General features: G+C 39.8%; 3 protein-coding genes across 6 annotated transcripts; 1 reads left to right on the top strand and 2 right to left on the bottom strand.

Annotated features, from left to right (window-relative positions):
- Nucleotides 1-24,623: 24,623 nt before the first annotated feature.
- Nucleotides 24,624-59,704, bottom strand: PDHX (pyruvate dehydrogenase complex component X; the record flags this gene model as incomplete). 2 transcript variants are annotated; one of them, XM_080618054.1, is made up of 11 exons in its annotated part: nucleotides 24,624-27,214; nucleotides 28,485-28,549; nucleotides 32,699-32,857; nucleotides 37,908-37,966; nucleotides 41,664-41,811; nucleotides 43,240-43,417; nucleotides 46,290-46,388; nucleotides 48,326-48,531; nucleotides 51,799-51,890; nucleotides 54,898-54,981; nucleotides 59,428-59,704. In XM_080618054.1, 11 exons carry the CDS (start codon nucleotides 59,702-59,704, stop codon nucleotides 26,950-26,952), a joined length of 1,632 nt encoding a protein of 543 aa, XP_080474180.1. In that variant the 3' UTR covers nucleotides 24,624-26,949. The 2 variants fall into 2 exon arrangements, with proteins under 2 accessions (XP_080474180.1, XP_080474179.1); XM_080618053.1 differs by having other exon boundaries at nucleotides 51,799-51,899.
- Nucleotides 59,705-59,729: 25 nt separating this feature from the next.
- On the top strand, nucleotides 59,730-76,089 carry APIP (APAF1 interacting protein). Its single transcript, XM_080618055.1, has 8 exons — nucleotides 59,730-59,867; nucleotides 64,699-64,799; nucleotides 67,853-67,901; nucleotides 69,189-69,306; nucleotides 70,061-70,196; nucleotides 73,140-73,307; nucleotides 73,867-73,989; nucleotides 75,349-76,089. Exons 1-7 carry the CDS (start codon nucleotides 59,823-59,825, stop codon nucleotides 73,964-73,966), a joined length of 717 nt encoding a protein of 238 aa, XP_080474181.1. The 5' UTR covers nucleotides 59,730-59,822; the 3' UTR covers nucleotides 73,967-73,989; nucleotides 75,349-76,089.
- A 53,014-nt stretch (nucleotides 76,090-129,103) lies between these two features.
- On the bottom strand, nucleotides 129,104-143,203 carry EHF (ETS homologous factor; the record flags this gene model as incomplete). Of its 3 annotated transcripts, XM_080617945.1 has the most annotated exons (8): nucleotides 129,104-130,069; nucleotides 131,450-131,645; nucleotides 134,288-134,347; nucleotides 137,345-137,413; nucleotides 137,505-137,573; nucleotides 139,982-140,041; nucleotides 140,357-140,602; nucleotides 143,107-143,203. In XM_080617945.1, 8 exons carry the CDS (start codon nucleotides 143,201-143,203, stop codon nucleotides 129,970-129,972), a joined length of 897 nt encoding a protein of 298 aa, XP_080474071.1. In that variant the 3' UTR covers nucleotides 129,104-129,969. The 3 variants fall into 3 exon arrangements, with proteins under 3 accessions (XP_080474071.1, XP_080474072.1, XP_080474073.1); XM_080617946.1 differs by lacking the exon at nucleotides 137,345-137,413 and having other exon boundaries at nucleotides 134,288-134,369; nucleotides 137,509-137,573; XM_080617947.1 differs by lacking the exon at nucleotides 137,345-137,413.
- Between the last annotated feature and the right edge of the window lie 976 nt (nucleotides 143,204-144,179).

Here is a 144,179-nt window from a genome sequence, read left to right on the forward strand (position 1 = left end):
TCGTTATTAAACTGTTATTATCTCAACCCGTGGGAGTTGCATTCTTTTGATTCTCCTCCCCGTCCCTCCAGGAGTGAAGGGAAGAAAGGTGGGGGGGGAAGTGGACTGCATGGTTCTAATCTACGGCCTGGGCTTAAACCACGACAGACCTTAAGATCATTTAGTTCCAACTCCCCTGCCATGGGCAGGGATACCCTACACTAAACCATGCCACCCAAGGCCTCATCCAACCTGGCCTTGAACACCACCAAGGATGGAGCATTCACAACCTCCCTGGGCAACCCATTCCAGTGCCTCACCACCCTCTCAGTAAAGAATTTCTTCCTTATATCCGATCTAAACTTCCCCTGTTTAAGTTTGAACCCATTACCCCTTGTCCTGTCACTACAGTCCCTAATGAAGGGTCCATCCCCAGCATCCTTATAGGCCCCCTTCAGATACTGGAAGGCTGCTATGAGGTCTCCATGCAGCCTTCTCTACTCCAGGCTGAACAGCCCCAACTTTCTCAGCCTATCTTCCTACGGGAGGTGCTCCAGCCCCCTGATCATCCTCATGGCCCTCCTCTGGACTTGTTCCAACAGTTCCATGTCCTTTTTATGTTGAGGACACCAGAACTGCACACAATACTCCAAGTGAGGTCTCACAAGAGCAGAGGGGCAGGATCACCTCCTTCGACCTGCTGGTCACGGTCCTCTTGATGCAGCCCAGGATATGGTTGGCTTTCTGGGCTGCGAGCGCACACTGAAGCCGGCTCATGTTCATTTTCTCATCGACCAACACCCCCAAGTCCTTCTCTGCAGGGCTGCTCTGAATCTCTTCTCTGCCCAACCTGTCGCTGTGCCTGGGATTGCTGCAACCCAGGTGTAGGACCTTGCACTTGGCATGGTTAAACTTCATAAGGTTGGCATCAGCCCACCTCACAAGCGTGTCGAGGTCCCTCTGGATGGCATTCCCTCCCTCCAACATATCAACGGAACCACACAGCTTGGTGTCATCGGCAAACTTGCTGAGGGCGCACTCAATCCCACTGTCCATGTCACCGACAAAGATGTTGAACAAGACCGGTCCCAACACCGATCCCTGAGGGACACCACTTGTTACTGGTCTCCAGCTGGACATTGAGCCATGGACCACAAACCTTTGCACACGGCCATCCAGTCAGTTCTTTATCCACCAAGTGGTCCACCCATCAAATTGATGTCTCTCCAATTCAGAGACAAGGATGTTGTGTGGGACAGTGTCGAAGGTTTTGCACAAGTCCAGGTAGATGACATCAAATGCTCTACCCTTGTCCATCTGTTCCGTAGCCCCATTAGAGAAGGCCACCAAATTGGTCAGGCAGGATTTCCCCTTAGTGAAGCCATGCTGGCTGTCACCAACCACCTCCTTGTTTTTCATGTGCCTTAGCATGCCTTCCAGGAGAATCTGCTCCAAGATTTTGCCAGGCACAGAGGTGAGACTGACTGGTCTGTAATTCCCTGGGTTATCCATTTTCCCCTTCTTGAAAATGGGGGTTATATTTCCCTTTTTCCAGTCGTCGGGAACTTCACCTGACTGCCATGGCTTTTCAAATATGATGGCCAGTGGCTTAGCAACTTCATTTGCCAGCTCCTTCAGGACCCGCGGATGGATTTCATCAGGTCCCATGGACTTGTGTACGTTTACGTTTTTAAGATGGTCTCGAACCAGATCCTCTCCTACAGTGGGCCTAGGGTCTTCATTCTTACAGTCCCTGCGTCTGCCTTCCAAGACTTGGGTGGTGTGGTCAGAGCATTTGCCAGTGAAGACTGAGGCAAAGAAGTCATTAAGAACCTCAGCCTTCTCCAAATCCTGGGTAGCCAGTTCTTCCAATAGCTTCCAGAGGGGGCCTACGTTGTCCCTAGTCTGTCTTTTATTCACTACGTACCTATAGAATCCCTTCCTGTTATCCTTAACATCCCTAGCCAAGTTCAATTCTAACTGGGCCTTAGCTTTCCTAACCTGGTCCCTCGCTTCCCAGACAACATCCCTGTATTCTTCCCAGGCCGCCTGTCCCTGCTTCCACCTTCTATAAGCCTCGTTTTTCCTTTGATTGTTCCTCAGCAGCTCCTTATCCATCCAAGGAGGTCTCCTGGCCCTCCTGCTGCACTTCCTTCTAGTTGGGATGCAACACTCCTGAGCTTGTAGTAGGTGATCCTTGAATTTCATCCAACAGTCTTGGGCCCCCCTGCCCTCTAGGGCTATATCCCATGGAAACTTACTAAGCAGGTTCCTGAAGAGGCCAAAGTCTGCTCTCTTGAAGTCCAGGGCAGTGAGCTTGCTGCACACTCTTCTCACTGTCCTGAGGATCTCAAATTCGACCATCTCGTGGTCACTGCAACCAAGGCTGCCCTGGAGCATCACATTTCCAACCAGCCCTTCCCTGTTGGTGAGCACAAGGTCAAGCATGGCACCTCTCCTTGTCAGCTCCTCTATTACTTGCAGAAGGAAGTTGTCTTCCACACAATCGAGGAACCTCCTGGATTGCTTGTGCCAGGCCGTACCTTTACTCCAACAGATGTGAGGGTGGTTGAAGTCTCCCATGAGAACAAGAGCCTGCGAGTGTGAGGATGTTCCTATCTGTCTGTAGAGCGCTTCATCCACAGATTCCTCTTGATCAGGCGGTCTGTAACAGATCCCCACAGTAATGTCTCCCATCGCTGTTCTCCCTTTAACCCTGACCCACAAACTCTCTGTTGACTGCTCACCCGTCCCCACACAGAGTTCCATACTCTCCAGCCTATCCCTAACATAAATGGCAACTCCCCCTCCCCGCCTGCCAGGCCTGTCTTTTCTAAAGAGCCTGTAACCTTCTATTCCAACACTCCAGTCGTAGGAGCCATCCCACCATGTTTCTGTGATGCCTACTATATCATATCCCCGTAGTCGTGCACACATCTCTAATTCCTCTTGTTTGTTCCCCATGCTACGGGCGTTTGTATAGAGGCATCTGAGCCAAGCTCCAAATGAAGCCGGCTCATTGGCTGGAGTGGCTGGAATATCTCTGCATCGCTCTGAGCATTTATTATAGGTGCTGGCAACTGACTGGGTGTGTTGGGATGGAACGATGCCCCCCTCCCCCAACACATCTAGTTTAAAGCATCCTTGACCAGTCTGGCAAGCCTCCTACCAAAACCACTCTTCCCCTTCTTTATCAGAGCAGCTCCACCAGTCCCCAGTAGACCTGGCCTACAAACGTGGGTTCCGTGTTCAAGACACCCAAATCCCTGACTATGGCACCACCCTTCTAACCATTTATTAACCTGGCCAATCCTCCTAGCTTTTTTGGGGTCCTCCCCTGTATCCTGGAGAATTGATGAAAAGACAATCTGAGCTCCAGAGCCCCTAACCACCTCTCCCAGGGCTCTGTAGTCCTTCTTTATGTTCTCCAGGCTACTGCTATCAACATCACTAGCACCCACATGGATCACTAGAAGTGGGGAATAGTTCGTGGGTCTCACTAGAGCAGGCAGCCTCTCTGCAACATCCCTGATCCGTGCCCCAGGTAGGCAACACACCTCCCTTGAGACTGGGTCAGGCCGACAGATGAGTGCCTCTGTCCCTTTCAAAGTACAGTCCCCTACCACTATGACCTGTCTCTTTTTCCTGGCAGCACCAGCAGAGATCTTCTTTAGCAGTGCACCAGCCCGTTGTTTCTGGTGTGAGTGTGTTTCCTCATCAGCCCCCTGCAGGACAGCAAAGCAGTTCTGGGTGAGGACAACAGCTTTAGGAGGAAGCCCCTTGTTTTTAATTGTCCTCTTCCTCCTTTTTTTGTTGGTTTTCTTTGTTACTGTTTCCCAGCTTCCTGGGTTAGTGGCTTCCTTCTCTCCTCCATGAGCTTCAGGGGATGCCTGAGGCCCCTGCACAGCTCGGGCCTGGAGGAGGCAGTCCTGCTCCCTCTCAGCTTCCCTGACATCTTGCAGCCTATTGACAGCATCCCGCAGCTCAGCCCCTGCTGCAGGAGGACCTCCACCAGGGAGCACCGAGTGCAGCCCTGCCCATTGGGCACCGTTCCCTCAGGAGACCAGCGCAGGCACTCTCTACACTCCGAGCTCTGCACCGCAGCCTCCCCTCTCATCGGCTCTGTCTGGGTGCCTACGCTGGCCACCGCCGGGGCAGCCGGAGCAGAGCTCCCAGACCGGGCCCTGGTCATACGGCGAGTGCGAACCATCCCGCTCGCCCGCCCGCGCAAACTGCCTCGACCCGCCCTGTTCGCCGCGCTCCCTGGGCAGGTTTTTACCCAGTCAGGGCTGGTGCCGCTCCTCCTGGCTCCGCCCCCTGTGAGTCCCTGCTCGCGTCAGCTGAGCTGCCGGCTCCTGGGCAAGGCCCCCTCGGTGGCTCTGGACGCTCTGAGTTGAGGCTCCTGGACGCTGAGCTTCCCCAAGCCACGACAATGTTGTCATTCTTTGCATGACAACAGTTCTGGAAACAGACCCAGTTGCCAGGCACCAAAGACAGGTGTCAAAAAAGAAGGTAATGGAAAGAGCATAAAACAATAACCACAGACTTGCATGACTGACTAGATAGGGAAATACCCAAAGATGTTGCAGGGTTACTGTAGCTATGTTCAAGGCAGCTGCATCTGCAGCAAGCTTAAAAAACTTGTTCACCTTTCACCAGCTAATGAGCTCAAGTAAAAGAGAACATCAGCCAGAACTTTTGGACTTCGCCATGTTCACATTTCTGTTTCAAAATCCATAGTTAAAAAAGAGACCTTGAAACCACTTGACTTTAGAAAAATATGCCCTAACAACAGACAATCATTGAAGGAAAAACCTGTTCTGACTTGAAGTGTTGGATAATAATGCATTTAAAAAGACCTCCAACTCTGGACTAAGTCTACCCTGAAAAATGAATATGGGATAAAAAAAAAATCAATAAGGACTGTAAAGGATTAGGACTGTAAAGTAGAGGCAATATTAGAAATACTTTTTCCAAACTACAGTTGTGATATTAGATCACTACCAGCAGATTTTGAAAAGAAATAAAAGAGTCAAATGTGGTGTCAGTCCCCACAAAGGGAGAAAAGAACAAAAAGAACAATATGAGCAATTCTCACCTGTTCTTTAACCAAACCCAATATTTCCTCAGCATTAGTAACCTTGCAAAAGTGTTTTTGTTGAAACAGATAAGAAAAAAAAAAAAGGCTAGAAATTCTACAGCTTGATAGCTGAGAAACTCAGAGCCAAAGATATGCTCCCTTGATTTTTATCTGATTTCATTACTAATGTCATTTAATTTCTAAGTAAACTTACAATGCAAAAGTAAGCATCCTTGACACGATAGCCTTAAATAATGTTCAATAACATTTCTGCTATTTAAATCAATATTACACTAAATTTCTGGTAAATCTTACAGCTTTAATTGATTTATATTGCAATAAGCATGTTCCTTACATCTCTCTGTACCAGCATCTATAGCACACCCCCAGATTTAATAGACTTTGTGAGTTGTAGCAAAGTCAATTCACACACTGATGGTTCTTCATAAAAGAAGCTCAGGCTTTCAAGCAGCACAGAGGAGCCCAATAAAGGAACATCCTGCCTGGGGTACTTTTTCTGACAGCAGCTGCCACTGAGTCATCAAGCAAAAGTAGTTAGGGAGAACCTCTTTCCCAATGCCTTGAACTTCAATGATTCAAAGACACCAAGTATATAACATCTTGCTTCCTTTCAAAAATTAGCAAGCCCAAAGAATATTACGAAAAGAAAAAATGTAGCTAGAAACTGCGTCTAGGGGTGACAAACCAGACAGTCTTGTGGTAGACCAGCTGATGCATAAAAAAAATGTAAAATACCTAAAATATTTCCCTTTTCATAATAACATTTTGTATGTTCATAATGAGCTAAAAGTCCTTTTTAATTCAGAGCATTCTAGAAAACGTGGCTAGGGCAATCCCTTCATGAACCTGCCAACTAATAAGAATAATTACAGAATGGTTTGGGTTGGAAGGGAGCTTAAAGCTCATCTAGTTCCATCCCCCTGCCATGGGCATGAACCCTTCCACTAGACCAGACTGCTTAAAGCCCCATCCAGCCTGGCCTTGAACACTACTGTTTTAAGCACTACTACTGTGCTTAAATTGACTGTTCATCAGAGTCTTTGTACTACATATTGCTGAATATGTAATTAGAACAAGAATTTAGGCTGAAAGCTCCATGTGAAGACAATGGAGCTACACAGGCTGAGACTAGTGAAGGACCAACCCTTTGTCAGACTGTAAAAAGGGAGTTACACGCAACAGCTCATGGAATGCCTCTTAACTTAGTGTAGAAAAACTATTATTTACTTGAACAAGTCTAAAAAAAAAGGTAAAAATAATGAATGTAAGAAAGAGATCATAATATGATTCTATATAATGAAATCACAGCACGGCCTAGATACTATTATTGGATTGTTATAGTAATGGGTGTTTTCAAAATGCATAGTTTCTATGTTGCAGTCTACACTCAGTGCTTCACAAAGAAGTCCCTGAAAGTACATTTTCATGCCAGTAAACAGCACACAAGCAAATATCTGTTTGGGGAAGAGGAAGAAAAAGTTGCTTTGGTTTTGGTTTTGTTTTTTTTTTTCAGGTGCAGTAGACTCCAAGATGGATCTCAGCAGCTGCTCAACAGCATGCAGGAACACAGCACAATGAGTTTGAAACAATCCAACTCGAAGCTGTACAAACAGCTTCCTCAGGAGGCTGGAGGCAATTAGTCAACCTGGAACATTTCTCACAACACAGTCCACTATGCAGCCCCTTCCCAGTCCTCTGCTTAGTTCACTATTCTGCTGTGACTGTCTTTGCTGACTTCCCAGCAAAGTCTGAAAAGCCAACCACTATAGTATATTATACAGGTTTGAAAATTATTCAATGCTATTATTTGCACTGCGCAGAGAGAGGGAACTTGTCCTTTCCTTTTACATAGGACAGTACATTTAAAATCCTGGTCAGATGTTCAACTTGGAAGAGATTTAAAATAAACATTCGAGTATGAAAAACCTAATAACCCATGAAAACAACTGGAGAAAAAAATACCATTATTAAAATGGCAGAAAAGCCAAGGATAACTATGGTTATTGTTGAAATCAGTGAAAGATCACTTGGTTCCATTCAAATCCTCTCATATTTCATATCAAAAATCTGAATAGGCAACACATGACTAATGGCAAAGATGAGGTCTAAAATAAGAGTGGGAAAAGAGACTTAAAAAATGAAAACAGAAGAATACGAGAATGGAAAATTGGGAGATTTTCCAGAAGGATAGGAGAACCAGTGGAAGTGAGTGTGCAGGGATGTAAAACTGAAAAACAGGGAAAAAAAGAAGAAAAATGAGACACACTTAGGGGAAGAGGAAGGAAAAGAGAGATCAAAAAAATGACCAAGACCATGGGGAAAGGAAAGCACAGGATAACGCACTGGGGTTGAATAAGACAAAGCAACCATCACCTGGAAGACCCTGGTCTTCCTAATGGGTCACCTGCAAGTTTTGTGAACACTAACAGGTACACTTGTTCTACTGAAAGTGCAAAAACTTCTATTAAAAAAACCTTCTATGTATTATTTTCCCAGCTTAATTATTTAGCTGGCTGACTACCAAGTGAATCTGACATTATAAAACTGCAGTCACCATAAAGCACATTAATCTCTATTACAGCAAATCTGTGCAGTCTACCAACTAAATTACTGTAAATGTATATTGTATATTGTTCACTGTCCACCCAGACAGACCTTCTGACAATAGAGATAGCTCTGCAGGTCTCAGGTTGCAGGGAGTGCCTGGTGCCTCTTCATGAAGCTGGGGCTGACTCTCTTCTGCAGAAGGTGTGATGTTGATGATGAGCTACATTCACAGGTCAAGGACTTACAGGAGGAAGTAAGCAGGCAGCATAGGATTCATGAAGGTGAGCAAGAGAGAGGTAGGATATTTGCAGAGATCCCACAGATTCAGGAGTCTCAACCCCCAACTTCAGTGGAGATGCAGGTGGGCCCTGTGCTGTGTCAATCAATAAGTCAGAAGTTTGTAGAATCTGCTAAAGGCTGGAAACTGGTCACTCAGGGTGAACCCCTGCTGTAATGCCCTAAAATTATTTCGGATTTATTTTGCCTTTTTCCAGGCATTGTGCACTTGGCAACTCAGTTTATTTCTTCTTATTTAGGCCAGTTCTGTGTGGCCTAATATTTCTCAAAGTTTTGAACATAAAACCTAGCAAGGCAGAAAGTAACAGCATCCTGAATTTACTATACCTCTAGCTTCTAGAACAGAGTTCTAATGCTGAGATAAAATTAAACTGGCTCTAGAACACTAAGTACACACAGGCAATTATGGCAAAAATGACAACTCATTTGTCAAGTGAAAAGATGGGTATGTTATAAATGGATCTCTGAGACTATACTTCCCATCTAGTAAAGCAGGATGTAAGAAATGAATACAATAGTAATTTTGAAAAGCAGAAGAAGTCTGTGTAAAATATGAGCTGGAAGGCTGACATTCTGCTGGGAAAATATATTTATGAAAATACAAAGATTAATCTTGCATATGAGTTGAGATAAACTTAAATAAACAAAGACAAATACTGAGATTAAGAAAAGACTGGAACTGAAAGAGGCTGATCTGGAAACGAGAACACATTTTCATCTTGGTAAAGGTGCAGGAAGGGATGTTGCATGTGGAAGCCATAGTGCATTGAGGTCTTCAAAAGCTGCACCAAAAAGTGACTCATTTATGGAAGCAGCAAGGGCCAGAGCAGCCCCAATGGAACCGAAAATGGAGAGCAGAGCCAAATGCTGCTAATAAGGACTGATCAAGACTCCCAGACAAGGCAAGTGATAAACCAGGTACAGAGTCCATCCAGGGAGTCCAGTCAGGAGCAGAAGACAGGGCCAGAAACAAGGCTAAAACCTACTTCCAAACAGTCTGTTCCAGGAGACATGTAGCCTACACCCATGGTCTGATATCTGTAATTCACTTTTCTTAACAAATGGCTTTCTACAGTCTGAGAAGCTTCATGAGGAATAGTTATAGAATTTGCATAATTCTGGAACTGTTTCTTTAGGTCAGGACTTTGCTTCAAGTAACACACCCAACAGGATTATTTTCTGCTTTCACCAGAAATGTGCCCCTTGTTCCGGCTTTCTACCCCTAAACTTGACCTCTGGGTAGAAGACCGAGTTGATGGCTCTTGCCTTATTTTAGTTGTAGTCAACAGTCACAGTGCTGTGATTGACCACTACATATTTACCCAGCAGGCACAGCAAACCAAGATTCTGATCCTTCTGGAGTCTATGAAAACTACAAAGAGCCTGCTGTTTGTAGGTCATAGCATTCTTAGAAATCAGGAATTGCTAGCATGCTGCCAAATGTATTGGCACATTGGAATAATTCTGCTGCTGAGAAAAGAGCAAGGACATCATTTTCTTTTCTTAAAACAAACTGTAATTAGTGACTCAGTGAGATGCAGTAACACTGTAATAAACAGTAGAAATGAGTTCCATTATTTATGCAGCAGAACTTTTCTCAATAACAAATAGCAGTGTTTACCCTCTCTCTAATACACTGATCGTTTTTCTTTAGTTTATTCACTGCCATAGAAATGAATGTGCTGCTGTAAAGATAACAGTTGCTGTTGTGATCTGGCAGTGGATCTAAATGTCAAGGATGGAAATCCTGACTTTCTTAAAGCTTAAGGATAATAAATGTCTTATTCTATTAAGTACTGAAGATAAAAAAAAAATGCCTGTGGAAAATGCAGGTCACACAATAAGAAAATTTCTTTTAAATCTAGGAGACAGTTGTGTTACAAGTTTTGACTCCTGTTTCCTTTTATGCCCATACTAGAACTTGAACTTGTAAGTGATGTGTCTGATACCTATCCCCATACTTAGTTGTAAATGGCTCTCATTTTCCAACCATCCTGTTCTGGCATCACTCCAGCTGCTAATAAGGAAACACAGTAAGTTAATGTGTGCATGTTTTTTAAATCAGTCTTCGGAATTCTCTTCCTTCTCTGTCATTCTGCCTTCTGTTTCTAGTGCAGGCAAATTTAGACAGTTTTCCACATTCTTTGATGCATTCTTGAAAATAAAGCTTACTTTACAGTAAATTCAACTGAACTTGCTTGGTGAAGTAGGTGCTATAGAATATTTTAACATCAGAATGCTAGGGTGCACATCTTTAAAACCCTGGCAGATTCATGATAAACCAAACATGTGGAAATGCAGCCTGGAAAGTTACAACTGTTTTCAAAGCTCTGAAAAGAATGACTGATACTCCCACTTGGGTTTAATCATGCTTAGGGATGATGTACAATAACATATATTTAGTTATTATAGAGTAAAATCTTCCCTTCTCAAGTACTCACCCTACTGCTAATAAACCTGAAAAGATTATCTGCTGTGTAAAATCCAGATTTTTTTTCCCCTCCAGCTAAAGACTAATAGCAAATTTATAAAATAATCTGCCATACAAGGGGTTGATATCTGGATGACAGATTTGACTCTGTGAAATGTCAGAATTGAATAAAATTGTTAGAGAAAGTAAAGGCAGAGAATTAGTACAGTGTTCTCATGGTGAATATACAGCAAACTACACTATAGCAAACAACTTTTCATCAAGACCACTGGAGCAGATATCTTTTGTGTTAAAGGAAAGCCAGGTTAGATGGTTGCTAGCATTTAGTAGTGGCATCAACGTGTGATACGGTGAGCAGAAACTCATTTAGGTTCACTAGTTGTTAAAAATGGAAAGGGAATGATGAATGATGGGAGTGTTCAAAGCTCAGTTGAATGGGGCTTGGAATAGTGGAAGATGTCCCTGCCTATGACAGTGGGTTGGAACTGGATGAGCTTTAAGCTCTCTTCCAACCCAAACCATTCTGTAATTCTATGAAAATAAACCATGGTTTTGTTGTCTATAGCTCATTTAAAAGAAGTGCAAGAACAGCTCACCTGGGGGAATCTTTGCTTCTTAAACCATGCACAATTGTGTATTAGAGAAAGCAGTGTATCTGTCATTGCAGGTTTGTCCTCCACATGTGGAGGTGATGTCCCATGCTGCAGACACCTCAGAGTGGCGTGGAAGACAAAATTATACTCCTTTAGACTGAGAGAAACTGAGGAAGCTTCTTGTATCCTTGCTTACCACATCACACATGTACATAGGCTTAATAGACCCTTACTGCTCATAATTTTCTAAAACGTTTCATCCAAATGATACAGGCAAAGTGCTTGTATCTCTGCAGTATGTTTGAGGCATAAAGTTGTGGCCTGATTCTTCTTGGACTTTAATCAAAATGCTTTGGAATTTGTATTTGTATATCTGTTATTTCCCCACAGAAACAGGCTCATAACATCTGGAATGAATAGCATATGTTCATGGCAGTGTTCAGAGGACAAGGCATCTTAGGAAGACCTCCACTGATTCCTGGTTGAAGTTACCTTTTACACAATACAATACTTACGCCTCATGCATTACACACAAAGCACCAAAACAGCTGACGTGCAGCAGCAGCAGTGAAAATAAAAAAAAAAATAAAAAAAAAAAAAATTAAAAAGGAAAACTGCAAAATAACAAACCATTCATTCTAGACTGAGTATCTGCACTTAATAACTCACCGTCTTCCTCTGAGCCATGTCAGAGTAACCTCTCACGATGCTCTACAATGTGACAACAGAGAGCCACAGCACTCACACAGTGACACCACTTTATGGAGCAGAAGAGATGTGGTTAATCAGATCTATTTTCTTCGGAACTGAGATGGTTTTATTTTTACTAACTACATTGCAGTCAAGGAGGCATTGTTTTCCATCAACACAAACTGAAAAAGCACCTGGCTGGCATCCCAGGCACAAATTGTCCTTGCTGGATGCTTCAACTAGGCCAGACGTGCCATTCAATAACTCCATCTCTCTCCTGCACTCAAGAGAGTCCACATAAGAAATCTCAAATACTTGTTGCATTATATACTCACAATGGCTGTATAAATGTTAACTTTTATTGTGAATAAAAACCCGTGATGCAAAAGAGGCATGGAATGTAAGTGCTCTGTTCTGGAGCTCATTGAGCAGTTCCTGAAACACAGAAGGGTTGGCTGTGAGTCACTGGACAATGCACTTCTTCCTCCATCCACCAGACCTGCCCTGCTTCCTACAGTGCCAGCCAGTTGACTTGCATCTCTATTTTCCATACCCATCTTTAGTCTCTGACATATGTTCCTTTTCTTGGAAACTCCGTAACTCTCTTCAGCATGGTCTCCTTCCGTAACCTTCTGTTTCACCTGCTGGCACGTACTCTTCCTCCAGACAATTTACCTTCCTTAGAATATAATAGGAATCACCTGCTCATTTATTCTAAAAATCAGGGCTAGTTGCAGACTTAATTACATGACTGTTTGTATAAATTATAATCATATTAATTAATTGTTACTTCTTATTCCAAGTAATCAGTCAGAACCATACTGGGAAAAAATCCTTTTATTCATTTGCCTTTGAATCTGGAAACAAAGGCATTGGTTTGGTTATGTCATGCTTTTGGTTTAAGACAACAAACATCCTGTGTTGTAATAAGCATCCATATGTAACATCATCTTTTGCCTTTTTCCCTACTTTTTTTCTGGTGCAGTTTCAGCCTGATATTCACTAAAAAAATGTTCTACTGTGAATGTGCAAAGTATTTGGAAGATGCGTACGTAATTATTCCTAGGTTTTGGAAAATCATGTATGCTGGGAAAAGTTCATATACTTATAGTAGGATTTTCTTCTCTGTTTATATCTGTTTATATCTGTTTATATATCTGTTTATATCTATATGTTTATTATTTCCTTTAAAAAATAAAGAATGTATTCAGAGGAAGTATGATTTACTATGTAATGCAGTTATCCTGAGGAGCACTCTTTAATTTTTATTTCCACTCTAAATAATAAAGTAGTCCAGTTGTTGCCTTGGCTGGATGTGTTTGGTATGAAGTTAGAGCACACTTTTAATTTATTGTTTACATACATCTTACACAGTTTCAGTAGCAGTTACATGGTTTTCTGTTTCTGATTTTAAAAAGTTTCTGTATTTTCTTTCATATGCCTCAGTAAACCACTTGGTAAGCATCTGGTAAGCAGGCCGCCTGGAAATCTGGGGTGAGATTGTGTTTGCAGATTGGAACTTCCTAGGCACCTACACTCAAAACTCAAGGATCATCTGTAAACATTTAGCTTTGTGCCAAGAGTTACTAAACAGGACTTTCCTCCTCTTTGATTCATGATCCAAATCTCCAAATTACAGATAAAAATAGTTAATGCTGGAAACTGGATCAGATTTAGTCAAAAGTGAAGATTAAAGTGTCTCTTTCCTGCTGTTTCCATTTCATTGAACTCAATTCACTGCTATAAATGATCTGAAATCTATCAGAAAGATAATCACATCAAGCTGTTCTCCAGTATGTCCTTTGCTTCTCATTTTGAGAGTAGCTTGCAAGTTGATTTTTACCTGTGTATGAAGTGGCTCTCTGTCAGCAATGCTGAAGTTACTTGTAGCATGTATATCTTGATCTTCAGGACATGCACAGCTACTAATGCTGTTAGAAACATCAAGTTTCATCTCCAAGTCTAAGGAGAAAATTTTTCTTTTTATATCATACATCACAGTGAAAGTACAAAAGATCCTGACAAAACACAAATATTCAATTGAAAAAAAAACTCAAAACAAAACCAAACAAAACCACCACCACATTCAAGTTCTTTTTCTAGGGAAACAAGAAACAGCAAATCAAAACCTAGCAGTGGTTTCTCTCCATACTTACTCAGTGATGTAACTTAAAATGAGAGTTCATTATTTACACACAAGCCTCATTAGATTCCTTTGGATATATCACCTGGGCTTCAGCTGTCACTCCTGAAGAGTAGCTGTTGTCCCCTTCTGGTTTAGTTTTTTCTTTTTCAAACCAGGTGTAAAGGGCCATTACAATCCCAACACGCAACTTGAGGGGGTAAAAAAAAATTTCATCAGTAAATGCAAATTATAAACCATGGTCATCTAAGGCCAGGTTGGATGAGGCTTTGAACAATCTGGCCTAGTGGAAGGTGTTCCCGCCCATGGCAGAGGGTTAGAACTAGATGAGCTTTAAGGTCCTTTCTACCTCATTCTGATTCTATGCTATCTTTAATGGTGGTGCATTTTACACAACTCGCAGTAAACAGCTTCTATCAAAATGGTTTTGCAACAGTTACAGGTACCCTGCTCTAAAGTATAAAACAAAGTATATGCTATACATTAAAGAGACCTGCTTCAGGGAATCTTGAAGAATTAAACCACTTTACAGGTGGATAAAGGAATCCTTTTGAAAGGGTGGCAAATCCTGCTGGATTACAGTGGGTAGAGAAAAGTTTATCAAGGAGGAAATAAAGTAATCTTAATTAAATACTTCCTCTTGTTTCATAGGCTTTCCATAGTTACTTCAAAAGAAACCACCTAGAGTTTTCTGGATAGGCAGATGAATACAACATTCACAAATACATATATACATATATGTGTGTATATATATATATGTTTGTGTGTGCATGTGTGTATATATGTATATAATAATCACAAATTTTTACTTAAAGCCTCTGCTTTTCTGTATTTGCAGAATCTGTGAATACCAACAAGTTCTTGACATAGGACTGTTAAGCAAAGAAGACAGCTTCAAGGAGAAGCAGCACTAGCAGGGATTATTAAGGCCAGTAGGAAAATGAGCTAACAACACTTCAGAAAGTATCACAACCCAAGCTGACAGAAAAGTAGGTAGCAGGGCTCTGGGTGTTTTGCTTTAAGCATATGACTCACAAACTGGTTGAGATTTCAAGACTTAACTTCTAATAAACAAGAACAAAGTGCCTCTAGAATATCTCTACCACAGTCAGAATAAGCTCCAGACCAGGAATACCCAGCATTCACGTTTATGGTGGTGGAGAAATTGTCATCTTAAATGTGCAGGAACACTGCTGAAATCATCACAAGAGAAAAGTAAATCTAAATCTCTATCTCTGTTAAAATTTCTTTCACCTTTCTCAAATCTGTATAATGTCTCTAAGTACTAAACTAAATCATAGATTCATAGGTTACAGAATCATTTAGTTTGGAAAAGACCCTTAAAATCATCAAGTCCAGCCGTAAACCTAACACTGCAAACTCCACCACTAAACCATGTCCCTAAGCACCAACCACATCTACACAGTTTTTAAATATCTCCAGGAATGGTGACTCCATTACTACCCCGGAGAGCCTGTTCCAAGGCTTGACAAATCTTTCGAACAAAGAACTTTTTCCTAATATCCAATCCAACCTCCCCTGGCACAAGTGGAGGCCATTTCCTCTTGTTCTGTCACTTGTAACTTGGGAAAAGAAACTGATCCCATGGTAAGGTTAGCCAAGGCTACCTGGGATTACTGGAAAAAATGTTTAAGCATTACCAGATAAAAAAATTCTTCAAATTATTTAAAGATCCAACACATAAATAACTTATTTTAAAAAGTGGTGGGCAGTACTAAAATCATCTTTATGCATAGTTTTATCATTTATATAAATCCATATCTAAATAAAAACTTCTGTAAAAGAACATCTTTGAAATGTTCATAGTGGTTCTAACGAACACATTTTTAACTATATAGATTCACGGTTTTGTGAAAACATCAGTGTATTTACAAATGATTTTGTAAACTAGGCCACTAATTCTGAAAAACAAAAAAAAAAAAAAACCACCAAAACAAAATAAAACAATCCAACCCCAAACAACCAAAACTTGAGTAAAAGAAAATTAGATGTTGTTCTCACCTGGTTGAGAGCCTAAAAAAAGCCATCTTTACATTTCCTGCCGCTGGCGACATGCAGATCCACTCCCGAAAACTTACCTAGCAGTTGCGTATCTTAGGCAAAAAAAAACCCCAACCCTGCCATCGACAATTGTTTAACCTGCTGTTCACATATGAAACTCCAGTCAAGCATTCTAAATAACCACAAGAATAAGAACAAACCACATGAAAGCATCTGTTTTTAATGTCACAAAAACTTCAGCAGAAACCCCAAAAACTTCAAGAGTTAGAAAAACATATTCTAGAGTTTTTAATTAGAACTCATGGTTTGTATGGCAAAGAACTTAACAAGACAAAGTTAAACTTTTCTGTGTATAATTAATCTCAAAATGGGACTGGGGAAAAAAAAAAAAAAAGAAGAAAAAAAGCCCAAACCCAAACCAAACCAAACCCACCCCCAGTGTTTAGGTATGTAAGAATCCAGAGTTCTTTTGCCACCATGCTCTCTACAGTTACTGTTTTCAGTTACTGTTTTGCCTGATCTCTCTTGCTTTGTCACTAGTTAGGCAAACTGTTGTCTCAGCGGGGCAAGCAATACCCATGGATATGGCTATTCAGTGTTTGTTTGGGGTTCTGGTTTTAAAGATGGCATTTTCAGTGGCATTGATGCCTATCTAGTAAATTCTGAAATTACAAGTAAATTGGTAATTACCATCCATGACTATTTACTTTGATATAAATGGTATACACACACACTACCGAGTTGGATATAGTGCACATCCACAAGCAGACAACCACCACATTAAACAGTTTAAAAATTAAATAGGACCTAGGTTTAGAAAAGTGCAGAGAAAATAGTGGTTTAGGCTGTGCTTTCATCAGTCCTAATTCCACATGATTTCTAGAATATCCCTTTCTGGATTCATAGATTTATCAACAAACTTAATATAAGTTCTCTGCAACAGTTGCAGGTTTTGGTTAGTTGATTGTCTTTTTATTTTTTTAACAAAACTATTATTTAAAACATCTCCAAGGGCACTGTACACATCATTCTTACACAAGACAACTCTCTTGACTGCCACATCCCTCCAAAACTACTGTGATGAGTTATGTATAAGGGAAAGCTGCCTTCTCACACAAAGATTGCTTCATAGATTCTTCATGGTATCTCTCTGAGCCAAGAGCATTTGCTCTTAGCTATCATTTCAACTGTCATATGTTTGAGCAACAGATGCAACGCTGCAATTATTTTCTTCAGATATAATCAGGGCAGGTTTCCCTTAGGCCCCCCCCAGTGTTGCACCTATACACACATACATTGACACACACACATTCAAGCAGAAATGCTGAAGGAGAATTCAGAAGCCTGTCTCTCCATTTATCCTGCAGCTCAAATCTGAAAGCCTTTAAAAAATGTGGTTGAAATAGCAGCTGGCCCTCTTTACCAGTTCATTGCAGGACATACAGAGATACACATATGCACAGGCACATAGGCCAAGTATGCACACATGCTGTAAAAGAAGGTCCAAGAAGTAAAATTCACTTTCTTAAATGTATTGTGGAATATTAAAGTTTTGAAATATTTCCCTTAGAGTTTACTTAATACGATTACATGGACAGAGATCATCTGTTTATACTTTATGGCTTAAAAACAATACAGTCATTCCTTGATAGTCAATAAAATAGATATTATGCTGTAGAAAGAAAGATGTTCAAGCACAGGTGAAAAAAGAAAATACTTTGTTTTGACTTTCTTTCATCTTTTCTACCATGCACAACAGGGACTGTCTTCCAAAATAAAGTTGTCTTCCTGCAACTGCTGAAATGAAGTTTTTGGCCGAAACGCCTCCCTCACAGCTCAGATCTCACTTCATATTTAAGCCATGTGAATAATATTGAAGATGTCCCTAATTACTCCATTTCAATAATCAGATTTCTTCTCCTGTATTAGTATTAGCCACTTCAGTAGAAGGGCCTAGATGCTCTGCCTGTGGCCTGAAGCTGTCAGAGTGGTTGAAGCCTATCAGATAGCATACAAAGATATAGGAAGAGCACCCAAAGATACAAATATATATATATGTATCTTATCTTATATACATGATAAGATATATATATGTATAGGAAGTATATCTTCCTATACAAAGATAGAGGAAGGTGTCTTAGAGCATTACTTTGGATAATTTATCACATCCAAAAAATATCTCTCCTGCTCCAGGCTGGAAGTCACTTGGAATCATTAGCCCCTGTTACAACTTTATAACACATCACCTGCTTTGTAGAGTATAATAGCTAGATTAGGTTCAAAACAGGAATGGGCAGAGGAAGGACTCCTAACCTGACTGAAAAAGATGTGACTCTTCTATACTTGTCAACAGGGAAATGCAAGATGCTGTAACATCTGATAAATTTCTGTAGGCACTACCAATTTGTTCATGAACTGACTCCAAAATAATTCTGTACATAAATTGTCTTTCTAAATACTCTTGGGAGGCGTCTGTGAATATTATTTTCATATGAATCTGTGTATTGTTTGTACTATAAAGTGAATGGTTTCGGCGCTCTAGAATCCTTGCCAAAATGAACAAGTGGGTAAGCAACACAATGCACTGAGAATATGTTGTTGAAATTTACACTCTAAGCCAGAAGTCTCATACTTCAGAAGAGTATAAGGAACAGTTCTTTCTTGATCAACCAAGGGATCTGTTATAGTTCATATTTTCCACACAAGGAAGAGGAAACACTGTGATGATGTCTGCTGAAACCCAGAGAAAGCTATGCTGCTAAGGTAGGCTGGGAATGACACAGCAAGTATAAGCATCTGCACAAGCAAATAGCCTCCATGGATATTTAAGCTTATAATTTGTTTGGCATGGAACAAATTAAAAGTGCACCAAAGATGCAAAATGAAACATAATTACACATATTTTCTTAAGATAGGCAGCTGAAACAGAAATTGGTTGCTGTCTAGGTCAACAGAATCCTACAAGGTTCAATTGCTTGGATCCCTGGAAAGGGAAGTGAACAGCACACTGTAATGAACATTACAATGACAATGCCAAAATCATGAAACTGTAGGAGAAAGATCTGCTGAACTAATAATTCAGTATGTTCCTCATACTACAATGAATACAAATAAAAACATTCACAACTGCCCTTTCTTCCTCCCTAGGTCTAGGCCATATGAGAGAAACTTTTCAGGTATAAGAGAAAAATGATCTCTTGATCTCTAACCTTTAAGGAGATAAATAATAGTACTCATTAACATAGCATGAATCATTTCCCTTAGAACAGGTGAGGAACAAACAGAAAAGTCTGTCAATTTCCAGCCAGTTATTTCTCACAATGACACAAATGTTCAACTTGCCAGGTAGAACAATTACTGTGGAGAGAGGGAAGAACAATATAGTTATTGTATCTGAATAATTATCCTCCACAATACCTACAAGTTAAAGCAAAACTGACATCAAAGGGAAGGAGCACAAACTGAATTCAAGCAAACAGATGGCTTTTCCCTGGTACAGGCTAGGCATATTTTGTAAAGTGACTATGCAAAGTAGCCAGTAAATTAACTGGACCCCAAATCAACACATGGCTCTTCACACAAATCCTACGTTTCTTTGTTTCTTAGAACATTTACTGGCTAGTGTGCCTCTACAAATCTCCAGCAGCAGCCATGAACATCCTCCTGCTTTACTCAAGCATGATCACAATGAAAGAAATCAGAAGAGGTTGTAAGTCTAAAATTTATGCTTAACTAAGAACATATTGAAAGGTGCTTTCAACCGATCAATTGTTTTCTATTAATCTATTATGATGTAATTGCCACACTGACTTAGAGGGATCTGCTCTCTATGCCTACAACATTTTAGGGACAAATGGAATAAAACATCATTGAATACGACTCTGCAGTGTGCCAAAAGGGCCATCTGTGTCTGGGTGCATCAAACACAGCATAGCTGTGTGAAGTAATGCAGCCCCACCTCAAGTACTATGTGCATTTTTGGGTACCTCAGTATAAGGAGGACAACAATGTATGCCCAGAGGAGGGCATGGTAAAAGTTCTTGAAGGCAAGACTTATGAGAAGCAGCCAAGGTCACTAGGCATTTTCAGCTTACAGAAGGCTGAGGGGTGCCCTTATTGCCCAGCTTCTTCAAGATGGGCAGCAGAGGGGCAGGTGCTGATCTCCTTTCTTTGCTGAGAAGCTGGACAATCACTGGAAGAGGCTCCCCCCAGAAGCACTAAGCTTGTCATAGCTCAACAAGCATCTGGATGATGCCTCTTAGTCATATGGTTTAGGCTTAGGTGGTGCTGCAAGAAGTGAGGAATTGGACTCCATGATCCTTCCGACTTGAGATACTTTATGATTCTACAATCCAAACCTGTAGTAAGTGCCTTACAATGACCACGATTTCTGTCTGATCCTAATTCTAACAGATCAAGGCAAGTTAGTGTTCACTATTCCTTATTTATTCTTCTCAAGAGCTTTCTGAAACACTTCAAAACCAAACACCAAATCATCAAGCTATAGATAAAAGACTAGCTACATACTCAAATAGTTTGGTGACACTTAAAGGGATCCAGAGAGTCAGAAATCCAGGTCTGCCCTCTGCTGGCCCTTCTGTATTTCAGTTTCCACTTTAAAACAAGTCTTTCACTGAGATGACTGGAAACTGTGGGACCATCAAGACTTATACCAAGCAAATTTACCAGTGAGAAGTGCATCAGTACCTTGATTCTTCTTTCTGAAGAATGATTCACTGAACAGCTCTATGTGCAGAGATTAACAGATTGATTAATATACTTTCTTGGAAACAAATTTTGAATAAGTACGCATGTATTTCTGCTGACTTACAAAATACAGCAAAAGAAAAAAAGCACACTTCACATATTTGCCTGTAGAACATTTTGCTTTTCAGGCTACATTACTATAGTCAGAAAGGAAGCTGATAGGAGACACACTGAAGACTCCTCTCTGCTACGCTAAAATCATACTACTAACACTACTACTGCAGCAATGCTCATCTTCCTTGCATTGAGAGATCAACATCATGCTCACTTTAGGCCACTTTTGCAAGAACAATATCTAGCTGGCGTATTTTTTAAATGATTGATAGGACTGTAATTTAAATTACACATTCTCAAAGGGTTTGGCCTTGCCTCTTAAAACCAACAAAGAAAGCTCTACTGAACTCTGCTATTTGGCTGAATTTAAAAAAGAAAACAGTCATAAATTAGAAGTTTCTGAAATTTAACCTAGTATACAAAGACTTTAAAAGAGAAGGATCAGGATGTTTAAATTACTTAGGAAGGGTTATCAGAACATTAATCTCATCTTACTGGACTATCATTTAGATAATACTTGGAAAAAATAAGGAAAATTAAATACCATCATCATCATAAGCATATAAACAAGAACATACACTGAACAACTGTACTGTTTCCATCTTGCTTGCAAAGCACTATATGATTATCCATGTATAGTCCAATACCTCTTTAAACAAAAACAAAAAGGAAATGCAAACAGCAGTCTACATACAGGCACTAGGAAACAGGAAATTGGTGGTGCTGGAACAGTTCTTATCTAAGCTTGATAGCCATCTTCAGGGTGAGGGAAATAATATTTATTTCTGATATATGATGCACTATAGTACTAGATAAGTATCTCTCCCATTCTGGAAAACTCAGAAAAATAGTTAAGAGCAGGTAGATGGCTACTTAAATGTTATTAGTTGTGCTGCAGTACTTCTTAAGAAGGAATAATTTATTTCAAAGCCTTGAAAAATAAAAAATTATTCTCTAATTTCAACAAAGAAATAGCAGGAATTGGAGCAGTTAAGGCAAATCAGCCACGAACAAGAGGCTGAAGAACGACCCTTCCACAACACGAAAGCCGCACAGAACATCAGCTGAAATATTACCTACATAAAAGGCAGAAGATACTGTTCTTGCCCAGGTCCCCCTCAATGGCATCCTGTCCCTCGGCCATGTCAACTGCACCACTCAGCTTGGTGTTGTGTACAGACTCACTGAGAGTGTACTCAATCCCACTGTCATTGATGAAAGTATTAAGCAGTACTGGTTCCAGTATGGACTCCTGTGGGACACCACTCATCCCCAATATCCATCTGGATATGGAGCTGTTGACCACTGCCATCTGGAAGCATCCACCCAATAAACTTCTCACCCACTGAGCAGTCCACTCATCAAATCCACTTTTCTCTAATTTAGAGAGAAGGATGCTGCGGGGAACTATGACAAAGGCCTTACAGAAGTCCAGATAAATAACAAGGTGTCCTAACCCTGTGAAGGACAGTCTCTTGTGATGTTCTTGGAAATCACTCACGTAAAATCACAGCAGTTCTATTCAAATTCCTCCTGTGGTTTTTTTCTTCAAAAAAAACCCCACTTAACTTGCAGTAACATTCAATGTCAATTTTCAATCCTGAATTTAATTCATCTAGGATTATCCAGCTGTGTGAGACAGAGGGCCACTGCATGTATTAGTCTGCAAATGACAGATACACCAACACTACTCCACATTTCAAAAAATGCTTGCTCTTGATCTAGCACTACCACAAGAAACAGTTGTGTGGGTTACAGAAAGGGGCAGCTCAGTTGAACAACAGAAGAGCACCTCTCATCTCAACCCATCTCCTGTATTTTTCCGTAGCACATGCATTTCTATGTAGTGCATGGGGTCTGGAAACTGGTAAAAGAGGATTTTGAACACACAGACACTACATTCCTCAATAAGCAAGACAATGACATGCATTCTTATGAATTCTTAAGACAATACTTTTAGGGAAGAGGGTGGGTGGAGGGAACCATCACCAACAACAGAGACCCAATAGACCTAATTTAAAACAAAGAGAAAAACAGTTGAATTAAAAACCAAATTATACCAGTTGAGTAACCTATACATCTGTCAGTGTCATATAACCTGCTTGCTTATGGGAAAAATGCTTGCTTGGTAAGAGGACAATAATGTAATGTAATATGGTTTCCTTCTGCAAAGACAACACTGCAGCACTTGTCAGCTCTTCAGCCACCAGTTTCTTTTCCTATGCTAAGTTTTTAATTCTATGCTACAGCTTTTCATATCCTTGAAAACATTACATTGTCTTCACTTGATTGTGTTGAACAAAGAAAGTAGAGCGGATGTATTAGTACCTACAGGAAAGAAACACAATAAACATTCTACACTTACATACCATAGCACCTTCTTGTGGCTCCAAAATCAGAAGTAAAAATTACTGCCTCGCACTACACGAACATGCACGCTCAGAAATCTGTAGTCACACACACCAGTCATGCAGCTCTTTAGCCAGCTGAAGAACAGAAAATACAAATGCTGGGGAGCACAAAACAACACTAGAGCACCAAGTACAAAAATACAGTATATCAGATTTTAAATTATCCTACAAATTCTCTTGGGGAGAGCAGATTTAGCTATGAAAACAATGAGAGCTTCTTGTACATCATTAAGGACATCATATAAATTGGTATGGTTTTGTTGTTTGTTTGTTTGTTTTTTCCTTCAAAGTAATATGGGATTGACAAACGACTTTGGAAAAACTCATGGTTAACCATTTACAATTACAAATTATTGTCTCTCCAATTTAGAGACAAGGATGTCATGTGGGACAGCGTCGAAGGTTTTGCACAAATCCAGCTAGATGACATCAACTGCTCTGCCCCTGTCCATCAGTTTCGTAGCCCCATCATAGAAGGCCACCAAATTGGTCAGGCAGGATTTCCCCTCAGTGAAGCCATGCTGGCTGTCACCAACCACCTCCTTGTTTTTCATGTGCCTTAGCATGCCTTCCAGGAGAATCTGCTCCAAGATTTTGCCAGGCACAGAGGTGAGACTGACTGGTCTGTAATTCCCTGGGTTATCCATTTTCCCCTTCTTGAAAATGGGGGTTATATTTCCCTTTTTCCAGTCATCGGGAACTTCACCTGACTGCCATGGCTTTTCAAATATGATGGCCAGTGGCTTAGCAACTTCATTCGCCAGCTCCTTCAGGACCCGCGGATGGATTTCAACAGGTCCCATGGACTTGTGTACGTTTAGGTTTTTAAGATGGTCTCGAACCAGATCCTCTCCTACAGTGGGCCTAGGGTCCTCATTCTCACAGTCCCTGCGTCTGCCTTCCAAGACTTGGGTGGTGTGGTCAGAGCATTTGCCAGTGAAGACTGAGGCAAAGAAGTCATTAAGAACTTCTTCTCCAAATCCAGGGTATATGGATATCTCCAAATCCTTCTCCAAATCCAGGGTAGCTAGTTCTTCCAATAGCTTCCAGAGGGGGCCTACGCTGTCCCTAGTCTGTCTTTTATTCACTACGTACCTATAGAATCCCTTCCTGTTATCCTTAACATCCCTAACCAAGTTTAATTCTAACTGGGCCTTAGCTTTCCTAACCTGGTCCCTCGCTTCCCAGACAACATCCCTGTATTCTTCCCAGGCCACCTGTCCCTGCTTCCACCTTTTATAATCCTCTTTTTCCTTTGATTTTTCCTCAGCAGCTCCTTATCCATCCAAGGAGGTCTCCTGGCCCTCCTGCTGCACTTCCTTCTAGTTGGGATGCAACACTCCTGAGCTTGTAGTAGGTGATCCTTGAATAACAACCAACAGTCGTGGGTCCCCCTGCCCTCCAGGGCTATATCCCATCGAATGTCACTAAGCAGGTTCCTGAAGAGGCCAAAGTCTGCTCTCTTGGAAGTCCAGGGCAGTGAGCTTGCTGCACGCTCTTCTCACTGTCCTGAGGATCTCAAATTCGACCATCTCGTGGTCACTGCAACCAAGGCTGCCCTGGAGCGTCACATTTCCAACCAGCCCTTCCCTGTTGGTGAGCACGAGGTCAAGCATGGCACCTCTCCCTGTCGGCTCCTCTATTACTTGCAGAAGGAAGTTGTCTTCCACACAATCGAGGAACCTCCTGGATTGCTTGTGCCGGGCCGTACCTTTACTCCAACAGATGTGAGGGTGGTTGAAGTCCCCCATGAGAAAAAGGGCCTGTGAGCGTGAGGCTGTTCCTATCTCTCTGTAGAGTGCTTCATCCACAGATTCCTCTTGATCAGGCAGTCTGTAACAGATCTCCACAGTAATGTCCCCCATCGCTGTTCTCCCTTTAACCCTGACCCACAAACTCTCTGTCGACTGCTCACCCTTCCCCAGACAGAGTTCCATACTCATTACTCATTACTTCATTACAGACACATAGAATATGTGGTTCCATATTTATTTACAAGAAAAGAAACCAATCTACTTCTGTTAATTTAAACTTGAGGCCACTGCACTTAAGCCTCCGAGTTACAATTCAATATATACTCATGATGAAACACTTTCTACTTACATCTTTATTCTATCCATGTAAAGAACAGCAATATTCAGTGTGCAAAATCTGACCTTTCATAATGGAACTCCTGTGAGATTAAGGGATCACAGCTAGTTTTTCATCACAATACTGCTGGCACAATTAACTTGGGTTTCAAGTGAAGGAGAGCACCTTAAAAATAATATTTGATATATTTTGTGGTACTGAAGAAGATCTGAATTGGGGTAAATTTTAAACTTAAAAAAATGTAATTGACTCCAAATTAAGTCAAATAAAACCTTTTTTTTTTTTTTTTTTTTTTACACAATGTTTTTATTAAATGTTGGCTCCATCAAAAACTGAAAATCAACTATGCAGAAATTCGATCCTTTCTGTAGAATGTGTTTATTCAGAGAAGTTTATTCTCTACTCCACACCTTTGCAAGGCATTAGATTATGTAGTTATATTAAAATAATGGGCTAAATATATGCTCCTACAGTACAAATGAGTTTTAATGAGTTCTAATTATATGAAGTTGTAGATGTCACTAGATTACTCACTATTTTGAGAATTATTTTTTTATCTGTGATCTAATTTCACCTTTCTCAGAATTTCCTGTTCTTTTCCCCATTCATCTCCACAGTCATCTTACTTTCTTCAATGTCGCTTATAGTGGAGAAGATAAAGAATAGTTAAATCTAAATGAAATTAAATTAAAACTTTTTTGGTTTGTAATGTCTTTCCTGTTATGTAAGAAGCCATTGAAATATCTGACAGAAATCTTATAAACCTTATTTCAGTCTAATTTCTATGGCACAATATGCCAGAAAAGTCTTCTGAAGACTGATAAGCTTTCTACTGCAGCAATATAATTTAGCTATTCATTTCTATCTCAGTATTGACCACGACTTACAGCAGCACTTTGCTCAATTATGATTCTTGCTTGCCTCGTTCTAAAAGCTAGTTGTTTCACCCTTCAAGAAAAAATCATCCCATCTCAGTAGAGGGAAGACCCCACCTGCAGTCCTGCATCCAGCTCTGAAGCCCTCAGTACAAGACAGACATGGTCTTCTTGGAGCAGGTCCAGAAGACAGCCACAAAAATGATCAGGCAGTTAGAACACCACTCCTATGAAGAATCCCTGAAGGAGTTTGGGTTGTTCAGCCTGGAAAAGAGAAGACTTCAGCGAGACTTTATTATGGTCTTCCAATACTTCAAGGGGGGTTATAAGATGGGAACAAACTTTTAACAAGGCCTATAGCAACAGGACAAGGGGTAATGCTTTTAAACTACAAGAGGGTAGATTCAGACTACGTATCAGAAAGGAGTTTCTTACAATGAGGACAGTGAGGTACTGGAACAGGTTGCCTGGAGAGATGACAGATGTCCCATCTCTGGAAACATTCACGGTCAGGTTTGGACAGGTTTGCTCTAGCAACCTGATCTACTTGAAGATGGCCCTACTCATTGCAGGGGGGTTGGACTAGGTGACCTTTAAAGGTTACTTCCAATCCACACTATTCTATGGTTCCCTTTTTAAATTTCATTAAGTTTTATTGAATTTTCCTATGCAGACAAGACTGACTTTTCTATACAAACATGTGACATTAGTACTAAGTCTTTAAAGAAAAGTAGTATGTTCGACTTTAAAGTCTTTTAGCTTTACAGTATAAAGCCTGGTCATTTCAAAAGACTAAAAGCATGAACATTCATAGTTTTTCACAGTAATTCAATAAATTAAGTATTTTAATTGTCCATCTTACAGTAACTATTTACTCCTCGATAAAGGAAAACCCAAGTACATAACAGTTTTCTACGTTGTCAAAACAAGAAGCAATCTCCACTGAGTTTAACACAAGGCAAGTCGTATTGGATTCTCTATGTTGGCTTTCAAAGTCTCCAGAAACTTTGAAGCCAGTTCATCATCTACCACCCGACCATCGCTTGAAAGAGTCACTGTCATGAGTTGGCGCTGCTCGAGTTTCTCATTTCCTTCTTCATCTTCCACAAGCTTGAGCTCTACTCTTGCTCGGCCCACAGCGAGGATGCAGGCCTGGGGAGGGTTTATGACTGCAGTGAAATCACTGATGCCAAACATGCCCAGATTAGAGATGCTAAATGAAAGAAAAAATGGTTATCAGTAATGTCAGAAATCATGTAACACCTAGAAGAAATTATCTATATTCAGTGACTACTATGACCTAACTCTCTTCCAAGGCCAAATCCATTAACTTTAGAATATATCTAAACTGGATTTCAGTTGGGCACATTTACACTCTCAAGGGTTTGGGATTTTTGCAATTACAACCAATGTACCTTTTTAAAAGTTCAATTTCTTTACAGTAACATATGCTTGAATTGCATGTACTAAAGCAGAAAGTAGGACAGGAAATCAGTATCTCCAAAGAAACTTTGCCTATCTATGTTCCAAGCCAAAGGCCTTTTAGATTGAACCTCACAACTCTGAAGTTTCAATGGCTGTTGACAGGTCAGTAGTTCCCAGGGTCCTCCTTTCCACCTTCTCTAAAAAGGGCTGCAATGTTTCCCTTTTTCCAGTCACTAGGGACTTCACCTGACTGCCATGACTTTTCACATATCATGGAGAGTGGCTTGGCAACTACATCAGCCAATTCCCTCAGGACTCTGGGATGCATCTTATCAGGTCCCACAGAGTTATGGATGTTCAGGTTCCTCAGGTCATTACTACCCTGATCTTCTCTTATAGTGGGAGGAACTTTGTGCTTGTTTCTTCCAGTGTCACTGCTCACAATTGGAAGGACAGCAGAAAAAATAACCTGTGCTCCAGATTCCCTTCCCGATCATCCTAAGGCCCTGAGGTCTCTTTTGTTTGCCCCTAGACTATGCATTGCAGCTTTATCACCACCAACATGGAAGAGCACTAATGGGTAATAGCTCAAGAGCCACACAGGTGAGAAAGTTTCCTAGTGATGTCCTTAACCCAGGGCCCATGGAGGCAGCAAACTTACCAAAGGAGAGGGTCTGTCTGGCATATTGGACCCTCTGTTCCCCTCTAAGGGGGAAAAAAAAACCCCACAACCCAAAACCCAAACATACAACAGCTGCTCCCTAAAACAAACCACAACAAAACTAATATTCTTCTGCAATTGGGAAAAATTAGGTACAGAAATAAGAGGCAGATTAGTCTCAATATGAAAAACATTAACTTCACACCAGGCTCAGATTAAATAAACCTGTATCAAGATACTTGTTTCCCCCTGATACAGGACACTTGGTCTAGGTTTGGCTCTTAGAATCATCACATGGAAGATTTTAAAAAGCAACGCATTAACACAGAGGAATACCTGAGGATAAAACAGTTCTGAATCCACAGTGCATGTATTAAATGCTGCTGGAGAGTTTTACCTGAAAGATCCTCCCTGGTATTCTTCTGGTAACAGTTTTCCATCTCTTGCTTTCTTTGCTAAAGCCTAAGGAAAATGAAAGAAGTAAAAGAAGAGGAAAGAGGAAAAAAAATAAAGTGTTGTAATAGACTAATTGTTTTTACTTCAGTAACACATTATTATGGTCATACAGCCATTAAAAAGTCATCTGCTTTCGGATTTAGGGAAGTACCTTAGCAACACTGTTGTACTGCAATGACTTGGCAAAGATAAAGTTTCATTTTCCCAACAATATTGGCTGTTCAATAAATGCTGTTCTCTCACCTTGAAAGCCTTGTTCCAGTTTTTACAATGGAACCACCATTCTCCCTGGTGTTTTTAGATGACAAAAATATTTAGCAAAATACTAATGAGACAAATTCAGAGTATTCTAAACATATCTGCTTAAACAAACTGCCATGTACCACTTCAGAACTTTCTAGCACATCGAGAGAATGCATTTTGTCGAGCTAAGCATTCAGCTACCTTACGGACTACCCTGTGACCTCCATTTCATTTGTGATGCTTTTCTACTTCTAAATATAAGAGATGAAACTGTCCATAAACATTTTGTTCAAAATACAGCTCAAGAAGTTCAAGCTATATTCCAAGGCAAGATCACAGAGAAAGAGAGTCTTATTCCCATCTAGGATCTTTCTAGCTCAGAGGTCTCCTTAGATGGAAGCAGTGGGATTCAGGATGAATAATTCTTACAGTAGGAAAAAAGGACTGTGTGGACCTCACGAGAAATGGCACTCCATGGTGGATCAAGAGCCAATTATTCAGCCACCAATCCGTTCGTCACACCCAACCATGAGTACCCAAATGAAAAGGTAGTGACTGGCAATGTGCCAGATGACTTCTCCATTAGTAGCAGCCTTTTCAAAATCAGAACTCTTCAACTGACAGCAGATGCTGAAATCTGAATATATGCAGGAGAGGTGAACTGCCCTGTACATACAGAACATATTCAGTGGTTTTGGCTTGTCTCATATTTATTCTGCAGGTGGAAAAGCACATGGAAAATGTCACATTGTGACAAGTGCAACATTATGACATTTTAAGATAAAAATAACTGTTTCCAAAAGCATACTCAGGGAAATAAGACTCAGATTTGCTCTGGGAAAAATGATAGAAACAACACAGTCTGTTTACATTTTCCTTCTGGTAAAAAAAAGTAGAACTAGTAAGTTTCCAATAATTTACTTACGTTAGGGCAATGCTGGAGGAAGTGAACAAAAACTCAAAAGATCTACTTTATCACAACATGAAAAAAGTGATATACCACATTTGTGAAACGTTCTTAGAGAGAATTATTCCATGAATCCCCCTAGGAATTTTCCACTCCTTTTTTAGCAATTCTACCACTGTTTTCTAGGATTATCCCAGGTTCTTTCTAGGAACTGACGGGGTTTTTTCCCCCATCACTTTTTTTGTGTTTTAATTCCTAGATTGCTTTCCAGGAGTTGCCCATTCTGCTTCCCAGTGATTTTCTATGTGTTCTATAAATATCCCATCTACCAGTCAATTCAATCTACCAAGAGGCAATTGCTATGAAACCTCACCTCTGCCTTTAAGGACCAGAGTCAATAAGTGGAAACTATGACTGAATTGACTTCTTTTTGTTTGCATGTGGGTGGAGGTAGCGTCATTACAAGATAAACTTCCTCACAGATACTAACAGTGGCTCATTAGCTATAGTTGTGACATGGGTTAATCCCCTTTCATGTTGTAGTATACCTCTCTTGGTCATGGTAAATAACTGTCTTCCCAGTATACACTTCTAAACTGCTTTCAGGCAAGAGTTCTGAAAGACCACAGCAGCTGAATGACTGCAGTGGCCAGCTTGGAAATAAACACCAAGAAGTTTAAGAGAATCTCATTCTAATTAATTGCCCATTAAACAATACGCTTATACCAAACTTTACAAAACCTGTGAATTTAAATTATAGTGATGAATTTAAAAGCATACACTGAATTTTATTTCAGGCTTTTATCCATCTCTGAATAAGTAGTGAACTAGAAGACAACAGCCATGGGAACAACATTCACACAACAGGGTCAATATTAGCATAATGCATATGTGCAATTGCATTATTTGAATGATGCAAATATGGTGCTAGGATGCACATGACCTGGAAAGAAGTTAAAATTAACATGTAGTAGAAGGAGACATATGAGCAGTCTACACAAAGAAAGTGCCTGCCAAACTACCAAGAGACTGGTAGAGAAGCGGCTGCACTTTCAATTTGTGCTTTTCACATGTGCACATCAGGTACATATTTATTTCATTAATTCAGTGAATAAGCTGAAAAGCAAACTTATGCTGGTACGGACATCAACAATCTGTGTGACCCAACGACTTTCATATTGAGCAGTGTGCCCTGTCACACATTCCATTTGAAATAAAAGGGGAATGCTATTGAGGCCCTATTAAACATAATGCAAGTGTACATTCCTATCACAGGAATGGCAGAACGCTGTAATTTATGGTAAAGAAAGGTCTGTAATACTGCATCCCAGTATCACAGCTACTGGGGATGATAACTGTCCTGGGTTCAGCAGCAGCAGTCATTTTTTCTCCTTCTTAGTAGCTGGTGCAGTTCTGTGTTTTTGACGTTAGGCCTGGGAACAGTGCTGATAACACCAATGTTTTTAGTTACTTCTCAAATGTTTAGTCTGACCAAGGACTTTGTGAGTCTCATGCTCTGCCAGGGAGGAGGTGAGGCCGGGAGGAAGCAGAGACAGGACACCTGACCAAAACTAGCCAAAGAGGTATTCTGTAACACAGCACATCATGCCCAGGATGTAACTGGGAGTTACCCGGAAGGGCTGGCTCACTGCTCGGTCGGGCTGGTTTTTGACAGGTGGTATTGTATTCTCTTCCCTTGTTATTTCCTTTATCATTATTATTATTGGTGGTAGTAGTAGTGGTTGTGTGTTATACCTTAGTTTCTGGACTGTTCTTATCTCAACCCCTGGGAGTTACATTCTTTCCATTCTCCATCCCGTCCCTTCAGGAGCAGGGTGGGGGGGAAGAAAGGGCAGGGGGGGAGTGGACTGCGTGGCTAACTTGACGACAGGGTTTAAACCACAATGATAGTGAACTTCCCATATGTGATATACTTCACTTCCCATATTTTTCTTCTTGCCATTCTATGACTAATCACTGAATAATGTAACAATCTCAGCTAACCACCTTCTTTGTCTGCCTGTTATGTTAGCTAAAAGGATTTGCTTTCACAACACATTCAACATGAAGCAAGCAATATGGACTGGAAAGATCTTAAAAACATACAATTACGAACGCTCTGCAGCATGACACACCTTCTTCTGCTACAGTTTTGTTGGTTGTTCCCCTCTGCCAACACAGACTATCATGATTTCTGTAGTTTTCGGTAAAAGGCAAAAATTTGCAAAGTGCAGTTTGTGCTCAGTTTTGGAACACTTTTATACCTAAGCATCTACTCGCACTGCATTCCTCAGATACTGCAGGCCTTTGATTAGCACTCATTAAATCACACACACACAAAAAAAAAAAAAAAAAAAAAAAAGCTGGTGTTGAGGCATTTCATCATTCATTTTATTTTTGCCTGCACAGGATACATCTGTGGCTGGCAACAACTGCCACAGATCCAAGTCACTCTAACTGGCTCCTGGACTACGCAAAATGCTGCTCATTAGTCTGAGGAGTTTAATGTTATTTATCAGGCGATGTTCTCAACTGAACTGCATATTGAAAAAGTGCAGACAGAAATAAGTGCCAGAATGTAACTGCACAGCGGGTAACACAAGCAGCTGTAAGCAAATTTCTGGGAAAGGTGGGAAAAAAAACCCGTCCCAAATAAACCAAATCCCAAACCCAAGTACCAGTAATACAGAAGAAATTAACATTATCTAGTTTTCTCATGAGGAGTAAAGAAATACAATTATATTAATTTGCAGAAGTCTGTGCAAGTTTATTTTTCAGTTTAGTCAGCATCCAAATAAATAACATGATGGCTAAGTTATTGTTCATTAAAAATGAAAAGACTTGCAAAATTAATAATAATTTTGAAGTGTAAGGAATGTTGAAACTGCTTTACATCCACTCTGCCTTTGTTCTTACTGATGTGTATCTAGGTCATGCTACATTTTCTGCCACAGAAAACTCTACAGCTACTATATTCCTCAGCATACAGTACATTTAAGACCTACCTTTGCAGAGGCAGCAATTTCCTTTATTCCTTTGGCAGCAGCATCTTTTATGATTGGTGTAATGAGACCTCGGTCTGTTGCTACAGCAATAGATATGTCAATGGAATGCAGCTGCCTGCAGACTTCTCCATCCCAGGTTGCGTTCACATCTGGCATTTGCTGGAAGAGAGACAATAAAAAAAGACAGCTGTTAAAAAAATTGTAGTGCAATCAATTATCAAGAAAAAAGGAAAATCCTTTAAGACACACAGTTACATACAGGCATTTACCAAATTAATTAGTGCATCACGGACTATTGTCTGTAAATGAAGGCAAAAGAAGAGGTCCTATCTGTCATCAAGACTGCTACAAGCAAGACAGAAAATGAATCCCTGTGAGAGTCTAAGAGTAGCTGTACATGATTAGCTTGCATTGATAATATTTAAACTTACTCTGTCAAAAAGCATGAATGTATCCTCCAGGAACTGAAAAAAGCAGGGCAGACAGAAGGTTTTTTGCTGCTGCCAGAAAAAATTAACAAAAACTTACAAAATCCTTCAGGAGTCACCGATACCACCTCACAGATGCCCAGCATACAAAGCTACAAAACAGTGTCCTTTCTTCCCCCCAAAATAAATCACAGGATATTGACTTAAAAAGCATGGAAACAGACACCCTACTACACTCATGTCTCAAGCAGGACTCTTAACACAGGAAGCTACAAATAGGATATGCTGCAGGTACACTCACTGTTACTCAGATAATGTTAGAACGCATCGCATTTTTCTGTCTGTGTGTGTCTGTGTGGACACAAACAAGGGCAAGGAGTGACACGATAAGGGCGAATGGCTTTAACCTGACATTTAGAGGGGACATTTAGATTAGGTACTAGGAAGAAGTTCTTCCCTGTGAGGGTGATGAGGCCCTGGCACAGGTTGCCCAGAGAAGCTGTGACTGCCCCATCCCTGGCAGTGTTCAAGGACAGGTTGAACAGGGCTTGGAACAACCTGGTCTAGTGGAAGGTGTCCCTCCCTGCCCATGACAGGAGGGTTGGAACTAATGACCTTCCTCCCAGTCTCATGAATCTTCAATTTATCTAGCTAAACTAACTCAGTTCCTAGAAGCAGCAGTGTAATGGTACTCTCGGTTCCTATTATAGAATCATAGAATTGTTTGGAAAGGACTTTAAAGCTCATCTAGTTCCAACCCCCTCCCATGGGCATGGACACGTCAACCTAGACCGCATCGCCCAAGGCTTTGTCCAGCCCAACCTTCCAACTAGTCTTCAATACCAGAATGTGTATTTTTTAAAAAAAAAAAAAACAAAACCAACCCAAACCCCTCCCCCAAAAAACCCAAACAAAAAAAGAATGGGCAGTACTCCTCTTTGCAAGTTAAATATAAGCTTTAGGAAAGCCCCACAGTATACACAGTTGTAAGATGCCTTCAAGTGGGTGTTGTGCAAGTATGACTCTATAAGTTATCCAAAAGAGATGGTAAGGACAAGGAATTTTTCCTATCAATTTCATTCAAATAATCTTAATTTTTATGTAAATCAGACAGTATTATTTCTCCCATCATTTCAGCAATGAAAGACTTTATTTTTAAAGGACAGCTGCTGTAGTGGCTGCCATTACTAAGCCCAACCACTCACTTATGGCCGTATGCCTGGAATCTTTCATTCTGTCCTTCCTTCTTGTTCCAGAAAGCCAGAACTGTTCTAATAGGCTACCACCTGGTGAGCCCACTGGCACATTCACAAACCTCTGGCTGTCAAACAGTGAGACCAAGCTGAAAAGTAGAAATCATAATTGGACTAGTGGTCCTAAGAATTGTGGAGGAGAAATTTTATATGTTAAAGAACAATACAAACAGCATCTTGAAGTGTTTGCTAACCAACCACAAACTGTCAAACCAGTCACTACCAACTCATTAAACCTAGAAGAACATGTCTTGCATTGTTTGGGAAGAAAATATTAACAACGTAAGATTTGAACAGTGCCCAGAAAAGAGTCAATAAAACTGCCTTGGATTTAAACTTCCAAAAGTATTTATACCACCAAATTCTGGGAGGGGAGGAGCAGGTGGAGGTAGATTTTCTTTTTTAAACTAGTAGGCTACATATTTTCCTGAAACACTGACAGGAAGTAGTTGAGACATCAGCATGATCATTAACTTATTTCCAGGTATACTGAGTTAAATCTGTTGGGGTTATTTGTTTGTTTGTTCATTTGTTTTAGGGTTATTATTTTAAAAGCCAAACATATGCTAGCATAGATTTGTAACAAAAGCAATAGGTTAGGACAGAGTAGCTTAATGATTACTTCCATACAAACACAGTATTCATGTCCTATAAAAAAACCCAACCAAACAAAAATCCCTGAAAGCAAAACACCTAAATTTCTTCTAACTCAACAAACGAGAACTCCAGCTTCTCAGAATCTGACTTGGGCACCAATTCATGTATAACCAAAGATGCACTGATTTTACAAAGCTGTATGCATTAAAATTTACTAGGCTTGTCTACTGAATTTCCTTTAAAACTGACATGATATAGATGACTTTTTAAAAAGTTTTCAGCATAGAACTAGCTAATCCTTAAATTCAAGATTCAAATTCTGTACTATGTCAATGGAAAATACTAGGAAAAAGAATACAAATCTAATCACATACTAAATATTTGTATATCAGAAAGAGAAGACGTATTTATAGAATTCACTGGTTAGGTCACTTTGTGATGGCAGATACGGAAATCTTGTTTCAAATACTGGCAATGATCAACATGCATAATCCCCATGTATACTCAAAGTACAATAAAGCAACCTTACAGTTAAATGGACTGTAAGCTACTCATCTTTTGTTTCAGGCAGCAAATTAAAAGAAACCACAAATAACAACAAAAACCCCTTTAATTATATAAGCAGAAGTAATAACAAGTACATCAAAAGCTTGCATTCTGTAAGCTAGGATTACATCCTGTTATCTTCCTTTACCTGGCTTTATTTATGTATAACAGAAAAAACGCAAAACCTAATCTTTCATTCCTATTTCCCTCTGTTTCATGTTCCTTCCACCTGCTCTGTGGTGCAGAGATTTGTGATTCCATCTTCACAGCTAGCAGTTCACAGGAATTTTTGGTTGTCACCATTTCCTCACATAAGGTCTCATTAGGCCACAAAAAGAAGTTTCTTGCTGTGTTCACATCTAACAAATGCATAGCAAGTTTAGCTCCTCCTGTTTCTGGTAGAGAATCACAGAATCACAGAATCCCAAGGGTTGGGAAGGACCTCAAAAGATCATCTAGTCCAACCCCCCTGCAAGAGCAGGGTAACCTAGAGTACATCACACAGGAACTTGTCCAGCCAGGCCTTGAATATCTCCAACGTAGCAGACTCCACAACCCCCCTGGGCAACCTGTTCCAGTGCTCTGTCACTCTCACAGTAAAGAAGTTTTTCCTGATGTTCACATGGAACCTCTTACGCTCCAGTTTACACCCATTACCCCTTGTCCTATCACTGGACATCACTGAGAAAAACCTAGCTCCATCATCCTGGCACTCACCCTGTACATTTGTAAACATTGATGAGGTCACCCCTCAGTCTCCTCCAAGCTAAAGAGACCCAGCTCCCTCAGCCTCTCCTCATAAGGGAGATGTTCCACTCCCTTAATCATCTTTGTGGCTCTGCACTGGACTCTTTCAAGCATAACTTGTGAAGTTTCTTCCAGTCTCTACAAAGCCCAGAATTTCTCTCAAACATTTGCTGTGGAACTGCCTAGAATCCTGTCTATTTTCTATCAAAATCTGTATTTCTAGCAATTACGTATTAATATTTAGATTATATTCAGCTAGAAATTCATCCATGGAAATAATTCCCCAACTGAAATGTAACTTCCTCCTTCAGCTTTTGAATATTTAAAATAATCTTCTCAAATAAGAAAAATGGGCCTCACTCCCTTTCTGATGGTTTTATGTTGTTGTGACATCATGCAACTAGCCTGGATCTTTGTTCTGTGTTATCTTGTCTGTTTGTAGCTGCAGCTCAAAAAATGCAATAATAACAGAAAAGTTTAGCTTTTCTAGGCATGTACCATAGAGCTACAAAGTGTGATCACTGTGCAATCAAGAAGGCATAGGCACCAAATCCATGGCACTACCAAACTGCTTCAAAATCTGCATTCATTCACACAGAAGTGATGACAGCGGAAACTCCACAGGATATTGTAACAGTCAAGCCTGTGTCCCCTTTAATTATCTTTCTACACAACAAAGATCTTTTGCAGCTGTTAGTGATCACTCTAAGACACTTATTTCCTCTGAATCTTAAAAATACTGCCCTTCAGGCTGCTCAGAGCTCCCACCTATGACTTATTCAAAAATTAAGTGCAAACTGAATATAAATCAAAACCATTCCACATCTAAACCAAAACCACTACAGTTCTTTGTTTTAAGAAGTTTGAAAAGAAAATTAATTTCACATTATGTTTTCCAAGTGATTATATTTGAGACACTCTGGACTAAGAGGAGACATTTCCAGAGCATGGGAGTACTCTTAAAAAAGGATCTCTGAAGCCCTTAAATTTTAAAAAATTAAGTAACACTGACAGTGTAATCCAAGCAGAGCAATCAACACAAACTGGGAAGTAATGTAACCAGCTCTACCCAGAGAACATGCAAATAGACAGTAAAACCTCTATAGTTTGGGATGGACTAAGTAGACCCTTATGACATTTAAGATCTTAACTTCAGGATGTATTGCAATCATTTAACTTTTATATTGACAAATGGAACGACAGCAATCCTGAATGAGCAGAAGATTGGTTGCCAGAAGAATTTTTAATTCAAAGAACTTACTGAAAGTGCCATCAGTATACATCTGAGGTAACACACAAGACTGCTGTAAGACTTGGGTAAAAATTTGCTCATAACTGTAAGAAAAATAAAATGCAACAGCAAAGAACAGAAGACATCCTGCCAACTGCTTTAGTCTGCTGACAAAGCATTTGCCATTATCTGTAGTAAGTGGATCTTTACTAAGAAGTTCTCATTTTTATGGCACAGACAGTGTAGAAAATTTTACCTGGAGAGCTTAAAAAAACCCTGACAATAACTGATAAAGAATTACAAGCTTTGCTGTGATCATATTCATATCTCCATGTTGGCTCACAAAATACTTCTCATCTCCTTGTCAGTTTGCTATAAAATATTTTTTAAGTCAATTATTCACTTACCTTCAGAGTAACTGCAGTTGCTTTGATAATAAAATCATTTACAGATACTTTAATGTCATCTGCAAAAAGAAAAAAAAAAAAAAAGCCAATGATCACTTGTGTGAAGAAAAGACAAAATACAATCATAAAAGCAAGAAAACTTTTCTCTCCTTTGGGGCAAAAGGAGTATCACCAAGGAAAAGTCTCCTGAGCACAGACCAGCTGTAACTAGGAGGTCAAAAGAGCTGCAAACTTGAGTATTATTACTCATTCTTATAAGTAGCAGTCCATTTATGTTTTATGCTTTACATATTTACTGCCTATGTAGAAATCTATTGTAGGACCTAAATATATAGAGGCAATACTGGAGACTACTATTCTTTATGTAGTGTGATGCATTAACTGGAATAATGGCAGAGATCAGCTTTTATTCAGCTGCAAGTCAGAAGAATGCTATTGTCCAGTGACACCTGGAGCCTTATAATGTAAGAATTAGAAAGGTGAAGGCATCTGTCAATCCTTAAAATGGGTTAACAATATATTGCAGGCTGCAAAATAATACAAGTGGTGAAGTTGTTAAATTAAAAGCAGAGCTACACACTAAAAAGGCAGCATCAGCCAGAAACAGATAAAGTAACCTTGAGAGGACTGGATTTTTTTTATGTGACCCTAAGAAATGCTGTGTAACACTTCAGACACCTGCTTTCCTTCCCCAAAAGCTTGTGAGAGAGGAAGGACAGAAACAATGGCTATATTTGCTTTGCATTATTTTATTCCAAGTTTTGGGAGACCCACAGCACTAACTAAAATCAGACCATCTGCAGAAGTGAAGACTATAGATGCAATGCAGAATATGCCACAGTTGCTGTAAGATTATCCTGAAGATACACAATATTTGCACAATATCAAATGTATCATCTCACAATAAAAGTGCTACATTACTCTGCTACCATCATCAGTGCTGTCAGTTGAACAGATCAAGCAGTACAGATACCTAATTTCTGAGTCTGATTTATAGCATGTAACACCCATACCTTTCAAAATGCTTTTGTTGAGGGAAATTCAGAGATCATAAAGTGAAACCATCTTAAGTGATCATAAATTTGGAGTAATGAACCAAGTACCCACTTACCACATAACTGACCTGCAATCTATACCCAAGAGCACCAGAATTCAAATGTAACATAATGGAACTTGCAAGCACTATGTTGCATTGACAGAATTTCGTATCAGACAAACCTGCATCTTGGTCATCAAATATATCTTGGTTTTTCATATTATGATTTCTGTATTACATTCCTCACACTTGGCAAAAATGTCACATTCAACTAGGGGGGCAGGAACACAGTGAAAATATGGGAGTACAGTTAAATGAAATACGTCATAGAACCATAGAATAGTTAGGGCTGGAAAGGACCTTAAGATCATCTAGTTCCAACACCCCTGCCATGAGCAGGGACACCTCACACTAAACCATGCCACCCAAGGCCTCATCCAACCTGGCCTTGAACACCACCAGGGATGGAGCATTCACAACTTCCCTGGGCAACCCATTCCAGTGCCTCACCACCCTCTCAGTAAAGAACTTCCTTATATTCAATCTAAACTTCCCCTGTTTAAGTTTGAACCTGTTACCCCTTGTCCTAGCACTACAGTCCCAAGTGAAGAGTCCCTCTCCAGCATCCTTGTAGGCCCCCTTCAGATACTGGAAGGCTGCTATGAGGTCTCCACGCAGCCCCAGGCTGAACAGCCCCAACTTTCTCAGATTATCTTCATGCAGGAGGTGCTCCAGCCCCCTGATCATCCTCGTGGACCTCCTCTGGACTTGTTCCAACAGTTCCATGTCCTTTTTATGTTGAGGACACCAGAACTGCACACAATACTCCAAGTGAGGTCTCATGAGAGCAGAGGAGAGGGGCAGGATCACCTCCTTCGACCTGCTGGTCATGCTCCTTTTGATGCAGCCCAGGATATGGTTGGCTTTCTGGGCTGCGAGCGCACACTGAAGCCGGCTCATGTTCATTTTCTCATTGACCAGCACCCCCAAGTCCTTCTCCACAGGGCTGCTCTGAATCTCTTCTCTGCCCAACCTGTAGCTGTGCCTGGGATTGCTCCGACCCAGGTGTAGGACCTTGCACTTGGCATGGTTAAACTTCATGAGGTTGGCATCAGCCCACCTCACAAGCATGTTAAGGTCCCTCTGGATGGCATCCCTTCCCTCTGGTGTATCAACGGAACCACACAGCTTGGTGTCATCGGCAAACTTGCTGAGGGCGCACTCAATCCCACTGTCCATGTCACCGACAAAGATGTTGAACAAGATTGGTCCCAACACCGATCCCTGAGGGACACCACTCGTTACCGGTCTCCAGCTGGACATTGAGCCGTTGACCACGACTCTGTGTGCGGCCATCCAGCCAGTTCTTTATCCCCCGAGTGGTCCACCCATCAAATTGATGTCTCTCCAATTCAGAGACAAGGATGTCATGTGGGACAGTGTCAAAGGCTTTGCACAAATCCAGCTAGATGACGTCAACTGCTCTGCCCCTGTCCATCAGTTTCGTAGCCCCATCATAGAAGGCCACCAAATTGGTCAGGCAGGATTTCCCCTTAGTGAAGCCATGCTGGCTGTCACCAAGCATGTCTGATAATATTTTACCCTCACTGATGTTTACAGTAGTGGAAACTGCTATATTTTACCGCCAAAATAAAGCAGCTTACACTAGGGAATGCTGCATTAAAACTTCCACATTACGCCTCATCACACAGTAGAAAACACCATCAATTTTATCAGAAAAAATATCACTAACTTCAGACACTGAAAATAATTATTATTCTTTTTGAAGAATATTCCACATTTTAGAGAAATTTAAGACCAGAATAATCACTTACAGATACTACAGTCAATCATACTACATGATCTCAACTAATTTATCAAGTATATTGACCAAATATTTCTAAATATAATAAAATTTAAATTAAGAAGATTACAATGTTAAAGCAATAAAAGCTTTCACTCAGGTTCTTTACCCAAGTAAGTGAAAGTCCTTAAAAAAGAAAAATGACACTAAGCAAACAACACTTTTGTGATATTTTGCATGAAAACGGAAGTGCCTGTCTGAAAAATGCTCCATTAAAAAAATCCTCCTTTTTTTTTTAAATGTATGTCCTATACACTTCGTTGAACCGAGAGTTTGGAAAGAAGATTCTAACCTGCAGAGTTAATTTTTAAATTATTAAGCATCCTACTGCAAAATACACTGAGCTGATTTTAGCAAAATCAGAAACAGTTTTAGCAAAAATAATCTTTGATTATGACAAACTTCAAGAACTATTTCTAAGTAAGTCACTTCTGTGAATACAAGTTGAGACAAAATGGCAAAATCTAATTTCTTAGTCTTATACATAAACATTTCTGTATAAATAAGACATGGCAGACACAAAAGTTGGGATTTACACATAAATATTGATATTTACACATGAATATTGAGATATAAAGCTTTTAAAGCAATTCTCAATGTATATTGTAAAATTATTCACTTTTCTGTGGGACACTTTTCCATTCCACCTCTGTCTTCCTGTATCTTGCTAAGCTGTACAATGCAATAATCACAGGGAAGTACAGCTTGAGTCCAATGTACAGAAAATTGAAAAGGATTCTTTGAATGCATAGTGTTCTGCCTATACAAAAATCTACACCTCCTGAGCAAGATTAAAGATACAAGGCAAGCTATGTGTTAGCACCACATGTTATAGTAAACCAGCTTAATTACTAACCTTTGGCCAATTCTTTTCTTAATCTCAAAATAGCATCAATGTCACAGTCAGCAGCAGCATATGCATGAGGTATTGTAGTCTTAGACTCTGTTAATCTCTTAGCAATAACTCTTCGGACGTTGCTAGCAGGGATTTCTGTGAATGTGCCCTGAAAGAAATTATATGTTGCGTATTAAATATTGAGAGAGCAAGCATGCATCCCCTTTGCTGAAACAGGCCTCAACACTGATGTGTTATCATCAGTGACTAGTGCTCACTTTAATAAAAATCCCCAAGGTATCAAAAAGCAATACCTTCCAACTACTGAAATTAATATGATTAAGACCATTGAGTGTTCTAGACTATTACACTGCACTGTTCCGTCTGCCAGACCTGGCATATTACTAACAATATGTTCTGCTCCATTTAAACTTTAATAGAGTGTTTTCTCAGTAAGCTTCTGTTTTTTCAGTGGCTCCTTAGGACAGGCTTTACTGCTTATCTTTTTTGTTATTCTCCTCTCTCCTTCCAGATATATATACAGTTATGTTTCAATGTAGAAGTTCTCCCAACATGTTCACAGGAGCAAGTCAACTTTTAAAGAATCTCTTGAAATACAAGTGACTATAGAAAGCAAGAAAATACATGATTTTGCAAAACATTATTTTGTACACCTCATCTATAGCATGTATACTACAATCTGAGTAGTACTCAACACAATAAATTACAATATGGATATTCTGATGCAATCACAGAACCATTTTTTTTCTGTAATGGAAAATTATCTAAGTTTGAGCTTTACATACTTTGTTCAGTTCTCTGTACAGTGCAAAAAAAAAAAGGAAGAAAAAAAAAAAAGCAGCATTTTTGGAATATTATGAAGTGTAGCTGCATTGTAAACTTCAACCTGTAAAGATACTTCAAATTTAGCTCTAGACCCAGAAATGTTTTTCCCTCTATTTTTCACAAAAGCTTTTCAACTGCTCCTAATGTGGATTTAAGCACAGGCAATTACTCTCTCTAACATTTCAAATTAACATAGAAACTGTATTTAGGTGCTAGAGTTTGCAAAATTACTCTTCAAAGCAACTATTAGGACCTTTCCTTCCTTGCTTCCAGACAACTCTGTGGACATTTACCTATACTTACATTGCGGGAAAGGAAAGGAAATGAAGTAAAGAAACTCAAAGCCTGATTTATTTTTGCTGTGAGTTTGGAAATACATACTGATATACCCATCCTGCAGGGAAACGATGTATTGTCGATTTCCTACCTAGTGGCATCTTTGTTCGGCAACTGAAATAGAAGTGTTGCCTCTCTGACTTCCCCCCTTCCCAGGCCTCCAATGTAAAGTTTTTCATGGCTTTGATTTGCAAATTACACAAAGTGGTGTGCAGACCATAATTTTGAGAGCTCTGCAGTTTGAATTATACTGCTTTAGATTCACTCAAACATACTCAAACCACACGTCTGAGCTTTGCATCTGGGTGGCCTTAGTTTCCCTAGTCTTTCCAGTTCTGGAAATCTCATAAAGCTACTGAAGTAGTCATGGTAATACATAGCAATAACAATGTTAAGGACCTAACAGAACTCTTACCGGTGCAGCAGGTTGTCCTGGTGTTGAAAGTGGTGGAACTGCTGGCCTTGGGTAAGCAGGAGGCACAGCTGTTGCTTGTGAAGGCACTGCAGTAGGCTGGGGAGGAGCTGGAGAAACCACAGGTTTCAATTCAGTGGGTTTGCCTTTCTGCTTCTCTTGCAGAAGTTTGAGAGCATCCCTGGTGATTAAACAGAGTGAAATACTGACAACAGAGAAACTATTTCAAAAATTCTCAAAGTATTACTAAACCATCACTTATTTTAATTAGTTAGCCACTTCTGTCTGGGTTTTTTTAACCAATTTTTAACCAATGCCACTTATGTGCATTTAAATTTCTGTAGTCAAACCAAACTTTAAGAACATGATCATTAATCAACATTAAACTTGTTTTCTCTTCTGTGATGTCTTTTCAGTAAATCTCAATATCTTTTGTGAATAAAAGGGCTTGAATATGCAGTAACTGAAAACATTTGTGTTGGAGAAGTGTAACATTCATCACCACTAATTACACTAACGAGTCTTCTAAAGATATCAGAATACCCTCACTCAGGCTATAAGGTTTCAAATAATAGCTATTTCATTTATTACCATAGAACCCTAGAATAGTTTGGGTTGGAAAAGACCTTAAAGCTCATCTAGTCCCAATCCCCTGCCACTGGCAGGGACACCTTCCACTAGACCAGGTTGCTCCAAACCCAGTCCAACCTGGCCTTGAATACTGCGAGGGACGGGGCAGCCACAGCTTCTCTGGGCAACCTGTGCCACTGCCTCACCACCTTCACAGAGAAGAATTTTCCTCTGTACCCTTCTGACAAAGATGTACAAAAGGTGTAAATAGCATACATGTCCATACTTCATAAGCAATTTGAAAGACAGCAGCACCATAATAAATCAAAAACTGAGTAACATTTAACAGACCCCGGTGTGACTGAACCTTGTCTAACCTAGACGCCTCTCAGGGTCTTTATACTGATATAGCTCCACCACAAGACTTCCCTCTTGTAAAGGGCACAGTACGACAGACACAAGTAAACTCCCATCTTTAAGCTGTAACACTACATCCAGCCCAGGTGCACAGTATTTATAGAACAACATGCTAAAATTAGCACCTGCAAGGCTAAAGAGAAGACTGCAATTACACCCCCTTCACCAGATTTCAAGAGAAATAAGCTATAGTAAAATTTCAGTTTTGCAGTTTTAACTGCACTACACTAGCGATTTGTTAGAAGAGCTATACCAGTCAGATCACCTCTCTGCTCTAGTTCTCCTAAAAAGTCTGTATCATACACCCAAGACAAAGAGCTCACCATGACCCTGCAGTTGTGTGCTTGCCGCCCAGAAACCAACTGTGTCCTGCACTGCATCACCAGCAGTGTGACCAGCAGGTTGAGGTTTCTCCTCCGCTCTGGTGAGACCTCACCTGAACCACTACATTCAGCTCTGGGGCACTCAACACAACAGCATACATGGAGCTGTTGGAGCAAGTCCAGAGGAGACCTCGAAGATGCTCCAAGGGCTGGAGCACCTTTGCAGTGTAGGCAGGCTGAGCTGAGCTTGTTCAGATCAGAGAAGAGAAGGCTCCAAGGACACCTAGCAGCTGCTTCCAGTGCTTAAAGGGGACAAAAAGAAATCAAAAAGAAATCTGGAAAGCAGCTTTTGACAAGGGCAGGTAGTGACAGGACAAGGGGAAATGGTTTTAAACTGACAGAGGGGAGATTTTGATTAGATATTAGGAAGAAATTCTTCTCAGGGTGGTGAGGAAAATGACATTTCAACGTCATATCTTTTGCATAGAAGAAAGCAGTTTTGCAAAAAGATTTTGTTAGATAATTCTATAGCTACTAAAAAATCTTTGCTACATCTCCATGACAACTAGGGAATGGTAATGAGGTAGCTCAAAGTCCTAGAGGGTTCTCACCTGCCATAGCCTAGTAACACACCATAAATTACCACTACACTTACATAATTAAGAGTAAAATTCTTATAATTCGATGTTACATCGGATATTTTATCTATTCAACTCCTGATTTTACCTCAACTCAGCCAAAGACCACAGGAAATGGTAAAAAAAAAAAAAAAAAAAGAAAAATTCTACTGTCTGCTTCCCTGGGTTCAATTCCAAGTTATGCTGACCTGGTTGTCTTTGAACAGAACTAAAATTACAGTAGCTAACAAGGTCTGTGTAGGCAAATGATAACATTTGTCAAAACGAATAATTTTACTGAGAACAAAACTAATATTCCTGCCAAAATCTTCACCTCCAATAGCATAATGTGAAGCTAACGCACCATTTTGATACTAAGGGGTCCGGACCTACCACAACACGTTTTTATACACAAGTTCATCACTCCAAGGGTTGAGTGCTAATCTTTACATCAGAATAGTCAAAAAGTGTACTAAACTACTAGAAGCCTGATCATAACAAACCACAGGTTTGTACACAGAAGCCCTTTAAATCAAAGATGGGGAAGAAAAACCAAAGATAGGAGAAAAAACAGCTCACGATTTCTTACCATCACACTTCAATGCTCTCCCCAGCCTAATAAAAAAGGGAACAAGTTAAAACCTGACACACTTCATAACCGAACTACAGTGAAAGAAGGAGAAGATCAGAACTTCCCGAAGAAAAGGACGCAAAGAAAATATGACACTGGCATTTTATTTTAGCTCTGAATACATCTCTGAGTAGCAAAATTTGTGAGATCCACAATGGCAGCTAATGATGCCTAGGAGTTGATAGCCATCATTAGCCTGAGCTGCAAGAAATGTAACAGTGGTACCATGTAGCTCAGACAGGATATAAAAACAAAAGGAGATTCTTTTTTTTTTTTTTTTTTTAATCAAAGGCTTTTTACAATAGTTCCTAACCTATTCTCCACATTCTCAACAGGCCTTTCAAATGTAAATAAGCCATTCCCCTTTAGAAAAAAATGGAACAAAATGTTGGCTTTTTCAATAAATGGACATTTCAAGTTCATGGAGATTGCTCTAGGTTCAAAGGAAGAAATAAGGGAATATGAGGTTGAAACATTACTGAAATATCTACATACTCTTTAGTGAAGATTCCTCGAGGCCCAGTAGGTGTAAGATTGTTTGTATCTAGTCCATGCGTCTCTAAAATGATGCGAGCTGCAGGACTTAGGCGAACTCTAAAGAAACGAGGAGAAAAAATACATTATTTAAACAATAAGATTAATTTAGTTCATTTAACGTATATCAGGAGAAACTACAAAATATGCCCTCTATTTCAGAAGGAACAGCCAGGGAAGGAGTTCTGTACCAGGGCTGCAAACTTTCCTCTTACAGTAGTGATGCAATATTCTGGTGGATTCTTCTGGAAAAGGGTCATCAGTGAAGAACCAAATATATTTTAAGACAAACTTGTTTTAGTAATACTAAAAAATGCATTTTATGAGCTCAGACAAGAGTGTTGCTCATCGCTTATTTGTTTGGCTAGCTGTAATTGCATCATTAATGCAGCTTAGCTCTAATTATAACATTACCTTTGCCCTAGCTTTAATTTTATTTTGTAGCATTGATGAAATGGCTACTTTTTTGGAAAGCAAAAGCCATACAGATGTAGTTGCATAATTCAGTGTCTGCTTTAGAAGACTAAATATCAAGCCTTCCCACACGCATATATTTTAATCAGCATATACCCAAATTATGCTAGTACTAGTAAACCTGTATCTGCCATCTTGACCTAGATCAGTCAACAATTAAACTTCTGACTGGAAACAGAAACAGTGATCAACTACAAAGCACAGGACATTGCTACAGAGTGCCCTGTGCACCTCAGCATGATTTGCTCTCTGAAATGAGGGGAAAAAACAAACATTTCGAAAAGAGATTCCAGAATTCTTACATACAAAAGCAGCAACATTTTCATAAAAGTACTAATACATGGTTTCAAGACTTTCCATGAAACCTCAAACTCATTATTTCCTAAAGGAGAGCATATTTGCACCACACTGAGTTTTAAGAACTGTCCATAAGCAGATGCCAGAAAAAAATGTCTTAGATGATCAACTGATTCCAAGGATTCTGATACATTTCTAATTAACAGCTGCAGTGAAACTGAGGCACTTCCAACATTCTTTTGCACTAAAATGCAAACCACAATCCCTTAAAGGATCCTTTCTGTGAATGATCCACCTACTACAGGTAATATTTCAGCAATGATAACCTCAATTAGTTGCCTTCCACTTGCATGAGAAGAGCCTAAATGATGACAGCCAAACCAAACATAGCAAACCAGATAGAAAAGGTAGTGAGGGTTGGAAGAAAAACAAAAACAAAACCAAAAAACCCACCCACAAATGAAGATAAAAAAAAACAATCCCAAATGAAGAAAACCAAACAGTTTGCATAGCACATGCTACCAAAATTAGTTTCCTATTATTTTATTTCATAGGTTGTAACTTTACAGCTTTGGTTTTATCACAATTGACTCCAAACAAGGAGCAATACCTTCAAATGAAGCGCATCCTGCAACCTAAACCAGTGATAGATTATTATTACCTAACACTTTGGGGTTAATTTACTCTCCCATTTGAGATGTTTGTAATGCTTCAGAGTACCGTAACTAATCAAAACAAAACTAACACAGAGCACAAAAATCCATAGGTTTGAGGTTTTTGCATGCCACTGCTATGAAAAGAAGAAGAAAATTTTTCTAGTATCAAAAGTGCAAGAACTTGGACAGGTTTTGGAGTGTGTCATTTGTTTGGGTTTTTTCCTTAAAAAGAAACAGAAAACAAGCTGTAGGTATACTGAGAATCTGGCGCATAAGCATTTAGTGTCTGTTGTATATAAAGATAACTTCTTCCTAATTTAAGCTTAAGACCCTTCACAAAGTTAAAATAAAGACACATCCATAGAAGGTGCTCTAATAAAACTACATTGACTTACTGGGCTTCCAAGCAGAGAAATATTCTGGGCAGGCAAGTGTTTTTACCTCACACATACTGAAACACTCTCTTAAACGAAAAGTTTAATAGTGGCTAGAAAGGGGCAAAGACTCTTCTTGGTTTAGCTCCACTGATCTAGATAACAGTTCCATTTTACAACAAACATAAAAACTTACGGCAATTTTCCAGGTTGATGCTCTAGCTTAGGAGGGGCTGAAACTGAAGGACTTGCAGGACTTGAGGTAAGTGCAGGTGCTGGTGGAGCCAGAGAAGACAGAGCACCACCATCAGCTGGTATTTCAACTTGCTTCCAGTCCTGCCCTTCCTCTACCAGCAAACCGATTACTGAGCCCAAGCGTACATTTTTGCTTCCTTCTTGCACCTAAATTTAAGGTAATGAGAATACTGTTACATACTGTGCTGTCTAGACTAATATGACTAAAAATGGTAGATAGGAACATTTTAGGCGTATTAATGACACTTCATCAAGGAAATAGAACACATTTTATTCCTACTATTAATAAGATGACTCATGACTGAAATGAATTACAGTTGCTATTATAAGGTGAGGAATATTAATTTATGCCCCAGAATCCTATACATGGAAAGCTAATAATCTGAAATCAAAGTAAGTTACAGACAACTGAGTACCTCCAAGAAGAAAGTCACATTAGCTACTGAAAAAAATATGGGCGCCTAATCTTTGCAAACAGAGCCTGAAAATTTTGCTAGACACATTGAGCAGATGTACTTTGACATATCTTCCTTGTATCCAGCAGTGTTACTTCTTAAAAGTACATAGAATCTTGTGAATTTAGACACTAATAAATCAAAAAAAGACCAAAACCCCACAACAGCAGTGCCCCATTACTGTTTTTTTAAGAAGGTAACATTCCTTTTCCACCAACTTTCACCTCCAAGATTGCCTATTTTAACATAACTGGTGCCAAATAACAAGTCTATCCACCAAGAAAGTGATAGTGCTTTCTTGATGCACTCTTCTCCCTTAATATCCTGAAAAGCTCAATTTGCAGTGGAAGTTTTATACAAACAGTTTCAGCTCATACAAATTCTCATTTAGGTCATGAATGATAAAATGGATATTAACTCCAGATTTTCACCAAGTATTCATCATCTGGTTTTGGTCCAAATAGAAGGAATAAATATTTTACGGAAAAAAGACAGTGTTAATTTGAGAAGCAGCTCCACTGAAAGAATGATCAACATTACAAAATCACCCTTCTGATACTCTTAGCCACTTAATTTTTGAATGTATTTTACACTGCATTAGAAGTGATCATTAAAACACCTATTCAGACAGAAAAGAAATATATGCACAAGTATCTACTTTACTTTTAGCCTGCTCTTATACCATATATACTTACATTATACAGTCAAGAAAATACACAAAAGGTTACAGAAGTTGAATTAATTTCATCTAATGAGCCTTGTATCTTTAGAGGTAAAAACCAAAGTATTAGGCAGACTGTGTTTAACTTGACTCACTTTTCCATGCTGAACTCAGTCAAGATGGTACAGAATTGTAGCTGTAAAAAATTTTTGCCTCGTTTCTTTTAGCAAGGGAGTGAACTTCAGATAGATGCTGGTAACTCAGATCAAACATTCTTAATTTCCCATCAACCTTGAAAAGACAGTCTTCTCAATAAGAAATCATCTCCCCATCTCCCACAAAGCTGAGGCAGCCTCATGTTAAAACCTGACACAACCATCCACTGAACACCCAACACAGTGCAGAAATACCCACAGGATACTGCAGAAACACTAAGGATCACAACTGAGCTAGAAAAGAAAAAAAAAAAGGCAGAAAATATCTGATCTTACTGCTCCCCTATTATTTCAGGTTCCAAAACATCAGGTTTTTTCTGTACTTCTTAGGAGACTGTAATAAAAGCCTATTTGGGAATCTATTCTGTATTGTAATACTTGAGCCCACCATTTCTAGATTCCAAAAAGTGGCATTACTAGAATCACAGAATCCATTAAAGATTGGGATTGCACAATAATCTGTTAATGTTACTCCATTAAAGCTGCCCCTCTTCCCTTAATCTGAGAGACATTGTAGTTATTTTCCATATCCTGGCATCTCCTTCTCAGATTCAGCTCTTGGCATACGATTGTTATCAGATGATGTAGACATCTGAGCATCATTGCTCCATGATAATTACTACGTAATAGCTGGAGAGTCTGGTTTTAATCTATCAAAAACTGTGCCATGACAGCAATCCACACAAAGACATTCTGGAATTTGGAATGCATTTGGAATACACGGCAGGAAATAGGAAAAACACAGTGTCTGAAATACTGATGCTATTTACAGTGCAAAATCCTATTTAAGATTATCCATGTTTATCTACCCAATTTCTAAAAGGGAAAAAAAAAAAAAAATAAAACCCAGTATTGCTGGAAGTGCTGGAGGCTAGTGAGAGTTCAAGCCTTCGCAGGATACATTAGGGAACTCCACAAATTTGAATAGCACTTAGGGAAAATCTTAGGGGAAAAAAAAAATACTGAAAGGAAGGGAAAATACTTTCGCTGTCCTTACACACAATTAATAAGAACTTTCCATCCCTCCTTAAAGAAAATATATCTAAAATATATTTCTCATTATACATATTTAATGGACAGGAAAAATACAGTCTCGCTTAATTCTTAAGCATCAAACATGAGCTTGCAGAAAATGTAATATTTACTTTTACACAGAAGCAGCAACAGAAGGCCACAGAGTTTTAGCTTCCCCCTTCTAAATTCTAATGAGAATTAACATTGGGTCATTTTGAAATAAGAAACATCTTTTAAAAGTATTACAAAAGAGGAGGAAGAGAAAGGACAAGACAAAGAAAGGACAGAATTTTACTTGTGTTTTTAGAATATAGTACATAAAGCATAGCAGAGCACTTGCAAGCAGACCTTAAGCAATGCAGGGTTAGAACTATGCGCTTCATCATCCCTATATTCTGGTTGTTATTGCTTCCACCTTAGTACAGAAAAGGATTTAAAGCCAAACACATACAAAAAAAACCCAAAAAGCTGATTATTATCTCTGTTGTATATGCACACACATACAGATACTCCAAAATGACATTCAGAGAACATTCATATCACCTCTCCTTGTTTTAGTTAAGTCTAGTCAATATAATTTCAAGAATAAAGGAAATCAATAATTCTAAGAATTGTCCTCTGGGTCAGCCCACCTTGTATAAAGTTTCATCATGAACAGCCAACACACGATAATGTAGCATAGAGATCACACAGTCTGGGTGAAGTACCACCCAAAATTCCATATTCCTACCTGATTGCAACTCATTTTTTCATAACTCTGAGAAAGATGTCATAAAATGCAAGATTTCCAGACATAATTAATAAGGTGTAAAATATAAAAAGCAACATAATTCAAATTGGGTCAGTTGAAAAACCAATCAATATATATGGAATCATGTACCATGTACCAGTAGTCTGGTACATGTACGAAATAAATATAGCAATTATTTCTCATGAAGAATGCTAGTAAACACATAATTCTGAAAGCTGAGCAGCAGGAAACTGAGCTATCTAAACTAAGTTTTGTATCAACACACTGAATGACAGTCTGAAGAGAAGTGATATCTTTATCAGACAGGCAGAATTTTACCAGTATTTTAGCCAATATGCCATCTTCACTTGACTCCATGGTGACCACTGCTTTGTCTGTTTCGATTTCACACAAGGCATCTCCAGTACTCACTGTTTCACCTGCAAAACATAACAGAACTAATGAATACTTAGCCTAAACTTCCTTTCAGATATATTTAACCATGGAAGATAGATACTTCTCCATAAAACACAGCCATTTTACCTTCTTTAACATATTCTATAGCTAGTTTATGACCCATAATTATTTATCATATTGTATCTTTCACTTCCAAATAAAAACGCCAAGATTCATGCTGCAGTAGAACATTAGCATGTTCCAAATACTGCTGTTCACAGTAGGTTTTCCAATAGATAGGACTAGAAAGAACACTTTGGCAGACCATATTTTTGCTCTTCTGCTTTGTAATAAGAGAGCAGTATTTGCAACAGAAGTTGCCTGAATGTAACTCTCCAAGATTATATATAATGAGCTTGAAAAACCGTGCTGGATTTTGTGGTGTTTGGGTTTGGGGGAGGGAGGTAATTTGGTTTTGTGGTGTTTTATGTTGTGGGTGTCTTTTTTTTTGTTGTTGTTTGGTTGGTTGGTTTGGTTTTCTTTCCTTCAAATTATTAAGTTCTTATAGCTAGGCTGAATGATTAGGATCTCTGCTGAAGCTACAGCTGCCCTAGCTGCAGCTGCCCTGGAAGTATTGAAAGCCAGGTTGGACAGGGCTTGAACCAACCATATCTAGGTAGAAGGTGTCCTTGCCCATGGCAGGGGGTTGGAACTAAATGAGCTTTAAGGTGCCTTCCAACCTTTCCAGTCTGTGATTCTGTTTAATTACTGATGGACCAGTATCCAAATCACATGATATAAACTTCGTTCCTTGCTGTACTCTGGAAATCAAATCAAAATTCACTGAGCAGAGAGACATGAAGTCCCTGGAGGGGGTGTCTCAGAAGGCAGCAGAGTCACACTGCGCTGCAGAGTTAACTCTGCAGGAGTTACAGTGCAGGAAGCTGCTAGCACTGTCGCCTATTCTGTTTCCTGCCCACAAAAACAAAAGGATTTTGGTCTACTGGGCTGTCAGTCTAATATCTTTCACAAATCCTGAATTCATACATAATGAAAGCAAGTTTTCAGAAATACAGTTTTATTTTTATGAAGACTTTATCCCCTCAAGGAATCAATACGACACTGCATTAACAGAGAGAAGGAAAGAGTCAAACTGTCAAATTAATTTTTCCTTCTGCAGTACTGTTCATCCTGTGAAAGTATCAAAATGAAAACATTTTACGCTTACACAAACAGCAGAAAAATTATCTAAACGGTATTCTTCTGACCCCTGCTGGTTAAACAGTGGGAAAACTATTTCCTATGCAATCAACAGCTTGCTTCTATCAATTACTCTTAATATCTGATAATCTCATATCCAAGAAAATAAATATTTATATTCAGTAACGCCACTACAATTAGATGGCCAACTCACTGGAAGATTCTGTAGTTGAGCATCTCGTGCAGACAGGAGTATAAGCATTAAATCACTTTGCTTTTTCTTCAAAATTTAGCTTCACTTCTTTTAAAATTATGTTTATTTTCCAGACTGTCAGAAGGGAAAAAAAATATCCACAGGAACTAACTAAGGCCACCAATGGTCCAAATAAGAGAATATACTAGTCAGTTTTGAGCTTGTTTCTAAATAGGAAGTAGAGCAATAAAATCCTAAAGTCATTTTCGCTCAAAGTCCAACCATCAATTAAGATTTTATTTTAATTTAATTAAAATAAGTGTGGAGCTTTTTTCTTTTTTTCCATTTGTGTTGGGGTAGAAGTAGTGGAAAGTAGAGTGGAAAAAGACATTGCATAGCTGCTGCATCCTAAGATCTTTTTATGATCCCTTCTACTCCACTCTGGTAAGACCCTCTCTCTGCTAAGGCCCCTCCCTGCAGACAGACTGCCATACTGTTTCTATTAAATTCCACAGAAATTCTTACTAGAAGTTTTACAGGCAAAAGGTCGTGTCTACTCCTGGAGTGACAAGTTGCCTTCCAGACACCTCTCAAAATGTATCAAAAAAAAAAATGTGTAAAAGCAAAGTACTCCTAGTAATACAATGATGGAGGCTGAATCAACACTTAGAGGTAATGGCTTATAAAGGCAGAACAGTCAAAACCCAGGTTTAGCTCACCAAATTGTGTCTGTTAAAAATAATTTGCTTTAAGAGATTTTTCTCTTCTCCGAACGTGTTCGGCATCTTAGACATCTAAAACTGTCCAAGAATAAGATATATACCAATGGACAACTGCTACATGGAATCCAAAAGTACAGTCAAAATCCAGTTTTAATTGTAATTGGAGAGGCAGAATGATGGGGGAAAGGTCTCCTGACATAAAAGGGACTACCAATTCTTCTGCAGATCATTTTTGACTTACATACAACTGATGTGAAGACAAAACATACGCTCAGACTACTTAACTAGCTGCTCCAACATATTTTAACACAAGTACATTACTTTTCAGTTGTCAGAGCACAGAGAACTCAGGAGAACCACGGCTAGTAGGGCTTTTTGTGGAAGAGTAGTTTTGAGTTTTGATTTGGGGTTGTTTTTTTTCTTTTTGGACAGAGATTTCCCCATATGGAATTTGAATTATTAAAGCAATTTTTTTTATCAGCTTTAATTGTAGACTATAATTTACAGAAGAAAACATAAGCCCTGAATAGCAACTACAGAAATACCGCATCTTTCATGTTATTTTCTAACGCAGAGGCATAATGAAACAGAGACCCTCCGCAAAGTCAAAGGCTCTCGAACTTCCAAAGTTCACCATGGCAACACTGGCAATTAAAAACAACACACACACAATCTCACACCCTGGAACAACCTAATGAAATGTTTCAAAAATATGCCCAAATGCAACATTTTGAAAGAAAATGAAAGGGAAAATGTTTCATTTACTAGGAATTTCAAAGTGGGCATTTTTCAAAAAGACAGCATCCATGTACCAAACATATTGCTTCAAGATACGATCCACCCAGAAAGAATGATCTTATTCTTACAGAACAGATTAATATAGCTGAAGAGTTACAACAAATGTGGCCATGGAAAATACTATCTTACCTTCCTTTTTTAACCATTTCACAATGTTTCCTTCTTCCATTGTAGGAGACAGTGCAGGCATGAGGACTTTAATACCAGGTATGCCTGTAAAACAAGCGCATGATTGTCTAGACTAAATACTTTTTCAGTATAACTATGTTCTCAGTTAACTGCTTAACACAAATGAAACTAAAAGTGCATGAATCTGAAAGACACTTGAACAAAAGATTCACTATGATGCTCTTTTAGGCTTGCATATGAGCATGCACTCTCAAGAGCACCAAAGAAAACATGGCACTCAGTACAAAATCTGCATGTTACACAGAGAACACGGCCAACTTCAGTACGCAGTCTTAAATAATACAAAATATTAAGCAAATTAAGATCTCTCTTACGTAAAAATATGATACATAAACTTTGGCTCTGCTGAAGATGACTTCAGATACTTACCTGCTTAAGCTTTGATTCCGTTTTTAATGGAAACTCTGTCCATGACCAAGAATTTGTACATTATTAAAAATATACAAACTAGTGTTTCCAAATACCCCTCAGTTCAGCCTGACATACTGAACCATTCTTCAGCAGATGGAAGTGAAACACAGTTACATAACTTTTGTCAACAGAAATGTAAACAGAAAAAAACCACAGCTTAGCTCGTGTGTAGTTGGAGCCCTATTGTGTGTAGAATTGTCCTGGTTTCAGCAGTAGCAGTCATTTTTCTCCTTCTTAGTAGCTGGTGCAGTGCTGTGGTTTTGACTTTTGGCCTGCGAACAGCGCTGATAACACCGATGTTTTTAGTTGTTGCTAAAGTCATGTTTAGTTTGACCAAGGACTTTGTGAGTCTCATGCTCTGCCAGGGAGGAGGGGAAGCTGGGAGGAAGCAGAGACAGGACACCTGACCCAAACTAGCCAAAGAGGTATTCCATACCACAGCACGTCATGCCCACTATATAAACTGGGGGCAGTTACCTGGAAGTGCTGGATCACTGCTCGGTTGGGCTGGGTATTGGTTGGCAGGTGGTGAGCGGTTGTATTCTCTTCCCTTGTTATTTCCCTTACCATTATTATCATTGGTGGTAGCAGCAGTGGTTTGTGTTATACCGTAGTTACTGGACTGCTCTTATCTCAACCCATGGGAGCTACATTCTTTCGATTCTCCTCCCCATCCCTCTGAGAGCAGGGTGGGGGGGGAAGGGGGGGAGTGAGACAGAGACTGCATGGTTCTGATTTATGGATGGGCTTAAACCACGACAACAATGAAAAAGCAGGTATAAAATACAAACATTAGAAAATTAAAACAAACAAATCAGCAGCTATTTGAAGCTGTGATTACTTCATAGTATATGATTCTATGACTTGTCCTCTCATTTCCTGCTTGTCAGGAAAGGAAGGCTGAACATAAGACCTGTCAGATATAAGCAAGCCCAGAGGAGAGAACACACACACACATACCTCAGTCCTCAAGAGAGGGCAAAACTGCTGTACTCAAAAGAAATTGGATTAGAGGTATTGGTATGTTCCCTGCTGATGAATCATGATGTGCTAGAGGACAGTGTAACTAAATCCTCTCACAAATTCCTCTGTGGTATCTACCATAGTTCTTCTTCCTAGTTACACAGTATGCCAGCAGTACGATTATGAATGTACCAGACAGGCGAGCATCTTCTGTCTCAGAGGACGTCTCCATCCTCAGGCTTCTAGTCATGGGCTTGCATGCATGAAGACCAAATGGGTGTAAATGGGCAGAACATATCTTGCCACTTGCTATAATCCTTTCTGACTCTTTACCAAGGGCTAGATACTCATGCCCTGATTATGACCTCTGTCTCAATGCTGAACTGCAACATTAAGAGCACACCAAGGCAAAGCATGTAATCCCATTTCCCCAAAATTCAAACACTAAAAAAGAAATGAGAATTCAGAGTCTTGAATTCCTAGACCATAGGCTTTGTTAGTCTTATTAAAATCCAGCACAGACACTACATACTCCTCTCTCCTCCTGTCGGCCAAAGGCTGTGGAATTTTTTTCAGGATTAAAGTGTATCTTTGAAATTAATAAAGCCCCCTGATACTAGTACTCCTAACACTGATGATCCACCTCTTTCACTGATGAACTTTTCCCATGCATACTTATTCTTTCTGTTGGGAAACCATATTTACTTTTCAGGTTGAAATTGACCAATTTCAAGTTTCTGCGGCTGAATCTTATGTCTTTGTTGCAAAGCTTGAAAGATTTCTTGTTACAGAGTCCCTCCTTGTGACTGTCTATATAGGGAGACAAGGTCAATTCTTAGCCTTTTCTTTCCTTTGACAAACAAAATAAAAAGATCTGAGAAGTTCAGTGTAGGTAAGCAACATACCACCACAACCTCTCAGGTCCTGCAGCGCCAAATACTAGGCACAGCCAGACAGCAGATCACTTCAGTCTGCCAGCTGATTGATTCTATTTAGTAAACCCAGATCTGGAAAAGTGGCACTACACAGCAGCAAGACCCATGCCATGACAGGGGGTTCTTTCAAGGACAGGGCTAATGATACAGCCCATGCCTTGGCCAAGCACACTGTATCTCTTGTCATCTGATTCGGTATATCCAAGTAGCATTCTGTCAAACAGCTTGTAATACAAGACATATTACCTTTCTGAGCTTTTAAGGGTAGTTCTGAGCCCAAATAAATATATCTTTCTAGATACTGTTCTGTATGAGTAGTTTCCCAAACTGACCGACTTTTGAGGCTTTTCTTGAACTAGTGTATCTGAATCTCTATTCAGTTAGAGAACAAAAATAGACACATAGAAAGTACATTGTATGCAACAGCAAGAATCAATTCTGCTTCTCTGATAGCCAGCATTAAGGCTTATTATCATTCAATAGGAAACACCACCACATTTCTACCAGTTGCTGTATTGCTTAGAGCAAGTAGCTTTGAAAACTCAAAATTTAACCCCTTCCCTCTCCATTATCCAGGAGAAAAAGGGTAAAGAAAGAACCTAGAAGAATTCTGACCTGAAAAGCACGTCACCTGGAGTGAAAGTGCTTCTCATCCTTACTTTCAAGTCCTAAAAGCCACCATGGTGAAGAACACAGAGAAGACAAAGACAGTACTGAAACTTCAATTAATGCACAATGCTTTAAGGGAATTAATTTTCCACCCATGTTCTGTAATGCACTAATGTTAATACATACAATAAAACTGACCTTGTCTGTCACATTGCTAGAGGATTATGAAGCAATAAATCATTACATTTGTAGAAGACTACAGGTATTCAACCATATTTCAGAGATAAGGTAAAGACACTACACATTTTTTCCATTACTTCCATTGTTATTTAATCTCTCTTCCCTCACCTCTCTAGTGGATGGACCTCAAGGCCCATTCTTGGTGCAATGCCCCTCCCACTGTAAGAGATCAGGATCATGGCCACCTGAGCAACCTGAGCATCCATAATTCTATGGGACCTGACAAGATGCATTCGAAAGTCCTGAGGGAACTGGCTGATGTAGTTGCCAAGCCACTCTCCATGATATGTGAAAAGTCATGGCAGTCAGGTGAAGTCCCTGGTGACAGGAAAAAGGGAAACATTGCAGCCCTTTTTAGAAAAGGTGGAAAGGAGGACCCTGGGAACTACTGACCTGTCAGCCTCACCTCTGTGCCTGGAAAGATCATGGAATGGATCCTCCTAGGAACTCTGCTATAGCGCATGGAGGACAGGAAAACAGCCAGCATGGCTTCACCAAGGGCAAGCCCTGCCTGACCAGCCTAGTGGCCTTTCTGTGATGGAGTGACTACATTATAGAAAGAGGAAGAGCTATGAATGCCATCTATCTGGACTTCTGTAAGGCCTTTGACATGGTCCCCCATAACATTGTTCTCTATAAATTGGAGAGGATGGAGTATATGGGAGGACTATTCAGTAGATGAGGAATCGGTTATGGTCACATCCAGAGGGCAGTGGTAAACAGCTCAGTGTCCAAAGGGAGATCGGTGATGAGTGGTGTCCCTCAAGGATCCATACTGGGACCAATACTGCTTAATACCTTCATCAATGACATACACTGTGGGTTTAAGTGCAATTTCAAAGTCTGCAGACAACACCAAGCTGAGTGGTGCAACAACTGACATGCAACTGAGGGACAGAATACCATTGAGAGGGACCTGGACAGGCAGGAGAGGTGGGCCCATGTGAACCTCATGAGGTTCAATAAGGCCAAATGCAAGGTGTCCTGCACGTGGGTTTTCTGGGACAACCCCTGGTATCAACACAGGCGGGGGGGAAGGGACTGAGAGCAAACTTGAGGACAAGGACTTGGGGATAATAGTGGATGAAGAGGTGGACATTAGCCAGCAATGTGTACTCAAAAGCCCAGAAAGCTACCTACCTGGTAGCACCAGGCACCCCCATCTCTCTGCCACCTTGCAAACAGGCATTACTTCTCCCCAGCACCATCTATCCTCACCCCTCACTTAACTCTTACACACATACCCCTGCACAGGCCGTCAGCACAGGCACCCGACTAATAACGACGGGTGCAGGATGCACCCATCACTCACCCAGCAGCTCCCGGGTCCCGTGCAGACACCTCCAGCCCCCTCGAGCGAAGGCCACGCCAGTGCCCAGAGCTGGCGGCCGCCCCAACAGCAGCCGCGCCACTTTGCCACCGCAGCTCACCCACAAGGAAGCCGCCATTTTGTTTCTCCTCGCGTCCCTGCCTTCCCCGGTGCCGGGGCTGTCTCTCTCACTGCCTGAGCAGAAAAAGGATGGCCCACCCCTCACGCGGTACTGTCCCTTTCCCGCACACCAGACCCGAGGGGGGACTGGTCTCCACATCCCATCGCGTCTAGCCCACTAGGATATCGCCACACAGCAGCGGTAGACAGGCGCTCAGCGGGCAGGCCCCGGGAAAGGGATTCCCCCCCCTCGCTCTCCGTCCGCTCACACAGGCGCCATGGCAGCCAACGGCATCGCCGTCAGCGATGGGGAAGTCGTGCAGGTAACGCGGGGCTGCCCCCTACCCCTGCCGCCCAGGTAGCGCAGGGCCGCCCCCTGCCCCCTCCCGGCAGCGCACGGTCCCCTTACCGGCTGGGAGGGACCGCTGGCGGCGTGACATGCAACAGTGAACGGGCGCAAGCCTTACCGGCGTGCCTGGGCCCCGCCGTGGCGCTTAGGCACTGCTGAGGGCTTCGCGCTCTGCCCGTCAGGCGCATTCCTTATTGTTGCTTATCAGAGACAACAGAGGTGTTAGGAAATGTATTTCACTTCCCAAAGTGCTGCTGGCTGACAGTCTGCCTGCAGTTACAGGGTTCGTGGCCCTTCTCTTTGTGGTAACTCTGGGGAGTTAAGTTTGGCTTAGTTTGGCCTTTCTCTCTGGTTGGTGGGTTTGGGTTTTTTGTTTTTGGTTTTTTGGTTTTTTTTACAGAATCAAAGAACGGTTTGTGTTGGAAGGGGCTTTAAAGTTCATCCGGTTCCAACCCCCTGCCACAGGCAGGGACACCTTCCACTAGACCAGGTTGCTCCAAGCCCTGTCCAGTCTGGCCTTGAACACTGCCAGCGATGGGGCAGCCACAGCTTCTTTGGGGAGCCTGTAAATATATGAAATCTTGTCACAGAGATGAAAGAACCTCATCTTTATGCCTGTAACTGTCTGATAAGAGACAACAAGCTTAAATTTTAGAAAGCAGTGTTTACATTAGACTTTAGGAAAATATTTCTAACCTGGGGCAGCTAAGCAAATTGCCTGTGGAGTTTGTGACTCATGAGGTTTTAAAGGTGAGGTTAAAGTAGGAGCTTCCAGACCTTGTCAAACTCGCCCCAGGCTGCCATTTCCATCACTTCACTTTCCCAATTGTTGATGAACCAACATCAACTGGAAGCACTTTCCTGTGGCATGCAGCCCCCTGTAGCAACATCGCTAAGATGGAAGTGGTCTGTCTGTGGGTGGGCTTTTCAGAGGGAGTGCGTTAAACAAAACCTCTGCTCCATGTGATTCCAAGGGACAGAGAACAATCTCGAGCTCCTCACAAAATCCCAGTTCCATTTTGCTGTAGTCTTATGGTCTCACTTCAAACCATCAAGGATCACTGTGTTCAGTGTTAAGAGTCACTGTGGTATTGGGGTGGGGAGAGGGAACAGAGACAACAGCACTTTTTTCTTAATGTTTCAAGCAAAAGAATTCTACTAAGTAACTACCTGTCTCCCAGTTTTGGTGTCTGCTATTTTTTTGCTATTTTTTGCCTTTTATTTTTGTTTTTTGCCTTTGTTATCTTTATTCTGTGGTTGTTCAACCCCGGTAATGTGCCTTCCCCCTGCTAAACAAGCATTCCTCTTGGAAATGGCCTTTCATGGGCGTAAATGACTAAATAAACTGATCACTAGAGCAGCTAATCACTTACTAAAAAAAAAAAAAACCTATTAAAGTTTCTAATTGCTGCAGTAAAAGAAAAACAAACAAACAAAAACCCCACCAAAAAAAAAAAAAAAAACCAACAAAAAAAAAAAAAACCATAAAAAAAGGCAAACCATAAATGATTTGTTTCATTTGGAGGTCTGTAGTTGCTTTAAAAATTGACAGTCTATGTCTTTTAAGCAGAGTAAGAATCCACACCTCACTGCTTTCCTGTCTCTTCCTTACAATTATTCCTTTTCCTCACTTAAAAAACTCTCTTTTGCATTATAGAATCCTTTTATGGTGCTGAAGGTGTTGTAAAAAATAAACTTTTTTAAAGGATCATGACATTATTTTTGCAATTTTGGTTTAGTTGATGCATTTTTATGCTAAAGACAGATTTTAAACAGAAATCTACCAGCTTATTATTGGTACTTTTCTCACTTCGTGTATATAGTGTAGCACAAATCTGGTTTACTACATCAAACTTATCATTACATGGCTATTCAGAGAAACCTCATAATTATTTACTACCTGTCAGTATGAAATATCAACAGCATGATTTCATCTCTGCAGCCTGCTGACAAAAATCTATGATTTCTAAGCAATTTGGGAAAGGCAAGTACATATTTCAGGAACCTTAAATTTACTGTAATATCTTAAAATATCCACACTATAGTTCAGCTTTACACCTTTTGAAAATTATCCTCAAACCTTTACAGATTGTGTTTGTTCTACAAGTAGCCTGGGTCCACCTTAATTTTTGTTATATTGGATACACACTCTGTTCTGGGGTTTTGGGTCAGGAGGGTGGGTTTGTTTGGGTTTTTAAATCATATTAGGTAAAGTAATTTAAATAAAATAGGAAAAAGCTCATTTTCCTTGGTCAACCACAGTCTTCCAGGATGCAATAATATATTTTTTAAAAAGACTTGACTGCTGGAAACAGATTTGGAAATAATTTTTCTGTGAATGCTTCCAGTTAGTTTGTGTTTAGAGATTTACCAGCAAATTTCTTTTCAAAAGAATAACAGGTTGAAAAATTAGTCACTTCTTTTAGTTCATGGAAATCTGTGGAGTTTTCATTGATACATAACAACATGTAGAAACTGGTGGGCCAGTTACTGAGTTGGAGATATGAAAAAAGAGACAATCAATGGGATCTGTACTTCAACTGGAAAATCAAACTTAAAATACTGCTAATTGAGATTTAACAAAGAGTAATCCTGTTGAGTTGCCTTCTGCTTTCACACATGTTCACTCCCAGGTTTATTATAGCAATTACACACTTTTAATTATGGAAAGAAGTGTCATTTTTATCATGAGCTATTTTACATGTGAAATAGTCAGATTTTTATTCAGCTAGTTTATGATTATGATTAGTATCTACTGGTCCTGGAAAAATACTGTTAAACTCTGAGGATTGATTTATAATCCTGGAATTCTTCAGCAAAATAGTCAAAATTCCTTGATTATATTTTCTTTTCATATGTTTTTGCTAAAGTAGCTTCTGATTTTGAACTTTTCAGAATTATTTTAGATGATTTATAAAAGTGGTGAAAAGCGCCCGTATTATCCCATTAGTATAAATTTCGCAGTAAATGCCGAGATTCATCCAACAGGGAAAACATGAAACAACTGTGGGAATGTTATAATTTCTTTTTCATGACTGTGTACATTCAATAAATAATAACAATATAAGCCTATTTAGTATAAGCTTATTCCATCAAAAATAGAAGAGATATAAAGAGAAACAAAAAATAATGGTTGTAGTACCTAGATTAGGAATAGACAGCAATGTTATTTTGAATAAGAATTAAACAAGATACTGTGGGACTCAGTTTTGTGACAGGTGAATTAGGTACAGCTATTAATTCTGTATCAATAAATCAGAACAATGAAACAGCGACCCATAATTTACACATAGCTGTGCTTGGTTTGTGTTTGTAAACATACAACATGTGCATTAATGCCCATGGCAAGGGGTTGGAACTAACTGAGCTTTAAGGTCCCTTCCAGCTCAAACCATTCTGTGAAGTCTGAAGTATTGATCAGGTGTAATGCATATAAAAAAAGAATTATGTGAGAGTTGTCTGCAGTAGGAGGGGACTGTGTTTGGTGACCTAAGGGTTTAGTCTGCCTAGAACTATTCCATTTTTCTGTTGAAAGCAATGCAAGAAGCACATCTGTTGTGCTTAATTTCTGATTTCTCTCACACACCCATATAAGATACAGACCCATCTGTATTGCTGTGATAATGGGATGGAAATCCTACTCTATCCCAGGGAGATAAATTGTCATAAGTAAAATTGCTGCTTTGTTTCGCTGTTTACTTCCTTACTTGATGGGTTCAGTCGTATCAGGATCTTTGTGAAAGAACATACGATTTTCATCTTTACACTGGTATATGGGAGGAGGGAATCTCACTTTTTGTTCTCTCAGATAACCTGAAAGAAATATTTCAAACAACATGCAGATGCATATATTCAAGCGCACAGCATGAATTAAAGTAACTTCTCATGGTTTTCGCCGTGTGTACTGGTTATATTTCTTATGTGAATGAATCCAACATGAAAAATGTTTAATTTTGTAATGTAGCACTCAATCAAAGACCACAGCCTGTTAGGTACAGTTTTTTTGTTTTGTATGATCAGTACAGAGTAATGTTTAGAATTCCAATAAATAGTTTTGTCTTGTACTGTAAACCCATTCTGGTTTAGATGAACTATGTGATTAATCTGTGACACTGTAGATACTTTGGTTAATAGATATTTATTGATGTACTGAACAGTGTAATATTGAAAAAATTAAGAACTTCTTTCTTTCTGAAAGAAATATTAAAAAATGCAGTTTGCCTTCTGGCTAAACTGCGTGTGAGGTAACCTCACATTGTAAAAATGTAGGAATGTGAACTTCGTCAAATAATTTGCTTATGCTTTCTACTGTATTTTTGACTGCTATGTAAAAATATAGAACAAATAAAGTCTCTTCTACTGAAATTTGTAAATTAAGCAAAATAAACCTACAGAAAACTGATTCCATTGGGAAAAAAAAAAGTTGAACTTTTCAAAATGGATAATGTTAGATGCATTTATTTTTCTTTTTTAATAGCAATAGTCTATGACCTAACCTTGCTGGGATAAGACCTGTGGGCCACTGCACTTAAATAAATTTGAGATTAAATCTTTCCTGTGAAGGATAATCAGACATGCGTTTTGGGGAGGGGGAGGCTTTTGTTTGTTCCTTTCAAGGTGTGAATGGCTCCTGCAAAGCATAAAGGGCATTGTACAAACATGCAGTCATGTTGTAACTGAAGTTTGTAAGCATAAATCAGACTATCATACTGCAGTATAAAAGTACTGTCCCCTGAAACTTAATTTCAGCTTTGAAATGCTTAGATTTATGATGTTTCTGATGAGTTTTAATTTATTTCTTTTAGGAGAAGTTACATCCAAGAAATCTTATCCCAGAGCTTTGTAGACTGTTTTATGGTTTAGGCTGGGTAACAGGAACTGGTGGAGGAATCAGCTTGAAACATGGGTGAGTAGATAGAAGAAAAAGAATGTGATGGTTAGAGGGGGATGGGGGTGGCTGTGTTTGGTAATTGGTGAGGGCATTTCAGTTGCATGAAAAATGTTTGAAAGTCAAGAGTGAGCAAGAAGGTAGAGGAGAAATGAATGGTATGCCAAATTTTACCATATAGAAGGGTGGCAGCTAGTCTGAATTAGTCACTGCAGTCCATTCAATAGAGATAATCTTCACAGAGTGTCTTTTTTTCTGTCTTTTTCCTATCTTAGTTTAAGGTAGATGGAAACTGCATTCCTCCTTTTTAATTTCATTGACTATGGAATTTAGGGTGGGTTACACCTGGCACACAGCTTTCAAATGCCTGCAGTTAGATGAGATGGATCCCACCCTAGACATTTTGCAGGCAGGACATTTCCTTTAAGGAGGAAATTACTGTTCTACTGAGTTAATTTCTAAGGAGATATTCTTAAAATATTACTAAAGCAGAACAGGTAACAGAAAAATAATTTTTGGTCTGTATCCACTACTGAGAAGCACCAGTTTGCTTTTTAAGTTGCTAGTCTCCCCGTGTTCATACTTTCCATGTTTTCAAAAGAGACAGAGCTCCTCTCAGTGGCCATTGAAAAAGGCGAAGTCCTCATTCTTCAAAACACCTTGCACAGTGCCTGCAGTTCTCTCCCCAGTCACAGGGTGTAGTGACACTCTAACTTGAAAGCGACCGACCGCTCATTTTTCTGACATACACTTGTATACAGACACATACAGCCATTGCTGTTCAAATATATTAGGGAGATACATATGAAGGAAAGGCTCTAAATGCTAATATTTGTGCTATTCTGATGGCTTTGTGCGGGTTATTTCACTTCCCTGCTTGATTTTGCAAGCACAGCAACAGCAGTAGTAATGGCAGGAATGATAAGGGTTTTTTTCTTGTTTTTAAAGTTCTTTGTGTATGGAAATATATTTGTAGCACTACTTTCTCATCGGTAGCTACATGTAGCCTATGTTCTTTGTAATTTCAGTGTGATTGATGTTGGTTGTGGCAAGACAAATGGTGTCAACAGAGAGCACACTGACATAGTACAGTTTCCCCCAGCAGTTCTATAACTTGGTTGCTCAGACTACACCGAAATACATATTTGAGTTGATGCCAATACTGTACATGGTCTTGGAATCTATGTGGCTGTACTGTTCTACCTACAGTAACATAAATGTTTCAAAATTAATAGCTATAAGGCAGAGATCAGACTGGCTTAGAATTGTTGGATGGGAGATAGTGAAAGAATGATTGAAATTTGATTGAAATGCTAACAACTGGTCTTCTCAGCTAATTCTAATCAGCATTACTCACTGTGTAGTTTGTATCAACTACCCAGAACAAAAATGACGATTTGGACATGGGATAACCTATTAAAAATAGATCTAGAATTCTGTGTCAGGTGTTCTGTATTTGAAAGGTATCATGTATTTTGAAAGCCATATTTCATCATCAGATTTTCCGTTTATGATTTAATTTCTAAATTTTCTGATTTCTAAAAAGGAAGACATAATTTTAAGAAGAAAATGCATGTCTTTCGTTAGAAACCAAATTACCATTTGAGTTCTGGTTATGTTGCACTTTCATTCATTTTGCTTATGCAAAGGATTTAAGACTAAATTAATGTGATGTTGGCAGTGTTAATTCATGAATGTTAATAACTACAAATATAAAGCCATTTTACCACTGTGAAGAGTAAATCATCCTAAAGAGTTGTATTTTTTGAAGATTTAGAATCATAGAATCAATTAAATTGCAAAAGGCCCGTAAGATTATCAAGTCCAGACATTAAACCTAACACTGCCAAGTCCACCACTAAATCATGTCCCTAAGCACCATGTCTACATATTTATTAAATACCTCCAGGAATGGTGACCACCAGTTCTGTGGACAGCCTGTTCCTATGCTTGACAACCTTTTCAGTGAAGAATTTTTTCATAATATCCAGTCTAAACCTTCCCTGGCACAACTTGAGACCGTTTCCTCTTGGTCTATTACTTCATATTTGGGAAAAGAGACTGATCCCACCTCACTACAGCCTCTTGTCAGGTAGTTGTAAAGAGTGATAAGGTCTCCCCTCAGCTTCCTTTTCTCCAGGCTGAACAATCCCATTTCTCTCAGCAGCTCCCCTCGTGAGACTTGTGCTACATACCCTCCACCAGCTTCTTTGCTCTTCAAGTGTCCAGAGATTTCTCTTGTCCAGAAATATAAACATCTCATGTTCCTTAGAAAGTGTGTCTGTAACTTGACACTAGATGTCTCTGTGCTCCTGAATTTAGTATGTTACAGTTGAAACCAAGCAGCGATTACAATCAAGAGAGAGAAGGGCACAAGGGGGGGGGACACACACGACAAGGTAGGGGAAGGTTGCTAACATCAAAATAACTTCAGATTACATCTTAAAATGATCCTCATTTAAATAAGTATTTTAAAGTCTTTGTAAGAACTGATGCAATTGGAATTAAATTTCAGTCATTTAATTGCATTGAATTAGTGTTGTCTTTTTATCAATACAGGTAATACAGATGCATAAAAAACCTAAACTATACAGTTACAACAAAAATGTAAAGTATTTATGTTGTAGAATGCTACAGATAATATTGTTTATAGGTAGCCTGTGGATTTTGAAGTAGTAGTTTTGTCACCTGTTTTGTCAAATCACTATCTGCTTGCGATTTCTCTAGTTCCTTTTTTATTCTGAATTCTAGGGATATGACTTTGGAATTATTGCAGGTGGAGGCTAGGTGTTTGTAGGAAAAACAAAGCTGCTGTTCCTGTGTGCATTTTGGATCTTATCTTGTTGAAAGTAGTTTTGTACTCCTTCAAGTTAGAGATTTCGTATGCCATTGTATGATTTGGTTCTGTTCTGAAAACCATCTGCATGTCAACCTATAGAAGGAGCAAGAAAGTTACTACGATACAAGGAGCCAGATTTACTGTTTACTTTTCAGTGGATTGAGAGCTCCAATGCCCATGCAGTTGAACAACCCTGTCTTGCTCATTTTTCCCTGTCTGTAACTCTTCATAGGAATGAAATCTACATCGCTCCTTCAGGAGTCCAAAAGGAAAGAATTCAGGTATGTTCAACTGTATTTTTACCATAGAGTTCATCTTGAAATAGATGAAAGTACCTTTGTTCAGAGTTTCATTTTTTCTTATGTAAAGTTAGAAACTTGTTATACTATTGACTGTCTTATTGAAACAACTGAGGATTTCACCCAGTACTCCACTAACACAGCAAGCCAACATGTATTTCAGTGGCTAGTGTAGATTAGTCTTGATGATCTCTTTGCTTTAAATTAATGCAGAAGACTGTGAGATTTGAACATCATTAAAGTCCATCTTTATTCTTTGTCAAACTTGAAAAGCTTTCTAGATGTCTGGCTGCAGTGTCAAGTTACAGTGGCACATACATAATTAAGCATTAACACCATATATCTATTTATTTTCATTTGAGCAATTACAAATCTTTGTCTTAATATTCCCAGTAAATATATAGGGTCTGCCCATGAAAAGGTGACCTTGTCTGTCTGCCTCCTGTCCAAAAAAAAAAACCCAAAGTATAAGTGGAGGGGAGAATGGTAAATGGTAACTATTTTATGACAGCAGGAACTCCTCCAGAATACAATATGTGAAAGGACTTTGTTGTTTTATAGATCTGAGGGTAAATACAATGAGAAGTTAAAGGAATCTCTTCACTGATAGAAACTTGAAGTCCTCATTGGGGATGTTAGCAAGTAAGGCAGGTGAAGGCACGTAAGATGATATGGCAAGATTGTGGTGGTCTGTTCTTTGCTAGCAGTAGCAGTGAATTCAGCACAGTAAAGAAATCTCTCACAATTGTATTTCCTGCTGATACTTAAAATAACATTAAAGAAGAAAGTTTTATTGCTGCCCTGAACAATTCTTTGTACTATTATGAGTAGCTGATTGAGGCAAAGGTTATATTCACATACAATTACTAAAAGTAAGATTTTAAAAAATAGTTTATCAAGTTAAATATATTATATGTGGGTTTAAATCATGTCCTTTGTTGGTTCTTTAAGGGGGAAAGGAAAAGTACATCTACATTTCCTTTATCGGTTACTACTTTTTTATCTGTTGTCTGTTACTTAAAAATGGGCTTTCTTGACAAAATTTTAGTTTTATGAATATCTGCTTGGCAGCAGTCTGCATAAAAAGACCTAATATTAAATCACATTTCATGCTATCAGTAAATAGTATTAGAAGCTAAGATAAATGTGGTGTGTTACAGCACTTTTACAGAGTTAAAATCACATTCTGTATTAAATACATGGTGTATATATGTTTTGTCTCTGTAGAAGGGGTCATCACAGCTCAAAATGATTTCTTCTTTCATACAGCCAGAAGATATGTTTGTTTGTGACATGAACGAACAGGACATCAGTGGTCCTCCACCGCACAAGAAACTGAAGAAGAGCCAGTGCACACCTCTTTTTATGAATGCTTACACTATGAGAGGTGCGTAGCAAATGCTTTTAGTTCACTGATGACTGAAACACTGTATCTACACATCCACAAAATTGATATTCATTATATTCTTTACACATGGAATTACAATGAAATAAACATGAAACTGTAAAATAAATCGATTTGCAAAGAAGTATGTACAATGGAAAGTAATCCATGGTAACATCCTGTGAGTGTCATTTACATTTTAATCTTCTCATGTAGCTGTACCTGTGATCATCTTTTTGGCACTAATTTTTAGTGCAGTATATTGGTAGGTTGGGCAAGGAGTTCGAGGATTTACAGCAATTTTATACCAGTAGTTCTGCCAATTCAGCAACTATGGTTTAGATCCTTCTACAACACTTGGCTGGGATCAAAGGTTCTGAATTATGGACAGGTGAAAAAAATAGAAAACTTTTTCTGCAAGCAGACAGTAATAGACAGCTTTTGCTGTTGGCTCAGGTTTACTTCTGTTACTTTAGAAAGGATTTAGAGAGTCTCTTCTGACCTTCCCACACAAGAAACTTACATGTGTACCCAAGGAAAACTCATTTTATATTTTTGGCAACATTGCGACTTTGTAAGTAGATGATAATTATTGTCTACCTGTCTTTCCATCATTTCCATTCACTTCGAATATTTATCGTTATCAGAATAATGGTAAATACTTGAAATTAATCAAGTATGTGAAAAAAAATTTTTTAATAGACATGTTTATAATTAATTCTAAAAATATATTTTTATCTTCTTTTTCTGTTCTTAGGGGCAGGGGCAGTGATCCATACTCATTCCAAGGCTGCTGTTATGGCTACCCTTCTTTACCCAGGGAGTGAGTTCACTATTACCCATCAGGAGATGATAAAGGGAATCCAGAAGTGTACTTCAGGAGGCTATTACCGGTACTTCTCTATATTTCAGGAAAGAGGCATGCTGTTTGATCATGTGTCTTCAGAAATATAAGTAGATGACAAGTCATTTGAGTTACATGTGTTAAAAGTATGTAATATGAAGTATTAGGAATAAGAAGTAAAAACATGTCTGGAATAAATCAGTCATTGGCTTTCCGTAAGAAGGTCTCAAGCCTATGGAAGGGATCTGAGGTATAATTTTGTAATGTCAAGGCTATGGCTGGCTGTTGAGCTACAGAAACAAACCAAATAAAGGGCTGTGTCCTGACAAATATCTCAAGAACAGAGATGTGAACACATCTATACAGTGTTAAACTGAAACTGGAGCCAACCAACGTTAGGTTGGATTGATAACGTGCAAACTACATTTGGGTGGACTTCACATATCATTGCCTCTGCTAGTTGAGAGTATGTTGTGTGGAGGATTTGAAATTTTACTTGACAGACTTTGAAAGAAAATTCAGAATAAACAGCTCATTAAAGATAATGTTACTACTTTTCAAGGATGAGCTCTGAGGTAAGTGCAGAGTTACTCCAAACTCACATTATCTGTGATGGCTTGTTTTGAGGACTCCACCCACAGAATGTTGAATTGGGATCTGCAAACAACATTTCATAGAATCATAGAATAGTTAGGGTTGGAAAGGACCTTAAGATCATCTAGTTTCCAACACCCCTGCCATGGGCAGGGACACCTCCCACTAAACCATGCCACCCAAGGCTCTGTCCAGCCTGGCCTTGAACACCGCCAGGGATGGAGCATTCACAACTTCCCTGGGCAACCCATTCCAGTGCCTCACCACCCTAACATTAAAGAATTTCTTCCTTATATCCAATCTAAACCTCCCCCGTTTAAGTTTGAACCTGTTACCCCTTGTCCTATCACTACAGTCCCTAATGAATAGTCCATCCCCAGCATCCCTATAGCCCCCCTTCAGATACTGAAAGGCTGCTATGAGGTATATAATATGTGACAATTAGATGAAAAATCTAAACGCTAAATTCTTTCCCCTTTTTTATGTTAATTTTTGTAACTATCGATTGCCGTTTGGCAAGGGAGCGAGCTGTTTGTCTGGCATGTGATTTTATACCTGGGCACATTTTACTCAGTTTTGGTTGACTTGCCAGCTATACTTTTGTGTCATCATTAGCATTTGTATTTTTAATGTGGCAAAATACACCCCTCATAACAAACTGTCTAACAACACTGTTTTTTAAAAACATCCACAACAATTTTCTTCTTTGGATGTGCATTTTGAATTCTCAAAAATTCCTAAATGTTAGTCAGGAGACATTGTATTTATTAGGTTCCATATCTCTGAGTTATCCTGAGTCATGCTGTTAATTTACCAGAAAAACTAAAGAAATAAAGTTCCAGATTGCGTGGTTCCTAAGGAGATATATATGTCTATACTAGACTGACTGCACTGTCTTTCCTCACACAAGGCTCCCCATTGAATTCAGAAGAAATGCGATAGTACAGAAGAGGACCTTTCAAAAAAAGTTGACAATATATTGTTTCTAATTACATTAACCTTTTCTGGAAGCTACCCAGGAAAATGCTACAGGTAGCATAATCAAAAGTATATGTTAGCCAAATATGACCCTAGCGATGCCAGAATAGTTATACCTTTGACTTCAGTAGAAAGAGAACTAGATCTGAAGTAAATAGCTTCAAAAGTTTCAGACTGTTCACAGTATTTTATATGAAGGTTTGGCTAAATGTAGGCTGCTTATATTTCAATAAAACTAAAGAGATAACAAGTATTTTAGTCATTCAGAGTCTCCATGGGGGGTTACAGATAATGCTTCATGATAAAAAGGTTATGATTAATAATCAGTTACAGTATTTATACCTGCCTCCAAACTCACATTTGAGTAGAAAACAGAACCTAGGAGACCAGTGTCTTAGCTCATTTGGCCTCTCTAGTAGCAAACACTCCAAATCCAATTTTAATAATCAGAATATGTAAAAGTCCAAGTAAACCTACAAGAGCCACTTAATTTTCTTCATTCACTGTTTGTATAGACTTCCTTAGGAAAACATCAGCATCGAAAATTGTAAGAGATGAAACTTCTTAATTTTCTGAATATCTGAATTGAAGTACAAGCTGTATTATTTTTACCATTGCTTCCTCTTTGTTTTATAAAGTAACTACTAGTAGCATCCACTCATGAAATATCTGTGTGATCTCAATGATAAATCTGAACTTGAGCTGGGGACTTATTAAAACTATTTAAACAAGTTTCTGCCAGTGTTAATTAAGATTCAAGCAATGCCAAATATCATAGTCCTCCTTCAGAAGAAACTCTTAGGCAAGTTCCACTGAGTAACATGCATCATCTTGTCTTTGGAACTGGGGTTCTCAGGCTCTCTTAAGTTCACATGTAGCCCACCAATGACTCCATCACAGAGAATTTATTTTTCATGTGTTGACTCTACTTTCTATTTATATGCTTTAGCAGGACAATCTTATTTCCAGGGGCTTTTTGGACTACCAAAATTAATTTTTTTTCTGCTCTCCAGCAAACGGTTTCATTTCCTTCTTTATGATGTGATTCCTTTAAATAATTTAATCTGAGATAAAACTTGTAGGTCATGCCAATACAGGATGAAGACTCTGAAAAAGTTGTAAAGGGACTCAACTACAAAGTGATATATCTGAATAGCTGCTCCTTATACATTAAAGTGTTTTTTTCTTTTTGTGCCTCAAGTATAGCTTAGGTATTGCCAGAATAACATAGGTTTGGGAGCGAGAGGTGTTCCTGAAAGTTCTTAGGGTACAGCATGACTCAAAAGAGAAGAGCGTGAAGTCACTAGTGCTGAGAATTTAACATCTTTACACACGCAGAGAATCTGTTTCTTAAGGAGAAGCTTCGTGCATCCAGACACAGCATTTTATTTAAACAAATGATCATTATTTTTGCTTTCAGGTATGATGATACACTAGTGGTTCCCATTATTGAGAACACACCAGAAGAGAAGGATCTCAAGGAAAGAATGGCACGTGCACTGGAAAAATACCCAGACTCTTGTGCTGTATTGGTCAGACGTCATGGGGTTTATGTATGGGGAGAAACATGGGAAAAAGCCAAAACGATGTGAGTACAATTTAGGAATATGGTATCTTTTGCCATTATACCTCAAAATCTTAATAATGACCTTAATGTCATGTGTGTTTCCAACCCATGGACAATGATTCAGAACAGTAAGTTCTGGCCTTACTGAATATTTAAGGAGCTTTTGGCCATGGGTTCATTCGTGATACCACCACATGATTTTCCTTTCATATCAATGCTGAATGATAGGGTTGTCAACATTTTCCTTTCATATGGACAAGTCCTTCCTCGTATGACACCTGCAGGCAATCTCTGGTTTTATATGATGCCGGTCAATACTGTTTGATTAGTCTTCCCTAGTCCCATTTTTGGAATTTACTTCCTCATTTGCTGATGGAAATGCAGCAAATCAGGATCATGTAGCAAAAATGCTGGGCGCTTCACTTACAGCAGTAATGGAAATAAATGGTAATGGGGCTGTGCATTCAGACTTTTACCTTGGTGATGTAAAGCTCAAGGAAGTAAATCACTACTTTTTGAACAACATGGCAAGACTTGGGCCTTACTTTACATTTTGCTTTTATTTTCCTTTTAATTCTAGGTGCGAGTGTTATGATTACTTGTTTGATATCGCAGTGCAGATGAAGCAGCATGGACTAGATCCTTCAAAACATCCAACAGGAGAAAACGGAATCTTGTAAATGATTGCAACATTTATACTCAGGTGTGAATTTATCTATAGAAAGATCTGTTTGGAGGGAGAGTACACATGACACCATTACTTCAGCTTGCTTTCCCGCTTAGGAAGCTTCAGTGTTGCACATCTCTCCCACTCTGCTCCATTTCTGCTGCAATTGTATTTGTGCCTGAAATAATGCTTATTTATCACAAATGCACCAAAAAGATATGTATTAATAGTTAAGTATGTGCTGTATGTATTTCAGCATCTATGTACTGCATGGTGTGCAATTGCTTTTTAAAACATAATTGTATCAAGCATTTCTATGGAGACAGGCTGAGAGAGCTGGGCTTGTTCAGCCTGGAGAAGAGAAGGCTCCATGGAGACCTTAGAGCAGCTTCCAGTGCCTAAAGGGCCATCAGGAAATCTGAAGAGGGGCTTTGACAAGGGCCTGTAGTGACAGGACAAGGGGGAATGGCTTTAAACTGACAAGAGGGGAGACTTAGATGAGATATCAGGAAGTTCTTCCCTGTGAGGGTGGTGAGGCGTTGACACAGATTGCCCAGAAAAGCTGTGGCTGCCCAGTCTCCCTGGCAGTGTTCAAGGCAAGGTTGGACGGGGCTTGAAGTAACTTGGTCTAGTGGAAGGTGTCCCTGCCCTTGACCTTGATGGCAGGTGGTTGAAACTGCATGATCTTTAAGGTCCCTTCCAGCTCAAACCATTCTGTGATTCTGTGAAGTTTGAAATACTGATCAGGTGTAATGCATACAGATTATGTATCAGGCAGTTCTCTACATGAAGGATCCCTGAAATAATTCTCATATAAACAATATACTGCTTGGTATGACAAAACACAGCAGTAGCATAACATTTCAAAGTCTTGGACGCTTCTTCCTGAAAATCTAAGCAAGTTTAAAGATACCAGTGCTGAGATTATAAAGGACTTGTTAGGCCAAAGTGGTGGTCTAATTAAACAGGATAGGCCACTTGTTGCACAGTTGGCCCATCAGATAATCCTCTCCACCCGCCATGGTTGCATCAGAAGAGATGAAAAATGGCTGCTCAGGCAGTGTGAGCCCAGAACAGACAGGTACTTGAAACGTACGTATGTATGCCCACACTACAGGAGGAAGCAGTGGGACAGGAGCCTTGCTGTCAAGTAAGTCTCTGCATGAACAGGTATTTGGAGTGCTGCCACTGCATACACTGATGAAGACATGCTGGTTACCACACCTGCACAGAGCTACCTCTTGGCCCACGAGAACCATCCTAAAATTGCTCATCAGCCCCTGCAATTGAATAGATTGGGCTAATATAGTGGCACTAATATTCCTTTGCCTATTTCTTATGACCTAGTGTCTACTTTTGGAATATTTTGACTTTTATCTTGTTTCTCCTACACAGGTTTCTTACATGATGATGGGAGTTCCAGATTCGACCTCGCACTGTTAAAACCAGAAGGGGGTGCTGTTATTCTCAGCTGATTGACAGATGTTAGCAGTCAGTTTTTATTGCAAACATATCCAAGAAGAAAAGGAGAGTTAAAACAAGCAAAGAAACAAATAAACGTAGCTGAACAATCATTGCTGTTTGTCCTGGCAAATGCTACAGTAGGAGGAATGAAAATTCAGATGCAAAAAATTATTTTGAAAAAAGACTGAGAACTAATGGGACATTTTGTTGGTGTGCTTTAGAAATTCATATTTCAACAACCTGCATTTGTTGATCCTGCTCTACTGCAGCAACACTGAACTTGTTCTAAGTCTCCATTTCTGAAAGTTATAGTAGCCTTCATTCTTGAGAAGAAAGTGAGGACAACCCCTTAATTAGAAGTTGAAAGCATTGTTTGAACTGGTGATTTGTTGCCATATTAATAGGAGCTTTTTCTCAAATTAAGCCTGTATCATGTATATTTTTTAATTCTCTCAATTGTCATTATAATGAGTAGGAAACAATTTTATAGTGTGCATTTGGAAGTTATTACTGACTGACTGCTCTGGGTCTTGTCTGGTTTTTACTTCTTTAAGTTCATTCCCTTTCAGTAAGAAAGATTTTGTTTATTACAACTTTAAAACAGCATTTTTATGACCTATGATTAGCCAGCCTAAGATAAATCTAATCAAACTGCTCATTAAAATACATTCTCACAAATTTCTATGTCTCGGTGTCTTTTCTTTCAAAATCTTCTGGGCTGGAGGCTTGCTCCCAGTGACATCAGTCTAAGCATTGATTGCCCAACTTTCTGATTGAGTATTGAGACTCTATTTGCAGGTGTGAAGTTAGACAGCAAAGATCCCTTCTAACGCAAACCAGTCTGTTAATCTACGATCCATTTTGGCGTTACTAGACACTTGTTCGTCAGTGGCATATTTTTTGCAGTGATTCCACATCTTGTGAGTAGATGTGAACAGTAGTAAGAACCTGGATGAAAAATGTTATTTTTTACATCAGAGTGACTTCGGACAGGCTGCATACTCCTGTGTTCCACTTAAGCACAAAATGCATCTCTAATTATTTTCAAGATTTCAGAGGTGCAACTGCCATGAAGGGAAAGCAGATTGCATTTCCCTCAGCTTTTTTCTGTATGAGCATGCTAACAGCAATACTTCTTGATGTGACAATCCACTTTGCCTTGAAATCTAGTTGCCAGCAAGTGACTGTGATCTTTAATTCTTTGTTTAAACTGCTATATTTCTGCAAAAAGTAAATTCTCGTTTATTCATCAGCATTCTGATGATGCTGTCAGAATAGGATGTAATTGTGTCATTCCATAATACTGATATTTTGTAAGGATAAAGATTTTACATTTGGTGGTACTTTATTCTGCATGTGCAATGACAAACTACAAAATAGAAGGAAGGGTACTTTTTGCTAGATAAATTCCTCTGCAGTCATGTTAATTACAAATATCCACTTCCTCATCAACTACAATTTGCCACCCTGTAGGCTTTCTAAAATCTGTGTGAAATATCAAATTTCTGTAGTAATTGGTAAGTTCTTTCATGTAGAATTCTGAGGTGCTCAGAGTCCCATTCAGTGGCATGGAAGTGAGCTAAATACGCTCTTCACACATCTCGTTGCGTGTGAATTCTCAACAAAGAAATCAATGCCCTCACAGCTTTGGTGGCTTCAATAAACCTGTGGCATGATCAGTGCTTCCCAAAGTGTTCAGAAAGCCCCTACAGTTTAGTTCAAATTATGTAGAACAAAAATATGAAAATTTCTCATAGGATTTAAAACTTCTAAACTCATGGCATTTTTAACACTGGACCGTTTTCTGATGTGAATTGTAGGCTAAGTAAGGCAGGTAGGTATTTTTATATGTTTGCAACAAAGACTTGATCTCCTTCAAAGCTGATTATCTGGGTTTAGTATCACCAGATAGGCTTAGGTAAAAATTACATAATTCCCATTTCAAGTGGGTCATCCAAAAAATTAAGTAAGTTCCAATATTTCCCAATAAAAGTATTTTCCTAATGAATGTCTTGCTTGCTTTCCAAGAAGGAAATAAAACTGCAAAATACAGCATCTTGAAACATGAAGAGAGAGAGCTCTAACTTACAGTAAGCAGTTACGATGCCAATATAGGTCCTCTAGTGAATGTTGTAATGCCTGAACAACTGGCATTATTTCCTTTAACTCTGAAATCATCATTTAAAAACTACCATTTAAAATAGCCCACTGGCCAGTGGAACAATACGAATAAACCAGTAACCTTCCTATAAATTTGGTTTTGGCAAATTTGTAACAATTTTTTTTGCCGTTTCACAGAAGATAGCAAATTGGTAAAAAAAATGCCAACCCCTGGATCATTTTATACGGCTGTATCAAGGAACAGAAGCAAATGCACAGTTTGATATTTATGCATCTTAATTTCAAAATTGTTACAAAAACTGCGAGCTGATGCTAGTTACTGTATTCCTACTGAAGGGGATAATCAGCTGTGTACTCTACAGATTCATAAGCAATAAAGAAATTAGGAGAATGTTTCATTTTTGAAGCCACTGTACTACCCAAGAGGTCACTACATAGATCAGGTGGTAAATAAAATCTCACAATTCTCTGGATGACATAATTAGCACAGGGACCTGTTTCTGCTAAATTTGAATGCTAGTGGTTCAGCATGCTGTGTCCAGCAGTGCAGAGTTATTTTGAAAGTGAAACCACTAGTGGAACCCCAGCAGTTGGCTGTTTCTTAGGATTTTAATCTATTGAAAACAAAATCAATTCCAAATAGTGAATTTTTCATTTTTTCTGTGTGTCTTCAGACTTAATCTGGCATTCACTAGATTCTGCTACAGCAGTCAGAAAAAAACAGTGCTCAATACCAGAAATGGGCTGTGTTTGACCAGATGGGATTTAATGGGGAGTCATGGAAATTCATATTGCCTATATAGCATTTTCAAACACTCAGTCTTGGTGTACTTACATATGCGTGTTGGGTTTTTTTACCCTAAGATACCATGCTATTGTACTAGCGAGTTTCTCCCATCTGTGACAGATAAAATTACAGAGTTTAATCTCCAGAAACCAGATCAACAACAATTTATTTAAATAGTCAAGCATAAATTCTTGCTCTTTAATGAGCCTCAGATTAACTCTGAATTCTCTAATGGTAATTTCTGGTAATTACAAGCAGAATACACTGGATATAGAAGAAAGAATAGATCTTACGTTTAAAGCACAGAGCTGGAAGTCTAGATTTTGTGGCTGATTGAAGTGTTACCTGAAGGTCATGCCTTGAACAGTTCACTTTGATGGGAGTTTCAAAAGAGCTTGAATGAATCAGGTACTACCTTAAATCCTATTGGAAAGTTAGGTGCTTAAGTTCATTAGGTTAGTCATCGTGCTTGTAGTGAGTATGGGTAATGCCCTTCCCAAATCTTCGTTCACGAAGCCAAGCCATCAATCAATCAATCAATCAATCAATCCGCTATAACTCTGAGGATTTAGCTGTCTGTGTTCAATCAGGAGTAAAGAAAGAAAGGGGGGCTGCAGGGGGGCACCTCGAGTACTAGCTGCCAATTTGTCACTAGTGTATCCAAGACTGACTTCAAGCGCTTAACTGGTATTTTTTGTCCTAAAAAGAAATATGACCTCTTATACTAGAAACCCTTAGTTTAAGAAAAATATAAATTCACCTGGCAGAGATTTACAAAAAGAAGAAATAAAAAAACAAGCTTTCCTGCTTATTCAGAGATATACATGAATACTACCACAGTATCACACAGTATGCTAGAGATTGGAAGGGACCTCAAAAGATCATCTAGTCCAATCCCCCTGCCGGAGCAGGAACACCTAGATAAGGTTACATAGGAATGTGTCCAGGCGGGTTTTGAATGTCTCCAGAGAAGGAGACTCCACAACCCCCCTGGGCAGCCTGTTCCAGTGTTCTGTCACCCTCACTGAGAAGAAGTTTCTTCTCAAATTTAAGTGGAACCTCTTGTGTTCCAGTTTGTACCCATTACCCCTTGTCCTATCATTGTTTGCCACTGAGAAGAGCCTGGCTCCATCCTCGTGACACTATGACAAGTAACACAATGCAATTTTTGTGAATTCAATTCCACTCCTCCCAAAGGATACCAGCTGTCTTTCCAGATGAAGCATCTGATTCCCATTTCTAAGTTCCTGTTATCCAAACAAAGCAAGTTACCCTCACAGTTCCCATTTTTGTGCAGTTCCTGAAAACATCACTGCAATAAATCAGAGTGCATCTCCGTTCGTGGATGAGGATGTAGACTGCCTGGGCTCAACAGGTTGCTGTGCATTTGATACTAATGATCACATTTCTCTTGTCTTTATGCTTTGTCTCATTTCCATGTCTTACGCAGTTTTAATCCTGCTTTTCTGTAAGGTTTTTCTCCCTCCCCTGTTTTCCTTACAAAAAAAATGGAAACTTAATACCATTTGTATGCTGGGTGAACTTTCAAACCCAGTCATATTTTTGTGTTAGGAAACATCTCTTTGGTGATTCATCTGCTACATCCCCGACATATCCAAGCATGCCCTGTTATTTGCATGTTTGCAAAATTTTGGCACTTCAAGAGTTAATGTGCCTTTTGTACCTCAGACAGACTAGGATTTTGCAAGCAAATGTCTGTTGGTTGCAAGAGCCTATGAGCAAGTATGAGACTAATTTCCTGTTAAGGAGTCGCTACATTAAAAGGATATTTGCATAATCATAGAGTAAGATAATGTAGGGAAAACCCCAGAGATCATTCTGATGCCAGGATTAAGCCAAGCCCAACATGTAATTTATTTGAATGCATGAAAGTTACTTCTTATCGTTCACTTCTATCTTAAGTCCCCAAGCACTTTAGTTGGCAGCAGCAGACTCTAACTCCTCCTGGCTAATTCATTATCCTCGACAACTTTTAAAAGGGTTATTTTAAGTTTAACTGAACTGTAGCCCTGCAACTTAATTCATACAATGAAAAAATTATTCCTTTTATGACCTGTGTCATGTGTTCAAAATCAAGCTACCACATCTTCTTGGGTCATCATTTCATTTAATGCCCTCGCCTTCAGGTTACAGTAACTTCTGATATAGCACATGCACCACAAAAACAAGGGTTCAGGACGACACCTATGAAAAACATAGCCAAAATCAATGGGATTTCATAATGCAGGTAGGTTTTTCAACCTGTACGTAAATAAAGGAGTGTCTATACAGGAGTTTAGTGGAAGGGCTAAAGAGAAAGTACGTTAGAAATCAAAAATCAAAGCACTTAAATGCTTCTGAACACATTAATACTTAGTCAAGGCTGGAAGTCCCTGTTCCTGACTTGTGTTTTAAATCCAGTTGCATGCTTTAGATTTTTTTTGGATAATCCCATTGCCAAAGTACAGAATTTGTCCCTTGTCACCTGATACTTCCTCCATGTAAACCTGCTTAGATGCTGAGGTGCTTTAGAGGTATCTGAAAGGTTATTTATTTGTTACTCAACTTGGGTGAGTTATTTGAACCTGGAAGTCCAGTTGCCAGAACAAAACCCCAAACAACCAAACAAAAAACACCAACAATCAAACCAAAAAACCTCAAGGCTACTGTCATGTTTGCTTGCCATAGTTAAAGCAAATGAGGATACAAAGAGATGTGTAGGAGTAGGGAGAGGGCAGCTGCTGTTTCTGACAAGCAATAGAGGGAGGAGAACCTGTTCAATAACATTTTAGTGACAGATCAGTCTATCAAGCCTCAAGCCATAGCCCAAGAGGCGAATAATGTTTCAAGTGAGGGAAGGGTGAACATTATGATAACAAATTATTTAATTGTAGTAAAGGCAATAAGAGAGAATATAATTAAAGTCTCAGACACCTAAATAAAACAACATTTAGTAGCAACGGTAGCAACATTAGTAGATGAGCACAGTTAAATGAACAGGACAATGACTACTGTCTACTGCAATTGATGCACTAATAAAACACTTCCATTGTACTAGAAAATAGTACCATGTTTTACTATACTTTAACTATGTTTTAGACAGCAGAGTCCTAGTAGTCTGAATAGTTAGTCCAATATTATTAATGAAAAAGCTCTATATGAACCTACATTAAGGTGTATTGTGCTGTTTGAAATTTCTGGCAAGGAAGACTCCTATATTTGTAAGGGGAGGTCCAGACATTTTAAGTAGCTAATACAACAGAAATTCCTTCTAAATTTAAAAAATATTAAAAATAAAATTATCACATACTGAAAATGTGGAACTAATTCTAATTAGATCAGAAGACTATAATGACCAATCAAGTAGTAAATACTCAATAATATAGTGCAACCTGAAACTCACATTGCACAAAATTAATTACCAAATACAGTGAAATGACAATACATTGCAACCTGTTCCCATAGGGAGACAAAGGATGTGACACAGTCATCCAAGCTATATTTAAGTTTAATTTCTCTCCATAAGAGTTGAACTCTACCTTGATAAAGGTTTCCAGGCTGCAACACTGAGACCAAAACTGTGGCGTTATGCCATAAACCAGCATTACACAAGTCATGAGCTTTCCCGAGTCATGCTTCTCTGTATGTGAAAATCCATGCAGAAATCTAGATGAAGAAATTTACCAGAAGGTTTAACCTCTGGGGAAAAAAAATTCCGAAACTGCTTTGCTTACTTCCTCTACTATTAATGATAGCCTATTCACAGCTTCACTTCCACAAATCCTCCAAAGCTCTATAAATCTCTGCAATGCTCCTACCTGCCTTACCTATCTTTATAGGTCTCTGATTTTTTTTTTCCTCATACCATCTTCAAAATTGATCCTAACAACACTGAGGATAGTTTTACAAAGATTTTTCCATGGAAGAAGTGTCCACGCATGAGAAACGCTTCAGGATGAAAGAAGGAATACAAAATATTCATATGCAGTAAGAAGTCTCCATCATGAGCACAAGAAATGAGCACAGGATTCCTGAACAGAGGAATATGGAGCAGATGAACAAGGAGGAGAAAGCTAAAAGCCACAAGGAACTGGTGTTAAAATCCGAGAAAATTCAAAGTACAACGGCAGGGAATGTAGCATAAAAATTATCTTGCACAAGGAAAACAAAAAAGAGAGAGAAAACACACATTAGAGAAAAGCAGCCATGAAGAGCTCAGGAGAAGTGTCATAAAGCTGACAAAGTTTTATAGCTGAGTGGCCAGACTTAGCCTTGTGCTACAGGTGTCAGCTAGGTCAAAAGAAGATTTCCCATTACAGGATTAAGTTTATCACACAAAAAGCTGTAAAATGTAGATGCAAGTTCAGTGTGCTCAGAAGCTGATAGAGAGATCAAGAACTTTATGGTCCTTTCTAGTAACATCAACTTAGTTATAGTTGTAATTATCCTCTCTTTAAAAAAAAGATACTAATAATTGTTTCAGGATGTTTCTTATTTGCATATTTTGTTTAAATCCTTAAGCTGCTATTTTGACTTACAGTTGACATTTTTCTGTAGTGTTTGGGGTTTTTTTTTCAGAGAATGTTTTCGTCCTGCTTCATCCTGAAGTATCAGTCCAGTGGAAATGACAGAGCTCAGATTCTGCAAATAAGAGGATAAACTTGTTTTCAAATAAATAAAAGACAGAGGCTGAAATGCAGCAGGGATCACTGAAATGTTTTTAGCCTGGAGATGTTAAAGTCAAGGTAGCCACACAAGTTGTATGTTCACACTTTGTCAGTTCTGCACTGAAATTGCACTTTTTAATATTACTAATATCTGTAGAGGAAATTCTCACTGTCTTCAATTCAGTAGAAAGACTAAAATGTCACATAGGTTATGGTCAGGCCAGAGATCACTTCACCACGATGGAGAATAACATAGAAACTGAATCCTTCCTTGCAGAATTCTTGCAAGCTTTCCGTTAGCGGCTGAGCATAAGACAGTGATTTCAGGAGCAGAGGGTGTAACATTTCATAGGGATTTATAGATGCCCTTGGGAATTAGCATCTATAACCATAGAATCTCTTGGGACTATCATCTAAACTATCTTATTTGGTCATTTCAGCTGCAAGTGAACACAACAGCAGTTTAAAATCATGACACCCTCTCCCAAACTATGACTTCCACGCTTGAGTTCTTAGAGGATAAAGGTGGGATAAAAATCAGGTCCTGTTCAGAGAAGTAATATCAGGTTTTGACTCATCTATTATCAGCCTAAACTCTATAAAGGTATTGGTCTTCCTTCGGCATCTTTCAAGCACTTAGAGCTTGAAAGTGCTATCCAAAAAGAGAAAGTAGGTTTCTGATATTGTAATGGGCTTCCTTGTAAAAGCTTTTGCATTCGAAGATATAAGAATATTTACATATTTAAAATGCAAGCTGTATGTGAAGTAGAATAAGCAACCAGTAGCAAACAACATGAGCAAAACTAGGTCTTTAATCTTAAAGCGGTATCTGGGTGTTAGACTGAACACAGCAGAGAGCAGTCTTCTCCTATCTGAGAAATCTCAGCCTAGAATTGCATTCTTAAAGATGGATGCCTAAGCACTATCTCTGAAAAAAAAAAAAAAAAAAAAAATGTAACCAGGGATTATCAATTCATTCCTGAGGAGGAGGAAGTACCAGCTCCTCCAGATTGTACCCAGCTGTTAATGGTCTCATTCAGAATGATGAAAACCTAGTACCTTTTCATAATGAGGAGGTGCAACCAGGTTTCTCCCATCTCCATGAAGAGAGCTAAAACTTCAGTTATTCTAAATTTGGAGGGAGTACTCTCATTCCTTCTTACTGAAGATACTGTGAAGAGTTTCACTGACTCAGAAAGAGATAGCGGTGGGCAACTATGAATCCTCAAGCAACCGAAAGATCATTTACATGGGAAAGGGGAGCCCTGAATTCTAATCTGTGTTTAATTTATAGATACTTGAATCTGTGTTCCATTTCTTTTTAGCTTGAACTAGAGAAACGTGAGCCAGCAGAAGGAAGTTAAAGTAGTGTCAATCAGCAAAGCTTTTGTCATGGGAGATATGAGGACTCTCCAGCAGAAGAAGGAATTAAAATGTATGGAAGATTTTTGAATGAGTGTCATTTAGATAACATAGGATATAAAAAGTCATTTAGTTGTGATAAATATTTTATTCACAGCCTGACCCACATGTGCTCACATCCTCCAAAGATTATCAAGACTGTGATTCCTAAAAGGGCTTAGGTTTGATGTAGGTTCTTCGGTACTCAAGGCTTTTGGTGACTGCGCACAATTCTAGGAGAAATTTAGATGACAAGGGAAAAATCTATGGACTAGATACCTCTAATAGAAATATTTAAGAGGCTGAGAATAGTTATTGATGCTTGAACTGGAGGTTTGAATAGGAAATTTGGAACAAATCTAAAGAAATAAGCAATTACAGCTTCCAGGCCTCCCTTTTATCAAAAACTCCATTTACTTTCCGTGTTTCTTAAATCTTCTTTTAGTCCCGAAATAGATGACAGATGCTTTTACCAGTCATTCATCTCAGCAAATTTTTTATTTTTCAAATTAGTAACCTTTAATAAACACACCCCTGTAATTTGCATTGATAATCCTTTTCCCTAGAAGAGTAGGTGTTGCTGCAGGAACATGTCCAAAGGTTGCTCTCCAACCAGTTACTACTGAGAAAAACACCATGCCAGTAGCTATTATGACTCAAGAACAGATTCAAATCTCTTGTCATGCATTAATATAGGATAACAACTCCCTTAAAATTTTCATTAATAATGAAGCACCTTAACGAAATACATACAGAACAGCTGCTGTGAACTTCTAGTAGATACTGTTTCTTCAAGGTCTCTATTACATTAGCACTCAAGACGCTGCATCCCAATCTTCCAGACACCCAGGCAAAACAGTAACGGGCCCAATTCAAATGCTGACGTGTGTACAAATGAGTAAATGGGATTTCAACAGTACAGTAACACAGATATACTGTGCCTTTGTAAATATGGTATTGTTACTGCATTAAATACTACATTGGTCTGACCAGAAAGTGGTTAAGCTCAACTGAAGTAAAGGCAGAAAAAGCCCCTTTGAGCATGTGGAATCAGAGGAAGAAAGTTTGTTGTACTATGTAACAGCATCATTGTAACTGGTGGAGCTGTCTAGCCTAAAGAAGTGACTTAGCACTGATAAGCTTTTATCTTGGAATAGGAGTATCCACTTTCGGTCTTGAATAAACAGTCTCTTATTCATGCCCTATTTTATTCTGTTGTTGATCCTTATGTAGATGAACTGTGGTTCTTTATGTCCACATGCAAGCATGGATGCTAAAATCCATTGAGAAAACCTATTGATTCAAAACTGTTTTCAGAAGAGTTACCAAAATATGATTCTTTCTTTAATGTTTAGAAAGTCTGAAATTCAGCTTTCTCTTTTTTCAACCAACTATTCATTTCCATGTTAAAAACTTACAACCTAATTATTAGATGCTTTGATTATTTGATTTCCACCCCCATTAAGAGAAGCTGGTTATATCTTGCTCTCAGAATTTGAAGTTTAGGTTTGGAGAGTTAGAGGTAGTAATAACTCAAAGAAACAAGACAGTAGTCCTTTTGCTTAGATAATGACATAGAAGTTATGTTTCAGTATGTAATTCAACTAATCTTCCCTTACCCAAATAATTTGCCACATACAAGGACAACAAAACCAAAGAGACTATTTTATCTTCATTTATATATGTCAAACCTCTTCATTTATACATGTCAAACATGTACCTTTTTTTTAATCCTTTTTCCCTAGTTGTGCATTTTTTCCCTATTGCCCTGCAGCAGAACATGGGTATAATTTAATAAAGATGCTCTATTTTTCCCTGTTTATTGAATACTGTTGTCAGTAATGTTTATGGAGGCAGCAGGAGTAACCTTTTCTTGCTGTGTTAGCTTGGGATGTTATGTGCAAGCATTTTTCCACAATGTCACTTTGTTTGCACACCAATAGATTAATAGATTAATCTGCATGATAACTGTAAAATGGCAAGCACTGAAAGCGTTAAGTTAAAGAAGCAAGTTACTGCCACTGTTGATTGTCACTGAATAGTTACCACCAAATAATTAATTTTCGTCGGCTTTTTTTTCCATGGTAACTATGCAATTAACTTGTACGCATAGTGTTATTTCAAGATAGGTGTACTGTTCAGCTTACTTGAGTTATGCAATACAGGTGTTCTGCAGTTGATGAAACATCCTGTAACCTGAGATCATTGCCACTGATTTGGGTGGAAAGATATCCACTCAGCAAAGTGGCCAAGGGTGAGTAACCATAAAGAATAAACTGTTCTCTCTGGAAAAGTACAGAAGAAAAGACAAAAGACAGAGCACACAGAGTGAAAAGGAGTGTTAAAAGAACAGAGAGATGACTGATAGCCTTATGTCAGTGAGACTCATGAAAACTCCAGGTTTTCTGGATTTTACTAAGGCTTTTGATACTGTGCCTCACAGCATCCTTCTGGACAAGTCCATCTCTGATATGGGTATGGTTACGATGTGCTGGGTTATTCTATTCTGTTTCAAGCCTCAAAGCATCTGGCTTCCTTACATGAGTTAGGTCAAGACACTGACTGGGCAAAGTCACGTTTTCCTTATCTGTGAAAGGAGGATAAAATTCCTTTCTGCTATGCTCTGTAGATTGTGATCAACAGAATAGGTCCTCATGCTCTATTGAGACTGCTTAAATGCAGTTAATAAATAAATGCAATACTGGGGTAAAGGGAGAGGAATATGCAGGAGAAAATAAAGGAAATTATAAAGGAAAAAGCAAGCCTATTGAAAAAGTCAAACATGACAAAGATATAAAGATATCAAGAGGATATTAAGAGATGCTCCAGGGCAGCCTTGGATGCAGCAATCACGAGATGGTAGAATTTGAGATCCTTAGGACACTGAGAAGAGCGTGCAGCAAGCTCACTGCCCTGGACTTCAAGAGAGCAGACTTTGGCCTCTTCAGGAACCTGTTAGTAACATTCCGTGGGATATAGCCCTAGAGGGCAGGGAGGCCCACAACTGTTGGCTGATATTCAAGGATCACCTACCACAAGCTCAGGAGTGTTGTGTCCCAACTAGAAGGAAGTGCAGCAGGAGGGCCAGGAGACCTCCTTGGATGGATAAGGAGCTGCTCAGGAAAATTCAAAGGAAAAAAGAGGCTTATAGAAGGTGGAAGTAGGGACAGGCGGCCTGGGAAGAATACAGGGATGTTGTCTGGGAAGCTAGGGACCAGGTTAGGAAAGCTAAGGCCCAGTTAGAATTAAACTTGGTTAGGGATGTTAAGGATAACAGGAAGGGATTCTGTAGGTATGTAGCAAGTAAAAGACAGACTAGGGACAGCGTAGGCCCCCTCTGGAAGCTATTGGAAGAACTGGCTACCCAGGATTTGGAGAAGGCTGAGGTTCTTAATGACTTCTTTGCCTCAGTCTTCACTGGCAAATGCTCTGACCACACCACCCAAGTCTTGGAAGGTGAACGCAGGGACTGTGAGAATGAAGACCCTAGGCCCACTGTAAGAGAGGATCTGGTTCGAGACCATCTTAAAAACCTAAACGTACACAAGTCCATGGGACCTGATGAAATCCATTCGCAGGTCCTGAAGGAGCTGGCGAATGAAGTTGTTAAGCCACTGGCCGTCATATCTGAAAAATCATGGCAGTCAGGTGAAGTTCCTGATGACTGGAAAAAGGGAAATATAACCCCCATTTTCAGGAAGCGGAAAATGGATGACCCGGGGAATTACAGACCAGTCAGTCTCACCTCTGTGCCTGGCAAAATCTTGAAGCAGATTCTCCTGGAAGACATGCTAAGGCACATGAAAAACAAGGAGGTGGTTGGTGACAGCCAGCATGGCTTCACTAAGGGGAAATCCTGGCTGACCAATTCGGTGGCCTTCTATGATGGGGCTACGAAACTGATGGACAGGGGCAGAGCAGTTGACGTCATCTAGCTGGACTTGTGCAAAGCGTTCAACACTGTCCCACACAACATCCTTGTCTCTGAATTGGAGAGACAATAATTTGATGGGTGGACCACTCGGTGGATAAAGAACTGGCTGGATGGCCGCACACAAGGAGTTGTAGTCAGTGGCTCAATGTCCGGCTGGAGACCGGTAACGAGTGGTGTCCCTCAGGGATCGGTGTTAGGACCGGTCTTGTTCAACATCTTTGTCAGTGACATGGACAGTGGGATTGAGTGCGCCCTCAGCAAGTTTGCCGATGACACCAAGCTGTGTGGTTCAGTTGATACACTGGAGGGAAGGGATGCCATCCAGAGGGACCTTGACACGCTTGTGAGGTGGGCTGATGCCAACCTTATGAAGTTTAACCATGCCAAGTGCAAGGTCCTACACCTGGGTCAGAGCAATCCCAGGCACAGCGACAGGTTGGGCAGAGAAGAGATTCAGAGCAGTCCTACAGAGAAGGGCTTGGGGGTGTTGGTCGATGAGAAAATGAACATGAGCCAGCTTCAGTGTGCGCTCGCAGCCCAGAAAGCCAACCGTATCCTGGGCTGCATCAAGAGGAGCGTGACCAGCAGGTCGAAGGAGGTGATCCTGCCCCTCTCCTCTGCTCTCATGAGACCTCACTTGGAGTATTGTGTGCAGTTCTGGTGTCCTCCACATAAAAAGGACATGGAACTGTTGGAACAAGTCCAGAGGAGGGCCACGAGGATGATCAGGGGGCTGGAGCACCTCCTGTATGGAGACAGGCTGAGAAAGTTGGGGCTGTTCAGCCTGGAGAAGAGAAGGCTGCATGGAGACCTCATAGCAGCCTTCCAGTATCTGAAGGGGGCCTACAAGGATGCTGGGGATGGACTATTTATCAGGGACTGTAGTGACAGGACAAGGGGTAACGGGGTCAAACTTAAACAGGGGAAGTTTAGATTGGATATAAGGAAGAAATTCTTTACTGAGAGGGTGGTGAGGCACTGGAATGGGTTGCCCAGGGAGGTTGTGAATGCTCCATTCCTGGCTGTGCTCAAGGCCAGGTTGGATGAGGCCTTGGGTGGCATGGTTTAGTGTGAGGTGTCCCTGCCCATACAGGGGGGTTGGAACTAAATGATCTTAAGGTCCTTTCCAACCCTAACTATTCTATGAGTCTATGATTCTATGATTCTAGATACAGACTCAAAAAAGAAAACATTCGGAAAAATTATAGGGCAAATGATTTAGAGCAAGAGTATCCAAAGCAGAGAAAAATAGCAGAGTTTAGAAGAACATTTGCTTTCTAAATATGGCTGGTAGATAAAACAGTGGCTGTGTCATGAAACAGTTAGTACCCTGTGGCAGACCATCCCTTTTCCTATGCTGGAAGAACAAGTTTCTTTCCTCTGTAATTGCTTGCATTTCCCGGTGGAAACATTCTGGATGCTGAGATAACAAGAGCTCCGCAGCACAGAAATCCCTAAGGAGCAGAGCAGATGCCTGTGAACCCAAAATACTTGCAGAGAACTGCTGCTCATAAAGAAAGGTACCTTGAGAGCCAGTAAGTTTAGCACTAATTAAAGTGGCTGATCAGCGGCTTTGAGAAGTGTGGTTCTAGTCTTCTACAGGACTGTCAGAGATTACTTTTACAGATTGTTTCAGTGTATGTAGTGTAGTCAGCACATCATTTCTAATCTCCTAGAGCAAAGGTGATTACTGTTTTTTTCTTTTCCCTCTCTATGGAAACTTCTGAGATTGAACTGGTATTCAATGGACTTTAGGATTTTGTGAGTCTTCTCTTATTCACCTATCATGGCCTAGATACTAGGAACAAACACCAGCGTGCAATGATTGAAGTGACTGGTTTTGACTTTCCTTCTTAACCTTTCTGTTGATGCTGACTCCGCTCATTCATCCTTCCTCATGCTATTCTGAAAAATCCAGAATAAGTAGAGAGAGATGGTACCAGTCTGATACCAGCTCTCGAGGTAGGGAATGCCCAGGGGCTTCCTGCACAAAAAATCAGTGAGAGCTGTATGAAGAGATAGGAAAAAAGAGGAGAGCCACCTTTGGGAGAAAGGGCAGCAGCTGTGAGGAGCAGTCTCCTGGAAGAAGTTTTTCATGCCTGGCTGGGAATTATCTACAATTTTGACATTGAATTATCTCAATCGGATCCTGTTGGTTTTGGTGGAAACTTGACAGCAATCCAAGGAAGTCAGGTTCAGAACCTTTCGGGGGACTGAGGCTTTGGGTTTGTGTTTGGGTTTTGGTTTTGTTTGTTTGGTTTTGGTTTTGTGGTTTTTTTGTTTGTTGTTTCTTTGGTTTGTTTTTTGTTGGTTTTTTTTTTTTTAGGAAGGCAGTTAAATAAAAAGAATCCTATTTTGGAGATGGATAAGGAAACCCCATGAGGATTAGCCTGCATTCCCTCTTTGCCAGATACTGCATTATTTTGTAATTACATTAACACTTCCCAAAATTGCATCTACTTTTATCTGCCCATATCTCATTCCACATGTCCAGTGCCTCTGCTAATTCACACAAATTCCTTGGTGCAACAACTATACATGTGAAGCACATACAAAAGCTACACGTAAGCTTTGGTTCAAAAAAGTGATCCAGAGGGGTACTGTCTGTAACAGATTTCTTGAAGGCAGAACACCAGTTTCAGTCAGATGAGTTTAAAAGGGTTCAGTACAAATTATTTTGTTTCTTCCCTGGGGATGGCTCGTCAACAGCCTGGAAGCAAAGTCTGGGCCCTGGCTTTTTAACGAGTCCCACAAGAAGGAATAATCGGATCAGCTTATTTAAAATTACTGCTGTATGGAGTGGGGAAGGATGATGGTTTAGACTAGGTCTGGAAGGATTTACTAAGTTACTGCTGCACTGTGTAAACACACATATACCTTGCTCTACTATATCAGGGTAGGAAGAAAAGTGACCCCCAAGCCTTAAGAAAGCGACTGTGCTCAGTTTGTGCAAACAACTACTAGAAACTCTAAGCCAGGATATTCGTGTACAGCATGCATGGATTTTTCATAAAGAGCAAGTATATAAACAAATTATTCCTTATTTGACCTAGGGGAACACCACTCCCACTCTGCACACAATTACATCTTTTATGTTCTGCATGAAAGAATATACTGCAAATGAATCTTAGTACAAAGTTTAAATAAAGAATTACCAAGTAATAATTAACCCAGCCTGTCATTTATTATAATTAGACGCTAAGGTAAGGTCAGTAATGCTTCTCAAAGAATGTACTCATTTTAGAACAGGTATGACCAGTTACACAGAGGTCTCAAAAGACACAGTCCTCTCCTCCTGGCTTAGTGATGCACTGTGTATTCATTTTTATTGCTGGTTTTGCCCCAATTATCAATCTCACAGCCAAGGTGACATGCCAAGAGATCCAAGTCACACTGAGGTTATGAGTCACCCAGGACTTTCACCTGCAACCTCTCCTGTAAGGTTTAACTAAGGACCTCCTCTCTTCTGTGGTGAAACACTTTTCACTGCAGAACAAGGTATGTTACTGTAGTTCCAACATGAGGACCCACAGGTTACATTTTATCTCCAAGCTCCATTAATGTGAGAAGCTCTTTTTTGTGCAAGTGGCCAAACAGAGGTTAGTAAAAACTAGTAAATCAGACCTAAGTATAGATAAATCACTTTGTTATGTACTAAGAAGCATCTTACAATGCAAATACCTTTTGTTCTGAGTTCCTCGTCCAGATGGTGTTTTGAGAACAAGCTGTGTAGACATGTACATATACAGTTCCCCAAATCTATTAGCACTCCTTTATATTACTGGGCAGGATTTGTCTGGTGATGAGATTCTGTTGAAGCATCCCAGTGCCTTCCCCACTGCTTAGTTCCCCACGGTGCACTGTAAACTACCTACTACTGAAGTCTTATTTTCGGATTTTTGGGTTAGAGATAATGCTAATCTTATGAAGTCATTATTTACTATTTATATTATAGTTGCACCTAGAAACCCCAAATGAAAGGATTTAATTTCAATTAGGTGTTATGCAAACAATAATAAGAAAGAGTTCCTGCATCAGAGAACTAACAGCACTATCAGCCAGGATAAAAGCGATGGACGGAACAGATAAACCACAAGGTGGGAGTGGATTGGAAAGACTGAATAACTGTAAAGAAAACAGACTTCACTACAGCTCCCTACTTGCCTAACCGATGGGCGTATTTCACGAGCATCACCGCAGAAAAAGGATTTGAGGAGGGATTTAAAGGAGGATAAGACATCAGCTTTTCCTGCTAGGTACTGCAGCAAAGAAAAGATTTAAGACTTCTGTCTGTCACTGAAAGCAGCACAGCTGCTTAAGAAGTTGCACTAGGTGACCACCCCTCACTTTAATAAATTAATTGCCGTAACCTATGGTGAAAGATGATTTTGCTAATTGAGTCAAGCCTATTTAACATCTATAAACTGGAAAACAGTTTTAATTTTCATCTCCTGTGAGTACACATAATTACATCCTCTCTTTGTTGCTTATCCTGAAGTTGATCATGCTCCAGTAGGGCTGGAGTCCAGAAAGCATAACTGCATGTTGAAATGCAAATTGCGCAATAATCACCATCATAGAGATTTAAAGGGAAAATTATAGGATTTGTCATAATCTTGTATGGTTTTACAGGACATCTTAAAGCAGCTAATACAAAAATTATTTTCTGAAATAGAAAATATGACTGCATTTCACAAATATATTGAGTCTTTTCCATTATGTGTTGAACATTGTTTCTTATCCAGTTAGTTTTATGTTTCCAGTGGAGACAATTGCAGTCTGTGTTAAATACAGTTGCTTGGAAGATGATAATACTATATTATTATTATTGATGTTATCTGATTTATGTCGCACTAAACCATCTAAATTTAAATCAAGTTAAACTCTTAAGAATATAATAATTAAGCTCTCCTAGAGTTGATCTGTGTGCCATTGGCAGCTAGAAATCCTTTCTTCCCCTCCATTCTCCATTCCCACTGACTCTCCAGGGTCCCTGGATGCTATTCCAGGCCGACTGTCCATCCCTTAGCCCTGATGGAAGCCTCCCTTTCCCACCAGTCAGGTACTTTCACTCACCCACTCACCTTTAACCACATATTTAAATCAAGACCAGATTTATGGCTCACGTTCCCTTTACTAATGTAGCAAAGTAAGTAACAAAGCACGGTGCTGGTCAAGCTTTCAAGCAGCTGAGTCTAAAAATGTGTATGCAAATCTCTTCTCCCCCTCCCCTTTTTTTACATTTAATCCATTCCTTTTACATTTTGCCATGTATTTTCTACTGCTTAACTTCTGTGATCAATCTTTTTCAACTGATGAATGACTTATCCATACAATATTCACCCGCGCAAACTCCAGTCATTGTCTGCACCATGTGTTCTTGCTACTAAGTAGTCAAAGCATATATTTGGTCGTTTTCTGGCTTTCAGTCCTTATTAAAAGACAAATAAAGACCTTTTGATGGACTGTAAATAGCCTGCTAAATCAGCTTCTCCCTAGCTACCCAATCAACCTCTCAAACACCCCATTACTTCAGCTGCACAGTTCCAATAATTAAGTCTCCTACTTTTTCTAGGCCTCAATTACATTGTTTTCACTGACACCTATAAAGTTTTATTTCAGGAAATGGGAAAATTAACCACTATATTTATTTACATCCACATAAAATAAAACCTAGCTAGAGCTGTTAAAGCACCTGGCACAGGTTTAGAAACATAATTACAATATCATAGAATCAGTCAAAACACCAGCTGCTCTTTCTCTTCTGTATCTCTTCCATCAGCTACATATCATTCACTCTTTAGTGAGAAGATTCAGCAAAGATTAAAAGTCATCCTAAACCATATCTATTATGCAATCATGTCTTTACCTTGCTGCTATAGCTAAGCAACTCTTGTACAAACTTTGGAAAGAGGCTATGGGGAATAAGTAAACAAATAACTTCTAAAGAAGAAATATTAATGTCTTCTTCAAGCGTGTAGCCCTGATTACTGCACCCATGGCATAGTTCTGCAACTTCTATTGCTTAGAAACTATTTTCGTGTAACTTTGAGAAGTGCATTGAACAAGTCTATCCTTCCCACCAAGGTGAAAACCAAAGAATTAATCATCCAAATAAGATCTAAAATAATTCCTACTATATACAATTTTCTGATAGGTAGCAAAACATATTTTTAAAGGTCAATAGAGATGTGGAATGCAGAATTAAATACTGATTAATCAGGATAGGACTGGTAGTTGATACAAGAGCAAGTTAGCAGCCTGGTGCTGTAAATAATTGCTGCTCTAGTAAATTTGACATCCACGACTACAGAAAGAGAGGCATATGTTCAAAACCTGGGCCATTTTTATATAGATGGATGAAAAAGGATGCAACAGCGTTCTTCCAGGCAATCTGTCAGGCACTGGCTACTGCCCACGTAGCAGTGGAGGTGTAAGTCGACAGGTAGCCTTACAGGTCTACCTAAGACATTTTTGGGCCAGCCAAGATATTCCTGCTGATCCAATACGGATTTGCATCAGGTTGCATTTTGGCAGTTACACATTCAGAAATGAAGGAAGACCATGGCAAGATTTTAATTGTCAATTAAATACACAAGTAGTTTTCCAGGAGTGGGTATTCTGTACATTTACTTTAGAGGCTCTTCAGAGGGTGGGAGGCTGGGAAAGAACTCGTAAGTAAACACCAGCACTAGCAGGACTGAAAGTAGGAATGTTGTGTTGCGTCAAAATGTATACCTGAAAAACATGAATGCAATCCAGACATCCTAGTAAATGGGTACTACACTAAACTTAGAATAATACAGGAATTATCTGGATATTTAAAAATCAGCTCTTTGTGAAATATTTGATACATCCAAGTTATACATACTCTTATCATGTATTTTATTAGGAACAATTTATTCTGCAGTAGGATTAGTTACAGTATTTAACCTTGACATACTTTCCAAACCAGCTAATCATTCCCTGCATTAGCATGAAAGGTTGCTGTATTTTCTCCATTTGGTGGTAGAAAAATATGGGCAAACCTTTCTCAATAACATTAGTAAAACCATGAAGCCTTGATATAACTAAGGACTGGAGTGCAAGAAAAACTCTCCAGGCCTGCAGTTGGACCGTGTGTTCCAGGTCCTCTCAAGGGACTAAGAAATCTAATTGATTGCTTGGGTGGCTGTTCAACTTTACGTCTAAATATAAAGTTTAGCTACAGCTCTACAAAATCCAAGATTCCTCTGCACCCCAATTTTCTTTTCTTTAAGCCTGCTAAAACCTGATAAATATCTGTCAACAAGCAGTTCATCAAATAGCATTGTGAAGCTTTGGTATATCAAAGGGCAAGAGATCATAGAACAGACATTTGTCTAAAATGTAGCCAGATATTCCAAAGAGCTCAAGGATAATTTTTTCAAGTTCAACATCCACCTCTATAGGCAAATTTTCAGAAGTGCTCAAAGCCATGCGTGCTAAAAGTCTCTAAGAATGCTGCTGCTTGTTTTGGTTCATAAAAGAAGCCAAGCTTTTTGAACAGCCTGTCCCCTTTGAAATATTTCTGCTAAAGGATATTACAGTATCCCTAAGTTATTATTTTGGGTTCGATACGTATCTGTAGATCTCTAGAAAATAATCTTATTGTAAACCCGATTTTTTGCTAGATAAAAAACAAACACAGTCAATTTGGAACAATGCCTGTTGTTTTTGAAATGGCTTCGTAGGCAGCCTTTGTATGAAATATTTCATCCTTGTTTTTTGGAAACTTTATATCATAAGGGCATGTCATTTTTCCATCTATCGCATCTATTTATAAAGCAATGTAAAAGGCATTATAAAAGCATTCTATTTTGTTCCCTTTACCCATATATATCTTCCTGAACTAGTGCCTATTTTCTCCACTACAAATTCTGTGACTTTTACAAAAAAGAATTACATCTGACATGTGTTAATCAAAATGTTCTGTTGGTTTTTTGGAGTACTGCAACTACATCTTACTAAACATTTTCTCCTGAATAAAATATGGAGAACAGCCTCAGAAAAGGGTGCTGACTGTTGTAGTTACCAGTAAGAAAACTCAAGAAACTGGAAGAGAAATAGAATACAGTTTAATGAAAGTCAAGTTGAAGATGCTACACTTACACAGATGTGTAGGCATCATCACTGGGAAGGTAATTTCCTGTGAAAATCCCTGTTTCATGGGGATAACGCAAAAAGACTGCACAGTGTGTCTACAAATGGTCATGTAATGTTAGGCATTTCATCAAACAGCAGAAACTTTTCAACATTTTTTTTTAATAGCTATCATAATATGACTAAATTCTAGAGGTTTAATAGAAGCCCATTTAAGTTAAGATGTTACTCCAAAGATTATTTTTTTCAGGTTTATCAGTTAAACAAATTAACAATGGACTGGGAAGCAAAACCCAGAGAGGGAAAGTAACAGAACATTCACCTAACCCAAAAGAGGAGAAGTCTGTGCTGCCTTTCAAAGCTCAAGAGACACTTTTCATTTTGCCACCTCTCACAGCTGCTGTTTCTGCTGAAAAGTGTACATCAGACGTAAAATGAATCCCAGAAGAGTATCAAGTACAAGATTAGTTTCTGACTGAGTAGAAAGGAAAAAATATTGCAATGAGAAATGGAGCTCTCAAACAGGTCACCAAAAAAGGTTGGAGAACATGGGTCCTTGAGGGCTTTTGAGCCTCAATTGGATAAAGTCCTCTACAACATGGTCTGCGTTCATAGTTCATCCTTGTCTGCAAAGGGGGTCAGACCAGAGACCTCCTGGGGTCCCTTTCCCATCTTTATGACTCCATGCTTACCCTGTGAATTCACCTTTCCTCAAGGCCACCAGCCTTGGAGGTGACTTTTCTTTTACTGGGAGAAGAAATCCATTTGCAAGAGAACGCTTCACTGGTCAGTGGATACCATGGGGGCATTGTCTGCGGTATGCATTTCATGAGGACACATGTCTCTGCACATGAGTGTGTGCACGCACAGACATACACGTGGACACATGGCAGCAGTCAGAGACTCTGTTCAAACTTGGAGGCTTTCCAAGGCCCAAACGTCCATCATTTATATAGATTTCGATGAAAGATTAAGAGAAATAGTTGAGTATTGCTTGGCTCAGAACACCCAGGAAGGAGAGGAACTATTCCAAATTGCCTGAGGGAGTTGACAACTAGGAGCAATGGGGTAAAGTCAGGTAAAGAAAAACAGCTTGAACATCAGTAAAATTTCCTAACTGTGAGTGTTATTAGACTGGAATAATCTGCCCTAAGGGAAGCAATAAAACCTACATCATTTGCATCTTTGCAAACTAGACCAGACAAAGCACTGGGAAATACACTGTGGGGAACAATTCTGTAAAATGATTGCACTAATTTTTCCCATCTGTTTTTTCTTCATAGGATTGCTTCATATGTGGAATGTGCCATACTCTTTCCTATTACTTTATTCCCTTTCCTGTGGGCTGAGTAAAAAAACCCTGAAGGAAATTATACCATCCGAACTGGAAAGTAACTTAAGACAATTTGCATTTTTATTTTAAAAAAATACATATTTTCTCTTTAAAATATAACCAGTGATAGACACAGGAGCATATTATCTAGGGTAACGACACACTTCAGTACAGTAGGCAATTAGGTTTGCCTTAAATTAATTATTGTTTGACATACTGCTCATACAAATACTCAGAAGGAAGTCAGTTTGACCTTAATTATTGCCTGTAAATAATCCCCGAGTTGTAACTAAGTAGTGCCTTTTAAAATGTAATTATTATAATACCAAAGTTACAGAGCTCATTGATTTATAATTACTTAATTATTTATTATTTAAACCACAGCTGTGATAGGTTCATCATGCCTACATGCGCTAGCCTGGAAACTGATAAGTTATGGCAAAGAACTTGGACTCACGTTATCTCTCACAGTTAAATGGCTAAATAGTCATTCCAGTCTAGTCAAGGTCAGTAGCAGTCATCAGATGGCTGATAGACTGTGGAAAATGAGCTGGTCACTTTGGTACACATCCTTCAAAATAACAAGGAGGGGAGGAGGGGATACAAAATGTAGGCACCTCCAGGATCCTGGGCTTTCACCAGCTAATTCAGACAAAAAGCTGCTGCTTTGTGAGTCTGATTTTACACTTTTAGGGTCATAATGTATAATGTGCTATTAGAAGTTCTGGTAACTGTGCTCCTGAGAAACAGAATAGCCATGTAATTATGAAATTTCGCTTGCTCCTAAACACAGGGTATTGCAAGGGAGAGACTCATTTTGCTTTTCGTGCCTTGCACCTTGACACAGTAAGAGCATTCCACAGAGTGTTCAAGCCACACTGTCATGGTTTAACCCCAGACAGCAGCTAAGCCCCATGCATCAGCTCACTCATTTTCCCTCCCTCCCCAGTGGGATGGGGTAGAGAATAGCAAAGCAAAAGTGAGAAAATTTGTGCCTTGAGATAAAGACAGTTTAACAGGTAAAGCAAAAGTTGCAAACACAAGCAAAGAAAAATAAAGAACCCATTCACTACTTCCCATCAGCCATCCCCAGGATAGCAGGGCTCCATCACGTGTAAGACAAAAGGCTTCGCTCTGAACTTCCTTCCCCTTTCTTCTTCCCCAGATTTTTATGCTGAGCATGACACCATATGGTCTGGGTTAACCCTCAGGTCAGCTGGGGTCAGCTGTCCTGGCTGTGCCCCCTCCCAACTCCTTGCGCATCCCCATCCTGCTCACTGGTGAGGTGGGGTGAGGAGCAGAAAAAGTCTTGGCTCTGTGTAAGCAGCACAAAACCAAAACACAGCCCTATAGCGACTACTATGAAGAAAACTACCCCAGCCAAAACCAGCACACACACACATGGTCCTCTTGTCTTCTATATATTCAGCTCTTTCTCTGCCACTGTCCAGTAATCACCGTACAGACCACTCTGTTGTATTACATGGATTTCCCCATAGTGAGTGGGAAAAAAGGGAGCTATGAGTAATAAAGCATTTAAAAGTGGTCAGCATGACACACGTTCACTTAAATTGTAAATCCCACCTGTCAAAAGAGTGGAAAAGCCGACACCTTTCTTAAATCTTAATTCTGAGAAACTGCATCCTGCATTTTGCTTTAAAGATCCTATATTTTGCTCAGAATAAAGCGGTATTTAGAAATAATCTGTATAGATTTCACAGCATTAAAAGTTTGACTAGGTTTGAATAAGCTGTCAAAACCATCAGCTAAGCAGCATGTGAATTCTGTGTGTTACAGAAATAGACCCTGGAAGGAGTGGTTGAACTATGATCTGACCACTCAAATACCCATGCTAGCCATAAGAGCATTCACAAAGAAGATCTCAGAAACAAGAGATTATGTGTCTTCTCAGTATTCATATGAATTCTTACCTATTTCTTAAAAATTTGATACCTTTTGTAAGCCTGAGAAAACCTCAACTTTTAATGTTACACCATTAAAAAAATTTCTATTATGAATTTCTTCAGAGTATGCCTAAGACACTGAAGACGACAATGAAGATTTTTGTGCAAGCTGTACATACAGTTTAGGGATTAAAACAATTAACCCTTTAAGGATTTGAATGCTATGTTCTGATCTTGAGTTTTCCTAGTCTGTACAGCATGGAGGGGAAAAAAAAATACCGGCACCATTTGTCTTAATTTCTGCGCTCCTAAAAAAGGAATATGTAGGTTCACCAGTCAGGTTATGTCTAAATTCCCCATGGTAAATGAGACTAAAGAAATGCAAACTATTCTAGTACCGTACAATCCAGATGAAATGATAATGCCTTGCTTGTTATTACCAACATTCCACAGCAATTAGGGAATTGTGGCAGAATCCTAAATCTATGGGAAGAAAATCAGATTACCTCAAAGTGTGGTCCTGTCCCATCATGTGACTGAAAGTGCAGGATTAAAGGAATCACTATCCAGTATTTCTTGTGTGCTTTTTAGTTTATAATGAAAAGTGTTGCTTTTTTCAACCGTCAGTTATGCAAATACAACACAGGTCCATGCCCTTCTGTGTAGCCTCACCAGTTATCAGGCTTTGCAGCCAAACTCTACTCCCCATTCTACCTGCACAGACCTATTCCTTTCAATCTTTCTGTGATATATCAACAACAGGCGAAGAAAAACTTGCTTAAATGTAGAAGCCATCCATTCCCAAGTGTTGATTCTCTTGGAAAGGTGATAAGCGCCTCTTATCTATTCTGCTTTTTCAGATACGACATGAAGAAAATGCATAAATTAAAAATCTCATTCATTCATCCATTCACAAAAGTTTCATTTATCTTCCCTAGCTGCAATGCCTACTGAAGGAAATAATGTTTATATTGCTGACATCTTGTGATTTTTCCTCCTTCTGGCATTTTTTATCTCAGGCTTAGAATATAAACTCTCTAGTGCAAGTGCCATCATATTGTTCTGTATTCCTCCATCATTATAACCAGAGCAAGAACAGTAAGAAATCACTTAAAAAAACCTACAACAAACCAGAAGTATCTGGAAGACTAGTTGGTATTTAAAGTGTATCCTGAAAAAGTACAGTATTATAAAAACATCAGGGACAGCTGGACATCTCTTAGCTTCAAACATTTTGAGTTTATGTATTTCCTATATTATTTAACATTGGCAGAGTGTAGCACTTAGCTGAAATAATCAAAGGAACTTTAACCAGTAAAAGTAACTGTAGATCCAAAAGCATAAAATGCTAAAGGTTAAAACTGGTATCAGAGTTACCCTGTGCAGGAAGTAGCAAAGATCCAAAAAAGTAAGCAAATCAAAATACTCACAATACAGACAATAGGGGAAAAGATACAATTGTGAAGAATTGGTAATTAAATAATCATTGTAGTGCAAAAAAGTTACTTTCCTGACATTCAAAGGACCAAAGGAAACTGAAAGTAAAAAGCAAAGGTCCTTAAAAGGAGAAGCTGACCTGGTTCTGTGCTGGTAACTCAGGGACTGAACTTCTGATAAACCCAAAGCCAAGAACAACAGTTGTAATTTTGTTTTGCAGTGTTTGGGGAAGCTTACAGTATTTTTGTTGGATATTTTAGAACAGTAATTCCTAACTGAGGTCTGGGAGTGGTTCTTAGCTAATGACTAGAACAGCAACAAACAGCATTTTGGTTAAAACTTAACTGAGGCAGTGTAGGATGGCCTTTAAGAAAACTTGAAGGTTGATTCTGATCCATCAAACCACAGCATTCAGGAACCAAGGAAAACCAAGGGAAAACTGGGGACTTGGAAACCCTGTGATTTGAATATGTTCACTGAGTTACTTTAAAGACCTAATTTTCAGAGATGGCCACTTGATACTAAAACATCCCAAACAAACAAGAACCCCACACATCAATGCACAAAGATTGTGAGTGCTCAGAAATAAAATTTCAAAGCCTACAGTAAACCCTTATACTGGGATAAAATAAACACATAACACCAACAATTTCTAATGGAAGTCAATTACTAGTTTATTTAATATCTTCCACAGACGAAAAGGCCATAACAGTAAGGCATTCCTGAGTTCTGTTCTTCATCCCTGCTCCAATATTTAGTCTATATCTAAGAAAGTCTTTCCTCTTCTGCATCACTGTCTGACAGGGAGAAAAACCTTTCTTCTTCTTCGCCCCATGTGGGCATACTAGTGTAGGGTCCTGCACCTGTACCCTCTGTAATTACTGTGTATGTGTTAAAACAACAAATGCATCGAAACAGTCCTCTATGGAGGTGAGGCACACCCTTAAGGACCGATTTTCCATAGAGGAGAATCAGGCACAGTGATTGTTGAAGGGATGTCCGCAAGTGCAGACAGAAAGGCCAGTAAGGCCATATAATACAACTCAAAGCTTGCGCAATGCACGTCCTAGAGAGAGCTGCTCATTCAAACTCATCAGTAGAAGCTTGCTTGCTCCTCCTCGAGCAAGGCATGAACTCCCTCTATGTTTCAGAAACATTATCTGTATATATAAAAATAACCTGTGCACAAAAAAGCTACAAATAAAAAAAAAAAAAAAAAAGAATTATAGTAGTATCAACAAGGCAGGGCCTTAGTTTTTAAAGGATATGTGCACATAACAGAAACAGCCACTGTATCAAAAAACCAAAGTACAATCAAAGCGTAACTTTGATAATTGACAGTCTTACTTACGGACACCAAATGAATAAAGACACCTCCCTGTTCACTCCTCACTTCCTCCTCCCAAGAGGGGAGGTTCTGCAGGCGTAGTGCCCTGTTCATATAGGACCTATTAGTACAGGGTCTAGCACAATTTCAACCCTCTTCTAATTGACATCTGTAAGTAGTAAAATACAGATTGGTGTTGCTCTTAATTAAGTACATCTGTTTCCACACAGAGCACTTTTCTGTCAGCTTGAAGGAACTCCCAGGACTGGCAAAACAGACGCCTTGAATTAGCACAGCAGTCATATGTGCTGACATGTGTAATGTAAGCAGATTGTCCCACTTTTCCACCCACTGAATTCCTGTTGCTAATCTAATTAATGCCCTCTGGGTTTTTTCAGATGGTCACTTGGCAAGTGACAGAAAAGAGAAAATGCTTGGGTATCTCGTGACGTGTACCTGCGTTTTGTCTGACCTATCTCCTACACACTTTCTTTTATTTCTTTTCTCCTCCGTCTTCCTCCTTGCTGTTCACCCCTTGCAAACAGGGTGCCTCTGCTTCCTTGGAAGCAGCATATTGAGAAGTAAGTATTTGGAAAGAGTATCGAGATACAAAGAACCTGGTTGAATTGGAAGCCCAGTCAGTGTGTCTCTCTCTTTTCCCTACATTTTTCAATTTATTGCCTCTGTTCTCCTATGTCTCTTCACCTTTTGCATCACTTCTCCCACCTTCAATAGTACCTGCTTCTCACATTGCGTGTGAGGATCCAAATTCCACCTAACTCAGCTGGAACAAATAGAGAAATTGTGAAGACATCCCCAAAAGTTAAGTAAGGTCCACTAAGTGAATGTAGGAAATAATCCAGTTACTGTACTGTAACCTGAATTTTGATTATTTCCATGGCAAGGAAACAGCCATAGTATGACTAAGCAGGTTTGTATGAAAACATAGCCCTCGTATTATAAAGAGGTCTTTATATAAAGAGGACTAGTTCAGCTGTGTATTTGCTTTTATGCAAACCTTACTCTACTAGAGCAGAATTCTTTAACAGAAAGGCTTGAGAGATAAAACCTGAGCTGTACCAAGCCAAATATTTCACAGAGCTCTTGTTATGTTGAAACAACTTAACATGCTGCTAGCAATAAATAAAATATTTGCATTCAGTTAGACAGAACAAAATTAAGACCAAGGACCTGAATTCTTTACCATCGTAGGTCTTAGACTAGATCAAAACCATTCCCTTTTTAGTTGCACGATACTATTTTCTCTTTGGGAAGTCACTAGAGGGCATCGTCACCTACCCAATCTTGCCTGCAGACCAGGTCAGAGCTTTCGTACCCTACCCTCCAAAAGCTTGCCAGTGAACAGGATGGGTACACCTATGCTGTTGCCTGTAGGATTGCCGTGTGGAGAGCACTGAAAACTCATCTTTCCAGTTGCTCCACAGCCCTAGCAGAGGGGAACTTGCAAGGCATCAGGAAAGCGAACTACGCTGGATCACAGCAGGGAGGATACAAGAGTATTTGGCTCTCAGCACCCTTTAACATTTAACACACACAACAGAGGAGCCTGGAGTACTCCCATGGTTAGAGCAATCATCAGCTTTGTAACCACCCCTGCACAGCAGCTCCCTCTAAATTATCTCTTTAAAAATGGCACTACTAAACAGAGATGTCCATCAACTGCTTAACACTCTCACTTCTTTGTAGGGTTGTCTGTAAAAAAGGTCACATAGTGACTTTTCAAAATTGCCAGGCAATTTGGGAACATGAATGCTGAATAGAGCATGAGAAGATGATTTGCTAGACTGAGGGCAAGAATAATCTCCCACAGATTCATCGTAAATGTGTCTACCCTGCAACACTTGTACAACCTAGGTCTCATTTATACACTAACACTCGTGCAGCAAGCATGACAGTGGAAAGGTCTGGGTGTTCCATGAACTATAAACAGAAGGGAGAAGGCTTAGCCACTGACTTGAGTATTTGCACACAGCTGCTTTACTCCTATTCTTTATCCCATTCTCTCTTGCTTCTTGTGCTTCCTAGAAAGTCCCGGGTAGGTCATCTCCATGGCTTCGTATTCATCACCATGAGCACAACAGGACTGCTTAATAACATCACTACTTGGACAGCTTTGCTGGAGGTAAAATGTGCATATACAAACTGGGAGCTTCTGAGCCCTTGAATCTGATTACAGACAATGCTACACACACACAAATTCACACTCAGGTACTTGTTACCCTCCGCATACCACCATGTCCCAGTCCCACCACCTGGGAGTGGTGTGGGTATGCTGGGGCCACAGGTGTCATGTTCCCCTGCCTCAGCTAAATGCAGTGCAGGAGAGTTTCCTCTCATGTTACACTGCTTACATTTTCCAAATGAGTTTCTTCTGTGGGTAAAGAGCTGTAATGCCTCAAGTCTTCATCCCTCAGAGGACGTGGAAGGAAGCACCCCTTTTTTCAGGAAATAATGGAGTTCATAAAGTCCACGGACAATTGACATGATGGCTCATTGCATACAAGATTCATCTATGTCTCCCCAGGGTCTTCCAAGAGCAGCTTTGGACCATCTCCAAAGCCTGGAGCAGTGCAAAAAAGCACCTGAAGTTCCAGTGTTGGAAACACCTGTTATACAGGAACAGGTCTACAGGTCATAAAGAGTTTGTGGCATTTTGATTTTTACCTGGGGTTTTCCCTTCAAAGGGTAGGTACCTAGAGCTGTTCTATTCAGGCTGACTCCCAGGTGTGTGCTTTAGTTTGGAGGGACTAAATAAGCAGAAGATGTATAGCACCCCTACCCTGTGCTATTAGCACTGCGTACCCACTATAATGTGCCAGAGCAGCTTCATCATCTAGTTAGCAAAATAGATCAAATGTTGGAAGCACAACAGGAACTGGAGGTGTAGAGCTGGAGGGGACATAGATATTTATTGCTAAGAAAGTGGAGGGACAATGCTATAAAAGGCAGGTAAGATACGTAGGAAGGTAAGGAAGAGAAAGAATGGGGAAACATTGAAGCTAAAGCCCAATTGAAGGGGTAATATATTCATCATTGGGGCATAAATGATCTTGTCAGCTGCACTGTCTGAGACCTGGAAAAGATGACACTTTTGCATTAGAAAAATTGAAGGAACAGACTCATATGCTGTCACACAATTTTGGGTATCAGAAACACCAAACTTGGTTAAAAACCTCTGAAAATTTCATGGAACTTTTCGTGATGACAATCATTGATGGTTCCATGGAACACTAAGAAAAAAATCACTGTAGAGCAGAAGCTTACTTTTTCCTATATATACCTAATACTGAAGGTTTCCCTGGACTTGAAAGAGTGGCTTCTGCCTTTCTGTGTATGTACAATGGGAGGATACTTAGTGATTATTATTCACTAAAGCTCCTGTACAAGGCAAAGGTACAGAGTGAGTCACCTTAACAGAAACCCACCCATTCTCAGGCCTACAGCTCTTACTCACAAGCTAGCATTTAGATATGCAAATACCAACACATTGTTATCAGCAGCTTGTCCAATAACATTTCCTTTGTTTCATCAAAAAGGTGTATCAGTTTTGTAGAGTTGGCAGTGAACATGCAAAGAGGAATTACAAAAAGCAAGACCAGCCAGAACAGCAGTCTCTGCCAGTCTGATTGCAGGCATTGCTGATGTCAGATGATGCATCAGGAGCTTAAGGTGCTAATGACTTGTTGATGTGTTTGACATTATGCAGCTATCCCTTAGCAGGTATTTTCACGGTAGGTATTGTTTTTATAAACGTTGTATTACTCACAAGCTGGAAGTTTCAAGGGAAAATTTTGAAAACAGGATAAAAGCTGGAGGGGATGGGGAAGAAGTTTCAAGGGAAATCTTGTCTGAATCCTCACATATACTTAGTCAAATGCACAGAAACAAAAAATACCTTGTCCCTGGTCACAAGCTTGTTACAGAATCAGAAATATAGGACACCTGGCTTCATCTTCTCATCTACAGTCATTTGATTATATTCACGTATAATCAGACATAGTTCTTGAACAGAAGTTGAAACATATTCAAAAAAAGAGGAGAGAATTTGAGCTAATAGATCTAACTAAATTATCATCCTGAAATAATCTGACTAGTTTATCTTCTTTGTTTTGGTTGGGTTTTTCTTTTTGGTTTGTCTTTCCTTTGGAGACAAGACGATTCTTAGAGCCTAATTAACATCTTACATGAAGATGCACTCCTTTCATTTTGGAGAATTAATCACATTTAATCTGCAGACACTAGCCATTATAGCAAATCTGTCTGTCCATAGTGACAAGTAGATTATGAGAAAATAAATGGAAAGTGACATTCACATTAGCCTGAGAGTGGTTTTGGCAGCAATTGACCGGCTTTTCTAGCTACTATGACTTTAACTCATCATCACTTTTTCATTACAAATATCCAAGTAGTTGAGTGGGTTAGGTTGCCAAGTGGCTTTTCCAGGCATTCATTATGACAGTAATGCTGTTTGTTTTTGAAGTTATCAAACTCCTTCTGAGTGAATTGCGTTCTTAAATACAGAGCATCTTGCTGTTAACTAGAGACAGGCTGCATGGGGTAGTTTTGGAGTCAAAGCTCTTTAGGCAGGGAGGAGTACAGATCCAGTTGCAAACAGGGGAGAATTCATTAGAGCATTTTGGGTTGCAATATCCAAGGAAATTTGTTCCAATAGTGAAAGTACTGGAAAAGATGATATGTTCTTACAAGAGACTTTGCGTAAAACATGAAATATGTGTACCTATATGAGAAGGCAACTGAGCAAGAATACAAATGCAGTGAAATATGACTAAGAAAGAAGGGAAAGGGGGAACTACAAGTTCTTTCTAGATGAAAGGATTAAGAAGTACGGAAAAGATTTCCATAACAAAAGAAAAAAAGACACAACTGTTGCTTTTTGCAGAATTGATGCAGAAATAGGGCTGCTTTAAAAAGCATGTGTTCTAGGGTGATTGATATCAGCTAAATAAAGCTAATTAAAGATATAAAGGACTGAAGCAGTAAAAACATGACTGAGCTATTCAACCAAGTGTGATAGCTTTGCATGACTGATTATTCATGAACTACTCCTAGGTAGTTAAGAAACATAAAATGTGATTAATAACCTCTAGAAAGAAAACAAGCTATTTATTAAGAAACCTAAATTTATGGTGTTCCTGAAACTAGTATAAATATTTGAATTCCATTCTTAAAACATTCTTAAAAATGAATACACTCATCCGCATAGTGAGCATATGTATACATACCTATATTTCCTAACTAGCAGTTAGAAAACAGACACCGATGTATGAAATCTAAACACATATTCCAAACCCATTTTGCAATTAGTTATAATTTGTACCAAATTCTTACTATGTATATTTATGCAGATCAACTCTATCAACTAAGTAATATTAAATTAGCAGATCTTTGAAAAGGAGAAATTATGTACAAAATTATTCTCTGATCAGGTTGAAAGCTCCTCTTCACAGATATATAATTGAGTAGTACACTAAGTGATGACTGTAGAGTGTATTAGCAACTCTTCATTAACTCTTCACATGCAGTAATTGCAGCTCATTTACTCCATCAGTTAGCTGCTAACACTACACTGGAAGTGGATATAAGTGAGGGTTTAACTTGAGGGGGGTTAACTACGCTATGAACTACCAAATCATTGCATAACATCTTGAAAATCCATAATTACAGCTCAGTATTCAATGATGAATCAAACAGATATAATCCTGCAAAACAATGTGTTTACAAAATAACCAGAAAATAATTCTTTTTATTCATCTGGGCATCACAGCAGGAAGAGAGATGCTCATTTCCATGTAACTTGGGGTTTTTGTTAAATCTTTTATTTTTCTTTTCTTTTTTTTTAATTTCCTCTATCCATTCTAAGCATGACTATTTATCTTGATTTGCTGGTTGTTTTGCATTGAAGAGGTACAGTATGAAAATACGTGTAATTATAAAAAGTCATGCCATTATAAGCATGCTTTATTGTAAGCTTTAAAGTAACATAAAACAAACACCAAGGAATTGCTATCAAAGGTTTTGTAATAATGTTGCTTAACTATCAAATGCTCTCATGGATATTGCTACAGTTGCCAGTTTATTTGCAGTTGAACTATTCAGGTGTTATGTGGAAGTACTTTTCCTGGAATTTCCAGATGAATCAAATGCTAGATTTCACAGACTAGCTTAAACATGAATATTGCAGTTTTTCTTTCAGGATAAAATCACAGCACAACCTCTGCAGAATCTGTTTCGGAATTGTCCCATCATATTTAAGCTTTCCTTCATCCTATGTTGCTCACATTTTATTGCAGAAGGAAGAGATATTTTTAAAGTATGCAAGTACAAAACAAAACAAAAAAAAACCAAAAAAATCCAAACCTCAACCCAACCAACTAACCAAATGAAACCAAACCCCAACAGTCTAAAACACCTTCACATTGACTTCTACAATTATTTTCCGTCTTTTTTTTGCTCCCGTATTTTATGAATAATTTACAGCACTATTTCTGACATTCCTAGATTTGTTCTGATTGCAACTACAAAGTTCCCAGAAACAAATCAAAGTTTATATTTAAAAATCCTTTATGTCACGTGGATATAGAAGTTATTTTTAAAGATGCAGTGGTCCTTTATATGGTTGCTGCTATATCTAATTCCACTGCAGTCTTGCTTACTTTTCTTTGCCACCAATTAACAGCTGCAGCTAAAGGAAAAGGACAGATTTTGCAAGGACTCTTCTATGGGAAGTTCAGCTTTCCTTCCTTTCAATGGCTAAAATTTTTGTTTCTCTTAGTACAGCCTCGTGATAAGTAGTCATAATAAAGGTATATATTCTCATTTTCCTCCTAGAAATTCCATAGAATGTCATGGCTAACTGCTCTGTAACAACTTAAAAAAACCCTATGAGCTCTGCTACAGCAACATTATTCTTTTAAATTCAGGAGGATGGATTACAACACGCAAAAGTACTTAAGCACAACTTGAAGAGTTTTCTACTGGACTTTGCAGCATTTCATTCCTTCATCTTTTCAACACAACTTATCCGCAATGCTTAAACACAGTTTTGAACCCCTAAAGATACTGACAGCTGTAAAACAATGTCAGCAAAATAAAGGCAGACCTATTTCCAGAAAAACATGCATAGTTATGCAAAACAAAATTAATGGTATGCTCATAACGTTAGATATGGAATAAACTTGTGGAGGTTGTCTAAGCTGCCTGTCTGTGAAGCATCTAAAGACTAATATAACCAATTTCAGAGCCACTAACCTCATGTGGTATCTGTTATTCGGACAACAGAACTTCCTGTGTACTGAGCACCTGCTCTGAATTATCCTCCAAACCAGCTTTGTTTCAAGAGGCCTTTGTAATAGCAGAACAATTAGCCTCAGTCTTTTCATACTGCAATATTGTCAGCTCAAGAGAGGAAGATAAACAATGCAAATGATGACTGGAGGACTCAGGGAATTTAATAAGCAAAAATACCACATGCAAACTCTGGTGGGTAGAGAGATTCCTCTAATATGTATGAGTGTTGGTTTTAGAGCAAGATGGAGTGATCTCATTGGCATAAATTATTGCCTAAGCATGGAACATTCCTCTTTGACCTGCTGGATTTGGACAGCAGGTTCATGGGCTGACACGCAACACTGACCCTGAAGCTATTCTGCAAATACTGAGAAACACTCCGGAAAAAACCAAATGGTCCAGTTTTTAGCTGGAGTCAAGGCATTCAGGCTGTATGATGCAAGCACTTGCACTGCACGATAAAAAGTGTTTTTGGCATCTAATAAACTCATTGTCTGGTTCGCATAGGCATTCATTGCTATTGTTGTTGTGGTTAATACTAGTAGTGCTAATATCCAGAGTAGCAGCTGCCAATTTCAGCAGGGACTGAGCTTCGTGGAAAAAAAATCAAAAGCCACAATCGGTCTAAAAGAATTTACACTAGACATAAAATCTAAAATGCATAATTTGAAATTGTATTTAGTGGCAGCTGAGGGGGTCATGAATCACCACCACACACTGCCAAGTTTCAAGGCAGAGTAACACAAACCAAAAGCGAAAGACCTATTTGTGTGCACATATCAGCCAATGAGAGCGTTGGAAGCAGATACTCTGCCTCATTGGCACCCCCAATTGCATTTTTATTGTTACTGTTTTGTTTCAATTTGAAATTAAATCTGAAAAGTTACAAAAAAGAAAAAGAAAAAGAAAAGGAGAAAGAAAAGGATTTTCTTCTAGAAACAAATGAATGCATAATGCTTGAACAGCTGAGAAAGACTTTTTTTCCTTATAAACTACTTGCCAAATTACATTTTGCAGTGAAATTATTCTTCCTCCAATTCTACCTTCCCTTCTTTCATTAAAATCACACTGAAATAACATTCTCAATCCCCAAGAAGCATCAATATTTTTGCTGCAAAGTGTTGCACAACTTGTGGTATGGAATAATGCCATGCATTAGCCATGAAGCAAGGTTTGACGTAGCTAAAGAACATCAAGTACAATACCGCATTTTATCAAAATCAAACAGCAGAACAATGCACACAAGGCTCTTGCAAATATACCAGATCCATCAGATTTCAATATGATAAAGTCAATACAGGGAAGAAATATAGGGTACAGTCTGTCCTCATTAACAGAGAAATAGGCCCAGCAGTTCCATTCTCCCTCTGCAGCACTGCTCTTAACCCAACAGGCTTGGGGACCAGCCTCTCGGGCTGAAATAGCATTAGTTTGAAGACCTGTGCTCCTTTCACCCTCAGAAATGCCATAAAAGGGACTTACCCAACTTCTCCCCCAGGCAGAAGGACCACACAGCATCTTGGTTTTTTGGGAGTGCCTCCCGGGATACCTTCAGCATGGGACTGACTTGTCCCCAGCTCTGCTGGCAGCTGAGAGAGAGGCACACACACACAGATAAGCAGCCATCAGAGGCTTAACATCCACCATATGGCTTAACATGGTTTAATATGTCCCTTCCAATGAGGAAGAAATGCTTTAAAGAAGAATGTGGGGTGCACCACAGGGAGAGCAGCTGTAGAGATTTGGCCATCAGTGCTGAAGCAAGGCAGCTCACCAGTGGTGCAGCCATCTCTCATCTTTCTGCATGGGTGTCAGCACCAGGAGCACCACAGACACTGGATGCAACCCAAGGATGAGATCAGGCAGCACAGTGCAGGTGGACCCCAGCTGCCTTCACCGGGGCTGGCAGGTCTGGCTGTGGTTGTACAGAGCACTACATGGACTAATTGCCCCAGGGGTTTAGCCCACTTCCCAGGCAGGTTTGGCTGTTGGCCACACACTCCCAGTTCAAATGCCACCTGTACCTCAGCAGGCTAAATGAAAGCTACCTCAGGTCCACCTGCATGACCAGATGAAGTATTCCGTTATGACGTGGGGTGTCTACACTGACAAGTTAGTGGAGTCCATGTACCATTCATTGTCCCATTACAGGGACAAAGGACCTGATCAGAATGCAAGCCAGTTCAAACATGAGAAATAACATAGAATCACAGAATAGTTCGGGTTGGAAGGGACCTAAAGCTCATCTAGTCCCAAAACCCTGCCACGGGCAGGAACACCTTCCACTAGATCAGGTTGCTCCAAGCCCCATCCAGCCTGGCCTTGAATACTGCCAGGGATGGGGCAGCCACAGCTTCTCTGGGCAACCTGTGCCAGTGCCTCACCACCCTCACAGGGAAGAACTTCTGCCTAATATCTCATCTCAATCTCCCCTCTGTCAGGTTAAAGCCATTCCCCCTTGTCCTGTCACTACAGGCCCTTGTCAAAAGCCCCTCTCCAGATTTCTTGTCAGCCCCTTTAGGCACTGGAAGCTGCTCTAAGGTCTCCCCAGAGCCTTCTCATCTCCAGGCTGAACAAGCCCAGCTCTCTCAGCCTGTCTCCAGAGCAGAGCTGCTCCAGCCCTCAGAGCATCTACATGGCCTCCACTGAACTCGCTCCAACAGCTCCACGTCCCTCTTGTGTTGTTGCCCCCAGTGCTGGATGCAGCACTGCAGTGGGGGTCTCACCAGAGCAGAGGGGGAGAATCCCCTCCCTTGACCTGCTGCTCACTCTGCTGCTCATGGGCGGTTTCTGGGCTGCAAGCACACACTGCTGGGGGGAGCTTCTTGTCACTGAGCACCCCTAAGTCCTTCTCCTCAGGGCTGCTATCAAAACGTCACTCTTAGAGCAGTGATCCATCTAACGATGTAAGAGATGAACCCTGATAATTAAGGAGCTACAACAACCTTGGGCAGCAAGCGTAAAACCACCTGTGAGTGAGACGTTTTTGCTGTAATGGGCGCTGCACACAGGCAGTTCTGCAGAGAGGCTGTGCCAATTTTGTGTCTAGCCTGCTTCCAGCACCCAGCCTGGCTGCTCATGATGACCCAGGGCACCCCAGCACTGCACCCTGCCCTGAGCTGCAGCCAAGCTTAACCTGCTGGCTCCAACACAGGGGAACCTTGGCACATCACGATGCTTTTCTAAAAACAGTTTTACTGGCATCACCAGGTTCCTCACATTTTCTGCTCATTTTGGGGGTGATGTGTGTGATGCACACTGTGGAAAGGCCTGACTCCACTGCATAACACAACAGCCTGTCAGGCTGTGTGCTTCCCTTCAGTGGAAACCACTGGGTTTAGGTTACATTCCCGAGAGTCCCACATCTTCATGGTTTGCATTCTGGTGTATGCCTCCAGCGCAGAACCCACATTGCTGAAGTCAGTAGTCTATTTGTGAAGTGAAACAGCAATGCTGTGAGAAATTATGTTTGGTGATTGTTCTTTCCTACATCTTTTAAATACTCTTAATGTACCTTTGAGGATTTCTGTAATGTTTTTGGCAAGAGTAAGCATATGCAAAAATTTTTTTCTGCTCTATTTCATGAATTAGTAATATTAAACTCTGCAGCCTTGTATATTTAAATCCACATCCATAGCATAACTTGTGGTCAAGATGCCAACTATTCTTCCACATACTTTTAATTTGCCTGGATGAAATGCTGATTCAAGTGGACTTCATAAAGAAGTAAATCATTTAAGCATGGAAATGAAGCTGTTGCATGTGAGAGATCTTCTCCAGTCATCTCATTACTGCAGTTTCATCTTCACATCTTTTTGTTGATCTGATTAGGCATATCCTGGTTCCTATTAGGCATCAGGAAGAGAGCAAGTTATCCTTAGAAGATAGCAGTGAGGCTCAGTGCTTGCTTCCTGACACATCCAAATCCCACATAATTTCATGTGCCTGAGGATGACAGTAGCAGGTGCCAAGTCATTCTAGGTATCCAAAATCCTTTTTGCTGTGGTCTAGGAAGCTCAGTAAGATATTTCCACCTTGTTAACTCTTGGGTCATCTTCTCTCTTTTGATTTTACGCTGAAATTCTCCAGACACCAAGGTAAGGAAATGTTTGTTCTAGGTAGTACGACCAACTTAGTAAGTACTAGGTAAATTAGTCATTAGAACTTATCTATAGTTGCTACAAACATATCTGGTCTGACACCAGAACCGTGTTTTGCATAGGTCTTTTACTCCTCCTGGAGTGCTGTGCAGAGTGTGCTGCTTAGCCATGAACAGTTTGTCTGCTGACACTCCCAACATAGGCATCACATGTTCTGCTTATCCCAAACCTAATGGCAAAATAAAAGCTTTCATTGACTACAGAGGATCTTCAGATGATTAGTCTTAGTAGGCTGCAGACAGCCTTTCGTTACTACCTCCCTAAACACCAAGGTTTAGAACTTTGATGCCAATGTATTTTCTTTGTCTCAGCAATCAGAGTGGCTATGTCTCCTTTTCTTGTTGCCTTGTTGATAGTGATATGGACATTCCATGGCGGGTAAGATTTCTTCTTTTCTCTATATCTACTTTTTAAGAACTCAGCTGAAGACTGAAACTAGAGAATGGAAGCGTGTTGCAAAAGAGATGATCTATTCATCATCTGTGAACGGAAAAGGAAATAGCATAAACTCCTTTAACTTGTTCCATTTCTTTTGAAACTGTTTCTTCCGCATATCCACCTTCATATGAAACTCCTTTGTCTCCCACTGGTCAACAACTAGAATGGGACTGGTGAAAAGTTTTAAATTTCCGTGGGGAGGAAAAGAAAAGGCAACTTGGCAGTTGATTGACTGGATTATGTGTCAAACCAAAAATGCCTATATCACTTTGTATTTTACAAAGTTTTTTGTATTTTACAAAATACTTTTGTATTTTACAAAGTATTGTGCTAAAATCTTTCACTCTTCATTTACCACAGTCCATTTTACACAGAGCAATGAGTTTCCATGAGGTTTTTCATTGGTTTTTGTTTTGTTTTGTTGTTTTAAGAAAAACCCAAATCAAAGAAGAAATCTAAGATTATGCCAGTGCATCCCTCACCCAAAGGAAAGATCAGCTCAGCTGCACTTATGTAATTCCCCAAAGACATTGGTCTAACTTGTTCTTACAGATGTCTACTGTTGGAATTCCTACCCGTACCATCACAAATCTCTTGCATACATCTAACCCAGATTTCATTTGCTATAATTTAGGCTTGTTATTTCTCGTTTTGTCTAACTGGAAATAGGGAAAAGTTTATCTCCTTTCTTGCAACTTTTCACCTATTTGAAGACTGTTAGCATCTTTCTGTAAAATAACCCCAATTTTCTAATCTTTCCTCATAAAACATCTTACTAGATCTCTGGCCCTTCTTGTTGCGCTTCCAGGCTCCTGGTTTTGTTTTGTGTTGTTTTGTGTTTTAGGTTTTTTAAAGTTCAGTTTACAAAGCTGGACATGATGCTATAGCTAAGCCAGTCCCACTGCTGCTGAGTAGGCTGGAAGGTCAGTACTGTTATCTCACAGTTGTCACATCTATTTGTATTCTCATTTATTTTTTCACAACAGCATGGCACTGCCAACTCATGTTTAACCTGTAATGCTATGCTCCTTTTTTCTACAAACAAGCACCCAATAAGTCATTCACCACCTTGTATTTGTGTAACTGTTTCTGCAGCGTATTGAGCCATTGATCATGCTTTTGCCCGTCTGGAATGGCCTTTCACTTATTTCATCTGTAATGTGTCATCATCATTTTGATGTCTGGCATGACCTACAAACTCAGTAAATTGATGTTCCAAACCCCTTGCCATAGGCAGGGACACCTTGGTGAAATAAAACTGACAGGCTCAAAGTAGAGTTAAAGGTTTACGAACAAACAACTCCACACACCACTACCTGAGCTGTCTCATCTGTGGATTATACTGTATCCCTTTGGCAAACTATTGCTTTCTCTGTATTAGTGCAGAAAATAAAGGTGCATAATAAACCAGAAAAGCATTAATCTATATCATTTTCAAGGCATTACAGAAATGTTTTCAAACATATCACACTCAAGAAATAATTTACTGAGACGAGGTGTTGCAGCTAGATCTCTGACACATATACATTTGTCGTAAGTCAGATTTCTTCATGCAAAGCTTCAGCTGCAATTACTTGAGGCATTAAGAAAGACTTGTGTCTGGAATACAGCATGGCATAGTGATAAATAAGGAGAGCCTCTGTCTGAAATGGGTGATAGCAACCACTGCAAGATCCCTGCAAGTCATGGAAACCAGCATGGCACATTTTACATTCCCACGCAAGTCCCTTCATAAGTAACTACATATCACTCCACAGAAGTACGAGCGTGCTGCTCTGTTTATCAAAAGCAGGATCTATTTAGAAGAAACGTATTTACAATTACACCAAAGGAAAAAAGAATAAAGCTTCCAGTTCCATTATCTTAAGGCACAGTTACATTATCCTAATGCACACAGCATGGTGAACAAGCAAGTGGAGTTAGAGGCGTGTGCACGCCTGAAGGGCTACAACCTCATTGGCATCACAGAGATGCGGTGGGACACCTCCTATGACTGGAGTGTTAGAATGGAAGGATACAGACATTTCAGGACGGAAAAGCCGGGGAGATGAGGAAGGGGTGTTGCTCTCTATGCCAATGACTAGCTGCAGTGCACAGAGCTCCACCTGGAGATGAACGAGGAGCCAACTCAGAGCTTATGGGTCAGGATTAAAGGGAGGTTAGGAACAGGGGGTATTAGAGTGGGCTTCTGCTATAGGCCTCACTACAATGTAACGATAGGAGAAGGGGTAATGATTTAAGGTGGAAGAGGGAGAATTAGATTAGATATTAGGAAGAATTTCTTCACTGTGAGGGTGGCAACGCACTGGCACTAAGGTTGGACAGGGCTTTGAGCAAACTGGTCTAGTGGAAGGTGTCCATGCCTCTGCAGGGAGGTTGGAACTAGATAAGCTTTAAGGTCCCTTCCAACCCAAACCAGTCTGGGATTCTATGGTAACAACTGGAGAGAGAAAAAATAAAAATTAAAAGAAAATTAAAAAAAAAATCAGACATTGCCAATGAGAAAATGAGAGGTCACATGCTGGAGTGATTAACACTTTTGGACTTCAGAGTTAAGATAATAGGCTTTCTCTGGGAAACAACTTGCATATGATCACATGGGCACATTTTCACATACAGGTAATGATCCAGGTCATATTTATGATTTATGCTTTATGCCATTTGGCAGATAGAAAACAAGATACTCAAGAACATCTTCAAATACTAAAACTTTAACTCTTTCAGCGCTATCCCTTTCCACTGCAAGGCACCCTCAGTGCACTTGTCTGCTTTTTCAGCAGAGCGTGACAGATATGTGAGGATGGAGATAGTTACTACAGTACCCCAGGCTCTCTAGCTATAACGAAGTCCACTTTCTGCTAACCAAATATTTGGACCATAGATCTCTTACAACTTTGCACTTCTTATGTGGGGCTAGACTGAAAGGATAATTGTAGCTATCTTGCTTCAACAACCCTGCCAAATTCACTCAGCAAGAGTCATATTTTATTTCCTGACTATTCCTGAAAGCAAGTAACATCTTCTACCCCTCACAGAGCAGTTTCCATCTCCCCTTTTTTACCACCTGAGTCAGAGAAGCATTGCTATGACTCCACTTCTCCCCTGTGCACTTGCTTTTGGGAAGGCATGTATGCAGAACAAATGCCTGACCCAGGCATCACACCTGAATGCAGACATATGGCTGCTGCTCACCATTAGGTGAAAGATGTGTCATTCTGCCTTCCTCCTTTGGACAGATTTGTAAACCCAAGGAATAATCTAACCCAAAGAAATTAATTGTCTGCAATCGAGCCTTTGCAGTGTTGTGATGATCCACTCCGCTTGTGGTTTCTTTGGGTTTTCTTTCAACCAAGCCCTTTGAATGGACTGGGGAATGAAGGTGTGGGAACTGACTGAGGAATGGAGCTGTGTGGGTTGATCACACAGTATTTTATTTTATAATAATAGCTAGCATATCAGCTGAACACATACAGCCAAATCATAAAAGTTTGAGATGGAAAAAACATCTTAGGTCACACCTACCCTATCCCTCTGCCGGTACCAGATTGTTATCTGCAGTTTATTTTGCATCTCCTTTTTTCATGGGTTAAGCAATTGCTCACTGCCTCTGAAAATCAGGCCCTACTGGTGCTTGGTGATTGGGCCTCAACCACTTCCCTCAGGAGACATGAGGTAATTGTTCTCAGATATTAATATGCAAATGCAGCATCCAGAGTTCAAAAGGACTAGATGCATCACGCTGCAATTTCAGTCATTAGACATAATGGCTTCTAATTCTGATCGTGCACTGCAGCAGGGTGAGCACAGCACAGCTCTGCAGCCCAAGCACCTCCAACTACACAACCAGCCCCTCAGAAGGACAAACTGCACAGCCAAGTCCTTTTCAAAACTCATCCTCATGGTTTCTCATTTTCTTCATTATATGCCACCACTTTTAACAGATCTCTTCTGCTTGGTGATATAGCCCCCTATCCCACTCCCCCACCCAAACCCATATGTCAGTAGGTTTGATCCTCTTTCTTCCCTTACTCCCAGACCATCCATACCCCCCAGGCAGCATGGATGTCAGAGTTGCAGAGATCCTTGTGACTCATATGACCTCTTCACCATTCTGAGAGCACTCACCAGTGGGAGGCATTTTTCCCAAACTAGCACCTTGTGTTACTAGCTCCTCAACAAACTCACCCTTGCCACTTAGCAGAGAAATCTTTTGCAGTCATCCCAGATTCCCATGCTTCATGTTAAGAGGTGGGGCAGGGGGGACAATTCCTCAGTTTCACACTGCCAAACTCACTGGTCCCTAGAGACCTGTGCTTTCATGGGCACACAAAAACACTCTTCAGTCCAGGGAAACATTGTGGCAAAAGTAAAACACAAAACTTACCCTACAAAATTTAAGGAAAGGCGTTGCCATATTTATCTACCAGTCCTCTCCATGAAGCAGGTGATCACTTGATGTTTCACAAATTGGCTTATGCCCTTCTAACTGGAAATAGCTGCTGAAGAGACAGAAAGTCATCTCTCTCTCCTGCTCCGACTACTACTGGTTACTACCTTCTCCCTTGAGTTGAAACTGACAATTCTGTAACCCCAGGATGTGTAGATGAACAAAAAAACCTTCACCTTTCTCATTTCAGACTTCTTTTGGAATTGATCAGTCAGCAGAGCCAGGCCATGCACCAGTGCTCCAACCAACACAAAAGAAACACAGCAACAAGAAAAGGAAGCCACAACTGTCCTCTCAGGGAGCATCTCATATGCTTAAATAGGCTATGACTAAATTAAGCTGCAATCAAGCTTAAGGTATTTCACATGGCAGCTAAGCTGGGACATATGTTCCTCATAAGACTCTGCTTCCAGCCTTGCCTTCTTCTAAACTGAGGAAAGGCTTGATGGTGTATGTGCTTTTTGAGGTGGGGGTTCTGCTTAAAGGTTCCCTTCTCACAGGTCCCCTGTAACTTGTCAACTTAGTGTTGAGCCAAAATACTAACACACAATATTTCTCCCACACTGTTGCTGGCTGTTACAGTGTGACTTTTGCTTGAAATGTGAAGAGGCTTTAAAAACGCTGATGGCCCTTGGGCGTAGCCACATGAAGTTATTATCTTGTGAAACCATTTATTAAAGGTGACAGTAAAGCTTATTAGCTGGCGTTATTCTTAACTTGAGTATAAACAAATGGGTTATCCATGCATAGTGAATTAAATTCTTTCTACACACCAGAAAAAAGGGGTTTAAGCTCCAGCACATAACTTTTCATTGTATGTGCATTGAAAAATTGCACCTGATGGAAACCAAGATAAAAGGCAGGTCTCATTACAGCTATCCACCGAGACCAAACTTCATGGCACTAGAACATACTTGGGATGAGAAGGTGCTTGCTCAGATCCTGTGACACTGACAATGGGTCTTTGTATTCTGCCCCCTTAAATTTGATAGCACTGAGTTGCTCCTCACCAGCATGAGCACGCAGCCCAGCGCATGAATTGCTTTCCTTCACTGACATAGTGAGCTCAAGTTTTAGGGATCCAAAGGGTGATTGTCACCCTCAAAATTTATTGGAGTCCTCCAATCTTTCACATTTAAATCACTGCCCTCCCTGATCTCTGTTTTCATAGTAAAATAAACTAAATGCTCCATCTGACATGCTGCCAGCTGCCAGCAGTAGTGGGTATGAGTTGGGCTGACATAATAGGAGGTTTGCTCCCTCACTGACTCCAGCTTGGTCACAGCTCTACAGAACTGCGTCAGCTCCCAGGGCCATCAGGCAGCCCCTGAGCCATGGGCACTGCCATGGCTGGCTGAGGGCATAGCAGTGGGCAAGAACCAAGCTGTGCCTGGGGTAAATCTGGGGACATGGAAGGGCAAAGTGTGTCCCTCTGCCAGTGGCAGCAAGGTAATAGATTAGATTAGCTTTATCATCTAACCCTGAATTTCCTTGAAAGCAAATATGACTTCTATTATCCCCTCACCCCCAAACCTACTGGAAAAGCAAAGAGTGTCTATAAGCCATATGTGATTGCATGACAGCTGCTAAATATGTCATACATCCGTGTACAGGGTGCTCTTCTCCATTAGATGCCTCCTGGCATGCCAATGATTTCAGCCTGAACATGCTGAAATGTTTCAGTCATGAACTATAAAATACTGAAAAATATTGGTTTGGCATGAATAACTGGTGAATCATCGGCATTTGTAATTGTTTGGGGGTATGGAAGTAGTCTTGGCTTATTTGTATTCAGGTTTCACATGAGAACATTGATATGAAACAGCAGTAATTGAATCTGATAAGCTCTGGTGAGCCTTCCCCCAGGAGAGGAGGTACGATTTAGAGAGAGATACGAGAGTACAGAGGGAACTCTGGAAGGACGCATGGAGACTTGCAGGTTGCCTCACATCACAACTCATAGATTTTATATACTCCTAAAATGAGTGATCATCATTTCAGGCACAGCTAATTACCTAAGACATTATGATTGTATCTGCCATGAGAAGGATGAAATTCAAGGCGTTTCCTTCCCCCACTTTAAAAAAAAAAAAAAAAAATTGTCTGTCTGTTTAAGCTTTCTTTGAAAATACAGGGATCTTAGACAGCGTAAGACTGCAGTCTGTGAGTCTGTGGTGGCAAATGTTGTTTGTCCTCCTGCCACTGCTTGTGCACAGGCTTAGTGGGATGACTGTGTTGAGGAGTTCTGCAGTCCACAGGAAACAAGGCAACATCACACCTGTGGTGTGGTCCTCTGTTCTCTCCAAACCGAAATGACTCAGTAAGAGAGCCCCTGATCTAAGATTTGGGTTGCACTTTTACATTTCCCTGACTTGCAAATTCACAGCCTATAGCCATGTGAGCTTAGAGCCAAAGGGATAGGTTGGTCTTAGCCTATGAAAGCAGACTCAGACAACCAAGTGGCTGATGGACAAACTCTTTACATTTCCTTCAGGGAAAGAGCAGTTTCTGTTGGTACAGCCAGCAATGCTATAACTGCCCCATCTGTGGAAAGGGAATGGGAGAAAAGGTTGAAGGCAGGAGCTGAGAAATAGTGAGCAAAGCTGGCAAAACTTGAAGAAGATGCAGTTCACTTTCCCAAAGCACTTCATGATCTCACTTCATGAGCTGTATCTCATCATCCTGAGAGCTGGGCTTGTTCAGCCTGGAAAAGAGAGGGCTCCAGGGAGACCTTAGAGCAGCTTCCAGTGCCTAAAGGGGCTGACAAGAAATCTGGAAAGGGGCATTTAACAAGGGCGTGTAATGTCAGGACAAAGGGGAATAGTTTTAAACTGACAGAAGGAAGACTGAGATGAGATATTACAAAGAAATTCTTTACTGTGAGAGTGGTAAAGCACTTCTCCTTACCCATTGCTTGCTATGGAACTGTCCTGAAGCCTTCTATAGAGAGCTGTGAAACACAAGGATCTCCTTGTCACACAACACTGCAGGTCACTTACTGCCCAAAGTTTTCAAGATTCAGAAAGGAGATAAAAAAAGCAGCTTAAAAAGGCATTTGCTCCTCACTGAAATAAACTGAAATGAGGAAATCCTAGTGTATATCTATACTTAGGTAAAAATTTGGGATCAGTCAAGAAGCGTCTGCCAATGGAAATAAAGTGATTTTCACAATGAGCGATATTTGCAATAAACAGTCTGCCTGCTAATCTCATTTTGTGGTCTGATTGACTTAATAAATCACTTGATCTAGATCACTCAAAGAAGAATCTATCTCCACTTCTAGACTGGCACAAAATTGCAGACTCAGATACAAATAAAGATACAAATACAGACAGAAACAAATACAAGACAGAAACAGAATGTTTAACACCAGTTGACAAAGAGCTATGAAGCATTCCTACTTCTCCAGGGACAAAAATTACTGCATACACATAAACCATGTTTGTAAAAGCGCATGGCAAAACCCAATGTGTTGCTCTTGCGCTGGCCTTGCAGGCCATCTCTAGGAACAGAAACTGTACTTCTGGCACAGGCTGTCTCCCTGTTCCTTGGTAAGATTTGACGGGCAGTGCTGAGACTTTTGTAGTGTGATTCAATGGAACATGTTAGACCAAATGCTCTGCACCAAACAGATATTAAGGGCATGCATCAGGGATGACAGTGTAATGTGAGGTCCTGTGACAGAAAGGAAGATAAGCAAGGTAGCAGCAATGATCCATCAGGATGTAAAATTCATGGCGTAGATCCTTAATTAGTTTAATTTTAATGAAAAAATAAAATTGCTTATGTCAGATCTGCTGTGAACAGTAACACTTAAAGCAAAATATAATTCCAACTGCCAGATGCAGGTGATTTTTACCGAGAAATATTCAGTTATAAAATTCTCCTAGAAAAACCTCAAACCAGAACAAACTTTTCAGTGAGGGGCAGCTGAATGCTAAGCTACTGATGCCAATATAGTGAGTGCGGGGTTTCCATAGATTCTTGTGCCTTGTGGTTAAAGTTGCTCACAACTCCACATTTGTCTTTGTAACTCCTAAAACCACGTAAGTCACTGGAGAAGTACTGAAGTGTCACAAGCATTCCTCTTAGAGCTTCCTTGCACAGTTTGTCTGTTTTTGGCACTTCTCACCACGTTTGAATTTACATTACTGTTGCTGAATGGTTTGCTTAACCGATCTTCAGTCAAATCTTATTAATATAGCAGTTTCTGAAAGAGATTTAGTCAAGCCAGTTCCTGTGGGAACATCCCATCCAGCAGGGTATGTCTACCTGCGTATGTCCCAAACATATGTGTCTACAGAGAAATATATTCAACAGCTGCTGTCAGTAATTAAAATTTCCCTGTGTCTCCATCTGCTCGATAGGATATAGAAAATACTTTTTAAAGAGTGACTCCATCTATTAAACTAGAATCACTGCTGATGCAATGACTATAATTTAAAAGGCAGTAATACAATTATAAAAGGAAGATTACTACACAACCTCTTCTCAAAAGTTAAAAATAAAATGGTAAAAGAAAAAAAATTATCCTGGTTTAGTTTGTGTTGTTTATTTTCCTGCTATGTTGGAAATCTGCCTGCTTTCCAGTAACAAAATTTGCCAATGAGAGCTTTTGAACATAAAAATACTCTTGTAAAAAAAATCTTGGCATTAGGCTTTTCCTGCAGAAATAATACAGGGTTACTGAAATTAAAATGTAAATGTAAATACTTGAGCCTGTTTCAAATATCTCACCAAAATAATCAGCCCTTTTAAACCACATTTAGCTATTCAACAGCCTCATCTCAAGAGAAATAATACCACACAGTATGTTAACTGATTGGGGCAGATGCATCAGAAGCTCAGCTGTAGAAAAAGAAACATTTGCAATTTTAAAAATAATTTTATTTTTCCTTTTCATTTTAGTGACATCACAGACTAAATTCATCCCCAACCTCATACAAAGCACCTTGTTCCCAGGAGCAGTATAAATGCTGAATAAGGAATTAAAAAGCTTAGGAAGAAGAAGCTGTAGTTTGCCTATTTGTTTTGCAATACCTGCTACTATATTACAGAGCATCCAGCTCCCTTCTTCATTCTCTGTGTTCAGACTGAATCTTACTGTTGAAAATTCAAAACTAGATGAAAGCAGAGGAGGATGTCACACCATTCTGAAGACAGGGGAGAAATCCTTCAGCAGAAATAGTGCTTCAGTCATTTTACTTTCATAATTAAATATTTTTTAGACTCACAAGATTATGCAATGCACATAGGCATATTGCTGTTAATGTCTTGTTCTTCTTACAGTTATAATTAGACTTGTAAACACTAATTTATGTATAATTTTTGCAACCAGCCTCTGATGGAAATACTATAAATAGACTGACTGGGATGGCATCAAGTTTTTTGGTGCATACAGCCTTTGCATTTCCATTGCTGTTTGGTGCAGTAAGACCTGGCAATCTGCTCGTTCTCTTTCTCCTGGTATTGCCTGGGTTCTATTCTCTATTATTTTCTTGGACATTTCCATATGAAAATGTTGTGTGAACATGCTAAACTTCTGGAGAAAAGCAGTAAAAGCAATTGTCACAAGAAATTCTTGTGCAAAGCTCTATGAGCAAGGGAACAAATGCTGAAAACCCTGATAGATAATCTATCTTTCAAATTATTCTAATTATATCACTTACACTTCTTGGAAGCTATCAGTATTGGCAACTTTTAATTGCTCATCTTTCTGCAGTGCCAGATTTCACTCACTTGAAGTAATTCGCACTTGTCCTTGATGCAGGCATGCCCTCAAATTTCTATCAATCAGGTTTCATTGTAGCTTGGTAGACCGTTTACAGTATTCCTCTTCTTATTCTCAGTTTACATAAGATTTGCAAGCTCTGAATTTGGCCTTGAATTTTCATTTCATATGGCTTTAGAATGCAGCTGAAAGCTGAAGTTTTCCTTCATTTTAAGTCACAACAAAAGAAGAGTTTGGAGGTTTTTAAGCATGTGGTTTTTTGCATGTTTAAAAAAAAAATTCTTATTTTGTCATTTTCTCAAATATTGGCCTCAGCTTGCTTCAAACAAAAGGCCTGGTTATTTACTGGGAAACCAGTGGTGTGCTTGTTTAAAATTCAGTCTGAACTTGATTGGAATCTGGTTCCAATTCCTTCTGAAAACTTCCTTGGGCATCTCAGGTTTTCAAATTGTGACCACTATCTCAGAGCACAGGCCTGGTTTTGCATGCTAAATTTGGGGGTTGTACCTGTGTTTAAAATTGAAACAACTTCTCCTGTTTAGGTAGACAAAATGCTGGAGTCTGTCTGGGTCCAAATATAGAATGATTCAATATAGTCTTAACACTTAGGGCCACCATCCTTATTGACATCCCCATATACAATTTCAAATGCAGTGGAATCGCTTAAAATTAGAGCACATTTGCAGATTACATAGCATGACAGTGTGATTTGTCCCGTTGCAATGAAGCTCATGGTTTGCAATTCAAGCCCAACTTCAGACGTGCTGGCAGAGCAACAGGCACTGTTGTCACAGCAGGCACACCACACTGCCCCACACTACCAACCAGCTTGGGATATCCAGAGAGACAGGGCTACAGCTTCGATCATTGCAGGCCCATTCACTGCACCCTTGCACTGTACTAATGCAGCCACAGCCCCCACCCTAGTGTAAATGCCATGTGGGTTCACTGAATTTCTACTACGTATAGGGGTTTTCACTTTTTTCCTCAAGCTGCAGACCAAATCAGGAGAGATGTTTGTAGAATCACAGAATGGTTTGGGTTGGAAGGGACGTTAAAGCTCATCCAGTTCCAACCCCCTGCCATGGGCGGGAACACCTTCCACTGACCAGGTTGCTCCAAGCCCTGTCCAACCTGGTCTTGAACAGTCAGGTATGGGGCAGCCACAGCTTCTCTGAGCAACCTGTGCCAGTGCCTCACCACCCTCACTTCTTTCTAAGATCTCATCTCAATCTCCCCTCTGTCAGTTCAAAACCATTCCTCCTTGTCCTGTCACTCAGGCCCTTTTAAAAAGTCCTTCTCCAGATTTCTTGTCAGCCCCTTCAGGCACTGGAAGCTGCTCTAAGCTCTCCTCGGAGCCTTCTCTTCTCCAGGCTGCACAAGCCCAACTCTCTCAGCCTGTCTCCATAGCAGAAGTGCTCCAGCCTTTGGATCATCTTTGTGGCCTCCTCTGGACTCACTTCAACAGCTCCATGCCCCTCTTGTTTTGGGGGCACCATAGCTGGACACAGGACTGCAGTGAGGATCTCACCAGAGTGGAGTAGAAGGGGAGAATCCCTTCCCTTGACCTTTCTGAGTGTTCTTGTAGCCACCACTTAGGTGGAAAAATAACATGAAGGACAGGATTTCATCGTTTTAGCTGCTTTGACTCAGTAAAGGAAATGCTTAGGGTGAGTAATGGCATCCTTAATCAGCCTAGCGCTTGCACACACTTCAAAACACCTTAAAGTTAAATCAGTGCTGAAGTAAGACCTTTGTAAAGTTAGCAGCCAAACAAGAAATGCAATCTAGCTGTGTCGACATAATTGAGTATTCCAGCAAGGCCTGTGAGACATAAAACAGGTTTAGAAATCCAGGATCTTCACAACAAATGGGCTATGCAGCATATTAGTAAATTTAAGCTTTTGTATTTTGTGGTAGTTACAGCAGTCATTTCAACAATATTAAAATGTTTTCCAGTATAGAAAGAATTTGTATTAGCCACTTCCCATCTCAAGGCATAAATAGGTGAAGATAAATATGAATCAGAAAATTTCTTTCATGTTTTATTTGAATTTATATCACATCCACAAAAATAGAAACATTCTTTAGAACCATTTTGTGATACATAATCTCCGAGCTGAGATTTACAGTGGCAATAGTGAAATATCTAACTTGGATTTGTTTCCACACGTATATATTGAGGATGATGTTGTGAGAAGCAAGCAGGAATTATGCAACGTGCTGCAGAAAGGAAGATGAAAATGTAACTGAACATTTTAATGTCTGGGTGGTTCACCAGCCTACATACAGTTTCTCAGGATGTTTTCAGAGTTAGTTGCTTTATTTTTGTGCAGAAAATATAAGTTTGAGAGTGCTCATGCCAACACGTTTAACATTGTGATTTGCATGTAACTATATAAATATAATATACTTTCCAATCTAGAGCTTTATACATATGAAAAATTATGGTACAATAAAAATCTATACACATGGTGCTACCAGTTCAGCAGCTGCTAACTCAAAGGATACATCTAAAAATACGATTGCTCAGCTTCTGAAATATAAAACAGCAATCAGAAATGCTTTTTGTTTAAATAGTAGTTTACATAAACATTCATCTCTTCATTTTCTCCATTTGCTTAGGTCTGGCAAAAAAACCAAAAACCTCCCTTTGGCTGTTTGGATCTGTCCTTGGCAAGAATTGTAGTTTTGAAAAGTCCTTTGTGTTTGTCTTCGGCAAAGGTTAATATGTTTGTAAAACAGAGTAAATGTTGGCTGGCTTCTATTCCAACTTTGTGCTATTGTAATGCTGAATAACAAATACCTAATCTGAAAAGTTCTGCAGAATGGGAATAGAAACTTGCACAATTTCCATGTGCTGACATGACAGTGGAAGACTGACATTTATACTGCTCCCAAAGTAAATCACCCTCTAGATTTATACAGTATGCTTCTAAATAAAGCTTTACCTTTCAAAACTTTTAAAAGCAGGTTTAGCTGCTGCTCTGTAACCAAGTGATGACATGTGTCTATCAGAAGTTCATTTTTTCTCCCCAGAAGTCTGGTGAGAGGTCTGGTAGAAAACAGCTTTATGAAGGTATTACAATCAGTTGCTGTAAGATACATGTTCCTGAGATAAGGTACAACAGTATTGTGGATTTTTGATGGTACCAATAATTTCAGATTTCACCCAAGGTGTGGAGGGGGATGGTGGGGTGTGGAGAGCATGGAGCAAAGGGCTGCAAATAACCATGGGGTGGGGGGAAGGAACAGTCTTTAAAGCAGAGAGAAGGTGCTCTCCTTGTCTGGTGTCCTGGCTCCTGTTGTATGCACTACAAAATGATGGTAAAGGAAGTGGAATGTAGCTAATCAATGTAAAAAAAAGGAAATTCTTGAGTTGCGCAAAAGCAAGCAAGGCGAGCACAGTCAGTCCAGAAAAAAAAAAAAGAGAGATAGACTGAGAGAAGAAATGCTTTGAAGTACAGAGGCTTATTATTTGATTTGTAAATAAGATGAACCTCTCTCCACCCAGGTTATGAAAAGTAAAAATTGTCATGTATGGGTAATTGATGGTGACAGCTCTGGCAAACACCGTGTAGGAGGTGGTGTTATTGTTTGACATGCCCTATGTGCGTAGATAACAACTTAGGCTCTCATGTTTGCCTATAAATTGACTCTAAGCACATTTGATACCCTTTATATTGATAATTCTGTTGTCTCTTGGTTTCATCTCTTTCCATTTAAGACAAACAAAAAATAGAATATCCTGCAACCTCCAGCTGCAGCTTGCAGCAATTCAAGACAATATGGATTCAAATCCAGGGGACACCTGTGGAAATGGATATTGGATGGACTTAATATTCTTAATTGGGTTTTTTGTTTTTTGTTGTTGTTGTTTTTTTTCCTGGACTTCTCAGCCTCTGATCTGTTTTCCAAATTCCCCATCCCTGAAAAAGTGGGTTGGAATTGATCTTGGTTTCACCCCTGTTAACATCACCAAGAAAATTCTGTTTCTCAACTCCTACATCTCATATCCTCAGTGACCTAGTGAAGTGCTGCCTCTAGTTTTCACTTCCCCATGTTCTACATGTGCTTGGTACCAGCAGGAAGCATTCGTGACTTCGATTAAAAAAAAAGCTGCCAGTGAACATTCAGTCTCCACATGGGACTGTTAGAGATGAGCCCAAAATACTGACCCAGATCTGAATGTCCCCAAAATCTCAGTGTCTTTATGTTGGTGGGTTTTCCTCAAACTAAGAATCCCAAGCACAGTTGACAAATACAAATACAATATACAGTTAGACTTGAGAAAAGTAGGGGAAACTAATATTTTACATGCAATAGAGCTCTGCATTTATCAACGGTTTTTAGAAACTATCTGTCCAAGTGAGACTTGACCTGCCAGGAGGACCATATGACTTGAAGGAACTGGGGAGACTCTCTCTCATGCCATGAGATTAATATAAGTTCTGCTTGCCCACCTCCTCACTGTTTCATATTGCATGGATGTAAATGCTTTAATTAGGCGTATAAGAAGGTGGAAGGAGTATTAATATTTCTGCTGGGAAACTGGTGTCTTTTAGTAAGTTTGCCCAGTTGGAAAACAGTCATCTTCCTTCAATAGCTTCTGGTCCTGAGACTGACTCTTTTCCTGCTGTTCACCTCACAGATGTTAGTTAAAAACAAATGACCCTTTTCCTGGGATGAGCTGAATGCCCTTTGGAGGTTAGGGAGGATACTCAGTACCAGGTAAGCTCAGGTCCTAAACTTCTGCCTACAAAAGAAGGTCCCAGTGGAGGAAGTAGGATGGGTTCTCTAAATAAATGTTGACAGCCACATTGCAGCACCACTGTTTTCAGTGGCTAGGATAAGCTAGCTGAAGAGGAACCCACCATCTGATTCAACAAAAGCAACTAGAAGCCAGCAAAACACTCAGAAATCAGAAGGGAGGAACAAGTAATATCGGCCAATGGAAGCTATATACCAGCTGACTATGGAAGAAGACTACTTGGCTCAGAGATGCTGTACTGTTTCCTCCACTTACAGTTGCCTTCCAAAGTAGGTTATCATACTCCCTAAATGCCCTAGTATTTAGCTCCTTCCCTTTCTTTGCATGAGTTGTAAATCACATTATGCCTGTATGATTAAAAAAAAAAAAAAAAAAAAAAAAAAAGAAAAAAAGAGAAAAACTTCACAAGAAGGGAAAAATAATCATAATTCTATAATGTTAACTTATATCACAGAAAACTGTGTACATTTTTTCCCCATACAGGACATACTTCAAATAAAATAATTTTAACACCAATAATGATAATGTTCCTTCTTCCCGACAGAAGTAGAATTGGTTTTTCACCCCAGTTTGGTACATAAATATAAGAAAATAGTCTTTGAATATTTACATCCAGGCGTTTTAAATGTTATTTCTTAACATATTTAATTCTCATTTTCTCTCCAGCCACGGGCATTCTTTCCAAATTTATACACTAATCTCCGACCATCCACACGCTCCAGGATTTCTCTTTTATAATAGTATCTGTTGAAATAAAAACATAGAGAAAGATTCAACATTACATTCACCTATGGTCCTAAAAGGCCATTGCCAACTAGGCAATCCCTCAGATAGCTGAAAAGTCTTTATTTTCTATTGATACATATAACAGAAAGACAGAGAAGAAAAAATTGATGTTTTCTTTTTACTTTATATTAGTTACCTTCTGAGTTGGAATTACACTATATTTCAGGTCATAGCTGTCGTGGTTTAAGTGCAGCAAGTAACTCAGACTCACGCAGCCGCTTGCTCACTCCCTCTCTCGTCCCCCCTGGCTCTCAGAGGGATGGGGAGGAGAATCGAAAGAATGTAGTTCCCACAGGCTGAGACTAGAACAGTCCAGTAACTAAGGTATAACACAAACCACCGCTGCTACCACCAATAATAATAATAAGGGAAATAACAAGGGAAGAGAATACAACACCTCACCACCCGCCGATACTCAGCCCAACTGAGCAGTGAACTAGCCCTTCCTGGTAACTCTCAGTTCTACATCCTGGGCATGACGTGCTGTGGTATGGAATACCTCTTTAGCTAGTTTGGGTCAGGTGTCCTGTCCCTGCTTCCTCCCAGCTTCCCCTCCTCCCTGGCAGAGCATGAGACTCACAAAGTCCTTGATCAGACTAAACATTTGAGCAGTAACTAAAACCATCGGTGTTATCAGCACTGTTCCCAGGCCGAAAGTCAAAACCACAGCACTGCACCAGCTACTAAGAAGGAAAAAAATGACTGCTACTGCTGAACACAGGACAATAGCATATAGCTATATTTATTACACATTCTTATGAGATTTCATAGGTTTTTTCTCCAGATAAGTCAGGACTTGAAAACCCACCAGGAGAGAATGTCAGCTTCCACTTAAAAATACATTTTGAACTTTTATAGAGTGTGGAAAAATGCTTAAAATATTAAAGCAGAGAGCAAAGAATATCCTCACCACAGATCTTGTAAAACTATTTTAAGGTAATGGACGGTGGTATGTCTAGTTTCTGAACACTGATGGAAATAACAAGGTCTCCAGCCATTACTGGGCCATTTAAGCCTTCCCAGTTTAGCAGCAGGTGAACTTTCAGCTTGCTACATCCATGTTTCCTTCCTACACTGGTTGTTTGGGTGGAGAGCAACAGAATATATATTATATACATAACACATATGTATGTTATATATATTATAGCATACAGAAACATGAGGGGAAAGAAAAGAAAGAAGACCATAATGTTACAATCTCAAAACTATTGGGAAACAGTTGTCAAAGAAAGCAATTTGTGCTGCTGAAAATTCATTTTTTAAAATAAGTCAACAAAATTCTCCATTCAGGTAGTGTCTCTACATGCCCCAGTCTTCTGCAGCAACATCTCTGCTCACCTCATAGCCCGGCTGAGTTTCTCATAAGTCATGCTGCTGTTGTTTTTCTTCTTTCCCCAGAGCTGAGCCACAGCTTCAGATTTTAAAAATCTGAAGACACCTTCTGATCGATCTTCCCACTTGATTAATCCTGGGTTTTTCTCAGGATTGAGAAGAATATCTCGAATAAATTCCCAAAGATGAGTTCCTCGAGGGTCTGAAAGAGGAAAGGGGGCAAGAGGAAGGAGTATCTAAAGAGGCTTCCAGCATATGCTTGCCATTTTAATGTCATGTTTTTACAATGTGTAACCTACAGATGGTCACTGCTTGGTAGGGACAGGCCATAGTCTTGAAGCGCAGAACCCCACCTCAGAGATAGATAGCCAAAGAACACTGACAGCCTTTACACTGAGGTTGGAGGTAAGTGTCAGCCTTTGGCAGTCTGAGTCCTGTGGTGGCATATAGGAGCCCCAACAACCACGAGAAGTAGCATCCAAACCACCCACTGCTTCCTTCTGCCTTTGGCATTGTTTCTGCCCTGGAGATAACATATTTAAGTCTCCCCCTCATCTCATTTGCCCATTTTTCCTGATATTCTTCTACAGCATGTCATGTAACCTGATACTATCATGTGGTATGTGAAAGAGCCAAGATAAGCTTTTAGAAGACTGATAGAAGGCAAAGGAGGTGAAATGCTGTTTGACATCAATGAGTATTGGTCCCACATCTCTTAGGCTTAAAGAAGTAAGAAGGTGTAGAATAGATGGAAGGATAGTGACAAAACTGGCCAGCCAATATTGCATGTGAAAAGGGTTTAAAAAAGTTTGACCATGATATTAGAAAAGGCAAAACCAGATCTCTAAGTTCAGCAGGTAGACCTCTCAGTTTAAGTGCAAATTTCTCCCACAGATTCTGTAGAGATCATAGAATCATAGAATAGTTAGGGTTGGAAAGGACCTTAAGATCATCTAGTTCCAACACCCCTGCCATGGGCAGGGACACCTCACACTAAACCATGTCACCCATGGCCTCATCCAACCTGGCCTTGAACACTGCCAAGGATGGAGCATTCACAACCTCCCTGGGCAACCCATTCCAGTGCCTCACCACCCTCACAGTAAAGAATTTCTTCCTTATATCCAATGGCACCAGAAAGCCCAGATCAAAAAAAAAAAAAATAAAAAAAAAAAACCCTAAATAAAGCAAACAAGTCAGATGTAGTAGTTTATGAATGAAGAATAACAAACATAGTGATGAGGTGGGCCAGAAAGATAGCAGTTGTTTGGTTTGACTTCAAAAGGGTATTTAGACCAAATTAAGAAGGAAACAAGCTAGTCAGAGACGTGAAGGTAAACAGAAAATGGTATACAGCGCGATGTCAATTAAATCACTATGTTTCTTTGTTAAAATTGTTTTCTAGAACCAACAATTCGTGGTGGACCTACTCTATCTGGACATGTAACATAATCAATAGATCATGATACAGAGCAGTAATGATGAAACTGGAAATTATTAGGCCTTCATGGCAAGGTGACCTTTTCCATATGACAAGGCTGTGATTGAGTTCTTGGAATCATAGACTACCTCAAATCAGAAGAGACTCATAAAGATTATAGAGTCCAACTTCCCACTCTACACAGGACTATCTAAAACTAAACCATATGACTAAGGGCTTCATCCAAACACTCCTTGAACTCTGAGGGGCTTGGTGATCTGACTACTTCCTTGGGGAGATTGTTCCAGTGACTGTCCACCCTCTCAGTGAAGAGACTTTTCCCAGTGTCCAATCTGAACTTACCCTGATGCAGCTTCATTCTATTTCTTTGTGTCCTACTACTGGCCAGCAGAGAGGGATCAGCACCTGCCCTTCCACTGCCCTCCCTGAAGAAGTTGTAGACTACGATGAGGTCACCTCTTGGCCTTCTCTTCTCTAAGCTGCACAAACCAAGTGACCTCAGATCTTCACAGGTCTGTCTTCAGATGAGTCCTACCTAATTCTTTCATTAGCAACCCTGACATACAAACATACACAAAAAAGAAAAGAAGCAAGATATCTGTCTGCAGAGAAAAAGTTTGGGAGTTCTGGCTGGGCAAAGTCACAGAGCAGGGTAAGAAGAGGAGTCAAGAAGAGACAGATAATTTGGAGACCAAACTGAAACAGGATGAAATCAATCAGTACAAAATGCAGCAAAGGTCCAATATTAACATTTTCTGACACAGATAAATGATGCAGATTGCAAAAGACATACACAAGATATTTTCAGCATTAAAATCTCAGCAAAGTACGTAATAGAACTATGTCCAGAAATCACAGTTACGGTAACATGTCTTCAGAATGAGGTTGAATCAAAACTAGCAGATGAGTGGAGTGGAACGACTGTCAGATCAGAGGGGAAGAAAGCAGCAGGATTGAGGGGCAGGTGCTTGCTTGTTATGACATGCATGAGAAGTTCTGCAAGAAGATTCTAAGCAGGGTCTCTGGGACATGCTGCACCCAGCAGGCATAGACACGGCATGGCCATGCGCACACAGACCTTCTTGATTTAGTCCTGGGTCTCTTTCATCATTCTTTTACTCCAGTCCACCAGCCCAGCTCAACATAGGGCAGAGGCAACTGGTTTCTGGTTGCTTCCCCATGAGCCCTTACTGATAAAAATTTGAAAAGCATAGTAATACTGATGCAAAAGTCATGATAAGCAAACAATACTAGAAACAGATCGTTGGACAATTCAATTACAGTAACAATCTAACCACTTTTGCTTTTGAAATGCACCTTTATCCCTCCTGAAGGGGATTTGCTTTCAGTGTGTTTCTTTTCCTTCAGCCAATCAACCATTATAAACACAGATGTCGACTTACTGTGCTTCTTGGTGTGGGACTTCGGTATATGATCTTGCGATTTTTTCACATCTGAAGACTCTGCAGAGAAGGAAAATGAAACCTATTTGTAAGTTTGATTAAAGGCTTTCCATTGACTCGCAGGTTGAAAGAAATATAACCACAAAAAAAGAATAAATATCTCTTTTAAAGATAATCTCTTTTCAGAAGGTAATCTAAGTGAAAAGAAAGGGGGAGAGTTTTGTTTTCTGTACTATATGTTAACCAGCACACTTCATAAAGAGACCGTTGATGAATAAAGAATGAATCCAGAGGTAAACATTTGGCTTTTGAAACCTAAATTTGATTAACAAATACCTCACCTTCTGTCATGTGTGTGAGAGAGAAAAATAAGACGATCACGTCTATAAAAGGAATCCTGAACTGTCCCATTATGTCTTAGTCTTTGCAGAAGCATGTATCTTTGGGGGCTTATTTGTTTCTGAAGTGGTGATCTAATGTAAAATGTATGCGCTGGTACCAATGCACAGAACACCTACCTGACTAAAACGTAATGAACTGGCAAAGCATTGTTGTTTGGGAGTGGAGGCAGGATGGGGGAACAGGGCTGCACTGGTGGGAGTTTTTGGCAGCTGGACATGCATATATTATTCCGTGGCTCTGAGCCATAGGAACAAGCCATTTCTCATCAATAGTACTTTATCACCTGCAGCCAGACAGAGGAGGAGTAGGGTTTCTGGCACAAGCGCTTCTACAGAAATGAAGGGAAAAAAAAAGTTCCGCCTGTTCATGACTGTAACCTACCCCGCAGTCTGCACGTTCAACCCTCCTGCCCTCAAACCACCACAGCCTGGCTCTGCTCTTGTCATTAATGCATAGCTTTCATCTGATCGCTCCAAGTCTCGCAAAATCTGTGGGATAGTCCTGAGAGGGAGCCCGTTCTGTGTTTGCTTTTCAGCATACTTTGTGCCTGAATTCCGTGAAGTGAAGCTTAAGGTCCCACGCATATTTTCCCAGCTTCTATGAATGCATGATTATCATACTTTTCATGGAAACTGGGAATTTGCATGGGAAAATGACTCACAGGAAACATTCATTTGCATAGAAACTTGTTGGATTTGCACAAGCAACTGCAAAGACTGCATGTGAAAAGGTAGATGCAAAGCTATTCACACACACACTTTATTCATACATAACTGGAAACATAAACTGAACAGGTCAGTGAGGATAAGCCTAATCTCCACTGTTCTGAGCCTGACATAATTATTGTCCTTGACTCTCAAGTAGCAAGCACACTCTGAGCCATTTTGCTTGCCCACTCTCAAAGAGCAGGGAATAGCCTGAACCTCGCTCAGCTTGGAGGGGGAAAGCAAAATGAGGTTTATTTTATTGCCTTTCCTCAGATTATAATTCCCCTGATGTTATCAAAATCTGCGGAACCCCCAAGCAGGACCAGTCCTTTATTTGCCCTCTTATATAAATCTGTCTTATTTTAAAATCCCACAATTCACTTGCAAATGTTTGTTATGCTCCACTTAGCTGGAGATTTATTCTTGGAAGTTCAGTTGCCTTCTGCCTAGTTGGTGACTTATTCTGGATTTCAGCTGTGTAAATAGCCTCCCGCTCTGCCTCCGCTGCTACGTGGAGACCGGTTTCAAACATGCCATGTTAGGAGGCTGGGGCCTGACAGATGAAAAGAGTTATGATGCAGTTTCAACAAAGCTGTCTTGCAAAACTTTTGACAAAAGGTTGCACAGTATTTGCATATGATTCAGGAATGAGCCATTTTTTTTACGGGATATACAAATTCAGTTTTTACGTGAGGCTGTGCCCTTGGCGTGCCACCCTAGCTCTAGGCTTCAGCAGTCAGCAGGTAAACACACGGTGCTAAGATCTTGACAGGTCCCCAGTCCTGCCAGAGAGCTCCAAAATCCTCATAGCCATCTTGTGAGAGTGGGTGGAGGTGGCAGGGAAAGCAAACAGAGTGCTTGACGTATTTTAAGGTTTGGTGGTTTTCTTCTTCTGGTCAGGTTTTCTCTTTTCTTATTTATTTTTAAACCCATGGCTGAGTGCACTGGTTTAAACTATGGGTCACTTGGCAAGTCTGGCTGTTGCTGGGAGGCCAGGGGATGCAACAAACAGGCAGGCTCAGAGGCTGTGCTGCAGAGGCATAGGTCTGTACCCAACACAGAGCACTTGTGAGACTGTGTCTACCGCAGTGGGTTTGCCTTTCTCATCCTCCCGTGATTCTCACTGCTTTCTCTCTCAGGTCTGTTCATTCAGCCTTCTAAGGAGGACCTGCCTTCCGCTGGGCACTATGGCAAACAGGTTTGCTCTTTTCTCTTGCCCTTTGGCAGGCAGATTATCGCTGTCTCGTGGAAGCACAGCGCATGAGTGAAGGGGCATGGGGTGCCTGCCCTGCTCTCCACTGAAACAAGCACCGGCAGGAATCCCTTCTGCTGGTGCAGCTGGGCAGAGAGCTTGCTGCCAGTCCTATGGCTCCCCAAACCCAGCCTCAAACCTAGCAATCTACTAAGCATGAACCACTTGCTCTCTAGGGAATCACAGCCACTTCTGGGGAGGAACAGGGCACTCAGTTACCCATACTCAGCTACACCACAGAAAAGCATGGTGAGCTGGAACGTCTCCTCTCTCAGACGCTAACACCTTCCCCTTTGACTCAGTCACTTTAAAAGACGTGGAGATTGCAGATTATTTGATCTTCCTTTTTTTGACAGAGAAGCATTTCTTTAAAGCAAACTATTGCACAAATGACAGTTAAAAGAACTATCAGAATCAGTATTCATAGAATCACAGAATGATTTGGGTTGGAAGGGACCTTAAAGCTCATCTAGTTCCAACCCCCTGTCACAGGCAGGGACAGCTTCCATTAGACCAGGCTGATCAAAGCCCCGTCCAACCTGGTCTTGAACACTGCCAGGGATGGGGCATTGCTTAATTTAAAATTACTGGAGGCTCATATTCAATCCTACAACAGAAGACGACACAGACTATTAAATGTCGGTAGCTCTGGGACAAGTGACAAAACAATTAACAATATAATTACAAGTTCCTTACCAGGAGGCTGGTGACTAGGTGTCGTCATAGAAATCTGAGAACGACAGAATGTTTTACTGTCCAGTAGTTCTGGGAATTAAAGAGAAGACATTTAAAGTAATAGCCTCAGACAACAATAAAACCATCTCAGAAATACATGAGGTATTGTGATGTTAGTTACCTACTGTGCTACCATAGCCACTGTCATACAGGTAATTCTCTTCTTTCCAGGACACCATTAACGATGGATCTGAAGGTAAAGGACCAAAAGGAAAATCACTAGAAGAAAATTTTTTTTAGCACGGAGGTGAATATTGAGCGCTGAGAAAATAACAAATGTTCAAAAACAAAGCTGTGAAGGGAAGAAAGAATTGAAGGGGCTATGCAAGAAATTATTTCCTTTCACTCAAATCATGGATGGGTTTTTGCATATTCAGGCAAATTTACTTACACAAAGCACTGACTTTTTGAAATAATGTAGTAGGCTCTTCCTTTTAATCATAGAATCATAGAATGGTTTGGATTGGAAAGGACCTTAAGGTCATCTGCTTTCAACCCACTTGCCATGTCATTTATGCCTGCCCTTGAAGGGGGTGTCTTATGCCAGATCAACTCTAATTCTACCCAGTTCAGCCCCTGCTGATTATGACAGTGCTGTGGTCCCCCAGAGATGAAAGTGCTCTCAAATATCTAGTAAACAGGAGGATGCTTAACACGAGTATTTATTTCTATAATGGTAGAATTCAAAAGGCCCCTCTGAAACAGAGCTTCACTGCACACAGTGAGAAACATCAAATCCCAATACTAGATGAAGGGCCATTTTACTCCAGGCACGTCATGTCCCCATCCTTAACCTAAAAACTACCTTCATGATTAAAGAAGAATATTTTTTAGTGACCTTATAGTCAGATGGATCAATGTAAGCAGAACTGAAGTACTGTCTTCATGAACTCTACATTAGTAGGGAAATTATTCTCTTTGCAGTGCATTTTTGAGATCGGAAGCCTTAAAAATCTCTTTTTTTATTTGAATCCAGGTCAGAAAGGATGAGATAGAAGGTTCAAATCTAGGTTATACTTAATTTTTTTCATGTCCATACAAATGAAATAAAAAACAAAAATGAGTTATAGCTAAATCATCATGTTTGGCTGAGTTAACTCTTATGACATAGGAATTTAGCAGGCATGCGAAGTAATAGCTGCATGTTTGGGCACCCAGAGCTTGCTTTCCTATAATAGCACACACCCTTTGCTTGGTTTGACACCTGATCTGCCTAATGTTGCCTCTGAAGACAGGCCTAACCTAGCCAGAACATGGGCAGACAGCTTGTGGTCCCATTTGTCCGTTTTCAGTACCCATGTCTTTGCAACCGCAACAGTCTACTTGAATGAGACCAGCTTCCCCTCTAAACCCCCATCCCTATCCCTGCTGCCTCACAAGGAGTCCCTTACCCAGCAGCCCCAATCCTCCCCATGCAGGAACTAAACCCAATCCCACTGCCTGTAACTGGTATTGCCAGAGCCCCACCATGCCACTCCTGATCAGTACAGCTTGAAGAACCATCCTTTAGTCCTGGGCTCTGACCTTTCTGGGATGTGCACTGCACTGTGTATCTCTAGTGGGAGGAAGAACTAATATAACACCAAGATCTTGTAAGTCAGGACTTAAAGGATTACTTTAGTTTTCGATATGGCAAGCACCAAGGCTGGTGCAGGCACATCACTCATACTACATGGGCACAGGCAAGGAGTGGATTGCAGATTGCAGTGCTTGCCCACTGCAGGGGGAAGTTTAATAGTGTCCTGTCCAGGAAGGCTCAGCTCCTCTGCATTAGATGAATACATACACTGGCAAGACTTATTAGAGACGTTGCACACTACAAATCTGTATTCTTTCTGACAGAAGTAATAAAACGTGGCTCATGAATACACCCCCATATAAAGAGACTGGGACTAGTGGGTAGAGAACGTCTGAATACGGACAGAGGTGCTCTGGCAAATGAACCAGGAAAATAATTGTGCCTGAAGAGGAGGGTTGAACCAAGCTGAAGTTCCTTTTCTCGGTGAAACAAAGTCCTGGGAGGAAAGGGATTTAGCTATGAGCACACTGGGGGAAAAAAGACTGTAACAGGAAAAATGAAGATTTGGTCAAAGCAAAATACTGCCTAGGTTTCAGTCTCACTGAAATGTTGAGAAATTAAAACAACTTTTCTTTCTCTCAAAGTCGCTTTGTTTGGAAATTTCCTCATGTTTCAAACATTAACAGCACTTCACAACAAAATATTTTTATTTTCTTTTTTTTTTTAACTGAGAATACCATGAAAGCAGTTGCTCTGAAATCTGCAGAATGAAGTATAGAATGAAGTCCTCTCCAAAGCTGCACTTGCTGAGCACTGCAAACTATTCCAACTCTGAACATCAGTATAGACTGCTGATACTGCAGAGGTTTCTCAGGAGAAGTGGCCACATGCAAACTAAGATATGGTGGTACTACCCAGTACTTCAAAAAGTAGACACTGACTAATATTTGTGTTACTTCTTTTATTCTGCATGATACACCTTCCATTTTATTTCACACTATTTTGATATGTCTCTCGTGTAGTGGAGAGTTTCCCATTTTTCTCACCATCAAAAGACAAGTTACCAAACTCTTACTCACCTGTTTGCTCTGTCTTCACAATAACATTATGAGGTTGGTACATGTCACTTCCACACTGGCCTGCAAGAAAGCATATGGCAGATAGGCAGTATGACAAAGAGCACAGAAGGATCAAAAGTATTAGCTCCAAGCAGCAAGTAATACGGCTCATCCAGAGGGCTAATCCTGGAGTGGGAAACATCCGTTTCCCCTGGTCCTTCAGATTTCTGCCTTCTCTCATATTAAGCAATTTACCAGTACAGTGAATGAGTTATAAGCAGTATATCAAACACAGCAAATCAGATCTCCCAGCTAGGTGCCTGGGGAACTTAAGCAACTCTGAAGATCCCAGAATTCAGATCACCATCCGTGCATCTCTGCCTACTATCTATTTACCATTCCATTTTAGGTGCTGAAGGTTGCTGTAAAGCAGTTGCCCTGCTGTCCCAGCTGCCTGAGTGAATTCTTGCAGGCTCATACTGCACAGATGTTCCCCATTGATATCAAACTCCTGGAAAGGTATGCAGTTGGCATCCAGCTGGTTGGTATCGAGGAGATGCTGCAGCCATTCCCAGACTTGAAACTTAGTCCAGTACTGAGGGTGTATTTCATGCCACTGTGTCCCATAGAAGCTGCTGGACACTGGAAAATAAAATAAGTATTTACTGCCTCTGTTAACACCATGGGATTATGTCAACCACAAGAAAGGTCTATGGCTGAATTATATGCCCTGGAAGTCTACAGATCTATATTGTTTTCTCAGTCATTAACACTAGCTCAGTAGTAGCTATTGCTGGAAAAGGTATTGGGTTGTTTGGGCTTGGGTTGTGGGGTTTTCTTTGCCTGTTTTCTTATTAAAATCTGAGAATTGTTATATTATACCTCTTGGCAGATTATGTAGGGATTTATTTATTAATGTTGGCTGAATACACTGAAATTGATGGAAGATATGTTACAGAAGTACTGTTGAAAAGGGATATTGATCCTTATGGGGGAAAATGATTTTAGTGTATCAGAAAAATTATGGAAAAGCCTTACAAAATTCTCATAATGTGACAAGGAAATTTTCTTTGAATAAGGACTAGATATGAATTGTGGGTTTTAACTAAGGAAGGGTAAAAGTCAAGGCACTCCCATATTGATTGCCAGTAAAAGCCTATCAATCAGTATGGTCGACAGCTTTACGATAGAGCTCGCATTCTGATGAATGCATGTTATCTCTGTAGTCAGGTAAGGTGATTGCTGAATGCAGTTGTAAAAGTAATTTTTAGTTACAGAAGCTGTGTAATGTTCTTGTTAGGATGTTTGAATCTTCTCTTGGCAATATTTGAAACTGCTCTCAGTTACTTGTATGTCATTGCATGACAATAATTTATGTGTGCAAATGAAAGGAATTGTATGTGAGGGATATGATAATTATATAAGGGCAAAGACAGGACTGCTTTAGTCTGCCCTCACAGGAGGAGTTCAGTACAATTTATTCGTTGGGAGAGGAGGGCAATGTAGTATGCCAGGCAGAGACAGCAGCATGATAAAATGCTCACAAGTGCATGAAGGTTTAATGATGAGGGAAAGGGAGATTGAAGAGGTGGTTGAGTTATTTACAGGAGGAGGAAAGACTGCCATGGCCTAGCTCTACAGTAGCCCAGCTCCGGGATATGGCATCAGTTTGTTCTCCGCAAGAAAAAGACTACATACACAGCTGTGAGAAATGATTGTAGCAGTGGATATTGCTAGAAGAACACAAGCAACAAAGCTGGCATATTTTAGGAAACCACCTCCCATCAGGCCCCACTAGACCTCATGTCTCTTCAGCTGAGATACAGGGTGCAGTGCTAGTTTCTAGTTAAACAAAAAAAAAGCCCCACAGTTACTTAGGTTTGTTTAGCATTATTTGCCAAGAAGGTCTGTGTCAGTAACTTAGGGAGTTTGCAGGACTGTTTCTCATCCTCCTGTTGAAGGATTTGGGGAATGAGTGTGAAAAAGATTGAGTGCAGTATGTCAGAGAATAAAGATTTGATGGAGTGATCAAGTATTCCCTGAAATGAAGGCTGATATTTATTCCCATCACTTCAGAAGGGTAAACGAACTTCAGAGGCCACTAGGCTCCTAATGTAAAGGAGAGCTTTTAAGTGAAAGGAAAGGGTAGCAAGATAAAAGTGGTGAACGATTGCAGAGGCTGGTCTGACCTTTTGGCTTCTTGTCCCTCTAAACCACAAGTGAATCCTAAGAATTTTCACATTGGAAACCTGAAAATAGACCCCCCCCCATTACCCTTCATGAAGTCATGTGCAAAGGGACACTCTGCCAGGACTTCTTTTCCCCACTAATCTGATAGAGACAGGTTGGCACATTTCTTAAGTGCATGCTTATGTATTCATGTGTGTTTAGAAATTACACATAAAAAAGAACAGGAGTTTCATTCAGTAGGAACTTTCATTGTAAGTTTTGTTGCAGCATTATTTGGCTTAGAAGGGCAACTGCAGTATACGTTTGTCTGCCTAGATTTTAAGTCTACCTGTTGACTGAGTGATTAAAACAATTTTAATAGTATATTAAACCATACATATATAGATATATGTCTATATCTATATTTTTATACTGAGGAAGATAATATATATGAACACATTTTTGTGTATAGCCATATAATCAGAAAAAAATAAGGAAAAAGAAAGTTCTTAGATCACAAGCTATTGAGTGCTCTAATGCCAGTCTAATTAGAAAGCTATCTTGTCATTTGAGCTGAAAAAACAAATACAGTAAGGGAGTAAGAGGGCTATTCCCCTGGAAAGCCAGAGGGGTGATTAGCATTGAAAACCAATGTTGATTCAGAGAAGGTGTGAGGAGTAAAGATAAGAGAGAAAGAATTCTAGACGGAGGAGAAATTTTGGCACTTTCAGCACCACTAAATTATTTTTAAGAAAAAGAACCAGTAAAGAAATAAACCGTAAAATGGTCACTTTCAGAAACAGTGTTGTGAGTTCAGCTTTTCACAAATAAACAAATGGAAATTTTTCTTATCAGAACTGAAACCCCAGTAAACTAGCATTGCTGAAAAATAATACTTGTGCATGCTTGAAGGTGTAGAAACCCCTTCCCTACCTCCCCCCAAAAAAGATGGCTTAGAACATTCAAATTCCTCCTACCATTGCATGTGGAATATCCATCTGTCCAGGAAGGCTGCTGGTGAAGTAGATTGCTGCTGGAATTGATACTCATTCTGCCAGCTCCTTCCAAAATCATGATCTGTAAGTGAACCAAACAGCTTGCTTAGTGAGTGGTGTTTAGTCCAAGAGGTAAACGGCAAACAACAAAAAAAAATCCACTGAAGACGAAGTGAGGAAGCCAATTCCATTTGTAGAAGATACAATTGAAATCAAGAGCATGTTGCCACAACCCCTTTTCCACTGCCACAATATCTCCTTATGATAAACATTACCATGATTGATTTGCATATGCAGGAAGCAAGTTTCTACAGCTGCCCATCCATAAATGAATAATCTGTAATCAGAAATGAAGCCGAATAAAAAGACAAGGCTCCTGACAGAGCAATACAGGAAAAGTGCCAAGCATTGAGAAATTAAATACTAATATTTTTTTTTCTAATTTAAAGAGAAATGTGGTTTAAATATTTTTCTTTTTTTCTGTTTTGTTGTTGTTGTTGTTGGATTTTTTTTGGGGGGGGGGTTAGGAAAGGGAATATACTTTTCAATAATTGCAAATGAAACTATATAGCTGTCAACAACCCATGTCCAGAAACTCCCTCACACAAAAGGATGAACATGTTAATGCTACAGGGAGTTAATGTTACAGGAAATATCTTGTCAGCTGACCCAGTTTCTTATCTGATCTGTGTCAGCAGTGTCTATAACACTTCTCAGTAGCAAATATCACAGATCATACATTTCAAACCATTGAAAAACAGATGGTCAAAGATCTTATGGGACAGTCATTGTAACAGAAACAGCGTTTTGGAGTGACACCACCTCCAAGCTAGCATTTCCTTATGTAAGTGACATAAACTTTCCTTTCTACTTAAATCTTAGCTTAGCACCACGAGTAAAACTGGTTGTTATTTTATTTATACTTAAAAACCCCCAACAAAATCCTTATATGATAGATAATAGATAAGAAAGATGTCACATATTTATCACATGCTTAATCATTCCAGTGAAGGTTTACAAAATTCCCCAATTACAGGTGTTCTTGATACTTTACA

This window comes from Psittacula echo (assembly GCF_963264785.1).
Source record: "Psittacula echo genome assembly, chromosome: 5".
NCBI classification, from domain to species: Eukaryota; Metazoa; Chordata; class Aves; order Psittaciformes; family Psittacidae; genus Psittacula; species Psittacula echo.

Excerpts from the sequence above, each read along its gene's own strand:
- APIP (XM_080618055.1), top strand. The coding sequence starts at position 59,823 with ATGGCAGCCAACGGCATCGCCGTCAGCGATGGGGAAGTCGTGCAG. Across the intron at positions 59,868-64,698 it reads GCGATGGGGAAGTCGTGCAG|GAGAAGTTACATCCAAGAAA; the intron begins GTAACGCGGGGC and ends TATTTCTTTTAG. Across the intron at positions 70,197-73,139 it reads ACTTCAGGAGGCTATTACCG|GTATGATGATACACTAGTGG; the intron begins GTACTTCTCTAT and ends TTTTGCTTTCAG.